Below are 144,179 nucleotides of genomic sequence, written 5' to 3' on the forward strand. Positions count from 1 at the left end.
GGCATCCATCCACCAAATTGATTTATGCAGGATGATGGGATGAGTTTGTTGTCTGGTGGTCTCCTGAAAATATACTACCCCTAAATGCTCAGTTATGAGATGGTCCCCTGTTTTGCTGGTCGTTAGCCCAGCAAGATCTTACTTTGGCAACAGCTAAGGCACCTCTCCTCCTCCTTATATTTACAGCCATCCCCCTTTAAATCACCGGTTCGGAATCAAAGCTAAAATTATAATTAAGCCTTGACAGAGGCACCGGGTCAGTCTGGCAGTATGAAGGACGGTTGCGCTTTTGTAAACAAATCAACACTAGATACTTTTCCGGCACTGGTTGCTTTGGTACCAGAGTGGACGTGGAAGGGCCTATTGCAGGTCTTGGAACTAGAATGGAAGCCTACCAAAGTCAATGCAGGGTATGAAATGGATACCAAGGGGTCAGAAATCCACTGTTGGTAGCCCAACTGGGGGATTGCAGTTCCTTGGGGACCGAAGGCACACCAGAAGGAGCTGGAAGTGTGACACAAATCTACTGCATGTCCTCCTTGAACGCTTCAATCTGCTGCAGCGGTGTCAGTGGCACAGGAACTCAGGTGCACCGCAATCAGTTGAGGAAATGGCTTTGTGACCAGAGATCGAAGGGGAGACCGACTCATAATGCCATTGCACCTTCTCGTTGAGCACAGAATGGTAGGATGGGGTTGAATCCGGCTTTGCTTTTTTGTTTGGTCTGTGATTTGGATCAGAGGATTGTGATAGTCTGGCCCCCCAAACTTGGAGCAGGAGCATGACTTACACCAAGGCTGCAGCCGCTTATCTTTGAGGATGCTTCTTGGTCCTGGATTGCCTTCTAGTACGTATGGGTGCATTTATTGCACAACTTCGAGCCATCGCCCAGGCACCACAAACATACCATGTCCAAGTCTGTTACCGACATTTGTTTTTTTACAGTCATGGTACGGTTTAAAACCTCTGGCCAGTTTTACAGTTTGGACAAGTATACAGATTATGGATACTTGATTACGAACTCTGGGATTGGAAGATTATTCTGAGATGGAAGAATACTGGGTCTTGAATACAGAGGAAATGGGAAACCAAAACTCTGGACTATACGGACGCGTTGCCTGACGATTATACTGATTGACAGCACAAGCAATGTGCAAGGAGTATTAGGGATATATCAGAAAGATATAAGGAGAGAGAGTTGTGCGTTGTCTTATTATTACGGATCAAGATACAAGTTATAACTTTGGCAACTACATTCCAGCCCTGAAGAAGTAAAAAAAATGCTTGATATAGCATGACGAAACAAGTGTTGGCTGCTAATGATAAGACTTATGTTGGATGAATACACTTTATTGAATGTTTTGTACACACGGATAAGAGTGCTGTACCGATAAAAGACAACTAGATTTGGAAAGAAGAGGAATAAACTTATGGACATTGAAATATATTTTTGAGATTGGTGTGCTCGGGGAGGGTCTTTTGTTTAATTTGTTATCTGCATATGCAGGTAGAGGTAGGGTTGTGAGGTAACCAACTCTTCTTCCCCTTAGAGCACTGGCATAGATTAATTATTGTTTTGATACTGTGACCCAGCTATTCAGTAGAGCACCCTTTCGTTTACCTGGTTACCTAACAGTCAGATTATACTTGTCACAGTAAGACATGTTTGAGTATTTATCAAAGTTATCAGATATTCACGTAGGTTCCATGGGTTCAGTAATTCCAAACAAAACATTGTTTGTGAACTGTGAGGCATCTATATTCTAATAATTGTAAACACTAAAGAAAATTCAGAGATGGTTTATGGTTTTATCTTGATGCAACGCCTGAATAGAGTATACATTTTCCTGATAACCTACAATATAATGCATAGATAGCCCCGCATATGTCTGAAAAACAGACTCACAAGCAGCAAAGACAACTTATGTGATTTTTACATTGATGATTCTTTTTGTAGAGACCGAAGGTGATTTTCAAGCTGCGCCAGTATGATTTTCTCCAAAGTGTGGCAATACCATCTCTGGGTTCCTGTAGAAAGTCGGGTCAAGTTTAAAGTCTTATGCTAGTGCTACAAGGGGAACGGGGGCTTTTTCTTTCAGAGACAGAGAACATATATTGTAATTTGAGAACTGGTTAAGAAATGTAAGGAACCTTAAGTTGTAGAATGTGATTAGCACCATTATCATTTCAGGGTGTTCCCACCGGAGTCTGAGGCAATAAGCTAAGCGAGTAGGTCACCATCTTGAGGATGGCTCTTCAGTTGTACAGGGGATTATATGGGTAAAAACCATTACCCAGTAACTATTGGGAGGCGAGCTTCCCGTTGAACACCATTCAAGGCTATACTTGTTTAGGTACGCAAGAGACCATTAGTTTGAGCACACTTATTACAATATTGTTAAAGGTCAGTGATTTTGAAATCATAGTTTTTAGAACTGTGAAGGTCTGGGGAGGACTCCATTTGTTCTCAGTAGATCATTTAGTGATTGGAGGGTGGCTGGACCATACAAAACCAAGGCTGATGTGCTTGATGTCGTGATGGGTGTGTGGAGGATCATCATGCATTATATATATTTTACTGTAAGAATGTAATTTTAGTCTGACTAGGCTTCTGTGCCAGGGACCAGCTGCTGTGATAGGTCACCCCCACTTGGGGCATACTTTGCAGTGTTTTTTTTCTGGATCAATAGCTGCTCTAAAAGATCTAATAGGAGTGTGCACGGAGTGTTCTGTTATCATGATGGCAGTCAGACTGGAGGGCAGAATGTGCCACTCACGGTCTTTGAGCAAATTGTGGCAGATGCTGATGCCAGGTGGAGGCTGCACCTTGGGGGAAAGTTTTCTTTTTTATGGAGAGTGAAATGCAATACTTAGGTCTCCAAAAGAAACATTCTTATAGTTTTCTCTGGTGCAAGAGAATGTCAAAATTCTGACCACAATATTAATGACATCAAAAAACGACTTGGTAGATTGGCAGGGTCCCTGGCTGGGAAAGGGATCTCTTCCAGAAATGCCTTGAAATCTTTCAAATGGTCATCTTCCAAAAGGTATCCCCATGGGACTTTCCAGGTTGGAGTCTTAGAAAGGACCCTCTAGAAAGAAGCACGTTGGTCTGGCCTCCTATGAATCCTTATGACGGTCTTCATCCACACACATGAACATGGCAGCACACATCCTTTATGAGGGAACTATGAATTGTACTCCAAGTCTTTTGATGAAAATGCAAATTCTTCAATTGGTACCAAAGGATCAACTGGCCTGGGGTGCAACACCAACCTGGAGATATGGTGGAGATGCTGCACCAGAGGTAGAGACAAAGTACCTCTACTATCTTTTTTTCTTAGAGGAGAATCACACCTGGCCCAACGTTAGAATTGTAAGCCTGGTTTGAGTATTAGTGCTTGCGGCAAGCTGGGCAGCAAAAAAAGTTGAGCTGCCTCTATAGGTTCAATTCTTAAACAATGCCTCCACATAGAGCTGTTGTGATCCAATGGTATGCCCTACAGGCACATGAGTTCCCACTTTCAACTGACATTTTTCCAGAACTCAATACACAGTACTTGACAGACCCCAAGGCCTCAGAACATAACGTTATGTTCTCAAATTAGAAAATAAGTGCAACTCCGCTTTGCTATAGAGAAATGATGCACATTATCTGCCAAGAAAATACTAACTTGGTGGAACAAAGGCACATAAGAAGTAGAAAATGCTGAGCTGTGACACAAAGGGTAGTAGCCCTAGGTCACACTGACACAGCAGAAAACAAGCCTCTATGTTTGTTGGACAGTTTCCCCAATTTTTTTTGTAAATAAATATTTTTTTTTGTAAATGGGAGACTCCGTGAGAGATCTATACAGACAGAGGCTTTATAAACAAGCGTGGGGGGGGGGGAGATAGGGGTGGTGGTTGTGAAGGAAGGGAGGCAGCAGAGAAAAGTAGCAAAGGGCAGCTGGCCGATTGCCTTGGCACTCATGTATGCCTGTGTATAGCTCACTATTCGCGGCTAAAGTTTCTTTGCAGGGCCTGCATGGCGGCCTTGCTTCAAAGCGATCTCTTATCAGCAGAGGGGTCCGTCAGCTGTGGCCAGTGAGCCCTGCAGCTTTCACCCCTGGCAAGAGCCTCACTCCAATTACCCGCCAGAAGATGGGTACATTCAGGCGTGTCCAGATTATGGGGCATAGCTTTTTGCAATGTAATAAGGTAGTGAATGCGGAGACGGGTACATGAGGCACAGAGGCATTTTCAATAGAAGAGCTCCAAAGTAAAACAAAACATGCAGTGTAAAGGTCTCTATTTTGAAAGACATTTCAAAAATATGTTGAATGCTCCTGCTGAATAATGAGATCTCGTGCACCGCTGATTGATGCCTAAACAAATAAAGGTAGAAAAGAATGCGTGTGTGTCTGTGTGAATGTGTGCGTGTGTTGGACCCGGCCTCGTGGCGTGGCCCATTTAGACCCGTAGCGACACCAGACTAACCTCTACACCCCACACGACCCTGACTCACGTAGCCTACCCGACCCAGAACCCGGGGTTACCCACGTCCTCCCCTCCATCCTCCCGACACCGGGCACCCTTCCCCTTCCATCGGCCTCGCGGCCTCCAGTGACCCAGCCCAGCACCCCAGATGGCCGCCCTCGACCCAAGCGCAACCCCGGCCTAGCCGCGCCATACCGGCTGGGGGGAAGAGAGAGCTCCTGGTGAGCAGGAGAGGGAGGAGTAGTTTCATTCACACCTGGCCTCCTCCCAAGAGACAGTTTTGATCGCCCCTCCGGCCACCCTGAGGGCTGGCTCCACACCTGCTGCGTGTCTGGGATACCTCCCGAACCCACTTTGAAAGGATCAAAGGGCCGCGTGGCAGGAACCCCCAACAAACGGGCCCCAGGCGCCAAGACCCCTGCCCGTGAGGACTCCGGACATCAGAGAGGAGTCGACCTATAACAAGGGGCGCCCTGGGACCCTCGGCAGTTGAATCCTGGAACAGAACAAGCCCTGCTGACGTGGTCGCGGCTAAAGAATATCCTCCCGAAATCCGACAGAACTCTTGGAACCTCGGTGAGCCCTACAGACAGCGTCGCGGCTCCCCCTGGCAGAGACGGACTTCTGCCTAAAACATCCGAGCCCTGCTGACATGGTCGCGGCTCACCTTGCACCCAAGAGAACTCTGAGCCCTGCTGAGTGACTCGCGGCTCCTGAATGATTGTCCGACCTCCGACACCCGGACTCGAGCCCTGCAGATTTGGGACCCACTCAAGAGACATTCCGGTCCGGCCAGGCCCCAAAGATCGTCTTGTATCCCCCGGCTCGAGGATTGAGAGCCATGCGCCGGATACGCTCCCGCATTGACCCAGAGCCTAAGACTGTCCCGCTACCCCTACCGAGACTTTGTGAGCCCTTGCTCTACTTGTACATACGCCTCTGCGGATCATAAAGATCCTGATATCTCTAGATAAAGTATACGTACTCCAGAATCTACGGTGTGGTGTCTCTGTGTTGCCTGGTACTAAATCAGCGTGTACGATCCTAGGTACGAGACCCAGCCCTGAGGGGGTCTCCGGCCAGTGCTCGGCTACTTCTCCCAGAAGGGTGAGGCGCAGGGGGGTCAGGTACCCATTCTGCCCGTCCCTGAGGCTAGCCTTTCTAACACTGGTGGCAAGCGACGGGATCCGAGCCCACAATCTAGAGATAGTACAACGAACAGCTGACGCACTACCGAACAAAGACGACAGAAGAAACCATCATGAGCACCGCTGTAACCGACGCGAGTGCTACGTTTTGTGTACAGCGATTAGAAGAATACACACACAAGGAGCTGAAACAATTTTGCAAACAACGAAAAATCGCTACCACTGGTCTGAACACCAAAGAAGACATGCAACAAGCCCTGAAAGCCTGGGTGGAGTCCGGAGCCTCCCTTACCCGACTGGACGACGTCGGTGAGGAGACAGAGCGGGCGGACGAGCTCAGGAACTTCCCGAGAACAAGCAATAACTCCCAAGCGCAAAGCAACGCAGCGAGTGGGGGCTGGTCCCCGGAAAACGTCACAGACAGGGAAAGGGACCGAAGTCATGAACTAGAAATGGCCAAACTGAAAATAGAAGGCGAGAAGGCTAGCCGAAAAAAAGCTAGCAGTGGAACAGTCTCAGAGTACAAGGAGAGCTAGAAGAAAAGAAGTTGCAACGGGAGCACGAGGAAAAAACAAAACTTCAGCTTGAGCACGAGCGCAGCTTGAAAGAAATAGAGTTCCGAGCAAGGAGCGAGGGAGCTCGACCCTCGGGGGGCCAGGAGCCCGCACCCCTGGGGGAACCGAAAGTCCACATCCCTAAGGATGTGGTCAAAGAGTACTATCGGAATGATGACATCCAGCAGTGGTTCAAAGCCTACGAGGTAGCCATGACCTCCCACCGCGTCCCACAGAAGGACTGGGGGGCCGGGTTGTGGGGGCAATTCCTGAGCGAAGGACGAGACACCCTCCTCGACCTACCGGCCTCTATGCAAACGTCCTACAGCCACATGAAGGAGGCCCTCCTCACAAAATACGGCCTCACCCCCGAAATGTATCGGCAGCAGTTCCAAGACTGCCGAAAGATCCCAGGCACCACCTGGGTGGAATACGTGAACTTTTACAGCCAGGCGCTGGAAGGGTGGATCAAGGGCAGCAAGGTAACCACCTTCGAAGAATTGACCTCATTGCCTGGGAACACTAGTCCACAAACTGTTTTGTAGAACTACGCCAGCACCTGCTCGACAGCAAGCTCGCAGACCCGAGGAAGCTGGCCGTCGAAGCAGATCGCTGGGTAAACACCCGGAACCCCGTTGGGGACTACCCCCGCAGCCATCTAGGACCTCCCCGTCAGAGAGGGGGGGGGGGGGGGGGAAATCAAGGGAAACAGAGGGAGTTTCCATCCGGGCCCCCGCGTAGCCCCCCCCGAGGAACCCACCCCCGGGGTTCCCAGCTCCTCTGCCAGGCAGTGCCGCCACCCCAGGCAGACAAGGACCCCGGGTGAATATCACATGTTTCCGCTGTCAACGACTAGGGCATTACGCCAGCAACCCTCAGTGCCCCATGGCCCAGAAACCCCCCACCACAGCTCCCCCAGCCCGACACATGGCCACCGTAACCCTAGGGGAAGAGTTTGAGGACCCCGAGGGATGGGAACCTGCAGCCATGGCCCTGGTCTCTCTAGGAGATCGAGATATGATTCCCGGGGCACCCCTACCCGCAAACACCAAGAAGTACCGCCAGCTAGTAAAGGTTAACGGCCACCCGGTGGAGGCCCTTCGCGACACCGGGTCGAGCATCACTGGTGTCCTCAGCCACTTAGTCCAGGCGGACCAGATCATCCCAAATGTCTTTTGCCCTGTGACAGCTTCCGACAACACAGAGTTTGTGTAAGGTGGCCTTGGTACCATTCGAATGGGGGGGGGGGGGGGAGAAGGGAGTAACCGGAACATTACGGGTAGCTGTCCGAACCGCACAACCTGTAGACTGCCTCCTGGGAAACGACCTGGAAAGTTCCCCCTGGAGACAGGTCGAGCGCAAGACCCACCTCGGGATGATGGGTCTGCCAGAATGGGTGTGCGCAACCACCCGATCCATGGCGGCCCGACTACCCCCCGCGGGGGAGGCGAGGACGAAACCCCCAGCACCACCTCCGTTGACCAAACCGGAGACAACCCGGTTGAACCTCACGCCCTATCTCCAGGAGAAGAGCCCCTCACCGACGACGGGCTCGTTCCGCCCGACCACGCGCAGATCACACAGTTAGGTGATCTGCCCGAGTTGGCCCAGTGGCGCCACGAAGGGGGGGGGGGCCCTCCCGAGAGGAGTTCTGCAGAGAACAAGCGACCTGTCCTTCCCTGGTCGGACCCCGGCAGCAGGCCGCCGCCCAAGCCGCGGGCGACCAAACAGGAACCCACTTATTGTATTGGGAGAATGACCTCTTGTATAGCGAACAGCGGGCTGCCGAGCTAGGATCAGCCCGGGTGCTGGTGGTCCCCCTACGCTTTCGAGACTTCCTTGTGGGCTTGGCCCATGATGTACCCCTGGCCGGCCACCTGGGCCAGGACAAGACCTACCACCGCCTAGTAACGCACTTTTACTGGCCAAAAATGCGAGCCCACGTAGAGGCCCACTGCAAGTCCTGCCCCACGTGCCAGGCCAGTGGTAAAAGTGGAGGGAAGCGCAAGGCTCCCCTCCAACCCTTCCCAGTCGTCAGTACCCCCTTCGAGCGGGTCGGAATTGACATCGTGGGGCCCCTGGATCCCAAGACCGCCCAGGGTCACCGCTTTATCCTCGTCCTAGTGGACCATGCCACACGATACCCGGAGGCCATCTCTCCTCCCCCCCCCCTTCCGCACTGTCACAGCCCCCGTGGTGGGCCCGGCCTTAATGGGGATCTTCTCCCGGGTAGGGTTCCCCCGAGAGGTCGTGAGCGACCGGGGCACCAATTTTATCTCAAAATATATGAAATCCCTGTGGCAACAATGTGGAGTGGCTTATAAATTCACTACCCCTTACCATCCCCAAGCCAATGGCCTAGTGGAGCGGTTTAACCGGACCCTGAAGGGCATGATCATGGGTCTTGAGGAGCTCCTGCGGCGTAAGTGGGACGTCCTCCCCTGCCTCCTGTTCGCCTACAGGGAAGTCCCCCAGAAGTCCTTGGGGTTCAGCCCGTTTGGCCGTGCGCCCTCCAAGACAAATGGACCGGGCCCTTCAAATTGGTCGAACGGAAAAGTCAGGTGACATACGTGGTGGACGTCCAGTCCCCTCGGAACCCCCTTCGGGTCCTCCACGTGAACCGCCTCAAGCCTCACTTCGTGCGGACGGAGTTGAGCTTGCTCCTGGCCACAGACGGGGCGGAAGAGGAAACGGAGCCTCTTCCTGACCTCCTGCGGGCCAAGGAAAAGGACGGCTCCGTGGAGGGGGTGATCCTTGCCCCCTCCCTCACACCCCAACAACACGAGGACTGCCGCCGGCTCTTGGGCCAGTTCTCCGACCTGTTCTCCCTCGTCCCCAAGGTCCCCGACTGGTGCATCCACGACGTGGACACCGGAGACAGCCCACCGGTACGGCACCGAGCCTACCGCGTCCCCAACCGAGTCCGGGCCTGCATCCAGGCGGAAGTATCGAAGATGTTGTCCTTAGGGGTGATCGAGCCCACAGACAGTCCTTGGGCCAGCCCTGTGGTACTAGTCCCGAAAGCAGCTGCCCCTGGTGTTGCCCCCGAACTACGGTTCTGCGTGGACTACCGGAGGCTCAATGCGGTCACCCAAGCCGACGCTCACCCTCTCCCCCGCGCAGATGAGCTCATTGACCGCCTTGGGTCTGCTCGATTTCTCAGCACCTTCGATTTGACCTGCGGGTATTGGCAAATTGCACTCCCGGAAGGCGCCAAGGAGCAGTCCGCCTTCTCCACCCCGGATGGGCACTATCGCTTCAGAGTGATGCCATTCGGAATGAAAAATGCCCCGGTCACTTTTCAGAGACTGGTGAATAGGGTCCTGGCCGGGCTGGAAGAGTTTAGCGCCGCCTATCTGGACGATATTGCGGTATTCAGTTCCGAGTGGGGTGAGTACCTCCAGCACCTCCGGAGGGTTTTGAGGGCCCTGCGCCAAGCCGGCCTCACCATGAAAGCCAGCAAATGCCAGATTGGGCAAGGGTCGGTGGTCTACCTGGGGCACCAGGTCGGCAGCGGGCAGGTCGCCCCCCTCCAACCTAGGATTGACGCCATTCTGGCCTGGGAACCACCCAAACAGAGGTCCGCGCCTTTCTGGGCCTCACTGGTTACTACCGGAGCTTCATCCAAGGTTCGTAGGACCCCTCACGGAGCTCACGTCCAAAAGACAACCTAAAAAGGTGCAGTGGACGCCTGCCTGCCAGAAGGCGTTAGACGCCCTGAAACTCGCCATGTGTACGACCCCTGTGCTCCAAGCCCCTGATTACTCCAAGGAGTTTGTGGTACAAACAGATGCTTCCGAGCATGGCATTGGGGCCGTCCTATCCCAGCTCAATGAGAAGGGCTTAGATCAGCCCGTGGCCTTCATTAGCAGAAGGTTACTGCCCCGGGAGCAACGATGGAGCACCATTGAACGCGAGGCGTTCGCCGTAGTCTGGGCTCTAAAGAAACTGCGACCCTACCTCTTCGGAACCCACTTCCGAGTCCAGACGGATCACCGACCTTTACGGTGGCTCATGCAGATGAGGGGAGAGAACCCCAAATTGCTACGATGGTCCATCTCCCTCCAGGGGATGGACTTCACAGTAGAGCATCGCCCTGGCAACGACCACGCCAACGCTGACGGCCTCTCCAGGTTCTTCCGCCTCAGCGAAGAGAACCCCCAAGAGGATGGGTAGTTCTCTCTGGCCTTCAGCTGGGGGGGGGACGCATGTTGGACCCGGCCTCGTGGCGTGGCCCATTCAGACCCGTAGCGACACCAGACTAACCTCTACACCCCACAGACCCTGACTCACGTAGCCTACCCGACCCAGAACCCGGGGTTACCCACGTCCTCCCCTCCATCCTCCCGACACCGGGCACCCTTCCATCGGCCTCGCGGCCTCCAGTGACCCAGCCCAGCACCCCAGATGGCCGCCCTCGACCCAAGGAGTAGTTTCATTCACACCTGGCCTCCTCCCAAGAGACAGTTTCGATCGCCCCTCCGGCCACCCTGAGGGCTGGCTCCACACCTGCTGCGTGTATGGGATTCCTCCCGAACCCACTTTGAAAGGATCAAAGGGCCGCGTGGCAGGAACCCCCAACAAACGGGCCCCAGGCGCCAAGACCCCTGCCCGTGAGGACTCCGGACATCAGAGAGGAGTCGACCTATAACAAGGGGCGCCCTGGGACCCTCGGCAGTTGAATCCTGGAACAGAACAAGCCCTGCTGACGTGGTCGCAGCTGAAGAATATCCTCCCGAAATCCGACAGAACTCTTGGAACCTCGGTGAGCCCTACAGACAACGTCGCGGCTCCCCCTGGCAGAGACGGACTTCTGCCTAAAACATCCGAGCCCTGCTGACATGGTCGCGGCTCACCTTGCACCCAAGAGAACTCTGAGCCCTGCTGAGTGACTCGCGGCTCCTGAATGATTGTCCAACACCCGGACTCGAGCCCTGCAGATTTGGGACCCACTCAAGAGACATTCCGGTCCGGCCAGGCCCCAAAGATCGTCTCGTATCCCCCGACTCGAGGATTGAGAGCCGTGCGCCGGATACGCTCCCGCATTGACCCAGAGCCCAAGACTGTCCCGCTACCCCTACCGAGACTTTGTGAGCCCTTGCTCTACTTGTACATACGCCTCTGCGGATCATAAAGATCCTGATATCTCTAGATAAAGTATACGTACTCCAGAATCTACGGTGTGGTGTCTCTGTGTTGCCTGGTACTAAATCAGCGTGTACGATCCTAGGTACGAGACCCAGCCCTGAGGGGGTCTCCGGCCAGTGCTCGGCTACTTCTCCCAGAAGGGTGAGGCGCAGGGGGGTCAGGTACCCATTCTGCCCGTCCCTGAGGCTAGCCTTTCTAACAGTGTGTGTGTGCAGTTGAGTGAAGTTTGCATAAATTGGAAAACTGCTACCTGCAAAAGCATTAACCATGAAGGATGGCTCAGTTTCCTCCATCTCTGCGATGAGGTGGGGAGAGAAAGGAGGGGGAAGGTCAATCCGAGGAGCGTCAAGGAAACTGATTAGAAGGGAGGGGGGAAATAGAAGAGCTCCAAAGTAAAACAAAACGCGCAGTGTAAAGGTCTCTATTTTGCAAGACATTCCCAAAATATGTTGAATGCTCCTGCTGAATAATGAGATCTCGGGCGCCGCTGATTGATGCCTGAACAAATAAAGATAGAAAAGAATGCGTGTGTGTGTCTGTGTGAATGTGTGCGTGTGTGTGCAGTTGAGTGAAGTTTGCATAAATTGGAAAACTGACACCTGCAAAAGCATTAACCATGCAGGATGGCTCTGTCTCCTCCGTCTCTGTGATGAGATGGGGAGAGAAGGGAGGGGGAAGGTTAATCCGAGGAGCGTCAAGGAAACTGATTAGAAGGGAGGGGAAAGTGCGAAAAGAGCGGGGAGAGAAGGGAGGGTGTAATACAAACAAAGGAGCCAAAGCTATAGAGAAGGGAGGGGGGAGTGGGAGCCGAGGAGCCATTAGATGGCAGCTGTGCACGTGCATGTGATTGTGCACTCAAGCTTTAGGCCAGCCAAAAGACTGTGGGTAGCACTTTGAAAATCCCACTTACAAAATGTCTCGCACAGAGCAGCGCAAGCGCTAGCTCAGGCGAGACCTAAAAAAGGAGGGATAAAATATCTCCAGGAACTTACTGTCTACGTTGAAGTAAGACACAATTTATAAAGACTACCATCCTTTTCAGTTGAGGCAAAAGTGCACAGATTCTTCTTTGTTTTCTCAGGTGTAAAAAAATAAAAAGGGAGAAGAATGTTTTTGTATAAAATCTTGAAATTTTCTAAAATATAAGGGCTTCCAACGTCCACCCTGGCAACTAGGATTTTTTTCTAAAGGTGACGAATATCAGTAACAACTGAATTCCACAGCCACAAAACATTTAACTGATTTAAATTCCTGGCCGTCACATGAATGACTTATGGGCATGGGATAATGACGACAGTAATGTGTGGATGGTGGTGCACTATGTAAGGTCTTTATTATTGATGCATGAGAAGCGAAGTATAACACTGGGATAAAGTTCTTTCTAACTCCTTAAAAAACTAAAATCTGAATGGTACATGAAAAGAGAATATATGATTTAATGTTAAAGCCAGACATCCACAGAGATCAACAAGTATATGTTCTTAACAGACAGGAGAGAAGCATGTCTTTTAAAAAGTAACACATTAGGCACCATTGTTAAGTCCTTAATAGATCTATTAAAAATCATATACATCATTTGTGCTTACTTCCTTTCAAATAAAAAAATATGTGGACACCCCACCAATGATTATTGCTGACCAAACAATCCCACAATAGACAGAAGAAATATTACAGTAGTCATTTACGCATACATTATTCTCAAATGTTCAGTGGGAGCTCACCTCCCTTATGATAGAAAAAAGTATATTATAAGGTAAGTTTTGAAGTGGAAAACAGAGTTTGACAAACAATTAGCTCCATGGCTTGGGAAATACAAATACAAATACCTAATTTGAAAAAGCAAGTACACAAAGCAGATCAAATAAAACGTTAAAAGATTTGACCTAAGCTGCTATAAAAGTTGCTTCCAGAATGGGCATTATTAGTGGTCTGTAATGTTTGTGGTTAAAGAGCGCAATAAAAGTTTCTTATTTTGATAGATTGTGAGAACTTTATACAAATCGATTCTAAAAATCCGAAATAGTGATCCAAGTCCTGTCAACCCTGCGTTCCTCGACACCGGGATTGTATTCTAGAGTATTTCATAGATCTATTATATGTACAAACATTAACATTTCATCTTAACCTAAAACCTTCCTGTAAAACAGCAGGTATGGAGTTGATGTAGAAGTTGTAGTTGGTGAAAGAGATGCCAAAAAGTCCCTTTCTTCTGTTACTTTCACTTCTGAGTCATCGAAGAGTAACCACTTTCCTTCATACTCCTTTAAACCTTCAATTGCATGCAAAACCCTGTTTTCCAAAACATTGGTACTCGTAAAATTTTGACCACCAAGTTCATTCTCTTTGCTAGACTCAGAACTTCCATTAGCTTTCATAGAATCACAATTTTTGTTTTCAGACAGTGAGCTCATTACTTTATGAGAATTTGAAGCTTTGCTGCCAATTGTTTCACATTCCATTTTACTTTTCTGTCCCCCAAGAAGTCCAACTGAATCTGTATTTTTCTTGCCCAACATTTTATTTGGTAAAGGTACGTTTGAGCCAGCTTTGAAGGAAACTTCACCATCATCGTAATCTCCTGGTTTTGCTTCCTCATTCGGTGGTTCGGACTTGATCATTTCATGCATTTGGTCAACAATGAAATTCCGTGTATCTATTTCTAAACTGTTAAGATCTGTGATTTTAACGTAAGCGGTGTAGTGACCACTGCTGATTGTGACGCCACTGTGCATTACCACTGCAAAGAGCCCATAAAAATCACTGGTTGGCTTTGTGCTCCACTCTTCAAGAGACAGTTTAAGAGGTGTCAATAAGGGAGTGTTGATTTTGGAAAGACCACCAAAGCTGTCAAACCTTAAAAGAAAAAGCACAATATTAAAAATCAAACCACAGCTGCCATGTTAAGAGCTACCTCAAAGAGGGCTACATAGACTACCACTGGCACAAAAAGGGAAAGATATCTAACCAACCAAACATTTTATATTGTATAGCAAAATAAGAGGCGTCTGTTTTTAAACTTGGTTATGTTTTTCTCTGCTAGGTAAGGTATGAAAAATGCCTGTAAGTACATATTTATTAAATGTATCAATATTCTTTGAGCATTGTAGTAAGAAATAAGTTACTTAACTGTAATTCTCCGGTATTGGAATCTTTCTTAGATTCACGTGCTTGAATCATTCCCCGTTGTCGATATGGGAGCCCCTGGTATTATTAAAAGCAATGTGACATAGAACATTAGACCCTAGGGCTTAAAATATTTGTAACATATCCCTGTCCTTTTGTAAAAAAAAAAAAAGGACTAAACTTATAACCAGTCAATCAATAAACACCACCCTGTAGAACCTTCCTGAGAGAAGCTCCAGTTCCTCAGCTTTTCCAAGCACAAGTGCATACAAATAGAAAAAAACTGAGATATCTAAGTGAGCCTTCTCCAGGGGAGGTGGGCAGGTCGCATGTGAATCTATGAAAGATTCCAATACTGGAGAACTACAGTTACAGGTAAGTAACTTACTTCTTACTCCAGTATTGGAATTTTCATAGATTCACATGCTTGAATCAGAGTAGTGAGCAGTGAATAACAGATTTTTGTGTCAAATAATAACTACAAATAATCGCCCAGAATAGTATTGCCTACACACACACACATATATACACACATTTATACACACACATATATATATATACACACATATATATATAAGGCGTCTGCCTTAGCGTTTGTTGGGACTGCTGCACTACGCGCATTTTATTTCAATAAAGTCCTTGACTCGAATTCCGGAGTGTGCTGTGCTTTTTCCTGAGTTGGAGGAGGCGTTGGACTCATGTTTTGTCAGCAGCAGGTCGCTGACTAACAGCACACCCTCTCGGTCTGGTGCACCGTGTTAAGACCAGCAACTCTCTTGGAATTATTGCACGAACTGCATAAACACGGAGCCCCCCTCCCTCCCCCCCCGAGCAGTTTGGACTGCCTACATGGTGTGATACACTGCATTTGGGGAGAGAGGAGGTGATATTTTCGCCTGATTAAGGAGTCGGGTGCAAGGCTTTTGCTCATCCTGCAGGACTCTTGATCTGGAGTGTGGCCCTGATCTAGGCCTGGGCGAAGCACTACGCTACGCTCGCGTAGTTTGCGAAGTTCGCGCTACTTCGCACTACGCGAACTGCACGTAGCACAGTGCGAACACGCGTAGCGTAGTGTTGCGTAGTGCTGCGGTCATTTTTTGCTTGCTCGCGGTCCTCAACATCAAGTTGGCGACCGCGAGCAAGCAAAATGACATCCCGGCGAGACTTTTTCCTTGTTCGCGATCGCGAGCATGGAAAATAAACCTCCCGGCGAGATTCCCAACGCGAGGAGGTCTGGTTTCTCATTGCGAGGGGTTGCGTATGCTCGCGACCGCTCGCGATGAGAAACTACCAGTTCGCGTTGAGAAAGCTGCCGCTCGAGTAAAAATCTACTCGAGCAGCAGAAAACTACAGCTCGCACTGTGCAAGATGCCATTTTCAATGATTGCACAGTGCCGGTTGCTTGTCCGCACTGTGCAATCATTGAAAACAACATCTTGCACAGTGCGAACATGTTACTACGCAGTTCGCGAAGTGCTACGCGTAGCTCGCGTAGTGCGAACTTCACTTTGCGTAGCTTCGCGAAGTGCTACTTCGCGAACTACGCCCACCCTTACCCTGATCCAGTATTTTGGGACATCACTTGATGGTGGAGTGTTTCTGTTACTGAACAAACACCCCTCAGGACTGCATGTACCAGCATGCTTCAGTCAGGCAGGCTGAAAGCGCGAGCCACCCATTGGAGGAGAAGGTAATGACATCACAAAGGGGAGCGGTTTTCAACTCGCCTGCACCTCGTTGAACACCACAGAGAGCGCGAAGACCCAGGAACAGGCACTGATGAGAGCCATTGGAGGCTTGAAACGCGTCTGCCTTAGCGTTTGTTGGGACTGCTGCACTACGCGCATTTTATTTCAATAAAGTCCTTGCCTCGAATTCCGGAGTGTGCTGTGCTTTTTCCTGAGTTGGAGGAGGCGTTGGACTCATATATATCTATCTATATCTATATCTATCTATATATATCTATATCTATATATCTATCTATATATATATCTATATCTATCTATATATTTATCTATATCTATCTATCTATATATCTATATATATCTATATATCTATATATATCTATATCAGTCAAAACAAGAGTTACCCCTTCGGAAGAGCCACACAAAGGTAGGATTTCTTTCGTTTATTTCAGGAGGTTGCAGTACAGCTGGCATGACACCTTGCAATAAAAAGATCTGGCCGCCGACGCGTTTCGTGCTCTGAAGCACTTATTCATAGGCATATTTGTCCAAACAATGCAAGGCAGTATGGGCATTCTTTTTAAAGTCCTGACACCTGCCCTTGTGGGCGTTGGCTCCTCGCAGAGCCTGCTGGTATCCGTAGTGTATATTTTATTAATTCTCCAGTGAGTTGCTCATTGCGTTGCCACATTTACAACTGAATACAATCCCCAGTGGGTATGTAAAGCGACTCACTCAAGCTGTGCTGCTCATTTGTGCCTTCCAAAACAGCCTCCTTTCCCAACACGGTAATCGTTCATCTCTTTGACACCGCAGGACCGCTTTCATGCAGCGGGGCTCATTCCACGGCTGGGCCAGCCGTTAAATATCAGTCAAAACAAGAGTTACCCCCTCGGAAGAGCCACACAAAGGTAGGATTTCTTTCGTTTATTTCAGGAGGTTGCAGTACAGCTGGCATGCCACCTGGCAATAAAAAGATCTGGCGGCCACTGGGGATTGTATTCAGTTGTAAATGTGGCAACGCAATGATTTTTATACCCGTTTATAGTCTCCTATACTCTGCCACTTTGCCGAATCTTAATGTGGGCTCACATTATGACTGATATATGAAATACAGTAGTTCTACATATAAAATGGTTATCGGTGGGAGAGGTAAAAATAGAAGAGAAAAAATAAAAATCCCACACACCATTGAAGATTTTAGAAATGATCAATTGATATGATATCTGGCATACCCTCTTTACAGTTAAAAAAAGGGACAGGTTTTCCCTAAATTTCAAAATAATCTTGCACTATTTTGCATATCATTTTTTGAAGTGGTTAATTTTAAGGTCTAATTTTAAGGACATCGTTCACGATGGACATTGGCTAAAAAAGGCCCACTTGGGCACTAATGTGGACTTGAGCATGAGGAATATTGATGAAACAGCAATTAGTAGATCATTTTGAGTCTTGTTGGAACAGTTTGACCTAGTACTTTCTAATTAAATGAACGTGCTGAATCTAGGAAATTCTATTCAGAAATCCTATATGTATAGACTCATAGGTCGCTGTAGCCAACTTTTATCGTGTATGTGTTTTAAAGGATAATATCTTTTAATTGATATAGGTATTTAAACGTATTTATACTTATGTATGTATTTATATATATTTATGATTTATAAACACATGAGGCAATGCACAGTACTCACGATGATCATTTGTAGTAACTCTTCTTTTCATAGTCAATGTCGCAACAAGATGATGCCATTTCCTGTATAGTACCTTAAATGCTGCTTCTTCCGTTAGCAACGCGCCATGTGATGAAGACCCGAGTGGGGGTCGAAACGCGTAATGGCGTTCTGGCTGGGCGAATGAATAAAGCACTTTGATTGGCACTATTCCCTTGGGTCCGCTCTTTGTCACTTTGTCTGAGTGAGGCAGCTGCTAGCGGCGATTTGCATATATATATATATCTATATCTATATCAAAATTCATTTAACGTATACAGATAGACCAGACATCATAGAAAATGTGATACAGTCAAGGATGGTGGGTAGGAACAAAAGGAAAAGAAGGCTCACCTTATTGAAAAAGATGTCTGAAAACTGCTTGTCCCACTGCTGCATCTTGTTTATTCTCAGCGTCTAAGCAGTAGTGCTTGGTGAATGTGTGCGGCATTCTCCAAGTTGCTGCTCTTCAAATGTCAGGAAGGGACACACCTGCAAACAGCGCTGTAGATGTGGATATTGCTCTTGTAGAGTGGGCACGGATTCTTGACGTCAGAGGATGGCCCGCCTGCTGATGCCAGAAAACCACGGCACTCGATAGCCATCTTGAAATACTCTGTTTAATGAAAGGGAAACCTATTCTAGGTGCAATGTACGCTATAAAAAGTTGATTTGACTTGCGAAATGATTTTGTCCTGTTCAGGTAAACTTTTAGGCACCGTTTGACATCTAGAGAATGCAGAGCACGATCCGCTGCAGTCCGTGGAGTTGGAAAGAATGATTTCCAAAAATTGGCTCATTAAGGTGAAAGTCCGAAGGAACCTTGGGGATGAACTTGGGGTTTGTTCATAGAATAACTTTGAATTGTGAGAAAGGTTCTTGGGTAGTAAAAGCTTGGAGGTCACGAACCCTTCTCGCTGAAGTAAGGGCTAAGAGGAGAGACACTTTCCAGGATAGGAACTTCACATCCGCTTTGTGAATAGGTTCGAAAGGATGCTTCATTAAAGGACTCAGCACAATATTCGGCTGCCTTGAAGGAGGTGGTGCCCTTACTGGAGGAAACATCCTAAAAAGGCCTTTGAGAAACTGTTTGACCAGCCTGCTAGACTATAGAGATGGAACATTCGCTGATCTGCGGAAACTGGAGATGGCAGCTAAATGAACTTTATTTGGTGCATGAGCTATTCCGGAGCGAGCCAGGTGTAGGAGATAAGGTAAAACTTCCTCTGGAGGTGAATGGAGACGACTGACTTCAGAAGATGCACACCACATACAGAAGCTTTTCCATTTGAACGAGTAAGTCCTGTTAGTGCTGTCTGCTCTTGCCCATGCCAGCTCCTGCCTGCACTCCTGTGGGATCTTTAAATGTTGAAATTCCTGGAACTCAGGAGCCAAGCTGCTAATTTCAGAGAACTGGGGTTCGGATGACATACTTGTCCCCGGTTCATCGTCAAAAGGGACAGATATGATTTGAGATGGTTCGGAGGCTTGACTGAGAGTAGGTGAAGATCTGTGTACCAATGTTGGCGAGGCCAGGCTGGTGCTATTAGTATGATTTTTCAGGGTTCAGTCTTTCACTTTTTTAGTACTCGTGGAAGGAGAGGAATGGAGGAAAGACGTAAGCAAATATGAAGGACTAAACTAATGAAAAGACATTCCACCATGAACCCTGATGGTGACACTAACTTAAGAAGTACCGGCATTTCATGTTGTCTGGGGATGCGAACAGATCTATATTCGGCTTGCTCCATTGGAAGAAAATGCTGTCTAGTGTGCATTGGTCTGGTTCTCACTCGTGGCAGGTTGTCTTTAGTCTGCGCAACGTATCTGCAATGATGTTCTGTTTTACTGGAACCTTCTCCGCTGATATATGCACCCTCTGTTGAATCGCCCAGCGCCAGATAAGCTGGGCTTCCTGAGAGAGCAGGAGAGATCTTGCTCCTCCTTGTTTGTTCAGGTAGTGCATTGTTGTGGTATTGTCTGTTCTGACAAGCAACAAAGCGTTTTGTATTCTTGGCAGGAACGCTTGGAGCGCCAGAAAAACTGCTCTCAACTCAAGAAGATTGATATAAAGATCTTGGTGAGAGGGTGGCCATCTTCCGTTGACTTGCAAGTCTTGAAGGAAAGCTTCCCAGCCCTCTAGAGATGCATCTGTTGTGATCATGAGAGGAGCAGCCTGAGAAGGGAACGGCAGACCCTGCGATAACTGGTGAGGTTGCATCCACCAGTCCAAAGCCACAATCATGGGAGGAGTGATTCGGATCAGATCGTTGAATGTGTCCTCTATCTGCACCCATTGTTTGTTTAAAGCTTCCTGAAGAAAACGTATGTGGGGGCGACAATGAGGTATGAGGGGAATACAGGAAGACATCATCCCTAGGAGGGATTTGTAAAGGTGTACGGAAAGAAACTTTAAGGACCTCTTTCACCAAGGATCTTAGCCTTTGTTGTTTCGCCAGTGTGGGATACGCCTTGTTTTTCTGGGGTCCAGGATAGCACCTAGAAAAACCAGTCAACAGGATGGTTGCAGAATATATTTTTCTACATTTAAAGTGAGGACCTAATGTCCTGAAAAGTTGTAGACAGGCTTTGGTAGATGTCCTTGCTGCTTTGTAAGTGGGGGCCTTGATAAGCCAGTCGTCAAGGTAAGGAAACATTTGATGATGAGGATGTTGCTCCAAATATCCTGCAACTGGTGCTAGACGCTTCGTGAAAATTCGGGGAGCAGATTTTAGTCCTAAAGGTAGGACGCAGAATTGTTAGTGCCTGCTGTCCACCGTGAATCTTAGAAATTTCATGTGCTTTCGGCATATGGATATATGAAAATATGCGTCCTGGAGGTCCAGAGACGCCATGTAATCGTTTCCATTGAGGTGGTACATCTTGAATAGAGATCATGCAGAACGATTGTTTTTTGAGGAATTGGTTTAGGTTCCTTAAATCCAAGATCGGTCTCCACTTCTTTAAATTCATTTGAATCAAGAAGAAACTGGAGTAGAAACCTTTTCCTCTTTGGTTGAATGGAACTCGTTCTATTGCTTCTCTTTGCAACATGTTGGTAACTTACATCTTTAAGGTAAAACTTCCTCATTTCCTTAAGAAATGCAAGTGCGTTTGGAAGCGAGGCAGAGGAGGTGTTGGTGGAGGGATCTTTATAAATTCCAAAGAGTGGGTGGCCGAATACAATTAGATGTAGAACCCACTGGTACGATGTTATTTCCTGCCATAGCTGAAAATAATGTGATATTTTGCTGCCCACCGAAGTTGGAATAGGCAGAGCGGAGGCTGAGAGCTGGGAGTGAGTAAACTGACTGAGGCATGTATTGTTGAGCGGAGGAAGAATGAGTTGGGTAGCTAAACTGTTGGTAGCCTCTGTACGACTGGTGACCTTTTCCTCGGGAGCCACGAAAAGGCATTTTTCTGTACTGTAAAGTACCTAAAAACTTAGCTGTATCCGTGTCTTTTTTTAATAGCTCGTAAAGCTTCATCAACGTACTGCCAACAATTCTTCTCCATATAGGGCAGATCTAGTATTTTTGTTTGTACCTCAGGCCTGAATGAAGTGGCTTTCAGTCAACCTTAACGCCTCAAGACGGCCGCTCCAGCTAGCTGCCGGATACCAATGGACTCCACATCCATAGCAGTTTTGCTTCCGAGGAGGACCACTCGCCCTCTAGAAGGATTTTCTTAGCTTCCTCCCTGTCTTCTAGTGGAAGTCCATCTAAGAAAGGTGCCAAAAACGACCACATTTACCAATTATAACGGGCCAATAAAGCCAGAGAATTTGCAGCTCGTACAGTTAACGTTTCCCCATGTTGTCAAGTCTCCTACCTTCTTTATCAGGGGACGCAGTCAGAGGAGCTGAACGATTCTTAGATCGTTGCTGCGCTGCTTGCGAGATCACCAAATCTGGTTTTGGATGACCTATTAGGCAAGCAGGAGCGTGATCCGGAGCTTTGTATTTTTTGTCAAGCCTTGGCAACACAGAAGGAACAGTAGCTGGATTTTGCATGAATCGCAGTCCCTCTTTCCAAGGAGTTCTGGGAGTATTGTCTGTCGCACCAGTGACTGTGGAGCACCTTCCGGGAGTGTCCAACCAGGTAGCGGACTGGCAGTCCCGCCATTTCTGGGTCTCGAGCCTATAGAAACTTTTTCCTCGATGTTTCAGGCCCTACAGGATCTGTGGGGACCGTTCTCGATCGACCTTTTAGAATCACGTCTGGAGCATCATCCCCGACCCGGTACTTCAGTTGGAGAGCGGACCCGGAGGAGACGGCCACAGGTGCGTTCCTTCAGGAGTGGGGGTTGGTACAGGGTTACGCCCTCACCCCCTTTGCCATGATCATGCGTCTCAAGACACAGGTCCAACGCCAGAAGGCGGAGTTGGTAGTGATCACCCCTATGTGGAGAGCCCAAGCTTGGTTTCCAGTTCGGATAGAGCTTTCTTGGGATTCTCCCACCTGTCCACGCCCGCTCCCTTATCTCCTGAGCGATCCTGCGGGCAATCCTCACCCCCTGATCATGAGCAACTCCCTCTCACTCATGGCAAATTACTGATATAGATGGGACAGTCCCGGGAATTTCGAGAGAAGCTGCGGATCTCCTCTCAAAGGCCTTTTTGGACTGCACTGTTAAACAATATAGGTCAGCCTGGTCTCGATGGATGGGTTGGTGCTTGCGACGGAGTCTGGATCCCATGGCGGGCACTGAAGAGTGGGCTTCACCTCGCCTCCCCCACCTGAGTGGTGGGGTTGGTAGAGGTAGGCACACCTTCTGGGCTGTGCTACTTTTTCCCGCCTGTCCTCCTGCCGAAAAGGGTGTGAGACAGTAAGGGGGCCTGCTCCTGATAGCAGGAGAGGCTGGGGGTCGCGTTACAAAGGCAGCAAGGCCTTTGAAGCTCGCGTGCCACAGATGGCTCTTCCTGACTTGGGGGAAGTGTGACCACCTCTGCCCAGCAAAGGCTTTATTTCTGGGCTCAGAGAGCAAAGGCTCCCACCCCAGCGGTCCCGAAACAGGTCTCGTGGTAGCAGGCTGGTGTTTACCAGTCAGGGAACCCACCAGAGGCTGGTTGTTTTTCAGGAGGCATCTCTAAGATGTGCACTATATAATAAATTCCACACTGGCATCAGCGTAGGTTTATTATGCTTAGAAGTTTGCTACCAAACTACCCAGAATTCAGTAATTCCATTAAGATGCTGTGGAGTTTGTAATGACAAAGTCCCAGGCCATTTACTCTTATATGGCTTTACTGCACTTACAATGTCTAAGAATGGACTTAGACTCTGTAGGGGTACAGTGCTTAAGCAACTGTGCCCTCACCAGTGGTATAGTGCACCCAGCTAGCGGGATGTCTTGCCCATACCATAGGCAGTGGGTTGTAGGTATGGTACACAGGTATATGTGCCATGTCGACTCTCTACTTTTCTCTGCACCAAAATACACAGACTGCAATGGCAGTATGTGTTAAGGTACAGGACCTCTAAGGCTAACGCAATATGTGCTGCAGCCCTTTTACAAGGGACTTGCATGTGGCCAGAGAGGTGCCAAATGGGGGTACAAATCTACAATTTGAGGAAAGAACACTGGCTCTGGGAACCTAATTGGCAGGGACCATCAAGTCAAAGTGCATCAGAAATCTGGCAAAAAGTGGGGAGAGGGTTACAGCAACAGAAACCCAGCTACTATGTGTACTTTTAGCATTTGAAAGACTATTTAGGAGACAGATTCCTGGTCGATTCCTGCCTTGAATGAAGAACCTTCCTAAAGAAAAAATGATACCAACATCTCTGTCCTTTATAGTCTGGCCAGAAAACAACTTGCAGATAAAGCGGACCTAAGCAATATGAATGAGGTAAATGCAATAAATTAAATTCTCATTGGGATCATTAGAAAACCCTGTCTTTTGGGCCCTGGAATGAGACTAGGTTCTGGAGGCTGCAAAATCAAGGTAGAAGCTGGAAGGTAAACCAGTCAGCAAATCCCTTGGTCTGGCCTACCAACTCTGAAATGGCCCCGTGGCAGAATCCAGGTATTCATCAGTCATCCACTGAAGAAGAGATTTACACAAAGTTTAAAAATTAACTCTGGACGGGAGTCTTTTATTCTATAGCCCACTCACACACAGCAGGTGGATGAAATCCTGAAGACTGCCTCCAGTATGAAGTGTAAGCTGTTGAGCCTCATCAGCAGAGGCAGGCAGGTTACACAGACTGATGCATCAAATGTTAGTTTAATAGTATGATCTTGGAGAACATAACTAAATAAAATGGCATTTTGATGTGATTTATCTTGTTTTTAATTGTAGCCAGCATTTCATTTGAAGAGTGAGGGCAACCAATAAATTGTGTTTTTTTTCATTCATGACAAGTTAAAATGAAGCAGCTGTCCACTAACTGAAGTAGTGCAAATAAAACCATATTGTAATAAAACACTACTGCATTTTTTGTGTAACATTTATGAACACAATCTTAGGCCTACTGTTAACTTTAAGCTATGTAAGTACTTACTCTATCCCACTGGCTGCAAAGCACTTGAGATGAATTGTTATAACTTCAGGCAGTTTGTCGAACAGTAGACTCCGCTCTGCTTCGGTATAATGAAGACAATTTTCACAGAAGTATTTATCCTCGCCCACGATGCGCTCCACAGAAGCAAACTGTGAAATGGCCCACTTCAAGCACTTTACATCCGTTTTTGGATCTGGAGAGACTTTAAAAGGAAATGATTAAATGTAGCCATGCGTCATTTATTTATCTAAATCAAAACATACAGGATGCAGCTCTAGATCACTAATTGGTGCACAAGAGTAAGCTTGACCTTCACCTTACCTACTTGTAACTCTTTTTGCTGGAATGCCTATTGCTGACATTTGTTCCAGAATCAGGACAGGGTAAAGAGAACTGCTCTTACATTTTCTACTCCTAGAGATTATGGTGCAAAGTTGGGTGTGGAGGTAGGCAGCCTGATTGTACGGCGAGCTAGAAAGAGTGGCACATCTTAGATATGGCACTTTTCTTTCTACCGCTCACGCAACACAGCACAGCAACCTTGGTTGCTGTGCTGTATTGATTGACATCTTTGTAAATCTGTCCCTTTGTGTTCTTCAGGTTTGACTGGGTCTAACCTTCCCTTTGGACTACTTCACCAGAATGTAGTAAGAGTATTGCCTTTCTGAGATCTCAGCACTATTACTTTGTTTGAAAAAACCGTAACTTCTTGAAGTAGTCTGACGAGCTGGAGAGGTTTCCTTGTATTTAGCATGGAACTTATAGGTAAGTACCCTTAATTTTAATGTGTGATTTAGTTCAATATAGGAGTCTTTGTTGATGCACGGCCAGGCTGAAAGGGATTTCCTGGTGTCCTGCCACCTGCCCGTGCCTCAAGAGTCACCGTTTGGTGTATGCTAGAGAGGCACCAGCTGTTGCTAAAGGACATTAAATATTCAGCATTTTTTTTTTATTGGTGCGTTTGTTTCATTGACTACCGGGATCAATGTAGGTTACTATGCTACCAATAGCAATGGGGGAAGGAACCACAGTAGAAAACACTTTTCCCCCTCCTCCAAATACTGCTGCACTTACTGCATCAAAAAAATTCCAAAACTACCCAACTTTTTGCACTTTTTTTTCACATTTGTGCATTAGGTTGTCTACACAGGATCAAATAAGGTGGGGCCAGAGAGGAGCAAATCCAGAACCTTCTGTTGGGTATGTAGTTTGATGTTCATGAGGAAAGCCACATTGAATCACATGTAAGTTCCATGATAGTAGACGTAGGCTGCAAAACCAGCTACTTCTGTTGCCACTCCTATCTGACTAGAAGCTAGGGATGATTAAGGACGTCCATAAGCGAATACCTTTTTGTTCCTGATCACATATATACTGCAAAGTGTTTCACAGACAGTCCGAGTGTTCGAACTCATCTGCCAAACCGTGCTGTAGAGCTCGCTACTCAGACATGGTAGACACGAAAACGACTGTCATTATGTACCTGCTTTCCTCAGGAATGGCAAAGTGAGGGTAAGGACTACTACTTTTGTATCTCTGATTACAGCAGAGTTTGGGGGCAGGCTGCATCTTAGGATGGAGTGTTTTGTCTGACCTATGTTCAAGGTTCTCTGGAGACCTTCGATCTGAAATGTCCAGACTGTAAACAAGACTAGACCATGGAATTTCTTTTGTGAATCATTCATCAGGGTGTCGGAAGTGGGTTGCAGCAAGGCAGAACTTTGCTTCCCTCTTCCTGGGCTGCAGTACTGGATCCTGAGAGATATGTGCCCTTCTATGTATGTGGCCAAGAGTGCATCTTCAGAACAGTTTCCCTACTAGACAATTGCTCTATCTGTCCTTCAGGCTTTAATATGGCAGGTCCTAACAAACTGTGGATTCTGCTCTCATGCAGAGAACATTGCCATCTTGCAAAGTCTTTTTCCAGACAGAAGAATGGACATTTCTAAAAAAAGAAGAGATGGGTTGATTATTAGAGCAGTTGAGAAACATACACCCAGAAAAGGTCGGAAAAATACCCTTGAATCCCCCGCAGCTTAAATTTATGTAGACTAAGTGTCATGTGGAGCAAGACCACTGTTACAAAATGTGTTTATTTTAAAATTCAAATAGTGGAAATGCCAAAGCCCTGAAGAATTAAAATTACTGCCTCCTCAGATCAAGAAACATGATCTGACACCCTCATGGACTTTTCACAATCAGGGACTTCTCAACTTAAAGCAATATGCCAACTTATCTGCTCAGCCACTGTTCGAACATGCCATGAAAGAGTTTGGTTTGCTGTATCAGAGTTACGCAAAATATATATTAGCCCATTTAAAGAAACATTTGTTTTTACAATATTTGCACCATTTTTACTGCTAAGCAAGTCTTTAATATGTGAACAATGCTGCAGTGAAAAGAAGTGGGTTACTTATCCTGTAAGCATCTATTTGTAGCGTGTAGTGCTGCAGATTCACATGCTATAAATACTCCTGCCATCTAGTGTTGGGTCCGGACTATGCAAGTTGTTTTTCCTTGAGGGGGAAATTTACTGATTTTCAAAAATAAAACAAAGCAATGGAAATACACTGCTTGCGAACACAACTCCAGGGTGTCATCAATCATGTTAATGCACTAAAGATATAATCAAGATCACTAGAGGCATCAAAAATATAGATAAAGACAGCCTTGGAGCATCAAATCAATAAGCAGAGTTATGGAAGAACAGAAATGTAGGAAACAGGGGGGAGGACTGTATTTCAGGGAGGGGCAGAAGCAGGGCTTCGGGGTGGGGAAGTCTGAATCTAATGTGTGAAGGCAATCATGCAATGGCCTCAAAATATCTTTAGGTCCAGAAGAGGAAGGGGGTTGAATGTGTGCATAGTCTTCGCTAAAAGTTTCACAGAATGATATGCTTTTGAGCCAAGCATGAGCAGAAGGAGCCACAGTGCCGCCCCAATGAAGCGCTCTCTCGTTTAGCCAAGCGACAGCATATGGAAACAAAATTGGCGCAAGGAGCATGATGTATCTGTGGTGTATCCCAAAGGTGCAAGAAGGGGGTCTGGGGATAGCTCTATGTCAGCCATTGTAGAGATGTATGCAAAAACAGTAGTCCAGTATGTGTGTATCACAGGGCAGGTTCAAGCTAGATATGCAAAGACAGCGCCAGAGGCATGGAATTCGACACATTTATTGGATCTGGGGGGGGGGGGGGGGGGGGGGGAGGTCAAATTTAGGGATGTCCGAGAGCCAAAGAAAGGTGCAGTGGACACATTTAAAATGCAATAGTTTGTGTCTATGATTGCAGGAAATATTCTTAATTTGAGAACTGCAATATGCCCATATTTCTCCTGTGTGTGTGTGTGTGTGTGTGTGTGGGGGGGGGGGGGGGAAGAGACGGGACTCCCAGCTACTCAGCCCACACCTCTCGAACCCTGGCGGTGGTATCCAGTTCGAGTGAGATGCAAATGCGATATAGATGTGAGACTAAGAGAGCACCATCCCCATTAGCTGCGACAAGCGTCGGGTGGGGGCGGCAGGGGGAGGTAGGGTGGGAATCGCCATGGGCAGCAGGAAAGTGGGGAGCAGAGAGCGTAATGTGCTATGCAGTCTGAATAATGAAACGGTCCAAAAAGGGTAAATCATGTGCAGTAGGACATGACCGTCTGGGGAATAAATCCTCCAGGGTGAAAAGGTTATGCTGGTGGAACACCCGTTGTACGAGCTTTTCTCACGCAACCACCACAATCCGGATGTTCCACAACAGGACAGAAATCACTGAGGTTGCGTGGCAGTCCCACTCATCCGGAGGAACCGCACAACAGTACTGGCCGCCAAAGGCAACGTCGCAGCCCCAAAGTCTGCAGGCACGCGGGCCAGCACCAACTCCCGACCTCTTTGGCCGGCCAGCAGGAATCCGAGGGGGCACGGTCCCAGCGAGTACTGGTGTCCTCTGCCTCAGGCCCATCTGCAGCCCGTTGTAGCGGGGCCTCGGAGGCAGTGTTGGGTCACGCCGCCCCTCAAGAGACAGAAGCTCGGTCCAGGTGGAGTGCCACCGCTCTGTAGCAGTCCACCTGGACCGACAGATATGAAGTGGTTCAAATAGTGGCCCCGTGACTCTTGTTAACACAATGTTATATGTAGGTACAGGTGTTGTACGAGGTAGAATGACTTCAATCCTTCCATGATGGTTTTGATGACAGGAATGCAGAAAAGGCATTGATGCTTCCTGTTTTGTAGATATGCTGCAATTGCTACTAATTGCAGACGTATGGAGATATATGCTAAATTCTCTTTTTGCAAATGTAACCAGTAACAAACTAGTTGTTGTTCTGTTGGAGAGGATGGATTAATGTTTTGTGAAGCACAATGGTGAACACAACGTTTCCATTTAGCAGCATAGCTTACCCTTGTGGTAGGTCTTCAGGTCTCTTAAAAAAAGTCATGCATTCTGGAGATAGATTCAAGTATCCAAACTCTATAGATTTTAGGAGCCAGATCGCAAGATTGAGCTGTTGTGTTGGAATGTCTCACCCTGCCCCCGCTGCAAGTGAGAAGGTTTGGATAGTTGGTTAGCTTCCAGTGAGGTTCTAGGGATAGCTCTCGTAGTGTTGTGTACCATGGTTGTCGAGCCCATGTGGGAGCTAGGAGTAAGAGGATTAATGAAGTCCGTCTGAGTTTCCTGACGACGTATGGAATGAGTGGGAGGGACAGAAAGGCATATGTAAATATCCCCGACCAGTTCAATCATAGTGTGTTCCACATGGATTGCGGGTGTGGGTGTCTGGATGGAAGTATTGCTGGACGTTGAGGCTTGGACTACCAAGCTCTCTGGGGCAGGGTGTTGGATGAGGAAATTTGGGTCCCCCTGGGGTGGGACAGTGGGCAATCTTCCTATTCACAGGAGCCCTTGTGTTGGGTTTGGACCAAGTCCCCAAAAAGACATCATTGAGGGCCTTGTTGAACCCCAATAGCGGTTCAGAAGGGTGAGACTCCCGGTTGCAGCACCTCCATCAAGACATTAGCACTGACTGCCATTGAAGGTCCAGGACCTCAGCCGCCCACTGCACCACCATTGCATAAGAGGCTCCCTCCTCTAGCCACGGTAGAGGGAGGATGCTTACCAGTATATAGAGAAGTATCCAGTCCATTGGCTTCACCCAGTTCCTCGCACCATTTCAGGTTAGGGTTTTCTTCAAATGGCTGGTGTTCCTCAGGGTCCAGCAACCCCTCCTAGTCCTCCTTGAGTCCCAACTCAAAGGGAATAGGGCTCAGGCTCTGATCGAAGAGGCAATGTTCCCAATGGTGCCGGATATGGCGTCGGGAAACGCCGCTCCGGCGCTGTATTGGAGTCAGGAATCAGAATGGGGCTGCAGCGATCGTGGGTATCTGGACTGGCATAGCAGAAGGTCTGGTTGGTACAACTGACACCAGTCCGGATCCAGGAACGGATCCATGGGGCCCAACTGGGGCCTGAGTCGCTGGTGTGGTACCAGACGTGGCACCAAAGGTGCACCGGAGGAGTTCGGGCTGCTCAAAAAGGAGGTGCATGGTCTCGCAGAACTCTTTCAGTTCGGTGGAGGAACACTACAGCTCCTGGAAAGTCGGGGAGGCATGGAGTCTGCTCATGCGCCAGGTCTACCGCAGAACCAGCCCTTGAATGCAGACGTTCCCTCGTCTTGTTAGGTCAGACTCCTCAGACTACCAAGGAACGCAAAGATGGCCCATGAACTATGGCTCGTTATTAGGTACAGTTAGTTTGAATTCTCAAACACTAGTTCAAGAGCTCTAAAAACATGAACTCTGTTGTGGGTGTATACCTACAGCTGGGATAGGCTTAGAAACAAGAACAAGTGAACTACCAATAGCACCAGTTCTCTGTGAAAAGAAGTTGGTCAGTATTCCTAAGTAGCAATTGTCCTACCAGAGATTGGGATCCTGGAGTACTTAACAGGAGAGAAAACTTGCCAACAAAGCAAAAAAAAGTAAATCACTAAACCCAGATGTCTATTAACAGAAAACATTTTATTTACATTCCTGAACTTTTATGTTTAAAACGTTTTTATTGAGACAAAACAAACCATGGGGGAGGGGGACAGGAGGCAGGATACGTGGAATACAGTCAAAGAAGAAGGGATGCATCTCCAGAGGGTTGGCAATAGGTGAAGCGTTGGCTCAGAGGGAAGAACACAGTAAATGAACGCTAGAATTACAAGCTGTGGAATCCCACGCGCGTATCCGACACCCAAAAGCAGAGCAATAAAACCCCCCCCAATCAACCCCTCAACAGAACACAGTCCCCCCCCTCCCATCCCCCATCCTCCCAGTACAAAAACAACAACACTCCCCCCTCCCCCCGTCCTATGGTCCCGCAGCAAAGTAGCCCTAACCAGGAAGCCCCGCACAGCCCCCCCCCCCCCCGCCGGGGGTCCCCATCTCACATGTAAGCTAGTCCGCCGGGGTCACCGGCGGCCGCAGCCTGAGAAGCCTAAGATACCTCGGGCAGGTGAGCTCCCGGAATTCAGTGGACAGCAGCGCTAGAAAGGGTTGCCATAGCTCCTCAAATTGGTCTATCTCCCCCGCAACCGTAAGCGACAGCTTCTCCATCCCCAGCACATGCCAGAGTCTGTGCAACCAACCGGTGATGGAGGGGGCGGTGGATGTGCGCCAGTGGATCAGAATGTTCTGAACCGCAGACCCCAGCGCTATCGCAATCTGCCTACCCCTGCGGGACTTCAGTGGGTACATTAGGTCATTGGGGAGGCCCAGCAGGACATACGCCGGGAGGCGCGGCAGCTCTATGCCAAAGTGCTCATCCACCTCGTCCAGAACTTCCTTCCAGTAGGCGGTCAGCACTGGGCAATCCCATAGGATGTGTGTAAGGGTACCTTCCTGCCCGCAGCTCCGCCAGCACCCCTTGTCAATGTGTCTATGCATTTCATACAGTCTCTCCGGGGTGTAGTACCAGTATGTGGACACTTTAGTGAAGGTTTCCGTAAGGCCCGTGTGGTATGCAGAGTGCCGCGCCCGATACGCAATTTTGTCCCATTCCTTGTGGCTGAGTGTCCTACCCAATTCCCTGTGCCAACGCTCCCTCCCCGGATTGTAGTAGTGAAACGGCGGGGGTTGTAGGTGTTTGTACAGATCAGTGATCAGTTTAGCGTCGGAGGTCCGAGTAGCCAACCACCGCTCATACGGTGTAATTGGACGGGCAGCGGCGGCACGCACCTGAGGCTGGAGGGCCCAATGCCGAACTTGCATGTAGCGCAATCTGTCCAGCTCCGTCAGGCCGAACTCCTGGCGGAGTTGCTGAAAAGGAACCACTCCTTCCGGGCCATAGATCTGGAAGAGTGCCCTGCAGCCCGCCTGCACCCAGTGGGAGAAAACCCCCGGCTCCATCCCAGGGGAGAAGTCCGGGTTGCCCGCAATGGGCGTGAGCGGCGAAGGGAAGGTGGTAAGGCCCCGGGCCTCACAGACCGCGTCCCACACACGCAGGGGGACCCGCGTAACAAAGGAAGCGTAAAGATTAGCGGGGCGGTGCGCGCGGCGCAGGAATGGAACCTCTTGTAAGGTGCGGCCCGCCACTGCCTGGTCTTGGAAGAGCCAATGTTTGTCGGACTCCCACCTGCTCCACTCCACCAGATAGCGGAGCTGTGCCGCCTGAAAGTACTTACGGAGGTCCGGAATGCCGAGACCCCCCGCTTCCGGAGCAAGCGTGGAGAGGACCCTCTTCATGCGTGGCCTGCGGCCCTGCCAGACAAAGCGGGAGATGTCAGCCTGCATTTGTCGTATCCAGCCCACCGGGGGTTGGAGTGGAAGGGCCCGGAAAAGATATAGTATCTGGGGCAGCACCGTCATTTTGACCGCCGCGATTCGCCCCAGCCAGGACAGCAGGCCCTTGTTCCAGCGGCCAAGCTCGTCCTTGATCTTCCTGCTGAGGGAGGCATAATTGGCCGTAACCATCTCCGACAGTGTAGGCGCCAGCAGAATCCCCAGATACGGCACCGTGGACGAGGACCACTGCATGGGGAAGAGCCGTTGAAGATCCCTCCTGGTTTCCGCAGCCAGGGACACGTCCAGTGCCATCGACTTGCTCATATTCATTTTGAAGCCGGCCACCCCCGCGAAGGCGTCCAACTCTCGGAGGCAAGTAGGCAGCGACCTCCTAGGGTCGTCCAAAGTCAGCAGGACATCGTCCGCATAGAGACTGACGGTGTGGACGTACTGGCCCATCCGGACCCCGACAGCATCCGGATTGTCACGAATCCTCTGAGCAAACGGCTCCATGTAGAGGGCAAACAGGAGCGGCGAGAGAGGGCAGCCCTGCCGCGTGCCGCGCTCGATGGCAAAGCTACCAGAGCTACACCCGTTTACCCGCACCGACGCTGAAGGATGCTTATAGCAATTAAATACCATGGTGCGGAACTTATCGCCGATTCCCAGTTTCTTAAGGACCCGCTCAAGATACGGCCAGTGAACTCTGTCGAAGGCCTTCTCTGCATCAACGGACAACAACATCCGCTCCCCCGAGATCCTTGAGGCCTTCTCCAGAACATGTGTCACCCTCTTGGTGTTGTCAACCGTCTGTCTACCGGGCACAAAACCAGCCTGGTCCGCCTCCACCAGGTCGGGGAGGTGTGGACCCAGCCTGGCTGCGAGAATCCCCGTGTACAACTTGAGGTCGACATTTAGGAGAGAGATGGGCCGGTATGAGCCGCAAAGGGCCCGGTCCTTCCCAGGCTTCGGGATTACCGCGACCGTCGCCCTCAGGAGATCCGGAGGGATGGCTCCCGGTGCGGAGAAAGAGTTAAACAGCCGCGTAAGGACAGGGGCCACGGCCGTGCAAAAAGTCTTGTAGAATAGCGACGTGAACCCGTCCGGGCCCGGGGCCTTGCCATGTTTCAGCCGCGCAATAGCTGAAATCACTTCCTCCACATGGATGTCCCGCTCCAGGTGGTCAGCCTGAGCCGGGTCCAGTACCGGGAGGGTCACCGACTCCAAATAGCTATCGGTCTCCCGTGGCGGGGAGGGCTCCTCAGCATACAGCGCCTCGTAGAAGCCGCGGAAAGACTCCGCTACTTCCGCGTCCCCGGAGACAACCCCCCCGTCCGCGCCCACCAATTCTTTCACGACGCTGCGCTGTTGCGCGACCCGGAGCCGGTGTGCTAGGAGCTTGCCACATCTGTCCCCCCCAGTGTAGTAGGCATGTTTCAAACGTAAGGCGGCGTACTCCGCCCTATCAAGATCCAGAGCCGAGAGGAGCTTCCTCGCTGCCTTCAACTGCCTCCAGACCCTCGGCGCTCCCGTACGGCGGTGGACCTGCTCAAGCTCCCGAACTTGAGCCGTCAACTCATCCCTCTTCAGTTGTCGCTCCTTATTCTCGGCTGCAGAGATAGAGATGAATTCCCCCCGTAGGACGGCCTTCAATGCCGCCCACTGTGTCGCCTGCGAGGTGTCAGTGTTGCTATTGTGAGTGAGATAGTCCTGTATGACCTCCCCGATGCGTTGCACCACCGATTTTTTGTGTAGAAGTGTGTCCCGGAGGCGCCACACCCCCCGAGAGGGGGAGGCCGCCGGCCACTGGAAAACGCCGATAACTGGAGAGTGGTCAGACAGGGTCAGGACCCCGATGTCCGCCGCCGTGGCAGCGGCACGCATCGGTCCACTCACCAGGAGGTAGTCCAGCCGTGAGTAAGTGCGGTGTGCGTGCGAGAAGAAAGAGTAGTCCCTATCCGTGGGGTGCAGGGAGCGCCAGAGATCATGCAAGTCCATGTCCGCAATTCGGGCCTTCCCAGCCTGGGACAGTTCCCCCGTCTGCGGGAAGCGCTGCGCCGATCTGTCCATCCCAGAGTCAAAGACAATGTTGAGGTCTCCGCCCAAGATAACGTGTCGGTCCGGGGAAGCAGTGACATCCACCAGCGCGGAGTCTAGGAAGCGCTCCTGGTGCTCGTTTGGGCTATAAACGGAGCCAACCGTAAATGCTATGCCTCCCAGGCTCATGCGATACGCAAGGAGCCTCCCCTTCTGTTCAGCACACTTATGCAACACCTCCCCCCGAAAGGAGCTCGCTAGGAGAATGGCTACCCCTGCCGTCTTGTTCGCTGCCGAGGAAAAGAACTGGGTGGGGAACTTAGCAGAGCGCATCCTGTGGCAGTCTCGGGGCAATAAGTGTGTCTCCTGCAAAAGGCAAATGTCCGCCTGCGTCCCCTCCAGCAACGACAGGATCGCCCTGCGCTTCACCGGGTTATTCAGACCCTGAACATTAAGGGTCACTACCTTTAGGCCCGGCATTCCTCGCAGGGATCGGGAGCGCCATGCAATGGGTAGGGAATCAGCGGGTGGGGCGCGCGGGGCCGCAGCGCGGGACAAGCCAAGACAAAGCGGGCAAAGACAACATCGGACGGGACCTTCCCAACCCCAAAACAACCCCCTCCCCCACCCAAAACACAACCTTGGCAACTAGCCATCCCCAAACTCAAACACCCCATAGTCTCAGTCAAGCCCCAAAACGGGCAAGTCCGTAGAAAATAGCAAAGTGGACGTCCAGCCACTCACCTCCGCCCGCTCCCCCCCAACCCCCCCGCCCCGTGCCAAGCATGTTAAGAAGCTAAAGACATCTCCCCCCGGAGTGTATGTTAGGCCGTCAAGGCCACGCTAGAGGAGCCGATCGAGTCCCCGGCCGCCGCCCTCAGGGCGTCTGCCATGTCCGCCCTAATGGTAGGGGAGTCCGGGCGCCCTGCACTGGTCGCTGAGCGCCGCCTCGATGACCTCCGCCGATTCCGTCCCTCCGAGGACCTCCACGACGGCGTAATTCCCTCTTCCTCCGCTGCCGTGAGCCCCAGGACACCACAAATGTCTTGCAAGGAGCGTAGCTGATGCAATACCCCGTTCCACCGAAAAATCAAGCGGAAGGGGTGACCCCAAGAGTACGGCGTCTCATGCTCGCGCAAAAAGTCAGTGGCAATCCTAAAGGACCTGCGTTTCTGTAGAGTGATGGCAGAGAGGTCCTGGTACAGCGCCACCGGCCGATCCCGAAAGGTCAGGGGCTGTTTCCTGCGGGCTTCAGCCATGATACGCTCCTTTAGTGGAAAGTCGGGCAGGAAGGCCAGAATGTCCGGTGGGGGTGCCGATGGCTGGCGCTGGCGGCCAACCCTATGCGCCCTGTCGATGCTGATGGGAAAGTCCGCGGCCTCCCCCAGGATTTCTCGGAACAGGGCCCGCAGATAGCCCCCCAGATCGGACCCCTCATCCGCAGTCGGCACGCCACGCACTCGGATGTTGTTCCTCCGAGATCTGTTCTCGAGGTCCTCAGAGTGGGCCTGGAGCTCCACACACTGTTCCCGGAGGCGAAGAACGTCCTGCTGGAGGTGGACTATCTCCTCCGCTCGCTGTTGGCCCTCCGTCTCCACCGCCTCCACACGCTCACCTAGGCCCTCCACCTCTCTGCGCACTTCTCGGACCTCGCTGGCCACCTCCCGCTTCAGTGTCTGGAAGTCCTCCCTGAGGGAGCTAAACAGTTCCTCCATGAAGGCCCTCGTGACGGGTGGCTCCCCTCCAGTCACATCCGCCGGAGCCCGGGAGGGCCCCGGCGAGGGCTGTGTCCTGTCCCGCAAGTGCTGGGCCCTGCCAAGCATGTCCGGCAGAGTACGGTCCCCTTTCTTCGGGCCTCCTTTCCCAGCCATCGTCAGCTCCGCAGTCGGGCCCCGATCCAGGCGCCCCAGAGATGCTCAGCCGCCGGCAAGCACTCGGGCCGGGGGATCCCCCACAAGTGAGGTCGCTGCGTCACAGGTGACAAAATGGCGGCCGAGCCCGGTCACCGTCAGCCGCAAGAGCTAGCGTGAGACAACCAAGGGGGCCGCAGCGAGGGGGTCCCAACAGCTCATCCCTCCGGTAGTCAAGACAGCAATATCGGGAGGTCGTGTGCAGCCAGCATCCAGGGCTCAGCGGAGGTCGCCACCACTGCTCCTTCGGGGACAAAATGGCGGCCGGGCGGAGCAAGCCACACAGACTAGGCCCGGCGACACCCCCGGGGCCTCCGAGGTGCCCCGCCGTGAAATAAGTTCCACCACCGGCCCCCGTTAGTCACGCACAGGGGGCCAGATGATCCGGCCCCAACAAGGAGTCCGCCGTACCTCGGCTAGGGGTCAGGGCCTCCGCAGTGCCAGGTGTCGCCGTCACCAGTCCGAGTGCCGGGGCACCCGTCCCAAGCCCTCCACACCGTCGGGCCCCTTCCCGCCAGGCTCCTTCAGTCACCGTCGAGCGGCGGGCCAGATCCCCTCCAGACCGCAGCTTTCAGCACCAGGCCCAACCGAGGCGCCCGGACAGCTCTCCAATACGCTCCGCCCCTCGGGCTCACCGCCGTCGTCCCCTGATCTCAGACGAACTTTTGGGGGGGTTCCCCCGGGGCGATCCGGACCAAAACAGCACCAATGTGTGCCCCTGATGTTCCGCCACGCTCCTCTCCCGCGCCGAGCCTCAGCGGGGGGAGAAAAGCATAACAAAAAGGCTTTAGCTTGGCCGGGCCGGAGGAGCTACGGGAGGAAGCGTCCGCTCACCCCGCCATCTTGGCCACGCCCTATTCCTGAACTTTTAAACACTAAATAAGCAGAAAAATTATCAAATGCCCAACAAACTCACAACTGGATGAAATAAATATAAAGGCTCCACTGCTGAGGAAAATTTCCTCTTTTTCCTCATTATTTTGATACAAGCATAGCTTAAGGGAAAGAAATGTGGTGTCACTTTAAGGCTGCGATTGGCGGCAACACTCCCTGCAAGCAGCACATTGAAAGTTACAGGTATTGGTAGCGTTACAGGTAAGTAAAAAATAAAAAAAAGTTATTTAATTGCAATCCATTTTTTGCATCATAGGAATCATGACTGAATTCATGAATACAGAATATTTCCAGTGTGCGGGGATCCCAGGTACACTTCAAATCTATACAAAGGCTGTATATTTAACAAATCAGAAATCTGGCATTTTAGAATGCAGTTACAACCTCCATATCCTATACAAGTCATTTTGTTTCCAAGATACTAATTTTACATAGAAGACAGCATTGCAGCACAAACTCTTCAAACTGCAGCGCAGAGGAGCCCTAAAAGTATAAGGTTAAAGAAGAAAGTACTCTGTAAAGAAGATGTACCAGGAGCAATAAAGTTCCAGCACAAGTGTTCTTTGCTTAAATCATATTATAAACAGTGTGCAGTTCCTCGTGAAGAAAATGTAGAGTCAAAGGTTCCAGGAAAAGTAATATGGTCCAACAGCAGCACGGGCCCTCACACATCCAAATGGGTATCTAACTTCATCATTGAGCTAGCTCCTCGCCGGGCCGGTGCTGCAATGCCAGATGGGCACCCACAAGGAGACTGTTTGCCAGAGATCTTAAAATAGGTTAAGTGGTACTCCGGGTCAGTCAATTTAATGAATGAGTTCATTAAGCTACATAAATGCATCTATTGTAACCTGGGATATAATGGTACTAGCTAGCCTGGTGAATAAATGTGTCGGGCGGGATTCGACATGTTTCTGGTCTAATTATGTCAACAAGATCAAATGGCGATTCATTAGGACCTAAAAGTTGGTAAAAAAAAAATATATAATTTTTTATTACCTTAATGCAAGTAAAATCCTCCCAATTAGGGTATTCAATGAAGCCCCATAACCAAAAGCAGAGGGAACGCCTATTAGCGTCAAAGACATCAGGTGGCGTCCGCCACGAGACCTACCCCGGCTCTGCTTCCTTGAGGTTACATTGAGCAGAGTTATTACCTTCACTTGAACCAGTCAACAGCGAGAGGTCTCTATGCTCTAATGAGAAGGGGAAGACTTCAGTACTAATAATGCAACTCATCCAGTGAGATTTTGAGAATGTGTTTGATAACCAACATGAACTCTTGTTGTGGTTCCACATCTGATGCTGGTTCAAACACAGGACTTTGTCGCAGGGGGGAATAGGGGGGCAGAATTTAAAAGAGGTGTTTTGCATACCGTCCCAGCAAACAAGTGATTGTCATATGACCTTCTCCAAGCTGATTTTGTAGCATTTACGACTTGGAAACTTTGATATTTTAGGATTGGATGCCTATATAAACCGTTACCACAGTGTTGAAATATCTTTTGGGGTCGCAGCAGTAACAGTAGCTGAAACATGTCTGAACCTTGTGGCGGAGAACAAAAAAACGATCTCAGGTGTGGACTGTAAGGTAAGAGGAATAAGGGTGCCTTCTGGTAACAAAGAAGCCATTGAGGCGCATAATCCAATCTCTATATCACCTGAAGGCTCTGACCCAAGAAAGGAATCATCTCCAGTTGCCCCACAGAAAACTACACCCAAAACAAAGACACCACCAAGATTTCAGCGACTAGACACTATGGGGAAAGTCCTGGCCCCGGAAGTACAGATAAGCAGACTATCTCCTCTCCGGGGATCAACTTTAAGAAAGGAGCCTCGTCTCCCTGCCTAAGTACTGTGCCAGGTCTTGCCACATACTCCGGCACTAACAGACTACAGAAACAATACTTAAAGTCAAGGCGCTCAACGTTTTTTGACCAGATGGGCTGTTGGCCACAAAGCTGGCTTTGAAGTTAAAAACGTCTAACTCCAGCCATACTTACAACTCCACAGTTAAGTGTATGTAGCCATGCAGTTATAATCCTCAATTTAAAAGAAAGCCGATAGAGATGTCGACCTTTTGACCAGAGTTGAATAAAAGGGTCTCTTCAGAACTAAGTCGTTTGCCTTAGGACCTGTGAGAGACAAAGGCCACAAACCCAGCTACCACACACCAGTTACTCGCTCTAATTAATTTGTATGGGCAAAAACCTCAAAAAAGGCAATCACTCACCGCTAAATATTTATAACATCTCATGAAATATCTCAATGGGTCATTCATGGAAACATCAATTGTTTAGGTAAAGACAGGGGCTCAGTGGGCCCACCCTGTTCTCAAATTCAGTAGGTATCTCTCGTAAGTAGTGTTATCCTATTGAGAAAAACGTAAAAGGGGGCTGGGTGTAGGAAGGCGGGAAGGAGGGGGGAGGGGAGGAAGGTAATTTTATTGGCAAAGCTCCAAACCTTTTAAGGAGCTACACCATTTAAATTATGTGTATAGGTAGCATGCACGTGCATTGCATTCCTAAATACTCTTGTAGCGAGTCCTATTTGCAGGCAAACCATGTGATGCATACCTGCGCTTAAATCGCCTAGAGATCAAAGTACAACTACATACTGTCATTTATAACGTGACCCCATGAGATGCGCAGATCAATATGGATCACACGGATGTATGTCGTTACAACGCACACTTTTACAACGCATGCACTTACAACGCATTTTTTACAACGCACAATCCATTACAATGCATGACATTACAACGCAGGACACTACAACGCATTTTTAAAAACTACCTTTACAACGCATTTCCATTACAACGCATACTACCTTTACAACGCATACCATTACAACGCATAATATTAAATTGCATTTAAGGTAAGTATTAGATAGTATAGGGGTAAAAATTACTATTCTAACTCCAGGGGGTGCAACAGTAGGGTAAGTGTTGGATAGTATAGGGTTAAAAATTACTATTCTAACTCCAGGGGGTGCAACAGTAGGGTAAATGTTGCATAGTATAGGGGTAAAAATTACTATTCTAACTCCAGGGGGTGCAACAGTAGGGAAAGTATTGGATAGTATAGGGGTAAAAATTACTATTCTAACTCCAGGGGGTGCAACAGTAGGGTAAGTGTTGGATAGTATAGGGGTAAAAATTACTATTCTAACTCCAGGGGGTGCAACAGTAGGGTAAGTGTTGGATAGTATAGGGGTAAAAATTACTATTCTAACTCCAGGGGGTGCAACAGTAGGGTACGTGTTGGATAGTATAGGGGTAAAAATTACTATTCTAACTCCAGGGGGTGCAACAGTAGGGTAAGTGTTGGATAGTATAGGGGTAAAAATTACTATATTATGCGTTGTAATGGTATGCGTTGTAATGGTAGTATGCGTTGTAATGGAATGCGTTGTAAAGGTAGTTTTTAAAAATGCGTTGTAGTGTCATGCGTTGTAATGTCATGCGTTGTAATGGATTGTGCGTTGTAAAAAATGCGTTGTAAGTGTAGTGCGTTGTAAAAGTTGCGTTGTAAAGGTTGTTCCCCGATCACACAGCCCATATCGTGCATTAATAAAAACGTCATCCGTGTAACAATCATCAGTGTCATTAATGGTGAAAACCATAAGACAGCTGTATTCAGTTGTGCTGCGTCCCCGGATAATGCACAGTGTACCCATGGACACTGAATACCTGTGGGGTAGGAACTGAGGGGACAGGGCCTTTCTGTTTCAAAGCGGAATTGCTCGTGATCTAGGAACAATTCAAATCTACGTTCCAAAAATCAAACACGAACTGCAAGGATAATTCATCTATCAAATACTTAAAATGTATATACAGCTACGTGAAAACTGTATCACATCCATGCACTTACTTGATGGGAAAGCGACACATCGTGGCCACGCTTTCCCAACAACGGAACCTGGTCTCTCAATCTCGTAAAGTGGAGACACTGCAGGCGCAGCTTATCTGGAGTCAAACGCGTGTCGCAGCTATACCGCAAACTCAACCCGCCATCTTGGGCGTGGGTCTGATGTACAAGTGACACCCCCGGCCATGCACATCGTCGTGACAGGACATTATTCCTGCGTATGTCCTAGGACACCTAAAAACTGTGTGTTGTGTACTAAAACCAGAACATGCAGACCGCTAACTATTCCACAGCAAATGTAAGGTTGCTTCATATATGATGTAAACAAAGCCATCTAAAGCATAAACACTCATCAATTTATACAGCATGGCGATTGGGGATTTAGAACCCGCTGTATCACATAGATGGTAGTTGTATGTCAAACAACTTATCACGTATTTTGATGACAACAAATAAAGTTACATGATTGACTGTTCATAGTTGGCATTGTACAGTGTATACATCATTGGACCTATGGGATAACTTCATTCATTGTTGTACCTGGGTCATAATTATGGAGCACCTCCTTTTCACTGTGTTAAGACATCCTCGCTAGAAGTCAACATAACATGCACAGAAATTACAGAAATGTAACTTAACAAAAGCAAGAAGTCTCATTTAATTAATGCCGTTCAATCCAATGTGGGTACTCTTCAGTAAATACATCCATTTGCATTCCTCTTTGTCTAGGATGTCTTTGATGTTTCCACCCCTACTGCCCAATGTGATCACTTCGGCAACTTGCCAGTAGATGTCATTCTCGGTGTGTATTATTTCCTCACAGTGACTCCATCCACTTTACATCTGACCCTACTTCGATGTTGGGGCGATTTGTTGTTTAAGTTGAGTGGTTTGACCCACATAAATTTTACTACAGGGGCATCTGATGACATATAACATTTCTAGTGTTGCAATTTGAGAAATGCATTCAGGATTTTATATGTTCTTCTAACACCTTTGTGTTAGTGGTAAATCCACATACAATACACACTACACACCTGTGGTGACCAACCACTGCCGGGAGGCCCCAACGTGTTCTAATGTCTCGATTGCTTGGACCATCTTTGTGTGCTCTACGTAATGCCTGATATTTGTTTACGCTTGAAGGCAAAAAGAGGATGTTTCATGATAGGGTCACGGACTTTGAAGAGCAGCAAGTAATGCAAGATAAAAACAATTTAAAAAGAATGTTTATTTATTGTTTGAACTTTCATAACCCATCCAAAATTGGCTTGCAAACCAGAGTTTGGGAAACACGGACTTACACTGTAGGGAGATGAAGTGTAGAGGGGGGGCATCTACCTTTACATGGTTGATAAGAGAGACAGCTGCCAACAAGGACCATTTGTTCTAATGACTATTTTGGCTGTTACCCAAGAAAGCATCATGCATTCATGCTTTGCATAAAGTGACTGCAATGACATTCACAAGTCTGATCTAGGAGTATGTATGCCTCTGGTGTCCAAAATATTACACCAGGTAAGAAAACTACACAGCTTAAGTGGCACGCCAAGCTGGACTTGCCACTACCAAAAAGAAGCTTTTATGTTTAACTGTGTTTTATTGGCATTTCAGAAAAATTGTACATTCAATAATCAAGAGAAGCATAAGTACAGCGTTGCACCCATGGCCATATGCAAGACCCAGTCCATCTGATGAAAGTCACTCTTCAATCATGGCCATGAAGGGCCCCTCCCATGCCATCAGATCAGCAGTTTCAAATGGAACAATTGGTTATATTGAATAGTGCAATGCCTTTTACAAAACAAAATGAACAGTCCCCTGATCACCCCTTCCCCAGAACTCCTCCCCCCCCTCCCCTACCCCGAGCTGGTGTGCCGCTGATGTCTTGGTGAGATATATCATAGGGAGCGTGGGTCAGTGAGCGTCCTCTACTCGTCCTGTCTGGACGTCCGAGCTGGTGAGTCGGAGAAGTCGGAGATATTTAGGGCATGTGATCTCGTTCATGTCCTGAGCTAGCAAAGAGAGCAGTGGCTGCCAAGAATCCGTGAAGCTGGCCAGAGTGTTAGATAGGGAGGCGTGTATGCGTTCCATGCCTATAGTATACCATAATCTGTGAAGCCATATCAGGCATATCAGACTTCTGAGATCATTTTCTATCAGTTTCTTTGGTGTATAGCCATTTCTCAAACCTAGTTAGCTTCCTCGCTACTTTGGGATGGACCTCAGCGTGAAGAAGCCAGTGTCGGAGCTGGAAGTAGCGAAAGCGCTCTGTATTGGGGAGCCCATACTCCGCTCGCAGCTCTAGAAAGGGGAGCATGCCCTCTAGGTCAAAAAAGTGGCCAAAGTGGGGAATAAGAGCTCAAAACCAGACTTACCAAATAGAGAAAAAAAGATTTCAAAACCTTGTACATTTGATAAAGGATAGAGCTCTTTATTTTGGGATCCTTCCTGTTTTTAAACTGCTGCTTATTTTGCTCTATAAATGTAAAGTGCATGTTGGGTGCTTATAGGCATATTGCTCATTTTGCTTTGTTGGGGAGTTGTAGTCTGGCTCCTTTTAAAAGTGTTCCGACAATTCAGTGTTTATGAACATTACGGAAGATACCTTCAAATATAAGTAACACAAATCATTGATATGTTCTTATCAGAAACACTGCAAGTCAACACTGCACATCAGCTTTATTTTAAGTACTCACTTTCAGAACTAGCTTCCACCTTAGAAACGTCGTCTTCTTGCACTGGAACACTGATATCTTGAAAATCTTCTCTGCGCTCAGTGAAACATTCACATTCCAAGCATCGTGTTCTCAGCACCAACTGACCTTGAAACAATTTTTCCACCAATTCAAGAGTATCAAGCTCTGTCAAAAAATAAGTTAATATACATCACAATATGCAGAAATGCTTTACTTAAATTCTAAAGATTGCATGTGTAGCAAGTTTATTCTTTGCTTGAATTGGTTGGTCCCTGGAATTTATTCTAAAAGCAGCAATGAGAATACTAAAGCTCATTTAAGACATTACATCCACAGCAACTATCTGGTGCACAGAAATATGGTACTTTTCTTTTCTTTTTAATAGACCATATCCATTTGATTATGGTTTGAGGTCAGAACTCGGTGACAATCTGAACTGTCTTTTGCTACTGATAGGAGCAAAGATGGCTTTAGAATTTCCAACATGACGCACACTTTATCTTCGCATTCTTAGTCCTCCATCCTCTACATAATATGGGACATCTTTATAGAGCTAAGCTGCCAGAAGATAGATTGGGAAACTCTCAGAAATCCCATGCCCTACTATTAGGACCACTCTAGATTGGGAACTGTGATTACCTCAAAGGAGATGGGGTTATAGTTCCAATAATACAGTGAAATAATGTATTATGTTCCAGGACATTCTGCACTATTTATCAGAATATTCCACACATGAACTGAAGGAAGGAGAGAGCATGCTCGCGTTTCACACAATCCTCACTATGCCAAAAGTGGAAGTTGGCATAAACCATCAAAACGTCCAGGTGGCTGCTCTGCAAATAAAATTAATGGCACAAGTTCCTGAAGTGATGCACTGCTTTGGACATAACCTTGTTCATGGACAGAGGAGTAAGGTATTGTAAATAATGTCTTACAAATTAACTTTAATACAAAAATTGTGTTATCTAATAACTGAAAATGAAGGCGTTTCTCTTACCCATTTTAACTGAACTTTATTTAGAGACCTCGAAACGATGGAAGGCAAAACTGGCCCGGTCAGTATTGAATACTGTAATCTGTAGATAAGACCAGATGACAGCAGCAAGCGATTTAACTCCCTAAGCGTGTAGTAAATTACTTTTCCAAGATACTAGATCAAAAGAAGCTTCACTGCAGGTCAGTAGTGCTGCATAAGTAGACTTTAACTATTACCTATGTTCTGCCACCGTTTTTTTGCAGAGTTTTATATAGCGCGAACTTGACCCGAATCCAATCAGGTATCAGAGCACTTTACATAGCACCAGTTACGTTACATGAGGGCACACATTCATTCTTTGTGAGGCACGGGGAGATTAAGTGATTTGCCCAGAATCACAGAATGTTCAGCGTGGTTACCGAGACTCGAACCCAGTTCCGAGGTTGAGCACCCTATCCGTTAGGCCAACTCCTCTGTCTGGTGACACACTAACTTGCATTTGCGGTAACTATATTTCTGTGCCTGCATTATAGGGACCACTGCACTGGCCGTCTCTTGCTTCCTATAAGACTGCTATCAAGGAACAACACATCATAGCACTATTTCAACAATTAACCACACTTCTACACTAAGCCATGCACTGTAAGGAATATGCTACTTACCAGTATGCATCTGTTCTTGGCATGTAGAGCTGCAGAGCCACACACTAAGGATAAGATCGCCATCTGGTGTTGGGCTCGGATGATTGCAGGTTGTTGTTGTCTTCGGAAGAAGTCTTTGGTCACGAGATTGGTGACTCCTCCCCTGGACAACAGTGCGCATGGGCATCCACTCCATCCTCAGATTGTTTTTCGCCATGATGGGAAATGATGGGGTGTATAAGAAGTAAAGAGAAAGGATGTCCATGTGTAGTGTCTAATTAAGACAATGCTGGAACGGATACAGGTCCCGGGGAGGCGGGTGGGCGTGTGTGGCTCTGCAGCTCTACATGCCAAGAACAGATGCATACTGGTAAGTAGCATATTCCGTTCGAGGCATATGAGCTGCAGATCACACACTAAGGATAGACTATATAGCAGTGTCTCCCCTAGCGGTGGTCACCTGTATCAGTTGCAGCAGTTTGGAATAGAGTTTTTAGGACAGCTTGGCCTACTGAAGCTTGTTGTTTGGATTGCACACCAACACAGTAATGCTTAGTGAAGGTGTGTGTAGTAGACCATGTGGCTGCTTTGCAAATGTCTTCTAAGGGGATGTTCCCTAAGAATGCCATATAAGCCCCTATTTTACGCGTGGAGTGCGCCCTAGGGGGAACGGTAAGAGTACGTTTAGCTTTTTGGTAACATATTTGGATGCATTTGACTATCCATCTGGCGATACCCGATTTGGAAATAGGGTTGCCTTTATGTGGTGGAGCGAAAGCAACAAACAGTTGCTTGGTTTTCCGAAAAGGTTTGGTTCTGTCGATGTAATACAGCAAGGCTCTCTTAACATCTACGGTATGAAGTGCCCTCTCAGCTACTGAGTCTGGATTAGGGAAAAAGACTGGCAGTTCGACTGACTGGTTTAGATGGAAAGGGGAAATGACTTTAGGGAGGAATTTTGGATTTGTCCTAAGAACCGCTTTGTTCCGATGTAGTTTTAGGAAGGGTTCTTCAAGAGTTAAGGCTTGTATTTCACTTACTCTTCGCAGGGATGTGATTGCGATGAGGAAAGCCACTTTCCATGTTAGGAACTGCGGTTCGCATTTGTGCATTGGTTCAAATGGGGGACCCATGAGCCTTGTTAGAACAATATTAAGGTTCCACACCGGGGAAGGTGGTAACCTTGGAGGAATAATTCTTTTAAGACCCTCCATAAATGCTTTAATGGCTGGTACCTTAAAGAGGGACAGGTGTTGTCTATTTTGCAAATAGGCTGCTAATGCCGCTAGATGTAGACGTATAGAGGAATATGCTAAATTGCATCTTTGCAAGTGTAGTAAATAGCAAATGATGTTTTGGATGGAAGCATCCAGTGGTCATTGTTAGCGCAGTAAATGGCAAATCGTTTCCATTTTGCAGCATAGCATGCCCTAGAAGTAGGTCTTCTGGCTTCTTTAATAATATTCATACAATCTGGAGGAAGGTTGAGGTACCCAAACTCTAAGACTTCAGGAGCCAGATTGCCAAGTTCAGTGTTTGAGGATCTGGGTGTCTGATTTCTCCATGGTTCTGGGTTAAAAGATCCGGGGAGAGATGCAGTTTTTGATGTGGAACTAGCGATAGTTCCAAAAGTGTGGTGAACCAGGGTTGACGTGCCCAAGTGGGAGCCACTAGGATGAGTGTTAGCGACTGTTGTTTCAGTTTGCGTACCACAAATGGAATGAGTGGGAGAGGCGGAAAAGCGTACGCAAATCTGCCTGACCAGTTCATCCATATTGCATTGCCCTGTGACCGTGGGTGTGGGAACCTGGCGGCGAAGGTTGGGCGTTTTGCGTTTTCTTGTGTGGCGAACAGGTCTATGTCTGGTTGTCCCCACTTTTGGAAGAATGGGAGTAAGACTTTGGGGTGTAGTTCCCATTCGTGTATCTGCTTTGTGTGGAGACTTAAGAGGTCGGCCACCTGGTTCTGAACCCCTGGGAGGTGTTCTGCTAGCAGGTAGATGTTTTGGGGAATTGCCCATCTCCAAATTTGTTGCGCCAGTTGGGACAGTTGTAGAGAATGTGTCCCTCCTTGTTTCTGTATGTAATACATTGTGGTCATGTTGTCCGTGCGGATGAGGACAGTCTTGTTTTGTAGATGCACTTGGAAGGATTTCAGTGCTAGGAACACCGCTAGAAGTTCTAGGTGATTGATGTGGAGCTATTTTTGTTGAGTGGTCCACTTTCCCTGAGTGGTGTGTTGAAGGAGGTGGGCTCCCCACCCCGTGAGAGATGCGTCGGTGGTCGGCACAACTTGTGGAAGAGGCTCTAAGAACGGCCGCCCTTTGGACAGGTTGATAGTGTTCCACCACTTCAGCGAGCGAAGTGAGCGGCTGTCCACCAACACCAGATCGGTAAGTTGTCCGTGGGCCTGGTTCCACTGTTGTGCTAGACATTCCTGTAAGGGACGCATTTGAAGGCGTGCGTAGGGTACTATGGAGATGCATGACGCCATCATGCCTAAGAGTTGCATGAACACTCTTGCAGGGAGAGAGGTTTGTGTTTGAAATTTCTTGATGAGACTTTGTAGGTTGGCTATCCTGGCTGTGCTGGGATAAGCTACGGCTTTGGATGTGTCTATGGTGGCTCCCAGGTATTATTGTACCTGGGAGGGTTGTAGTTGAGATTTGGGATAGTTGATGGTAAATCCCAAGTTGTGTAGGGTTTGAATAGTGCGGTGAGTGTGGAGAACGCATTTGTCTAGAGTATTGGCTTTTATGAGCCAATCGTCCAGATAGGGGAAGACATAGATTTCTTGTCTCCTGAGATATGCTGCCACAACTGCCAAGCATTTGGTGAATACCCTGGGTGCAGTTGTTACTCCGAATGGGAGAACTATAAACTGATAGTGCTGACTATCTACCACGAATCGTAGATACTTCCTGTGAGCGGGATGCATAGGGATGTGAAAATATGCGTCCTTGAGGTCTAATGTGGCAAGGAAGTCTCCTTGTTGAAGTAATGGAAGGACCTGTTGGAGAGTGATCATGTGGAAATGATCCGATTGTATGTACTGGTTTAGTAGTCTGAGGTCCAGTATGGGTCTTAATATTTTGTCCTTTTTGGGAATGAGGAAGTATAGGGAATATACTCCTGTGCCCTGATGTTGTAGTGGTGTGGATGGTGGCAGCGTCTACACAGGCTGTTGGATGCATTACAGGAGGCGGGAGTGAATCTGTGCGACACACGCTTGCTGAGTAATTTTAAATTTCAATCTTAATAGCACTAAATCAATTTTAAATTTGGTCACAGGGCAGCGCAATACTGTTAATCCCTCCACCACTTACTCGTATTGCCGATAGGTAGTCTGGGTCAGCTGACAGCCTGCACGCCTCGGTCCGAATCGGTGACTATCACCGTTGAGCGGACAGGCAGACCCTGGCACTTCCGGTTTAGGGGCGGTTAGCGCTCTAGCTTCGCCCGCTCAGGACTACAACGGGTGCTCGTCACTCCAAGCGCGCAGCGGGTGCGCGCAGGGGTGTGCCTAAGAACGCGCCTAAGACAAGCCAAAGAGAAGCCCGTCTGCGCCCGTCCGTGACTGGACGAGGCTAGGGGCTAGAGGTCATGGCCGCGAGTGTTGCCCAGCTGCCTGCTTGCGTGAAACCTCTGGTAAAATACTCCTCAGTAGAGCTGTTGCGTATCCGTAAGCCTGTACTTCAGGGATGCACGGGAGGGGAAGGATGTCTGTTGGAGGGTCCTTTTTCATGTCGGAATTGTCAATATCAAGCCTCCGCTGATCACTTGCAAATCGTACCACATGAAGAACCATTTATAACTACTCTTCCATATGACTCGCGTAAGAGTCGTAATCTTCTCTGCAATATTAGATCGCTGTCTAAACATCACAGTGAAGTGTGGGATATGATTGCTTCATCTCAGCCTGAACTCTGTTATTTGACAGAGACATGGCTAAAACCACACTCTGTTCCAGCTATCACATTAGGGATTCCAGAGGGCTATAAAATAGCCAGACTTGACCGGCCTACCAAGATAGGAGGAGGCATTGCCATTGTATATAAAAATAATCTATTAGTAACCATCTTAGAGGAAATGAGTACCCCGGACTTAGAAATTCTTGTATTTAAAATCAACTTCTCCAAGAATATCGGCTACAAAGGGGCACTGGCCTATCGTCCCCCCGGACCCCATACCAACTTCAACATCTTGTTGCTGGAGATATTGGCCAGACACATTGACCCTGACAACGAGTTCCTACTTTTAGGAGAGTTTAACATGCATTGTGACCTCAAGGATAATGCTGAGGCACAATCTTTACTAACTGACATGTCCGTGTTGGGTCTAACTTTAATAAATACTGGTCCCACCCACTTGGCAGGGCACACTTTAGATCTCATCTTCTCTAACAAACTCAATACCCTGCTATATGACTCCTCCACTCAGGTCAACTGGACAGATCACTTTGTCTTGGAATTTTTTACTTCATATTTGGGTAAAGCCCCCCCTCAGGCACAAGCCCTTCCCACTAGGCGTAGACCATGGCACAAGATTACTCCAGAAACATTTCAGGAACACTTTTCTGGATGCCCCATTTCTCTTGGAGAGAATGTTGATACAGCATTAGATCGTTATAATCAGGCGATACTCCAGGTGGTAAACAGGATTGCTCCTATGAAAACCTATAAACCTCGCCTAGCCCGTAAACAAGAGGTATGGTTTATGGAACACCTGAGATCTCTCAAACAGCAGGCGAGGAAAATAGAAAAGGTGTGGAGATTAACCCATGACAACATGGATAAGAATCATTTTTGGGCAGCTGTTTCTAAATATCATAAGGAAATTCGCAATGCCCGGAAATCCCACATACAGGCCCTTCTTCTAGCTGCAGGAAATACCCCCAGAATCTTATACCAAACTTTACATTCATTTGTGAAACCAGCAGCTTGTGAAACTCTGAAATTGGCTTCACAACAACTCTGCAATGAAGTAGCTCAGTTCTTCACAGACAAAATAAATAAGATTCATGACAATATTCTAAAATCCTATCCACCCATCATTGATTATATCTTATCACCTATGGAGCTGGATAAAGAGATGGGAGTTACACACCTGCAATCCTTTTCCCCTATCTCCTTGATTGAGACAGAATGTTATCTGGGGCAGATTAAAAGCGGAAGCCCCTCAGATATTATTCCAGCCAGAATTTTTCCGATTGCAGGAAAAAGTTTGAGTCCTCAGATTCAAAGCCTCATTAATCTCTCCCTGACCGAGGGGCAAGTTCCTAGGGAATGGAAAAAAGCAGTGGTAAGACCCATTAGGAAAAACTCCTCCATTCCCTGGACTGACTTATCCAATCTGAGGCCTATCTCGTTACTCCCTTTTTAGGGAAGGTCATAGAGAAACACGTCAAAAAGCAGGTTTCTCAGTACATAGAACTGCATGACAAGCTAGACAGTTCTCAGTTTGGTTTTAGACCCCGACACAGTACTGAATCCGCTCTGCTGTCGGTGACAGATGACCTTCACATGTACCAGGATCGAGGGTATTCGGCGATCCTGGTACTGTTAGATTTATCGGCGGCGTTCGATACTATATCTCACAATATCTTAATCAAACGTCTGACCGCAATTGGAATAAAAAGCACAGCGTTAACCTGGCTAAAGAGTTTTCTGTCTGACCGCCCCCTAACTGTCAGCATGGGCACATTTAGGTCGACAAACTCATATCACCAAGGGGGTGCCACAGGGCTCTTGTCTAAGCCCTACCTTGTTTAACATCTATGTGGCACCCCTGGCCAATATATTGAGAGACTTTGGGTTTGTCCCCGTCTCCTACGCTGATGATACGCAGCTCCCATTTCCTTTTAAACATCTGACCGACGAAGTGAGGGAGGCCTTCTCAGATGGCATGAAAGCTGTTGCAAATTGGATGAAATCTAACTATCTCCAATGCAACGTAAGCAAGACCGAAGTAATGCTCTTTGGGGAGGTCAGAAATCTGTGGACTTCAGAGTGGTGGCCATGTGAGCTGGGCAAAGTACCTGAACCCAAATTGGTCGTAAAAAACCTAGGGGTCCGTCTTGATCGTGAGCTCACTTATAAGCAACATGGCAATTGGGTTTTCGGCCAATGCTTTCATGCTATTGGGCTCTTACGTAAAGTGTTTCCACTATTGCCTGATTCCACTAGAAAAACATTGGTCCAGGCTTAAGTGTTGAGTCGCTTGGATTATTGCAATGGACTCCTGCTGTCAGCTAATCAGGGAGTCCTAGAAAAACTCCAAGTGATACAAAACACTGCGGCAAGACTTGTGATGAATGCCCCCCCAAAAACTCCTTCTAAACCACTCCTTGACAAATTACACTGGCTTCCAGTTGGTAAAAGGATTACGTTTAAGACATGTTGTCTTATCCATAGAACCATACATGGCTCTGGTCCTTCTTACTCAGAATTCTTGGTTTTTAGGAAAAAACTCAAAACGTTTCTATTCTAGTAATTCTTCTTCCTTCTTAGTTCTAATGCTGCACTGTGTTGAGTTATTTCCTCCCGTCTCTTGTAGCTGCCAATTTTTCTCCCTCTTTTCCTTTCTGTGCGCAGAGATACTCTTATGCAAGAGTCGATTCTAGCGCGATATAAATCTATAAATAAATAAATATTGCGTGTTTTTGAAGCAAAGACTATTTCTTGTTTGAGGAGCGTGAGGTGGTGAGACGTCATGGGACGGTGCCTGGGTGGTATGTTTGGGGGTGGGTTTATGAGTGCGAGGCAGTAGCCAGATTGGATAATTTGTCTTACCCACCTGTCTGTTGTGATGGTATTCCAGACAGGTAGGAACTATTGAAGTCTTCCCCCAACCGGAGTGGAATGGTCTGGGGGGAGTGGTGGCAAGTCACTGTTTGGTGGCTGTAGAGGTGCGGGTGTTGTTGTTGCCCCGTCCTCGGCCTTTAGTATTGTTTCCCCGATAACCTCCTCTAAAATATCCTGTTAGGGGATGTTTGACCTGATGCTTTGAAGGTGGAAGAGTTGTCTGTTCCCACATTTTTGGAAGCTCCTCTATAAAAGGAGCGACGAAAGGAGCCTCTGGGTTGAGTAGACTGCAATGCTCCCATAGATTTGGCAGTCTCATCTTTCTTCATTTTTTCTACGGCAGTGTCTACTGCAGGCCCGAATAGTTGCTCCTGATTAAAGGGTTGAGCAAGAATGGTGGTTTGGACTTCCGGCTCGAAGCTGGAAATGCGCAGCCATGCGTGGCGTCTAAGCAATAGGCTTGTGTTGACTGCCCTAGAGGCGGTGTCCGCTGCGTCTAATGCACATTTAATGGAGGCATTGGATATTAGTTTGCCCTCTTGGATGAAGTCAGTGGCCTGTGTTTTGTATGGTTCAGGCAGGTGTTGCAAGAGATCCTCTAGTTGATCATAATGGGCTCCATCATAACGAGCTAATAGGGCTTGTGTATTTGCAATACGCCAGTGGTTAGCAGCTTGTGCGGCAACCCTTTTGCCGGAAGCCTCCAGGAGTTTAGACTCTTTGTCTGGGGGCGGCGTGTCTCCGGTGGTTTGGGAGTTTGCCCGCTTTCTGGCATTTGATACGACTAGTGAGTCTAGGGGGAGTTGCGCCTTGATGTACGCAGGATCTTGTGGCGCCGGTCTATATTTTTTTTCTATTCTGGGGTTGAGAACCCTGGCCCTGACAGGGTCTTTAAAAACCTCATTGGCATGCTTGATCACTCCCTTAATCATGGGTAGAATGTGAACTGTTTTCTGCGACTGCTCAAAAGTGTCGAGGAGAAAATCCTCCTCAGGAGTGTCGGTGACCCCATGAAACGATGCTGCTCTGTTTATAAGCTGACCGAACCCTAAATGGTCATCAGGAGGGGAGGGTTTTGAGGGGTATGGAGTGGGGTCAGGTATATCAGGCATAGGGTAAGTCCAGTCATCTACTGGTGCTGTGTCCGGGAGTGTAAAGGGATCAGTAGGATCAGTGGGATAAGTAAAGAAATCTGGGTCTCCCCCTCCCCCTAAATCATCATCATCCTGTGGAGGTGGTGTGTGAGAAGGAGATGGTAGAGGTGAAGGTGGTGGGGGGGGATGGAATAGGAGGTAATGTAGGAGAGGAAGGACGTATGGTTGAAGTGGCAAAGTCCTTCTTTGGAGGTGCTGGAGGAGGAGTTGTGTCCAGCTTCCTTTTCTTGTAGGGCACCACTGTGACATGTCCGGTTTTCGGATTTATGTAAATCCGTTTTTGCTTTGGATCAGGCCGAAAGAGTGCCTCACTGTCCGAAGGCGTCTTTGGCGCCGACTTTTGTGTTTCTGATTTTGATTTTTGTTCTTTATGGACTTGTTTTGGCACCGAGGATGTTTTTGGTGCTGAAGAACTTTTCGGTTCCGGTGGATTTTTCGGTGCCGAAGGACCTTTCGGTGCCGACGAGCCTTTTGGTGTCGGTGGAGACCTCGACGCCGAAGAACGTTTCGGTGCCGGTGGAGATGTCGGTGCCGAGTGACGTTTCGGGGCCGATGGAGATTTCGGTCTCGGAGCCTGCTTTGGTGCCCAAGATATTATAGGCACAATGACATGAGGTTTGCTCGAACCCGAGCCACCTGCAGGCTTACTTTTCTTCGGAGCCGGGCCCGAGGGCGGGGCTTCTGAAGATGTTTTTGGATCGCGACTGGGTCCGGCTGGCAGTGTCTTGACCAATGTCTTTTTGAGTGGTGTTGGGGTAGGGGGGCTGGTACTCACAGGCTACCCCGGATCAGAATCGTCTGCCTCGGACACGATCTGGAGATCTTCGGAGTCGTCGTCAGGGACATCCTGTGCAAAGAGGTCTTCTGGTTCCGGAACCGGCCTGGCCATGGTATGGCATCGAGCTCTTCGGTCCCGGATAGTTTTCTTGGAATGGAATGCGGCACAGGGTGGACAGCTGGATTCGTTGTGGTCTGGTGAAAGGCACAAATTACAGACCTCGTGGTGATCGCTATGAGGAAACTTTGCTCCACATTGGGGGCATTTTTTAAAAGGTGTCCTTTCCATCAGCCGCGTCCGGAGTCGGTCCGATATGGATTTCGACGTCGAGTTTCAAATTTTGAGAGTTGTAGTGATTGCTTATAAGTTTTCTGCTGGAGCGGAAAAAAGTTTATCCGAGCCCAATGGCGGAAAAAAACAATCTGAGGATGGAGTGGATGTCCATGCGCACTGTTGTCCAGGGGAAGAGTCACCAATCTCGTGACCAAAGACTTCTTCCAAAGACAACAACAACCTGCAATCATCCGAGCCCAACACCAGATGGCGATCTTATCCTTAGTGTGTGATCTGCAGCTCATATGCCTCGAACATATTTTTATATGAAATTAGGGGGCACCTAATGGGACGGGTGTCTGTCCGGGATTTCATTTGAAGGGAAGGGTGGCCCTGGGAAACAAGCCCTTTAATCATCTTGTGGTGCCCGGGGAAGGTACCAGATATGTCTGAGCAGCGGGGCACCTGTGGGGGTGATGTCTGTCCCTGATCCGTGTCGGTTATAGTGAGGTAGAAGCCCTGTGTGCACTGTAGGATCCACACACAATGGTGGCTCCGTGTGCTGCTGTGGAGAGACCCACGAGTATGCCCCATGTGGTGTGGGCGGGTGTAGGAGGAGATGGGGCACTTGTACCGACGGATCGATGCCCTTGCTCTGAAGACCCGTATGTGAGCCGCTAACGCTGCGGAGACGTGCGGGGATTGCCCGCAAGCCGCGGGTTGTGCTTGTTCTCAAATAAACACCTTTTCGAAGTGTCTGCTGTTAGGAGAGTGTATATGTGTGCCTGGCATATGGGCCAACAGGGCACCAACATTTCAAGCGGCTCTAGTTGGTTTGTTCGTGTGGTCCATGAGGTAGGTGCACAGGTGTGATGGACGCAGTGGAGATTGTGTACGTGTGTGTACGTGTGCGTGCGGTGGAGTAACTGGACTGTCCGACAGGACTGCCCTGGAATATAGACCCACACCGGACCCTTTTCTGCTGTAGAAAGAAAGCTGCCAGGTGTGACCATTGTAGGGGCAGAATGCCCAGAGGCGCAACTAGAGCCAAATTTCGGGCGGCGGGGTACAAAATATCTTGGGGGGGGGGGTGGGGGCAGGCAATTCTTCCAACAATGGGCAGAGTGGAGATAAAGTGATAAAACAAAGCCTCGTTAACAAATAAATGGTCTAAGGACCTGTGAAGTACTCGGGTGCAGCTGTGATAAGCTCAACAAGCGCTCGCCAGGCAGCCGCGCTTTACTTTTAACATTAAAAGTAAAGCGCGGGTGCCGCGATTATACCAAAAGTAAAGTAATAGAAAAAACATCTATTTCTTTACTTTTGGTATAATCGCGGCACCCGTGCTTTACTTTTAATGTTAAAAGTAAAGCGCGGGTGCAGTGATTATAACGTCATCGCGATCACGATCGCTGTGAAAGCGAAAGTGATCGCTGTGAAAGCGAAAGTGATCGCGATGACGCTCTCCTGAGTGCTTCTGGCTGGCCTAGCGCATGGCGGCTGCACGCGTGCACGCTCACATGCACGCAAGCGCTAGCCCAGCAAGCAGCACTTAAAAAAGCGCACATACAAAATGTCTCTCCGAGCCAGCGCATACGCAGGGCTCAGTGAGACCTAAAAAATTGCAGAAGTCATAAGCAAACTTGCTCAAACAAGCAACAAAAATGCAATGAGATCTAGTTGTGGAAGAGACTTACTGTGTGACTAAATAGTTTAATGTATATGTCGGACTAAATAATATAATGTATATCTCTCATAAAAATGTGGAGCACATTTCAATTAATTAGGGCAGGAGTGTTGAAAGGTTATTTTCAAAAAGGAAAAATCAAGAAAGCATGAGAAGATCCCAAGCTCTTGATTTGTAGCAGACATTGATCTCCACAATACCAGCATGCAGCGAACATGAATCATCTATATGTACCTCACTCCTATAAGTCCCAAGTCCCAAGGTACCCATTACGGTCAATACAAGAGCACCATTTTCCAGAAATAAATCTATCCATAAACAAATTTTAGCCACCTGGCTACTAGAAACAAATATTTTCCTACTTTTATATAAAAAATGAAGCTGTAAAAATTTCAACACATTGGTGGCAGAGATGGATTGCATTTTCAATTCAAAAGTACTAGCATTTTTAGGATATCAGGAAATCATTAGAAAAAATGGATCCTTGAAACCCCATAACCCCCAGACTGAAGTGGGCTAAAAATTACCATTTATACTAAACAAACATGTCAAAAAATGCATTCCAAGAGAGACGGTTCTTAGAAAGGTATTAGATTTACGATTATGCAATCAAACTTCACACCACATTCTATTCCGATTTTCTGTAAATTTTGCTCACCTTTTCTGGTTGCAGGGGACATCTCAATACTCTTCCCTGCAATGGGCACTGCAGCAGGAGGCGCTGCCTGTACACTATTTTCCTTCCCAGACTCTTCTTCGAGGCCCGATTTGTTAATTTCCTTTAAAAGTGTTTTAGAGCCGGAACTTGTTGATAACTTGCCTAGACTGCAGAATTTCGATAAAATGCTGGGCTGTTTCCCCGAAGACTTCAACCAGCTTAACCTAGACTTCTTCTCAGTGGGACGAGTGCTTTCATTTTCAGTACAACTTTTAATGGATGCCTCGGATTTAATTTGCAGGATTCCACCAGCAGACTTTCGTTTTGATCTTCTCAACTTGCTTAGTTCCTCTGGTTTTTGCTCCATGAAACATTTAGATTTTTTCTTTGCATTCCCGGCCTCAGTGTCACTTTTCCGCTTTCCATTTTTTAATGTTTCTTCTGAAACAACATCTGCATGTCCATTTGCCACAGGGATTACATGCTGGCCTGTCTCATTGGAAATTTCACTTTCAACATTCGTATTGGATACCTTTGGCAAACCTGGAATGGGCTCCTCCACAGGTAAACGTTTAGATTCCTCCTTCTTCAGCGTTTGACAGGTTTCCTCAATGCAGCCTAAAATACACTGCAACACCTCCTGAGCATCATGCTGTTGATAGCCTTCATACATAGGATTGAGTTCCCTTAAACGAAAAGAAATGTCTTTTAATACAGCTCTTCTAAACGTAGCCACATAATGAATATTTGCATCGAAGTATCAAGACAAACGAATTGCAACTTTCCATTAACAAAGCTTTCATAAAAGTAATATCTTTTAGTAGCAGATTTCAAGTATAATATCCTCCAAGGTGATGAGCCTGGTGGCAATATTATTTTCAGAAATACCATTTACGTCCGATGATTTAACTTCAATCCTAGCTGTACCAAACAAGGAGGCTTTTGCTCAATTTGTTGTGGCCACCACAGCAAGGTTTAAGATTCACTGAACAATCTAACACAAGCCATTATAGAGATTACAAAACACTTACGTAGATAAGGACGTTCATCACTTGGATTAATGTTGTATACAAACATGGTGTACTGTTAAATGTATAGGAATTCATATTTGGTTATTGCTCTCATAGCCATCAATGCCACCACCAACAATATGGTCTGTTTTTGTCTATTATAGAAGATTCCCATAATTGCTTCACATTGTCCCAATTTTCAGATCCTACTCAATGTCATCTTATTTCGTACCACCATAAAAACTAAGGAACAATTACTGTCTTAATTCTGCATAAATTCCAGACATTTTCTGGGCTGCAACCTGGAGATGAGCCAACACCTTACTACATACGATTTCATTGACTCAACTCCAGATGACAGATGAGATACCCTAGCTGGTCAAACTTCCTGCATAACATGTTTGCCTAAGGATTTTATATAAGAGCCTGGTTACCTGCCTCTAGGGACTGGCTTAAACTCCCATATGTACTATTTATAATTATAACGCCAGACAATCTGGCATTTTAACTGAGTTGGAGCACGGATTCTACATTTATTTCCTACAAAAAAGTTTTGTGGCCACATCTACTTTAATAAATGTATATTGTTTGCTAAAGATTACGGTAAGCAAATTTGCTCCTTAGACAATCCCTCGATTGTGTAGAAGTTAATTTGCTGCAGTTTACTACAAGTGCAGGTTATTTCACTTTTCTTTTGCAGGTACACTGGTTCTCCAGCACTTCTACTGAAAGCTCTATTAAGATAGGCAGGGATAACACTAAGCAGCCCACTGGCTCCCTGCTTGTGGGAACTCCCCCCAAACTACTGCCGCAATCTTAAAACAGCGAGAATCACGTCCACTGGACAGAGTCACCAACAAGAACCACGAGTCAGAGCAAAATTTAAATCTTCCCCATAACCATCAACTAGTCATATAGCTTTAAATGAATAGTGCCACTTTCCTTTAGGTTATAGGCATTCACTATACCTATTTAAGATCTTCTCCAAGGGAGTTTAGTCTAGGGACAAGGAAAAAGGCAGACAGGTTAAAGAGTCTTTCGGAGTCATCTCTAGTTTGGGCTTATTAGAGCCCAAATAGAGCCTATGCCAAGATGCCTGTCCCCACTTTACATCAAACCTTTTTACCCTACCTATGAATTGTTTCAATAGCACTACATTTATTGCCTTTTCACTTAATTTCCCCAACAGTACCAGCTCTTGCAAGTTGTTCCCAAAGGCTTCTGGTGGAATCAATCTTTCAGGATACTATTGTGCCATCTACAGATATCCTGTGGGAGTCCCATATCCGCTTCAGAGTTAGCTCCTGTCAGTACCAGTTAGGCGGCCTTGGGGGAACAGAAGGGTTTACTAGGCCTCAAGTGTCATAACCAAGTCATTTTCATCTGGGTTTCCAGGACAGTCCTACTATACACCCTAAAAACAGAGCACCAAGTGTATCTCTTACCACCTGACTCTCGGTAGTGGGCTGAGAAGTCCAAGGCTTTCTCAGAGAAGTGGTGTGGGGGAAGAGTCACACCTCAATACTACACAATGTAGTATTTAATAAAGTGGTAGTCCAACCAGTGCTTTATCTTAGATAAGAAAATGTTCTATACACAATACTACACAACTTTGGGAAAATAGGCAATGCTCACAGTGATTAAGTGGTTCAGCTTCTATCTTTAATGAAAACCCATTGATCAATCCACAAGTGTCTGGTGCCCACTGTCATGCTTGCTTGTCACACTGCGGAAGGCAGTAGTGTAAGCGCTCAGGTGTGAAAACAGTTGCTGTAAGCCCCAGCGGAAATGTTATCTTGAGACTGGTGTCTTTAACACACAGAGGGCAGGTGCTGGAACACAAACTTGGAATTTCTGTTCCCTTCTTATACTCTTAATGGTTTGTGGATTCTAAAGTATGTCTTCGACTGGGCAGGAAGATGGGGTGGGGTGGGTCTGGGAATCTCCTACTTGGAAAACCAGACAAGTGCACAAGAAAGGAGGTAAGCCTTCACACTTTATGCTAATTAGCATATTGGGAGCAGCACCACTTGTGGAACAAGAGAGCAGTACATACCAAAAGCCTCCCCTGGACATAAAGACCACGGTCCTCCAACAACCTAGAGTCGGTCTCAACAAGAAAGCTTCAAAAATGCCTCTTCTGATAGGCTACCTCCAACATCCATTTTGTACACCATCTCTACAGTGGAGATCCCAACATGCCATACATGCTCCACAGTGATCCTGTTATGTACATACTGTGCCACAAACATGCAGTATCCATGTGCAAAGAATGCTGCAAAGGACCCTGTGCTTTGTCTGTAAATTGTTTGGCAGACAATTAACAGGCAAAGGACCCTGTGCTTTGTCTGTAAATTGTTTGGCAGACAATTAACAAAAGTGAGGACAATAGGCAACTTGCCCACTGCCTGAAACAAAAACAAAAAAAGGCCCGTTCTGCTGCTATAATTCAGCTCTGCCACCAATGTTAGTCTAATGCAATACCACAATCTGAGAGTCAGGCTCTCTGTAGAAGGTACGCATGTTGGGCTAATCCGGACCACATAGTAGCGTTCTGGGTTGCAAACCATAATTGTAATACAGTGCAGCATACATGCACGAGCACTGTGTGCATCAAGGACAAAAACAAATCAAAATTACCAGTAACTGACTTTGTGGATAATTCAGTCCAAGAGAGCCTGGACCTTCCCATTCCAGCTAGTCTAGAAACCCACTACTTTGATGTCTATGGTTAACTTTGGGTTGACCTGTTTCTACTTCTTGCTGACCCAGATAGATTCTTTACTGTAGTGTCAGTGGTTACAGAATTGCACCAGCCCTGTCCTGGGCTGGCTTCATACACCCATTAATGTGTCTAGAGATATATTGTTTGGGTTGCCCCATATGTGCTTCAGGGGGTAACCTCAGACCCACTACTATAGTGCCTATAGTAATTCTTGGCTTGCATCACCACTACAATGGCCACCTCCCTCCAGGTCATTCGTGACAGCGTTGCCAGTCCTCGACTCTCGTGGGATAGCACAACACATTCTAGGTGTTGCAGTCTTGTTTTGCTTCCTTGGAACTAGTTAGTCTAACATACTCTTTGCCATTATTATTCAGTGATTTACAGGCCACTACCCTCACCTTAAATTGATCCAAAGCATGACTTTGCAATGTGAATCATGTAGGAAATAATGGTGAATACTTGCTGCAGCTAGAACAGTAGCATCTGAATATTTATATACTGTATTTGAGTTAAGAAAGTTCAAGTGTTTATGAGGAAGATCGTTACTTTTCCATGCTACAATGGGAAATACAAATATCCCACGTACCCATTTAAGAACAAGAGATGGATGCTAATAATTACAAAAGGCAAAGCATATAGGAAAAATAGTGTTATCAAGTTGATAAGACTAACCTCAGTGTATTCAAAAGCCTTCTAGGCTGAGCTGCAAGTTCATCTTCAAATTTTTCTGGATTCACAAGATAACTGGTTTGTAGCTGCTCAATCGAAAGCATCAAGGAGTGCAAACCACAGATAAGTTCATAACTTGCTGGTAAGTCATCTTTCTTACTTTCCTGAAAGGTAGAGCAAAAGGAAATGGAAAAGAACAATTTAGTACAATTTAAATTTTGAGCCAACCATTGTTTAAATCCAGCGTGCAAGGGCCACAAATACATTGACTTGTCAGAATCACCGCAATGATTGTATGACATTACTTTTAACATCATTAATTGCCTATTTCATTAATTCGTCCCCCATTACTTACAGATCCCATTATTATGACCCATATCCCTAACATTTAACTACTACTCATTACTTCAACCCACAATCCAGGACCATAATCCTAAACATAACTCTGCACTAAATTACATTTGTAAGTGAAATTCATATTAAACTGACCTTGTATTAGCCTACAGTAAAAATGTGTGTATAAAACGACCTTCTACTAATCCTACTACTATTTATTATCCTAAATAAATTAGATTTATATAACAGCCCTAAATAACATACTAACTCTAGCCTGAAATAGTAACTTTAAACCTAAATCAAACAACTAAAATAAATACAATTACTTGTATATAAATGTGTCTCTCTATGTGCTGGAGTTGCCTTTAAAATTAACTTATACTAAAGGAACTGAGCCCTAACCCTAAATTAAAAATGTGAATTAAACAAAAGTATATATATATCAGCAAAGGATTCCTTTCATCAAAAAGGAAAATCGACGCCTTGTCTGTTGCGCAAAAGTCTTTTAATCAGTCAGCTCAAAACCGTTAGACACGTTTCGCCTGCAATGCAAGCTTGTTCACCAACTTATTGATGAAAGGAATCCTTTGCTGATATTTTCGGGCCGTGCTTTGGAGGCCCGTTCATCGACGCGCCCTCTGTTCAGGAGGTGGTGGGCATACCGAAGCAGCTTGGAGGAGATATATATATACACACACACACATATATACACACACACACGCACACACAATATATATATTTCTTTTACCTCAGCTTGCCGAATCACACCGAAACTTTCAAGATAGGAGCGGACCAGAGCGCCCCACGAGTTTTGAAAGTTTTGCGAAGATTCGTCGACCGGCGCCAAAGTTATTGGAAATAGAATGTTGCGGATTTCCTATGGAAAAAAGGTCCTATAACTACCTACTGGCAACCTTAATCTAACCCTAATGCTTCACTTTCCTTTAACAATCAAGTCTAGGTGCTATGGTTAAAGGGATGCATGTTTCCGTAAACAATGTCTGTAAATGATTCTCATCTGTGTTCACTGTGTGAATTTAGTTCTTGACTAGATCGATAAACCCTGGAATGCTTAGTCTCTAACTGCACCCAATGAACACCACCGATCTAAACTAAAGATGGCTTATGATAAAGTTTGAGACAAAAACTATGACAGGTTATAACTTAAGATGACAAAGCGTAAAACTAAAATGCTCAATTCGTGCAAAGCATGATTTTCAGCAGACCTTGCATTTACCTCCCATCAACACACCAGAGAGCAACCCTACCCAATAAACTTGAAGCAAATTGATCTGACAGAGGCAACATTCTTATTTATTGAAACTTTAACATCTTAATGGGCTACATAAAAATAAACATTAAAACACAACATCTGAAGACCTAAAATACGCACTCTATGCTGCTGCCGCTCTGGAGTCTATCCTTGGAAATCTTCCCACGAGTAGTAATGGAAGGTGCTAGACTATAAGAATAGATCCAGTTGTACACAGTGGTTACTGACACTCTTAGTTCTTCAGCCATTGTCCATAAAACCCATATACCACCTTTCTCCATAACAGCCTTAAACAATAGTACAAAAGGACACTACTCAGAACTAAGGAAAGCAAAAGCATGTGATGTCCAAGCACGATGACCCTAAAGCACCAACCCTATCGGGCCATCCAAATTCTCGAATTACGACTCCATCTATCAGAATAACGTCCCATCAGATACAAAGAAGAGACGATGGTCAGTGGGTCTTTCCATGGAGGTCTTCTCTGCCAATCTGCATTCTGAACCCTTTTGTAACCTGCCAGAGCACACTATGAATGGGAAAAAGGGGAATTAAAGCTATTTTCCACAAAATTCCATCTGATGGACTAGCAAACGTGCGAGGTGATAGGAAGCTTCATGTTGTGGATGAGCCTTGCCTGCTTCGAATGTAGGAAGACGTTTGTTTGAATCAGAGGAGGAATCACACCAGTCACTAAAGTCTCTGTAAACATCACTGACAAATGTGTGATGCTGTAGTGAGTAACCACCTCTTCAAAGCACCAAGCCTGATAGTTGTCGAAACCGTTCATCACATTTCAATGAGCCTGCAAGTGTAAGGCCATGTTTCTCAAATGAAGCACAATCCCTAAACATAAATGCGAATATGTCATCTGAGGAGATAGCTGTAGATCCCATTCATTCCTAGGGGCGCCACACCTGCTAAAATCACTCTGGGAAAGAAAAGGAGAGCCATCTATTATGTTAAGTGCTCACATCGTTCAAGTAATGGTGAAATGGAATTGCAAATGAGGTTGCTGTGCAATAAAATGTTTACCCTGCAGATCTACGTCACAAAGGAAGAATTCCTTCGAAAGAATGAGCTAGTGTCACAGCCCACGCCCCTTCGGTCTAAACTTTGCTATATGGTTACCTTCGGCTTCTAATATATGCTACATCGAACCCAAGACCAATAATTTTTTTATTTTATTAAGAGATGTTGGTTTTAATTTGTTTGCTGAAAGCACATTTTCAAACAGCACACGCATGAAGCTGGTCTACCCACTAGACATTTCATTTATCCTACCTCAATATGGAATGTTTCCAAAGGGAACACAATTAAACCATCTCAACGACAGTCACTGGGAGAGGACTACTGTGCTATATATATATATATATATATATTTTTTTTACATAATTCTTCCATTATTACAATGTGGTGCAATTCAGAAGTTGAAAGGTGTGATACGAGCGCATGCAATGCCAACAGTTCATATCTCGTTTACTAATTTTAAGAATTTACCTTTTCTACCATTTGATCTTGTTCACCCTTTAATACAGCTTTCTTCTTTGAAACGGTCTGGAATAACTGCTTTACACCAGTAGTAAAACCAGGACAATAGTAGAGTACCTTCAACGAAAAGTGTACAGGTTATGCAATAAAAAAGGTAAGCTGTAAACACAAAGAGGAAGAAGGCAAGCAAGAAAAACCAACTCAACCACAGACTTCATAGTGACAGCCAAAAAAACATACAAAGCATCGGAGGGCCTGATTTAGAGTTTCATAGATGGGTACTGCGTCACAAACGTGTCAGATATCCCACCCACCTATCCTAATGCACTTATAATTAGGCACATGGGAAACCTGTAATGTTTGTGACGGAGTACCCATTCACCAGACTAACTCAGGCTTAAGTTATTATGTAGGTACTACATCTCTCAGTCACCACTTAAAAGTTGTTGTTGTAACTTTGTGAGACAACCAGTCTTATATTGATTGAACAAGAAAGAGTGGCAAATCACTAAATGCAGCAATGGGGTTGACGGCGACGCACAGAGTCTGAACTCCATCAACCACCTAGAAAAAGGCAACAACTGGCCTTTCAGTTATTCTAACAGCTAATCAGAGAAAGTAGTGGATAGATATTTCCAGGTTGAAGCGCACGTGGTTGAAAAACGGATGTCTAAACCCCTTCATAAATTCTGCCCTTTAAGCTTCAGGAAACTAAGAGAATCTGTTTGTGTTACTAAAGGTCACACTTACCAGGCTAACAAGCAAATCGTGATACAGACAAGACATATTAAACAAGGACATATAATTTAGTACTTTAGAAATGGAGTGAAATTAATGCTGGAAAGGTTAGCATAGGGTGTTCAACACACGTGAAGCAAGCTGCTGATAGTGGGACCCTATACACTCCGCCAATGGTAGACGAAAGTTTCTTGACCATTTTAATTAGCATTGGTAAAGCAAAAAGAGCTAATGTGTTTTAGCCAGCGTGGCTGCTGTTTAGCATGGCTAAAAGTTAATGGCGTAGAGGAAAGCAGAGGGACGTAGTGTGGAGGGGCATAGAGTACATTGTCGTACAATTACTGTTGTGGAGTAGAGTTGCATAGAGTGTCGTGGAGTAGAGTGCGAGAGTGAGTTACAGTGCAGTGGCGCAGAGTGGCGTATAGTGTCATGGAGAGAGTAGAGTGGCGTTGAGAAGAGCGGCGGCAAGTGACGTAGAATAGAGCGGCACAGAGTAGAGTGACAGAATGGTATAAAGGGTCATAGAATGGCATAGAATGCCATGGAAAGGCATAGAGGGTCATGGAGAGAGTGGAGTGGTATAGTGTCGTGGAGTGGTATAGTGTCGTGGAGTGGTATAGCGTCGTACAGTAGAGTGACAGTGTCAGAGCAGAGTGGCATAAAGTGTCAGAGAGCAGAGTGGCATAAAGTGTCAGAGAGCAGAGTGGCATAGAGTGTCGGAGAGCAGAGTGGCATAGAGTGTCGGAGAGCAGAGTGGCATAGAGTGTCGGAGAGCAGAGTGGCATAGAGTGTCGGAGAGCAGAGTGGCATAGAGTGTCGGAGAGCAGAGTGGCATAGAGTGTCGGAGAGCAGAGTGGCATAGAGTGTCGGAGAGCAGAGTGGCATAGTGTCGCAGAGTGGCATAGATTAGACAGACATAGGATGCCGTAGATTAGCGTGACAGAATGCCGTAGATTAGAGTGACATGGAATGCGTAGAGTGCTGTGGAGTGGCACCAAGTGGAGATGCATTCAGTGTCGTGAGGTGTCATGGAGGGCGTGGAGTGTTGTCAAGTGGAGTGGCATAGAGTGGAGTGGCATACTGGAGTACAGTTAAGCAGTGTGTTGGAGTAAAGTGGAGTAAAATGGCATACAGTAGAGTAAAGTGCCGCAAAGTAGAGTAAACAAGGCATAGAGAGTAGACTACGGTTGAGCGAAGTCGAGCACAGTGCAGTGGTGTAGAGCGGAGAAGGGGAGAGTACAGCGGCATTTCGTAAAGTGAGTGGCATGTCAGAGTGGAGTTGTGTGTCCTAGAGTGGAGTGGAGGGGCATACAGTGATGGGGATAGTGAAGTGGAGTGGTCTAGATTAGAGTGGCATAGTGTGGACTCGGAGTATGCCTGATGTGGAAGCGCACTGCCATTACAGACAATATATTTCAAATTGAAATTAGAATTTGCAGACATACAGTTTTACAGATAATAGTATATAGCTCACAAATGATAGTGTTTAAATGTCATCACCAGGTGTATTGATTTGTGTCCCATCACACTTCAGAATTACACAAAAATGTGCTACATTTGAGCTTTCCCAATTCGGATATATTCTGAAATAGCTGCACAGTTAATTTACAGACATTTAAAAAAAATGTATGCTAGAAAAAGTCTTTCCTTTCACAGCAAGATTGTCACACAAATTCTCTCACCTTAAAGTCTGAAAAAGAAAAGCAAACACCCAGCTCCCTTGGACGACAGAGCCCGATTTGGCCTCTGTATTTGAATGCACAACATATGTGACGAGATAAGAATATGATTTAAAGGCCCGTATACAGAAAGTGAGCACTCGTCAAAGAATACAGTAAATAGGCTATGGTCCACGGGAGTGACGAACTCAAACTGGAAAGCAATAAACAAATAAAACCAGCAAATGAAAAGCAAGCAAATGTAAGTTTCAAAATACAAAGCAAATGGTAAGCAATGGGCGGAATACATTCCCAGGGAATCTTTCAAAATGTCCCAAAGATGATGTTAGCAAACCAGACAGCTGCATACTTTGGTAGGCTTCGACTTAATAATCACCTTTGACTTCCTAGGTGTCTAAGTCTTACCCTGATAGTCAGTTTATAGGTCTTAAGTTACTGAAAATAGTGTTTTTCCCTAAATAGTAATTAAACCGCTAGGCTTGCTCGGTTTTCTTAGTTTTTGCATTATGTAATACAGCAGCAAAACACAGGGCTGAAGCGTGAGCACCAAAACCAAAATTTTGTCAATGGGGGTAAAAAATTAAGAGGGGATGGTATCTAGGAGTTACATGTGTCAGTCAGCAATGACACCATGCGTACACAGCCATGTGGAGGCAGGTGAGCCAACTTTGCAGTTTCCAGACGAATTCACATAACACAGTCATCTATTCAGTGTCAAAAAGAGCACAATCTAGCTAAGCTGAGCTCGACGTTTCATAGAAATGATATGTAATGCAAAAAAAGCCACACGTATATTTCTAACCCCGAGGAACACCCTCAAGTAAATACCATATGAAGGACGCTTCGCTATTAGTAAACTAGACCCCTTGAATCTTTGTTTTTCTACTTGTCCTCGCTCTCTTTTGTGAAGCTCTAGCCGTCAATTCAAGCACCAATTTCTGGAAGGCATGAACCTCCCCTTTTGGTTGTCTTAGCTCCTTCCTTCCCTCTTTACCACACAACCTACGCCTCAACCTCCCGTTAGAAAGGCCCTAAGAAAGCCAGCTCAAGTCAGTACTGTTTCTTTAATGGCTTTAAAGAAACATTTGCAGAAGGATTATATAATTGAAACAACTGTCAGTCCTGTGGTTAGTTGTTGGGGGATAATATATGCCAGTGACTGTGATATAGCTAAGGATTTGGTCTATAATGATCCTATACTGTCGGACAATATAATTCATATACCTTACGTCAGACAATTGTAGCATGCGTTCTGCCTCAAGTACGGCCTTGCAGTTCTATACAACTTTATTTGTTAAACGCCTTTTGCTGCAATTCTGAAGCATAAGTGATGCAAATAGTAGGTGATTCTATTAACAAATGTTATGGTACTGAATGAAACTATATATTTTTTTGAACAGGGTGTTGCACCACAATCTATGCATTTCTGAAAAACCTATGAAAATCAGGGTTCCGTTACAGGTCCACTTTCAACTACTAATGTAATTACTTTTGAGGGATACATTAGCATTTAGAATATTAGTATGTAAATTCAAACTAAAAGCTTGAAACATAGTGCTTTACTCCGTAGTAAGAAACATGTTGCAGCAATGGGAAGGAGTGAAATAAGAAAGGGTGAGTTAAGGAGATACAAGCACAGCAGTAAATGAGGGATGATCTGGGGTGAACTTTGACAAGCTAAGAATAGGTGCTAGTGACTACACAGTTAGGAAGAGAATTATACAGGATGAAAAAAGATATGTGAGACACAGGAAAACAAGTTGGAAGCATGTGGGAGAGAAGGGGAAGCAAACTGATGGAGAGACAAGTGGTTTCGGTTTTACAGGAGACTGATGCAGTTTATCGATAGAGGATACCCTGCAAGAGCGAACCACTGACACTTGAGGCAGAAGGGGAGTGACTGGTTCAATGACTGAGGGGAGTAAGATATTGGCCACCTGGCTACATGGCCTCATCGTCCTCACTACCTGCCCGCCCTCCCTCACACTGCTTCATTCACACAAATACAAAGGCTGCCATTTTAAAATGTACAGCTTCTTATGGGTACAGAAGCAGCTGGATTCTCCTGGCTGACTCTTGGAATTCAGTCAGGCTTCATTAACACCACATCTGGCAGTGCCACCTGGGCCATCAGAATTCAACGATGGTGCTTCCCCGCCTTGCAGTAAAGAAAAACTACCAGCTTTTTCTCCTTGCTGGATTGGGCGAGAGGAGCAGCAACCCATGAGCAGCTTAAAAGCTGGATATTCACTAATGGATATTCACTATTGGAATCCACATTGTGTACGGGGATGCACCCAATACAAAATTCTGGGACTCTGGATTTTGTGCTGCTGGGCAGTAGCATGAATCCTGAGCATTAAAGAATTTCAGAGTGACATGCCGTTCTCCCAGCTTCACATATGGTCATATCCCAATGCCTATTCATTGAATAGTAATATGTGATTATACATACTTTTAATACATGTATTTCTTTTTAAATTGGACTATGGTGTGATTCAAATTAGGAGTGCCTGTATTCTGCTTAGGCTGGCTTTGACGTTCTGGAACACTGTTCATCACCTGGTTATGTCGCTTGTGGGCTCCTGATTCTTTATGGACACTAATTTTTAAGCACTCATGGTGGATTGTTTCATTTTCAACCTGGTGATAATGGTGGGACATAGGACTCGCTCAAGAGCCAAATTCCAATTCTCAACTCCCTATGTGCTTTTTGATGAAGTGGTCTTTTCTTTCAAGAGCAGTTTCATCTGTCCGGGTCATCGAAGGTCTGACTGTTTTGCATTCCATTTAATGGCCATTTCATCCACATTTCTAGGGTGAGCTGTGTAATTGCATTGGTGGAACCCTGTGTGCACCCAGGGAGAAGCTATTTTGTGTGGGAAAAGTATCTGGTGGCACCCACGTAGTAAGAAATCACACGAAAAAGTTATCAAACAGCAAAACAGGTTTTAATCCAAGTTCACATCATCGGAGTCCACCGCATAATGTCCCCAACCACCTGGTAAACCGCCCTGCACAGAATGCACATAATCAAACCAAAACACTCGGTGTGATCTCCACGAGCGTGAAGGAAAGGAGCTCGCGGAAATCACGCTAACACGAGTTATACATATGCAACACATCTTCCCCCGTTATTTATTTATATTTTTTTAACAAGAATACTAAACCATGACATAATCCTTGAATCTTTCAGGATAGTGATGCTCACGTTTCCTTCTAGAATCACTGTTCCAATTGGAGCAATGGGGATGCTGTTCATAGGGAACAACAATGTGATCAACAACTGAATATCTACTCTTGCCAACATTCCTAGCTGAGTGGGAAGCACCCTTGAACAAGGAAATCCTGTTCAGATTCCAAACGCTTCCTCCCTCTATTCTTACAGCATTATTGAACACTTCTATAACTCTCTTTGGACCTGACCAACACTGTAAACCTTTTGGAACATTTTCTTTCTTCTTCAAACGAACAAAGTCACCAACAACAATTTTAATTTTACTACTAGAACCGCTTTTCTTATCCATAAACAATTTCATTTTTTCTTTGTGCACATTGACTCTTTGTTTAATGACATCATAGTCGATAGCAGTTAACTTATTGTCACTCAAACTTCTTTTCAACCACCACGGCACTAAACTGGTACTTGGTTTCCGTCCCCTCAAAAGTTCAAATGGACTAGCTTAGGTGACTGAATTTGGAGAGGTTCTATATGCTAGTAACATGGATTGTAAGGCATTACTCCAATTAAGACCACCTTTTATTGAAAGTTGGATTGCTTCCTTCACAACACGGTTAAATCGTTCCACTTGACCATTGGCCTCTGGATGGAAAACCGCTATTCTCTTATGTGTTCTACTGCATTTCACAAAGAATGACTCCATCTCCTTGCTAATGAATTGAGGCCCATTATCCGTGACTATTTCTTGCGGAATCCCTTCTCTACAAAAAATATTATCTAGGAACTCAATTACACTTTGTGAGGTGACTTCTCTGACCATCTTGACCTCAGGCCACTTCGAAAAATAGTCAATAAGAACGATTCCAAAACACTTATCTTTTGGTAGAACTTGAAAAGGACCAATATCATCAAGACCTAATTTTCTCCATGGACCAACAGGACAATCAACAGGATGGGATTCCACACGCAAAGGAACAGCTGATTTATCGCTACTAGAACAATTACTACATTTGCGTACAAAATGCTCAATGGAAGAGTCTATTCCAGGCCACCAAAATGCTTCCCTACTTAGTCTTCTAGTCAAAGAAATCCCGAGATGTCCCTCATGACCAATCTCCATGATGGTATTCCTAAGCCCAAAAGGTGGAATTATTTTATCCTCTCTCATAACTAACCCGTTTTCAATGGCTAGTTCATCTTGAATCTTCGAGAAACTCATCATGTCACCGGATAGTTTCCTTAATTCTGGCCAACCTTGCACAAAGTAATTTTTTAAAAAATGTAATTCGCTAACTTTTTCCATTTCAGACATCCAAACATCCTCACTCAAACTTGGTTCCCCACCATGTATTAAATTTACATCACGTGTAGTGAATGCCACCTCACAATCATCATCTTGATAATTTTTATCACTGTCGATGGGTAACCTTGACATACAATCTGCATGCATATTTGCCTTTACTTGAACATACTCAATACTAAAGCGAAAAGATTGTAACCTCGATGATAATCTGGCCAACCGTGCTGACTTGGACCGACCTCCACCAGGAAACATTAGAAACACAAGGGGTTTGTGATCGGTTTTGATAATAAACTCAGTCCCCCACAAAAAACTTCTAAAATGTTCTGCTCCCCATACACAGGCAAGAAGCTCTCTTTCGATAACAGAATAATTTTTCTCTGCATCTCTTAATGCTCTAGAAGCATAAGCTACAATCCATTCATTGCAATTGTCTTTTTGTAGTAAAACACCACTGAGGCCCAAATTGCTTGCATCTACCATAACTATCCACTTTTTCCCAGGAACAAAAGGTTTTAAACACGGTGCATTAACAATGAACTTCTTCAAATTTTCAAATGCTTCAGTCATGTCATCTGACCATATGAACTTAGCATTTTTCTTGAGTAAACACCTGAACGGGTCAACCTTAACAGAGTAGTTTGGGATAAACTTTGCGTAAAATTCGGTAAGCCCAAGGAAAGCAACTAACTGTTCTCTTGATGAAGGTAAGGGAGCATTAATGATACTTTCAATGTGTTTTTGTTTTGGTTTGATGCCCTTCCCGCTAATTGTGTGTCCTAAGTATTCCACTTCCCTTGCCTTTGTCTTGCATTTATCCAAACGAAGAGTAAGACCTCTCACTGCTAATGCTGCTATTAAATTGTAAAGATTTCGGTCATGCTCTTCATCATTCTTCCCATAAACCAAAATATCGTCCTGGAACGCTATTGCACCAGATAATCCCTCCAAAGTTTCTTTCATCAGTCTCTGGAAAACTGATGCAGCACTAGCTAGGCCAAACGGCATGCGGCGATATCTAAAAAGCCCTTCTGGAGTAATAAATGCTGTAAAGTTCCTAGAGTCCTCGGAAAGAACCACTTGATGATATGCACTTGCTAAATCAATGCACGAGAAAACTTGTGCGTCAGCCAGACTAGAAACCATTTCATGCAAGTTGGGAAGGGGATGAGCGTCGACCCAAATTGCGCGATTTAAACTGCGTAAGTCAACACACAGCCGAAGTTCGCCTGAAGATTTTTCCGAAATAACTATGGGAGAAACCCAGGGAGAAGACTCTATGGGTTCTATGATGCCTTCATTGCAAAGATTTTTTAGCATGACACTCAACTTTTCCCTATAGGAAAGTGGAACATTCCTTACTTTGTGGCGAATGGGAGTGGTATTTTTGTGAAGTTTAATAACATGTTCAAACCCTACGTATTTTCCAAGCTTCCCACTGAAAACACCTGGAAATTCTCGGATCAATTTATCAACTGAAATTGGTTCACACTGCGAAACAGAATCAATAGCGAAAACAGGAGGGTTGGCTCTGGGATCAAGTTTAATACCCAATACGTGTTGATGTGGCCACCCAAGAAGGAATTTCCCAGACTTCGCCACATATATCTTGCTGAAAGTATGGTGGCCAGAAAACGTTAGGTCTACATTAAAATAGCCTATCAAGTCAATTTTATGCCCTGTATAGCCCCCAGGAGATACATTGGGATGAACTAGGGGTCTATTTGGCCAATTCTCATAGAAAACGCTTGAAGAAATGATGGAATACCAAGCACAAGAGTCCACTAAGAATCTCAAACTTATTCCATCAACATTGATGAACAGTGAAGGAAACTTTGATATTCCATCATCACTACACATGTTAATTACTGTATTGATTTCATTTTCATCATTACTATGAGTATGATCATCATCTGAACACTGTATATAATTTACTTTCCTCATATTGGTTTTGCAACACTTACTCAAATGACCCTTATTAGATTTTGAACAAACTGTATGAATAGCTGGACACCCCTTAAAGTTTGCTAAGTGGTTATTGCTTCCACATAGGAAGCATTGTAAAGTTGGATTACGTCTTTCAACACTTGTATTTGGGTTCTTGTGTTTGCTCTCAGTTTTATTTGGGTAGTCAGACCTCTGATTGCAAGACTTCTTCTGTTTATCGTGGTCTTTGGAATCTTTGTTGATGCTAAACACATCTCCTTTTTCATTTCCTCTTATCTCTTTTACAAATTCCTCGAAGTGTTCGATGGATTTGGCTAGATCTATGGCAGCATTTAATGATCAATCAGAGGCGGACCACAATTTTTCCTGAACTTTTTTACGCATTAGGATTTGGTCTCTCAGGACTTGTTCGTAAGAAATACATTCAAAATCACATGAAGCTGCCAGTGACCTGAGAGCTGAAACAGTCTTCAATTGATTCATCTGGACGTTGTTTTCATGAGTAAAAGATGAATCGGTATACATTAATTCTCCCAGGGTTAACTATAGCAGGTAGTGTCTTAAACTCCTTTAATCCAAATCCTCCAAAACTGTAATTGCATTGGTGGAACACTGTGTGCACCCAGGGAGCAGCTATTTTGTGTGCTCCAAAAAACACGAAGGTAGGTCTTATTCATTTTGACATACATATGTTGTTTCACCGCAGTGGTCACCCTAACTGTTTGGAACACACACACACACACACACACACACACACACACACACACACACACACACACGCACACACGCACACACACACGCACACACACACGCACACACACACGCACACACACACGCACACACACACGCACACGCACACACACACAGGGAGAGAGACACAGAGACACACACACTTCACCGTTGGGAGTGTTCATTTACTGAGTACAAACAATCCTGCAACAAGTAAATAAACATTAATTTCAGACCTCTGTGACTAAAATGTATTCCTGATACTCATCGGTGAAGTGAACGCCCATTAGCGTGTCTTCAAAATTATAGTGCAAAACCAGCCCAGACACGAAGTGGGGGTTATCTTAATTGAATTTCTATTGCTATTTACCGACTGTTTACTAGTTTAACGAAACTTCTTCCCTTTATGTTGCTATTCCAAATGTAATGCATTCTGCTCTTTTTCTAAAGAATCCGTGGCACCAGGATGCCTCGCTTATTGGTCTGGGGGGAGGCGGGTTGGAGAGAGGGAGGAAGAGAGAGGGGGGGAGCGGGAACTCGCGCAAAGGGAAGGAGAGCAGGACTTTATACTTTCTTAATGATTATAGTCAACACATAGAGATCAGTAAAAAAAAAAAAAAAGGGGATTTTTTTTTTTTTTTTTTAGCCGGGAGATGGAAAAACTGTAATGGCTAGACTCAACATAGTATCAATGAATGTTTGCGGCCTGAACAATATAAAGAAAAGACAAAGTTTCAGAGGGTCTTAAAGCTATTGGGGCTGCAGTGGTATGCCTTCAAGAGACACACATCGAAGGGGCTCAGCAATATTTACTTAAAACTTTAGGATATTGAATTATCGCCGCCACAACACAGGGGACTCGTACCAAAGGGGTCACTATTTTAGCTAAGGGTGGGGGGATACAATTCCCGCGTGCTATAGCAGACACACTTGGACGATTTGTAATAGTTGAATGTCATTTTAACAATGGGGAAGGGAAACTAACTATATGTACAGTATATGGTAACACCAGTGACGATCCAGAGGTATTGATCCAGATTTCTAATGAATTAACGCATTGGCCTCTACCTATGATTATTTGTGGAGATCTAAACATCCATTTACCTAATAGTTGGCTTACGGATCAAAAGTTTATCTATCAGGGTAGGAAACGTAAAGTTTTTAATGCTTTAAAAGAAATGTGCATGCTTCACGGTTTAATTGATGGATGGTCTACAAAATATCCTGCAGATCCTGGCTATACTTTTTTTTCATACCCTCACTCTAAACAGGTAAGGCTCGATTATATGCTTATGTCCAACTCAATGAGATCAAATTATCAAATCGACAGACTACCTAGAGTACTGTCAGATCACAATCCTCTAAGGCTCAGTATAACTATTTTTTCAATGAGACCTAAAATTAATACATGGACATTTGAAAGAGCGCTACTCTATAATGATGCTTATTACCAACATGAGTGCTTGGATCCCGGACTTTCTAGAAGATAATATTGGATCTACTACAATGGACATAGTATGGGATACATTGAAAGCTTGTATTAGGGGCGAAACTCTGAAATTTTCTTTTAAACACAATAAAATGGAAAAACAAAATATGGCATTGTTAGAACAATATCTACGAAGAGCCGAAGAGAATCTAACTAAAGCAATACAGGAAGACAGGGCGATTGATAATGAGATGGGCAAAGTGACAGTAGCTAAAAATCATATTTCCGAAATACTAGTTGGAAAAGCTGTCGTTCGGGCCCGCGCCAACAGGCAAAAAATATACGAGTTCAGTGAAACAGTGGGGCACCAACTAGCTGTTAGAACACGAGAAGAAATTTCATCTTCACTAATTAAAGAAATCAGAGATCCAGATCTGGGTCGAAGATCCGAACCTGTTGAAATAAGAACGGCTTTTCAGAAGTTTTATAGTAAACTATACCAGGAAGATGATAATGAAGATGAAAATGATAATATTGATAATAGAGATCCTAAAACATATTTAGATCTGTCGATCCCAGAATGTTTGAGATTAGATGATCAGGAACTTTTAGATAGTCCAATCTCCTGGGAGGAAATAATAGCAATTAAGGGTTTGTCCAATGGAAAAGCATCGGGTATGGATGGAATCCCTACTGAATTCTATGTAAAATTTGCCCCACAATTAGAGATTATTTTAACATTACTTTTTCAACATATCTTTCAGGGAGGTAATCCACCGAAATCTTGGTCATATGCTAAAATGATCGTGTTCCCGAAGAAAAACAAAGACGTTAAAGAAATGGGCTCCTATCGTCCGATTACTTTGATTAATGGGGATTCAAAAATTTACTCTAAAATTTTAGCGGCTCAATTGGCACCAATTATTCATAAAGTTGTGTCGGAAGAACAACACTGTTTCATTCCCGGGAGATCCACAACTGATCATATACAAAGAGTTATCTCCCTTTTTGATTATACAAATGTGTCAGGAGACCCTATGTCGCTTATACTGTTAGATGCTGAAAAAGCTTTGACAGGGTCTCCTGGAAATTCTTATGGGTTGCCATGGCAAATTGTGGGATCGGAGAAAAATATATACAGGCAATAAAACAACTCTACATAAATCCCACTGCCCGAGTCTTAATTAATGGGATCTTGTCAGATAGCTTCACCATCCATAGGGGTACAAGACAGGGATGCCCTTGTTCACCCCTTTTGTTTGCCATTTACATCGATGTATTTATACAAAGATTAAAACTTAAAACCTCAATCCCTCCCATTAAAATACGAGATCTAGAAACTAAATGCTTATGCTATGCAGCAGACATTGCTATTGTTACAGGTGACCCCATTGAAGCAATAAAACACATAGAGCAAGAAGCACTGGATTTTGGTCGAATTTCCGGGTACAAATTGAATTCTAGCAAAACTCAGATAGTCGTAAATAATAAAATCATTATGAATGATATGAGGATTGTTGATAAAGCAATATATATAGGGGTAAGTATTAGTGAAAAAATTGAAAACATCGTGGATAATAATATTCAGCCCCTGTTAACTCAGACTAAAAAAGAACTATCTCGGCTGCACAATCTGCATCTAACTATTGGTGGAAGATCCAATGCGGTGAAAATGTTATTCTTTCCTAAATTTTTATATTTTTTTTAGAACTATTTGCCTTGAATTTTCCCCATTAATTTTCAAAAATATCGATTCTATGTTTTCACATTTTATCTGGGGATACAACAAATCACGTAGAGCACTTAGATGGATTACTTTACCTAGGGAACGTGGGGGATGGTCACTACCAAATTGTAAATTATATTATTGGGCCACAGTACTACAGTATAGCAATAGTCTCTTAATGGAGATTTCAATGGGTCACAATATACCCACCCCTCAAGAACTTATTCTGGGTGAGGACAGTATTGGTTGCCTATGGCGACATATGAACGATGATTATTTAAAAAAAGTAAAATTTAAAACTATTTCTAGTATTTTCAAAGTATGGAGTAGTATAAAAAAACTAGTCGGCTTAGGCCGATATTCATATTATACCCCTGTACTTCAGAATGCGGATCACCCAGAAATATTTCATGATATTTATATACAGAGATGGGCTGGACTAGGCGTTAAACGACTTGGATGTTTTTTTTCTGGTAGTGGAATAAAATCATTTGATGAATTAAAAATAGAGTTTCATCTGACAAATCGGGATTTCTTTAAATTTCTTCAGGTGAGGGATTTCTTAACTAAGAAAACAGGTGGCCGCATTAAATTTCACCCTTGTGATATTATAGATAAAGTGAGATCAGCTAAAACCCAGAGAATCGGGGAGATATATGCAGGACTAAATGCTTTACTACCCGATGATATGAATAAACATGTGATGACATGGCAGACCAGGTTGGGTGTTACACCCCAAATCCCTTGTGACGCATATGATATGTCATTAACTTATTTAATGTCTATGAAACTTCAGGCTCAATTTTTTAAAACATTTTTTTCACTTTACTACACTCCTGAAAAAATAGCTAAATGGGGGACGGGGAATGGAACGATGTGTCCTCGGTGTGCTCATCCAGCAGCAGATATAACACATATGTTTGCTTCATGCCCCGCCTTAACCAAAGTCCTTTCTGAAATATCCGACTTTTTAACAAGGATTTCACATTGTAAGGTTAGTATCACGAAGACAGAAGTATTGTTGGGTGTATCTGATAACATTCGATCTAGTGAATTACAGGGGTTGATTTTTGTTGGTATGGCCATTTTCAGGATGAGCATCGCTTCGGCATGGATAGATCCGATACCCCCTTCATTTTTTGAATGGAGAACTCGGTTATTGGCTACCTGCAGTCTGGAGGTTGCCATTTATAAGGATAAAGGGAGGAATAAGAGGAAGAGGGGTATGAAGATCTGGGCACCATTGATTGCTTGGACACAAGAAATGTAATTGTGACAATTGGATATTGACATGTATACGATAAACCTTTTGTTTGCTTTTTTACGTTGTTTTTGTACAAATAAGCTCTCTATGGTAAAAAATAAATGTCCGATACCTGCTCTCCGGGAGAGGGAGGGGTGTGTGGTGGGGGGGCAATGTGATGTATCAGAAAACTAATAAAAACATTTAAAAAAAAAAAAAAGAATCCGTGGCACCATATTCAAAGTGGTAGCATTAATAGAGACTTTGTGTAGCTTGCACCATCATAGATTTAAGATATCAAATATGTGATTTGACATGCAATGAGAGATGTAATATAGGAGAAAATAAGCTGTGCATCGTGAGGGTACAAGCTACACTTCGGTTAGTTACGTACAACTGATGAATCTCCGTGTTTTTTTTGTTTTCAAACTATTACAGTACCTACATATAACTCCACTTTAACCTCCGTTTTTTTCTAGTAAACGTATAAGTATTTTTTAATGCATGTTAAAAATCATAGTACCAGCCCTACGTATTTTTTTGGGTTTTTATAACGTAAAGTAAGATCTTATGACCAAACCTAATCATACTTCAGCTGTGCATGTTGAGGGGTTGGCTGCAGGGCCTGGCCACATCTGCTTCCGGATGTTATTAATGCAGTCTTTGAACATGACATGAGTGATGTAAAATATGAGGGTATAAGCAGTGCATGGCAAGGGTGTGAGTTACAGCTACTTTAGGGCACCTGTTATAGTTACTTAAGCCAACTGTGACCAGTGACTTTCAGTGGTGTTTTTTATGAGTTTAAAATGGAAGTTTTTAACTTTTATTCACCCAACTATAACGTTTTTCAGTGAATTTCTATGCAGATTTTTTAAAACAGAAAGTAGATATCCACTGATGTGTGGGTCAGGGATTGGGCACTGGGGGCCAGGCCATGAGCCCCCGAATCCACACCACAAAATTATTATAATAATTCACTGAAAAACTCACAGGTTAAAGTGGCGTTAGTTAGGAATTGCAATCTTACTTTACAATAAAACAAGCCCCCCCCTTTTTTTTAAACCCACTGAAATTCACCAGTTCTAGGTATCTCAAGTAACGAAACTATTATTTACTAGCAGGCGAATTTTGCAGCTTGAAGAGTTTTCTGGATTCACATGCTTTGCACCCGTTTCTCCATCTAATGGTTGGGTCCGGATTAGTTTGTTTGACTTCTGTTTTTCTTTTCTTTTGGGCATTATAGACTACCATTTGGTGGTAATTCCAACCCGTGTGTGACATCAGACACCCCCCCTGGAAGTTCCCAGTGCGTGGTCAGTATCTTCAGATTCTTTTTTACCCTTGGGGACTCGGTAGTTGGAAACATCCCCCTTCATGAAATGGCTCGCAGCTCACCTGTTTTTTCCCCACATTCTGGGGAGGAGGGTGGGTCGCATGTGAATCCAGAAAACCAATCAAGCTGCAAAACTACTACTACTGATAGGCATTCATTTTGTTTTGCATCATGAATCCTTTTCTGGATTAAACTGCTGTGTACCGATTACATAGCAGTATTTGACTCCGTGGAGAAAATGGGTTGAACTGTCCTTGAACTAGTAAACAGGTGTTGTAGCACTCTGTCCCACTTGTGCTTACTTGTTTTTCTGGATGTCCACAGAAGTGTTTCGTGAAGGTGTGGTTGAGTAAACATGATGCAACCATGCAGATGCCACTGATGGGCATACTGGATAGGAATGCCAGTGTTACACACTTCTTTCTCGCTGAGGGCACCCTGTGCCTACTAGGCAAAGCTGTTTCCACCCTTGTGTACCAAGTTTAGATTACCTCTACTATGTTGTGTTATGGTCCCTTCTGTTATTGGTGTACCTTTGCTTGCTCATGGCAAAAAAAAGACTGTTTCCCCTTTCTTTTTTTTGTTTTTTAAAATTCTTTTTAATCTTGTTTTCCCTTTTATTGTCTTTGTCTCTTGCAGGTAGAACATGTCCGCTATCCAGGGTGTGTAGAGCCCATTTGGTTCTTGGAAGAAGGCTGGTAGTTCGATGGTATGGTTGAGGAAGAATTGTAATTGTACCTTTGGTAGAAGCTGTGTATTTGTTCTTAAACCTACCCGGTCCTTGTGGATTTGGACGGTATGGTTCTAAGGTGGTAAGTGCATGTAACACGCTCAACCTGTGAAGCGATGTGATCGAAACCTACAAGGCATGTTTGAGGGTTAGAAACTTCAGTTCTGCCTTATGAATAGGTTCAAACAGTTCTGCCATCAGCTGTATGAGTATCATGTTCAAGCTCCACATTGGTCGTGCCGATCTCAGTCGTGCCACCTTCCTTGATCCTTCCAGAATTGTTTTCACCACCAGCAGTGTGAAGAAGCTGTTCCACGTTATCCCTCTGCTATATGCAACTATGGTGGCAAAGTGGACCGTCAATGATGCGTAGGTCAGGCTATTGTTCAGTAGGTTGGTGAGGTATGTTAGTACTGTGCTCAGTCCTCATTTCTAGCTTCTTGTGGTTCCTGAATCAACCGATGTATCTGATCCACTTGGCTGTGTAGCATGTCTGTGTACTCTGCCTTCTTGCCTCCCCAAGTATTTCCAGTGTCCTGGAGGGCAGCTGAAGGTGTCCGAATTCTAGGTATTTAGCCATGCTGACAGATTGCGTGTGCATGGCTCCAGATGGTATATCCTCACGTCCTAGTTAGAGGATCCTGCGATGTCCTTATGGGTATGATCTGTCCTATGGATGTCTCTAGTAGGCCAGAGTACACAATTGACTGGCCCACTATGGGGCAATGAATGCGAGTGACACCCTTGAATATTTGAATTTGTCCAATATTCTTGGGATAAAATGAATCAGACGTATGCAATCTCCCTCACCAGTTTATCGACAGTGCATTCCATAAGGAATGGTGGTGTGGAAATCTGGACACCAACTCTTGACATATTGCGTTTTCTGGGCTTGCAAACAGGTCTATGCTTGGACTGCCCCATTTTCTGAACACTTTGTCCAGCACCTCTTCTATCTCCCACTTGGGAAAGGGGTTTGCTTGTCTGCTTAGTCTTTCTGCTTCTGAGTTCTGATCTCCTGCGAGATGTACTGCTAGCAGGGCCGAGTTCCATCCGAGTGCCCACTTCCATATCTCTTACGCTAGTTTTGGTAGTATGAACTTCGGTCCTTCTGGTTTGTCGAAGTAGAACATTGTCGTTGTGTTGTCCCTCTGACTCAGCACTGTCTGTCCTTTTGTGTGTGCGTAGCTGGCTTTCAATGCTACAAAGACCATCTCAAGTTCCAGTAGGTTAATGAATTTCACTGCATCCGCTGGGCTCCAAAGGCTCCTGGTCTTTAGGTTGTTCATGCGCACTCCACAAGCCTTCTGGGATGTGCCCGTTGTAATGGGTCACCATGGGAGCTGTGCAGCATGGTTAAAGAGAAGAAATGACAAAGCCTACGGCATAGCTGGCAGCAACATTTTATAGGCAAGCACACCACACATGCGTGTTCCAATTAAATGACATAGCCCACTTTTTTTTTTATCTCCCAGAGTTAGATCAGTAAATAAAAAGAAAAACGGGTTGGGGTAGGCAACAGGGGGGGGGGGGGGGACTGAGGAGGGGAGCAATGGCGAGAGACAGCTAAACGAAGCCAGGGGGAGGGTGGGAGAAGCACACTAGGGAGACAGTTGGAAAGGAATATGCTACTTACCAGTATGCATCTGTTCTTGGCATGTAGAGCTGCAGAGTTGTACACTTAGCATAGATCGCCATCTGGTGTTGGGCCCGGATGTTTGCAGTTTGTTTTTGTTCTTTGGACAGTCTTTGGAAGTCACGAGTTTGGTGACTCCTCCTTCGGTCCGTACTGCGCATGGGCTTCGGCTCCATCCTCAGATTGTTTTTCGCCAACAGGGAAATGATGGAGCGTAGTAATAACAGTGAGAAACCCATGTGTGTTATATCTAAATAAGATGTACTGGAACGGATACAGGTAGCCGGGGAGGCGGGTGGGCGTGTACAACTCTGCAGCTCTACATGCCAAGAACAGATGCATACTGGTAAGTAGCATATTCCGTTCGAGGCATATGAGCTGCAGATTGTACACTTAGCATAGATTATATAGCAGTACCCAACCTTAGCGGCGACGTTGCAGTGGTTTGAAAAAGTGTCTTTAGTACAGCCTGGCCCACCCTAGCTTGCTGCTTGGAATGCACATCTACACAGTAATGTTTTGTGAAGGTGTGCGGTGTTGACCATGTGGCTGCTTTGCAGATGTCATCTAAAGGTATGTTCCCTAGAAAAGCCATCGAAGCCCCTAACTTTCTAGTAGAGTGGGCTTTAGGCGGAACAGATAATGTTCTTTTTGCCTTTTGATAGCAAATTTGTATGCACTTTACAATCCACCTAGCTATCCCTGATTTAGAGATGGGGTTGCCTTTATGTGGTGGAGAGAAGGAAACGAACAATTGTTTAGTCTTCCTGAAGGGTTGCGTTCTTTGTATGTAGTACAGCAAAGCCCTTTTAACATCGAGTGTGTGTAAGGCCCTCTCTGCAACAGATTGAGGTTGCGAGAAGAAGACAGGTAATTCCACCGATTGATTGAGATGGAAGGGGGAAATGACCTTGGGGAGAAACTTCGGATTTGTGCGAAGTATGACCTTGCTGTGATGTATTTGTAGGAAGGGTTCCTGTATAGTGAACACTTGTATTTCACCAACCCTTCTAAAGGAAGTGATAGCTACGAGAAAAGCTGTTTTCCAGGTGAGAAACTGTAGCTCGCATTTATGCATTGGTTCGAAGGGCGGACCCATTAGCCGTGTAAGAACTAAATTTAGATTCCATACAGGAGAAGGTGGTGCCCTGGGAGGAATTACTCGTTTAAGGCCTTCCACAAAGGCTTTAATAGCGGGCACTCTGAACAGTGATAAATGCTGTCTGTTTTGTAGATAAGCAGCGATCGCTGCTAGGTGTAGGCGTATGGATGAATATGCCAGGTTACACCTGTGAAGATGGAGCAGATAGCATATGATGTGCTGTATGGATGCATCTAAAGGGTTGATTGTATTGTTACGGCAGTAAATTACAAATCTTTTCCACTTTGCGGCATAGCATGCTCTAGTGGTAGGACGTCTGGCTTCCATGATGATGTTCATGCAATCAGGGGGAAGGTTAAGGTATCCAAATTCTAAGATTTCAGGAGCCAGATCGCAAGGTTGAGCTGAGCTGGGTCCGGGTGCCTGATTTCTCCATGGTTCTGGGTTAGTAGGCATGGGGATAGGTGCAGTTTTTGATGTGGTACCACTGATAGTTGTAGTGTGGTGTACCACGGCTGCCTGGCCCACGTCGGAGCTACTAGAATGAGTGTGAGGGAGTGTTGTTGTAGCTTCCTTACCACTAATGGAATTAGTGGGAGAGGTGGAAAGGCGTATGCAAATCTGCCTGACCAGTTCATCCATATCGCATTGCCCTTGGACAATGGGTGTGGGTATCTGGCGGCGAAGCTTGGGCATTTTTTGTTTTCGTGGGTGGCGAAGAGGTCTATCTGAGGATGCCCCCACTGTTGGAAGAATGGGTGAAGAACTTGTGGATGCAGTTCCCATTCGTGTAGTTGTTGCGTTTGTCTGCTGAGCAGATCTGCCATGGTGTTTTGTACGCTTGGAACGTGCTGTGCCAGGAGAAAGATGTTTTGGGGAATTGCCCATCTCCATATGCTCTGGGCTAAGCGGGAGAGCTGGGGAGAGTGTGTCCCCCCCTGTTTTTGGATATAATACATTGCAGTCATGTTGTCTGTGCGAATGAGGACTGCTTTGCCCGAAATCTGTTTTTGGAAGGATTTTAGGGCTAGAAAGATCGCCAAGAGCTCCAGATGGTTGATGTGGAGCGATTTTTGCTGTGGCGTCCATAGACCTTGCATTGTGAGGTGTAGGAGGTGCGCTCCCCAGCCGGAGAGCGATGCGTCCGCTGTTAGAATCACCTGAGGAACCGGGTCCAGGAACGGCCGCCCTTTGGAAAGGTTTGTGGTGTTCCACCACTGCAGAGAGTGATGTGTGCGGCCGTCCACCAACACCAGATCTGTCAGCTGACCCTGGGCCTGGTTCCACTGTTGTGCTAGGCACTCTTGAAGTGGACGCATGTGGAGTCTTGCATGGGGCACTATGAAAATGCAAGACGCCATCATTCCTATGAGCTTCATAAACACTCTTGCTGGAAGAGGGTGTTGAGGAAGGAATGTTTTGCGTAAGGCTTGAATGCTTGTGATTCTGGCTGAGTTTGGATAGGCAATACCCTTGGAGGTGTCTATAGTGGCCCCGAGATATTGCTTTGTGTGAGATGGTATGAGGTGGGACTTTTGGTAGTTCACCGTGAAGCCTAGCTGGTGGAGCAGTTGGATGGTGCTGTTTGTATGTTGCACACATTGGTGGTAGGACGCGGCTTTTATCAGCCAGTCATCTAAGTAAGGGAAGACGTGAATATGTTGACGTCTGAGGTGTGCTGCCACTACCGCTAGGCATTTGGTAAACACCCGTGGTGCGGTGGTAACCCCGAAGGGGAGAACCGTGAATTGGTAATGCTGCCCGTCCACCACGAACCTGAGGTACTTCCTGTGAGAGGGGTGTATTGGAATGTGAAAGTATGCGTCTTTCAGATCCAAGGTAGTGAGAAAGTCTCCCTGGCAGAGGAGCGGGAGGACTTGTTGTAGGGTGACCATGTGGAAATGGTCTGAATGTATGTAGGCATTTAGAGGCCGGAGGTCCAGAATGGGCCTGAGGGTCCCGTCTTTCTTTGGTATTAAGAAATATAGGGAGTAGACCCCTAGATTTTGCTGATTGACGGGGACCTGCTCTATAGCGTGTTTTTGGAGGAGGGAGAGTACCTCCTGTTTGAGCAGTGTGGAATGTTCTTGAGACATTGGACGGTGCCTTGGTGGGATATTGGGTGGGGTAGATGTTAGCTCGAGACAGTACCCTGACCGAATGATTTGGGTCACCCATTTGTCCGATGTTATGGACTCCCATGCGTGGATAAAGTTTTGTAGTCTGCCCCCGACCGGAGTGGGATGGTCTGGGGGGAGCGAAGGGAAGTCATTGTGCGGGTGGGGTAGCAGAACGGGTGGTGTTAGTTTTGCCCCTGCCCTTATTGTTGTTGCCTCTGTAACCACCCCTTTGGTTGCCCTTTGAAAAGGTATTTTGAGGAGGGGACTTGTAAGAGGTAGAGGCGCTATCGGTGGAGAAGCCTCTGCCTGTGCCACGAAAGGATGAGCGTCGAAAGGAACGTTTAGAGGCTTGTGTTTGGAGTGCCCCCATAGACTTTGCTGTGTCTGTGTCCTTTTTCATCTTTTCCAACGCTTCGTCTACCTTTGGCCCAAAGAGAGTTTGTTGGTCAAAAGGGTGATTGAGTATGGACGCCTGGACTTCAGGCTTGAACCCTGAGATCCTGAGCCAGGCATGGCGACGAAGCAGGACACTGGTATTTATGGCTCTAGATGCAGTGTCGGCTGCATCGAGGGCACACTTAATGGAGGTGTTTGTAATTAGTTTACCCTCCTGTATCAGGTCATGAGCCTTGCGCTTGTGTTTTTCGGGAAGGTGCTGCATAAGAGTCTCAAGTTCGTCGTAGTGTGCTCTGTCATAGCGCGCAAGTAGCGCTTGTGTATTTGCAATGCGCCACATGTTTGCAGCTTGGGAGGCGGTGCGTTTGCCAGACGCGTCTAGAAGTTTGGATTCCTTGTCTGGCGGTGGGGCTTCTCCTGAGGACTGGGAGTTAGCCCGCTTTCTAGCTGTGGAGACAACTAGGGAATCTAAGGGAGCAGGGCCCTTAATGTATGCAGGGTCTGTGGGTGCCGCCTTGTACTTTTTCTCTATTCTAGGGTTCAGTACCCTGGCCCTGACAGGGTCTTTGAACACCTCTGCAGCATGCTTGGTGACACCCTTAAGCATGGGCAAAATAGACGTGGATTTGTCCTGAATGTCAAATGTGTCCAGTAGGAAGTCGTCTTCCACTGGTTCGCTGTGCATGTCCACCCCATGGTAGTGTGCTGCTCTCTGCACTAAGTGATGAAACCCTAAGGAATCCTCCGGAGGAGACGGCCTGGATGGGTATAGGTCGTCCTGAGGCTTATCAGGTATGTCAGGGTTGTGGTAGTCTTCCCATGGGTCTGGGGTCCCCGGTGGAGTGGGGTCCATTGGGGCGTCCGCTGGGTCATAATGTGGGTCCCCGAAGTCCGGATCTGGGGACGGGGAGTGATAAGGTAAGGGTGGCGGAGACCTGGGAGGGGGTGGAGGAGGTGGAGGAGGTAGTGGGGAGGGCACTCTGAGGGGAGAAGTGGCAGAGTCCTTCCGTTTGGGTGGTGGAGGAGGAGCCGGAGTGTCAAGGCGTCTTTTCTTGATAATTAAAGTCAATAGCCCAGTCTTTGGATCTTTAGATAGAGTCTTTTGCAAAGGGTCTGGTGTGAACAGAGCCAGTGGCGCCGAATCGTCCGCTGGTGCCGATGGTTTCGGAGCCGAGGGCTTCGATGGTTTCTGTGCGCCATGCTTTTTTGGAGCCTCCGTTTTTTTCGGCGTCAAAGGAGTTTTCGGCGCCGGAGCGTCGGTGCCGACAGATGTGTTTATGTTTGGTCGGCACTGAGAGTCCAGGCTTCGGCACCGGTGGCTTCGGAGTCGAGCTGGGTATCCCTTTCTTCGGTGCCGAATGGTGTTTTTCGGCACCAGGCGTCGGCTGGCTCGAGCCCGAGCTGCCGTGAGACTTCTGAGGCTTCGACACCGGGCCCGAAGGTGGGGTGATAGAAGCTGTGTGCTTGGTTTTGCCCAGGCCTGCAGGCGAGGGTGTAACCGGAGTCTCTTTGGTTTTGGGCGCGGGGGTGGGAGGGGGTATAGTACTCACGACCCGCTGCACCGGTGTGATGTCCTCCACGTCGGAGTCGTCGGCCTCGGAAGCGCTGACGACGTCGTCCTCCTGCTGGGTGTGTAGTTGCCTCGAAGCTTCGGCGTAGTCTCCGAAGATGTCCGGTGGAGCCGCGGTCGAGGAGTGCGCCATGGTGTGTCGGGCTATTCGATCCCGGATGGTCTTTTTTGATCGAAAAGACTTACAGGCGGGGCAGTCTCTGGCCTCGTGTTCTGGAGAGAGGCAAAGGTTACACACCTGATGGAGGTCGGTGTGGGGAAATTTAGACCCACATTTTGGGCACTTTTTGAACGGAGTCCTTTCCATCGGCCGGGACCGGAGTCGAGGAAGGCCCGAAGGCCGGTGCCGATGTACGGGATGGAGAAAAGTGCCGCTTCGAGAGATGAAGATGATAATGAAGAAACTCGAAGAAACGAGGATTTTCCGTCGAGGCTGGAACCGTAGAAGCTCCAAGCCGGAGCACGAAGTATCACATCCGAGCCCGATGGCGGAAAAAAACAATCTGAGGATGGAGCCGAAGCCCATGCGCAGTACGGACCGAAGGAGGAGTCACCAAACTCGTGACTTCCAAAGACTGTCCAAAGAACAAAAACAAACTGCAAACATCCGGGCCCAACACCAGATGGCGATCTATGCTAAGTGTACAATCTGCAGCTCATATGCCTCGAACATATACACACCTTTGTGGAGTCCTTAAGAAAAACATTCTTCCCTGAAAGTGAACAGTAGAACACAAATTGGCAGTGCTCTAGGGGAAGGGGCAGACACAAGATGGACTAGGAAACGCCATAGAACAACAAGCAGGCAAATGACAGCGACAGTAACTCCAACCAACCGTAAACAATGGGCAGGCTGGAAGCCCATCTATGTTCTCAGCCTACAATATGTCTTTCACAAGCAGACTGCTGCACTGTCATTAAGTGCTCTACTATAGTGCTTAAAGAAAGCCAAGCGATGGTAAGCAATGAGCAGAGCCAAAGCCCTCTATAAATATTTATAGTGTATACAAAAGGTCTTTGGATAACAACCAGCTAAAACTGCCGGTTGGCAGGATCTGAAGACAAAAGATTTCTAAAGAAAAAGTAAAGAAATGTGAGGCTACACCGTAATAGCAAGGAGACACATCAATTGCTCGCTGCGCTGTATGTTACATCCTGTTCTTAATAAAGATTAGGAAAATCACAAGCCTACTGAAGGCAAAACATCTCCAAAATGAAATATATCATACTTATGCAGGTGTTTGTGTATAATCAAATTAATAAGGGTAGTTTACATAGCACGCAACACAAACTGAAATATGTGGGCCCTTTCTAATAGGTAGTAATCATGACCTTTCTCTGTCCTCAGTCAGCAACAGAAAGTTATCCGTGAAAGACTTAAATGTATTTCATGCTTCGCTTGTTACATGTAGAGGTTTTCAGAAGTCCACAACTCACTGAACTATTTCCCAGCATAGAAACTTCTGACCTTCAAATTATACAGGGATCTGTGCAACAAACGCTGGAACATTTGAACAACTGACTTACAAGTTACACGCTGCGCTCTGCAATAGGCAAAAAACAAAACCTCTAAAACGTTGTGTACAGATTTAAAAGTGAGATTTATTGTACTTAAGTGTGTGTGATCAGCAAGTACATGAAATACTTGAACTGTTTTGCTAGTATTACAGCCTGAAAGCTGGCATGCATAAATAGTGTGACAGGCACCTGGCTCCTTAAGCTTTCATACCAAAGACAGACTAAACCATCAAAAAATTTTCTTGAGATAACTCGGACAGTGGTTAATGCTTCAAATATATTAAAGTGAAGTCAACATGAAGGTCAGTGGCTTGATTCTTGTTGAAGCTAACTGAGCATTTCATTATTCTTCTACAACTGCCAGTCTAGTTTCAATCATACCCCCCCCCAAAAAAATGCCATCCATATACTAAAAAGAGCTTGCCCATAGGATCACTCTCTAAAGTGTCAGACCCCATCTTCAATTGGTGAGGCAAAAGGTTGCGAGGTATCTTCTTTAAATAAAATATTCACCTATAAACTGTGTTAAGAAATCTATTATACAATCAAACTTTGCTTTAAGCAAAGGGGAAAAGCTAGCACCTGTCCACTTTCTTTCAGTGCTCGCTACTTAATATTGACATTTTTAGCGTACATGCCAGAGATGACAGGTTATGTAACCTGTGACTCTACAGTTCATATTTTTTATGGTTCAATCATCGTAAACGAGACTTTAAAGAAAACTCAAAGCAAGTGTGTGCATGTAAGGAGATAAGGATATTTCTCTTGGCATTCTTTGGGATGCCCTCGCTCTATAGATGCATGCTGGAAGCGTGGTCACGGACTCACTCTGCCTGGGCACACCGCGCTGGAGCGCCTCTAGCCTCTCTTCCCCATGACACGCTGGAAGCGTGGTCACGGACTCACCCTGCCTGAGCACACCGCGCCGGAGCGCCTCTAGCCTCTCTCCCCGTGACACGCTGGGAGCGTGATCACGGACTCGCCCCTGTCTGATTGCACCGTGCCAGAGCACCTCACAGTCCCTTTCCCCCGTGACACGCTGGAAGCGTGGTTACGGACTTGCCTTGCTTTCACCGCGCCGGAGCACCTTTCACCCAGTCTCCCTCCGTAACACGCTGGAAGCGTGATTACGGACTTACTTATACCCACACGCACAGGGAAGCGTGGTCACGACTGTTCCTTCTTTTGACCCTCACCGCGCAGGAGCGCTTACCCACACAGTTGTGACACCCACAGGGAAGCGTGGTCACGACTGTTCCTTCTTTTGACCCTCACCGCGCTGGAGCGCTTACCCACACAGTTGTGACAAGCACAGGGAAGCGCGGTCACGACTGTTCCTTCTTTTGACCCTCACCGCGCAGGAGCGCTTACCCACACAGTTGTGACAAGCACAGGGAAGCGTGGTCACGACTGTTCCTTCTTTTGACCCTCACCACGCAGGAGCGCGTTGTGAACCCACAACCACCTGCCAGGTGACTATACCCTCCTACTACCAGCCCTATTGCATGTAAGGTGGTTACGTCTGTACATATGAACCACGAAAGGAAAGCAGGTGCACTGATCTTTATTGTTCCTCTGTTTAGCTGGCGATTCCTCGGAGAACATTCCTGGCCTAGCGTGATTCCATCTCTGATCCACAACAACGTCTTTTCCCTGATCCATTTCGGCATCTTTCCCTGGTCTCCTCCATGCCTGGGTCTGCTTCTTCTATTTGATCAGGTAGGAAGGGGAACGGTGGAGGTTGCTCATGGCGTCCCTGCGAGATAGCTCCACAAGTATAAAAGGTAAGACTTGTGGGGTCCCTGACACAGACAAAGCACAAGAGTGCAGAGCATCAGGCAGCATTAATCTTGTTGCGGCTTCGGTACTTCCCTCCAATCAAAGAATGAGATGGGTACAGCGGCTCTCTTCTGGGTGAGGGGGAGGCGTGGGCAGGCAATGTGTCCTGACCCACGCAACTGCAGTCCGTGCTTTGTTATTTTCCTCGTGTGAAGACATTTTGCGGATATCTCAAATACAGACTAAGATCGCAAAGGTTTTCTGTTTTTCAGTTCAGTTAAAATAATGCAAACGTGCGAGTTACAAAATGCCAAGACTGTGTCCTTAGCGGTGAATCTTTTACAGCTACACAAAAAAACATTGGTTTTATTCAGACTTACCAATCCAAATAAATGAAGTGCCTGCGAACGCTCTAACTAACCAGAACATGGTCTCTGCTCATAGCATAGCCCAGAGTTTGAAACGGGGTTAGGGAGGTGAGGGGGGCATAAAAGTTCTCTTTAAAAACATAGGGCAAACATGTTTAAAATAAAAAATGAAGAAGTTGGAAGATATACCCTAGGGAGAGAACAAGGGTCTGTTTGAGGAAAGTGGCATATGGGGAGGAAAGAAGCAATTGCGTTAGAGAGAGTAACACAAGGGTGGAGAAACACATGAAGTCACTTCGAATCAGACTGATGTTTAAAAAAGATGTAAAAAATAGCACCCTAAAAGCAAGCTGTGGCAGCAAAGAAGCCATCCAATCAGAGAGATGGTAAAGAGGCTATGCTCCATGGAAGGCACAAACAAGACTGGCAAGCTAGATCACAAAAATCCATTAAATAAGAATCAGGCAAATGAGTGACAGTAAAGCCATCCAACGGTAAGCAATGGGCAGGTTACTAGCCCTCTCTGTTCTTAGTAAGCTCACAATACGTTTCACAACCAGATAGCGTGGCTAGATCTAAAAAAAAGAGTGAAGGTATTCAGCCTGGCACCTTGACTAAAAGCGTACAAACTGAGTTAAGGGTCAAGCCATATATTTCCACTGTGCAGATGAGTTTTAACTAACACTTGCAGTGGAATCAATCAACAATGAAACTCACATTTTCATACGTGTCCTTTTAATCACTAGAGCCAACTTGAATGCATACTGTATTCTATAAAAATCGAATAAATTGATCACTATTCTTTAACTACAATACTATTACTCATGCTGGCACGACAACTCTCTCTTTCAGATGATCAGCGAAAGAAATTAGATTATTTGGTATGGGCGACTAGCCATCTCAGGAAACAATCACAACCCCTGTCAGGGTGAACCCTCAAAGTCCCTAATTTAACCTCAACTCAACCCTCTGGTAGCTATGGACCAGAGCAAACAAGCATAATTAGTTCAATGTTTAAAGTATTTCTGCAGTAGCAAAACAATATTTATGCAGTACCAAAACAATAAAGTCAAACTGCAAAACAATATAAATCCTTAACTGATTTAGAAAAACAGATGACAAAAATCCAACAAGGGGGTCACCGATATGAATCTTAAACGATTCACGCAGAAATAGTGCCAAAAAACACAAAGTGCCAATTATAGTCAATGGTGTAAGTAGGCAGGGCCCTAGGTAAATTTGAGGTAAGCCACAACAGCGTAGGTTGGGTACACCAACCAGGTTTGTCCTGCTCAAAGATTTCATCTTCTTAGTCCTTTAAGTCTTTCCATTGCTGTGTGCTGCGCTGTGGCATTTAGGCGCCGTGCTTTATTTTAAAAATACCCCGTTTTTGTCTTCTTAGTTAAATTTTATACACTTCCCCTGTTTTTAAAAATCACTGTCACTTACTTGCACCATAATTGTGCCCTTCACAACGGCTTCAGCGGGTCCTTCCTAGCGTGTTTCGCGCTTTCTGGGAATATCGGCGCCATCTTGGGGGTAGGTAGGGGACGCTGACAGAACGCCAGTCCAGGTAGCGCTCTAGCAGTCAGGCTGACTCACTAGAGCCCTATATAGGCTTAACATGCAGGCGCGCAGCGTGTGTGCCGCAGTAACGCCGGAGTCACGCCAGAGTCCAGCCCGTCTCCGCTAAGGACGGGCTGGATGGCTGGGAGACTGGACATACCGATGGGGAGTACATAGGGATCAGTTATTCTTGGCAGGACTTGCTCACTCTTAAGCCTTCTAAGCTGCCTTGCCAGTATAGGAATGCCCCGGAGGCGCTTCAGACCTCCCCCGGCTGCCACTGTTTTCAGTCCTCTTCTATGGTGTCGGCTCCTGTTGCTGTCGCTACACCTGTAGGTCCGAGTTTTAAATCAGGAACTAGCCTGAGGAGTGATAAGGGGTTTCTCGTAAATGCGAGGTCATTAATTAAGAACAATCTCGCATTTAAGGATTTCGTACTGGCCAGAAAACCCGCCTGGGTCTTCATTACGGAAACTTGTGCCAAGGACTCCTCGGGACCTGATTTGGTTGAGGCGGTACCAGAAGGCTACATGCTGGTGAGGGAGGACAGAGTGGGACGTATGGGGGGAGGGCTGGGTATCCTTCATAGAGACTGCCTTTCCTGCCATATTATCCCACTATCTGAACCTCAAGACACCTTTCAGGCCCTTCAGTTCTCCATTAACGGATCATATGTAGTTCCGTTTACTGGCTTTCTCATTTATAGACCTCCGGGGACCAGAACAGATTTTGGTTATCACATGCTTAATATTTTAGAGCCACATTTTGGCTGTGAGCACTTTACTGTTCTAGGGGACCTGAATTTCCATTTGGAAAATTTTGAGTCAATTGAAACTCTATCCCTATTGGATATTTTCTCTGGCTGTGGGATGAAACAGCTAGTCAAGGGTCCCACCCATCAGGCGGGCCATACGCTGGATGGGGTCTTTTCTAATGACACTCGGCTGACCATTGAGACTCCCATCCCTCTCTCTTGGTCGGACCATTATGCGATCCCTATAGAATTAATGATCGCTACTGTTAGTAGCAAGGGGAACAAGCCAAGTAAAATGGAATTGAGACGTAATCTCAAAAACATAACCAATGACGTGCTCGCCCCCAGATTGCCCAGTTTGGCGATCTCCCCAGAGGAGGACCTAAGCTCTGCAGTAAGGAGGATGGATAGTGCCATCAAAACAGCTATTGACGAACTGGCTCCAGCCTCATTGCGCTACTCCGCGAGGAAAAGTCCATCGGCCCCGTGGTTCTCGGTATCGTTAAGACTTCTTAGGCAGGGAGTACGGAGACAGGAACGTCTCTGGAGGACTAGTTGGGATTTGCGTTAGAGGGATAGTCATAAAATCCTCCTAAGGAACTATAAGACGGAGGTGATAAGAACTAAGCAAGAGTATTTTACTTCTCTTACCTCCTCACTCTCTTCGCCGAAAGAGCTGTTCAAGATCGTAGACACGCTTACATCATTGAAGGTGCCTGATCCCGTTGTCAGCTCACAGCAGCTCTGCAATGATGTTGCACAATTTTCTCAATCTAAAATTGTGGACATATATTCGGCACTAGAGCTTCAGAGGTCGGCACTATCTACCTCTATATGCTTACCTGTCTCATCGCTAACATCACCCGAGGAGGTGCTTTCAGGGTGTTTGTCCAGCTTTCCACCCCTCTCCCTTCAGGAACTCGAAGTCCTCCTGATCAAGACTAGGTCGGGGTCTCCTCTAGACCCTTGCCCCTTGAAACTCCTTAAACAATGTAAGGAGATTCTTCTGCCTCCGTTATTAGATATCATGAAGAGGGCAATGAGAGATGGGACTTTCCCCTCACAATGGAAAAGAGCGGTGGTTAAACCTTTGTTAAAAAAGCCCACATTAGACCCGGGGGTTCTCAAAAACTTCCGCCCCATTTCGCTGCTCCCAGCCCCTGCAAAGATGCTGGAAACCCATCTCAACCAGCATCTTGCAGCCTTTCTGGAAACTTCTGGATCACTCGCAGCATGGATTTCGGAGAGAGCATAGCACGGAGTCGGCCCTTACCATTGTGCTTGACAACATCCGCACCAGAGTAGATAAGGGCCAGACCACTCTCCTTATCCTGCTAGATCTCACGGCTGCGTTTGACACCCTGTCTCCCTCAGTGTTAACATCTAGGCTGAGGGAGATAGGGGTGGAGGGGCCCGCACTTAAGTTTGCTGGCCTCTTTTCTCGGCCAGAGGGAACAGAGAGTTAAGCTGGGGGAGTTCCTATCTCCATCCCTTCCTGTGCATTGTGGGGTCCCTCAGGGGTCGGCATTAAGTCCGACCCTTTTCAACATCTATGTGACCCCACTTGCCAGGCTTATTAGATCTTATGGGATGGAGGTAGTCTCCTATGCCGACGACACGCAGATATTGATGTCTCTCGCCCAACCCGTCATCTCCGCTGCCTCCAATTTTAGACACTGTATGGAGGCAGTTGCTCAATGGATGATTTGCAATTCATTGAAGCTTAATGGCGAAAAGACAGAAATTCTGGTGTTCGGAGGAAAGGAGGACATTTGGTCGGCGGAATGGTGGCCCACATCGTTGGGCGTGTGTCCGACACCCACTACCTTGGCCAGGAACTTAGAAATCATGATTGACCCTACCCTGGGGATGGGTCAGCATGTAAAGAGGACTATCTCCACATGTTGGGGCTTACTAAACATCTTGCGGAAGATCAAACATTATCTGTCCCTTCAAGCCAGAAAGCAAATTGTAATTGCATTAATAGGCTCAAGACTGGACTACTGTAATGCCTTATATTTAGGCATTAACAAGGGTCTGTTAATGCGACTTCAAATGGTGCAGAATGCCGCCGCCAAGTTTGTACTGGATCTACCTAAGCGGGCTTCTGCTTCGGCTGCTAGAAAGACACTGCACTGGCTTCCAATTGAGGCCAGGATCTCTTTTAAGTCCCTATGTTTGATCTATGGGGCTTTGGCTACTAACAGATCTGGAGGCCTAAGGGACCTGTTGGCCCCTTATACACCTTCCAGAACTCTGCGCTCCGCCAATAAATCCTTGTTATCAGTCCCCCGTGTTCGTAGAGCCAAGTGAGGTGGCAGAGCTTTTTCAACTTTGACTCCAAAACTGTGGAATATTCTGCCGGCTGAGATCAAATCCCTTCCCTCAAAGCAAGCCTTTAGGAGGGCTCTCAAGACGTGGCTATTTGCCAAAGCCTACCCTTAGTTCTGGATTTGACTTTTATGATTTTTTTTGGTTAGGCGCCTTGATGCCTTCGGGCTTAGTTGCGCGTTTATAAATTTCATTTCATTCATTCATTCATTCAAAGTCCCAATCCACCATAGCGGCACCCTTCTAAAGCCACCCAGGCCTTAAGGGGAGGGACTTAGAGGCTCACAGGGCGTGAGGCAGATGTCAACAGCAGAGGCCAGTTGCATTGCTCTGGTGAGCAGCTGAATAAAAGGCCTCCTATAGCTTGTTTTATCTCTGTAGCTTGAACAGGAGGTCAGCATTATGACCCCAGGGAGTTCACTTCTTTGCCCTGGGTACAAGAGGGAGAAGGTCCAGTCCTTCAGGGCACCTCTCATGTTACAGACAGCAGATCTAGTCCTCTTCTGTTCTTCTTCCGGTCCAGGGGTGTTCTGAAGTGGGGCCTATAGGTTCCACATCTATGCCTTGGACTAACTAGTGGGTGAAATGACTCCTGGGCAAACCCTAACCAGTGGATTAACACAGTGGGCATTTTCAAGAAGGCAAAAGTCTTCAGCCACACTAAACTTAGGCTCTGAAAGCTGGAGGGCTTGTGGGGAGTGTGCTATGGTAATCCTAGCGTCCTCCCACATTTAACAGTCAAATCCAGTTTGAGGGAGCCACTGTACCAACAATAAACCCAGAAAAGGGAGTTTGCTAGGACAAAAACACGATTCTTCAGCAACCAAACAGTGGATACACAAGAATTGTTTTTGCATCCTGTTCTCTTCCTTTCAAGTATTATATGCATATCAGCAGACCTATCGAGCAGGATTTGACACTGTGCTATCAAAGACTGTCCCAAAGCCCCACCTTGCATACTCTATGAGGTTAAAAGGAGTCATCTCTGCCCATTCAAGTTAGCCTATTTTTGCTCCTGGGAAGCATTTCACACCTGTTCATGTGCTAAACTATGGCTGGGAGAAGCTGGAGAGTAAATGCAAATTAACATCTAGGAATGTCAGGCAGGGGAAAGGTTAACTTTTCAAAAGTTACTTTTCCTAAATATTTAAGTCAAATGTATTTCTGAGATACAGTATCAGTATTGTAATCTACTCTGGTATTCTACATTGAACAGCTCGGCATGTGACAGTGAAAAATAGCTTTCAGGTGCTAGTCACTTTAAGAACATGCCAACATTAAATTTCTACAAGTCCTATTTTTAAATACTGTGCACCACGCTGCCTTGTGGACTACACGTTCCACACAGGGGTGACTTCATATTTAAAGGGGTGACTTCATATTTAAAAGGGAAGCTTTGGCCTGTCAAAAGGGTTTATCTCAACAGGACGAACTGAAGTTTTTACACTGCTACAGTCAGGATATAATGGTTGGCCTAAAGCCATGTTTGCACTGCCACTGAAGAGGATGGTACAATAGGTGCTGCAAGAAGATAATGCCAATTAACTTCAAGGTCCCAGGTACATTTTGCACCATATATTTGGGACTTATCTGCAATTGTTAGTATGCCAATTAGACCATGTTAAAAAGGGGGAGCACATGCACTTTGCTACTTGTTAATAAGTGGTAACGTGCACAAAGTTCTAAATCAAGCACAGGGCAAAAGAAATTCTGCGTGACTACGTAGAAAAGGCAGATTTTCTACAATCGGTGAAAGTGTAATTATCTAAATTCATTACTCCAACAAACCACCATTTTCTCAGGCAAAGCAGGATTGAAAACCTGGCCTGAAAATTGTTTGTGAGTGAGAACATCAAAACTGGACAGCTAAAACGTTTTAAGAGGCTTTCACAACCCCATGTAGCAGGAAAACTGCACAGGTCCTCGAGAACTTGCATTTGTAACATTCATTAACATCATGTGCATCACAAACTAGCTCAACTCAAACTAGATAGTCACAGCCTCAACTTCCTTTCATACCCTTGATCAAGGAAAGGCAAAGCATGATCAAGATGAGGGAAGACACTGAGCATCAATTAAGAAAATTAGAGAACTAGAGGAGTAATGTGGGGTTGTTGAGGTGCGGAGGAGGAGTTTGGTCTGTGATGTAACTGATCTTCCCAAACAGTTTCGGGTTGACCAATAAAAATATAAACAGAAATGTTGTTGGTAGAAATTTGATGCACACCATTCAAAGTGTCTGTAGCAGATGGTTTGGAATGGACAGCCAATCCTTTAGAAACATCTGAAAACTTAACATTTCTATTTCACCCCACTTCTCTAGAGCCTCTCCAATGTTACTCAGACTTACCCTTTTTGATTCCATCCATTAATTTTGTCCGGGTATTTTGCTTGTGTCTTGAATATTGGTTTAAAACGTTTTAACCAAACTGCTATGACTATAAAAATGGCGTTGGCAAGCAAGTAACCAGTGTCCAATGTTCCTGCAGAGGGCATTTCCTGTTCACTGTCTATGCAACTCAAGTTTGTATCTTTGCAGAGAGTGGTGCACCAAGCGATATCTCTAGTTATCTGGGCAGTTCCGAAAGGTAGGAGTGGTTTTATGCATGTAGCATTTGTCTCAGATCTAATCGCTAAACACATAGTGGATAAGACTTTCAGTGGCATTTCTTATTCTTTAACAAGTCACCTAAACAGCAGGTCACAAGAGAAATCTCGGAATTGGGGACTTCAAGCGGTCTGTGGGCCCTGCCTGGCATCGAAGCACTGAACTCCAAACTACGTTTGGAAATTACATGTTAAACAAAATCAGTCGCCACAAAATAAAGTCTGTCAAAATAACAAGACTTACTTGTAGTATGCTATTTAAATAGCAGGTGTTGCCAAGATTGCTTAACCCAGCGAATGGCAGCAGAGACTCTTTTTTCTCACAACAATCAGGTGATGAAGATTGCACAGCAGGAACAACCTGATCACTAGTAAGGAGTGGAAAACAAGGTTATGAGGACGAGTTACAGAAAACTTTACAAAGTACAGGTAAATGTACAATAAACTGATAAACATGTACACAAAGTGAATTCACAATAAAAGACGTGCTTCTATTACAGATCAACGAGATGTGAACTCCACTAAATTTCAGGGGGGAGAAAAAGACATGGGTTTATATTGAAGTGATGTAAAACAGAATGAGGGGTTAGGTTCTGTTTTGAGGGTTATTTACAGGTGTTGCACAGCCCAATTTGCTCTAAATGTGCTTGCAGTTTCTTTAAACTGTATGGAGCAAAGAAATATAAACTTCAAATGAGCGGTGAAAATAAAACAAGGAAGGCAACTACCTTTAAATGCAACTACAGCCTGAGATGTTAATCATTTTAGATCTGTAGTATACTTCTGTTTAGCATGTCTTGGTAAACAACATTGACAATCTGTTCAGACAAGCTTTTCACAATTTGCGGATCTGTAAATCAAAATTGTGCCTAAGCTAAATTACATTTAAAGGAAGATGTACTTTGCATGGTCTTCATTAAGTTATTTTATGCAAACCGGTTTATTCTGTGTATCACTAACAATACCAGAGACTGAAAGCACGATCAGTAAGGATATGCACCATACTGCACTATTCAGAGTGGTGCCCACTCAAAACTCTTTGGCACTAATTATGCATCAGCGTTAAACTGCCAACTTTTCTGAGCTTCCCAACACACATGGTTAAGAAACTTAAACTTGGTACATTTCAATAAAAGGTATTACAAGTTGTTGTTGTTTGGCACATTCTTTGCAGACATCAACCGGCATCACTGGGTTAAACACTAAAGTAAAACTAGCAGAAGCGTTAGATCACTGATATCAATCAGGATACAATTGCAGTTTCAGTCACTGTCAGATCAGCTCTAATAGGACCAGACCAAACCAAACATGGTAGAGTGTGGTCGAGAGTAATTACCAGCAGCTCAGATTAATTCAATCATTCCATCACTCACTTTTTTTGAGTACTGCTTAGTTGCATCACTGACACCACTACCGCTACATAACTTCACAGTCAGCTCACTATATGCACATCACTCAATATCTTGGAAACGTCCATGCCGACAACCAAACCGTAAAGGGCAATGAAAACATTTATTATTACCAAAATGCCCTTCGCCAAAGCAGTCATTAGGTTTCAACTAGAATGGCAAAAGTCAATAGGTCTGGCTTTCATTTGAAGCGTTTACTAAAACAAAAAATGTCAGCTTCAGTTTATATTAAAAAAAATATATATACGTGTTGAAGCAGTCTACTTCTGAGATGTAAAACTTCCCCTCACGCGTTTCAGTGCAAGCATTCCATAAGTGGTGGAATGGTATTAAAAACTGCCACCTGCATGATGGGAGAGAGATGTACTCCTCTGAGAGGTGCCAAAGACCACGCTATGTATAATTTAAATAAAGTATCATGAATAGATGTAGCAGACAGTTTTAGTATCAAGTAACACTTAAAAATGCATTCTTCTAGATGAGGAAAGTTACTTAAAAATGTGTACACCTTATTTAAAAGTGTTGTATCACGTCTTGATTTTTGACCCATGCTCACACTTATCTGAATTATGAAGCAATGTAAACTTCTGTCTATTTGAAAAAGTAAAAAACAAAAACATGTTAATTCGTGCTCTTCAACATACTCCGTAGATGATAAAGAGACTAGCTTCCCGCACCTTCTGCAGAAAACGAAAGCAGGATGACATTTATCTCTGTTTACCCATCAGGTGATCTAGCTCTGATTACTTTTATGGTAGCTGATGAAGCTTGCAAGAAAAACATACTAGATAGCTCACATGCTTAAAAAAAATGATTGAAATCTAACACTAAGAGCAAATGTCATTTTTTGATGCTCACTCACTCTAGTAGCCCTGGCATTAATGTTTGCTATAGTTTGTGCTTCTTAATGAGATGAAAAGAAGTGTTACAACATTTAGATGGCTGGTTCACTTCACTGCAAGTTTAAAATGTTTGGGAATGGTTAAGAATGCTATGAAGATGCTCTCCCAGTTATGTTTTTTAATATTTTCGCCAGTCGCTTGTTGAAGTGTTGGGGCTACTTTAGTTCGAAAAGCATTTTGTTGGTTCACAGCAGCAGTCTGTGACCAACAGCTGCTACTAGAAAATGAGCACTAGTCATCCAATAACAGAAGAACTTTACAAGTTCTTGACCAATCATTGGCAAAAGGGTATATCCAGGGATGGTACCACCCGTTAAGAAGCGCTGTGATTACGCGAAGGGCATGCAAACTGAATAGGATCAGCAAAGCAAGTTTGCTTTTCAAGTTAGCAATTCTGATCCTGTGCGCAGAAACTGAAATCGCCTAGTGGATAACCCAGGAACATAGCACTACACGAAGACACAGAGTTTAGACGAGAAGGGAGGTGGGAGGAAATTTCTGGGATGCTCGAAGATTGTAAACTAAGCAACCATGCACCACGAGCGCCGGTGACAATGGCATTTAAGCAATCAACTTGAAGCCAGAAAAAACAGCGTCTAACATTTTTTTTTTGCAGAGATTTATATAGCGCGAACTTGACCCGAATCCAATCGGGTATCAGAGCGCTTTACATAGCACCAGTTACGTTAAATGAGGACACGCATTCATTTTTTGTTTTTGTTAGGCACGGTGAGATTATGGGGCATATTATCAAACCCGGTGATAAAATTATCGCCGCTTTAGCGGCGGAAAACTGCCGCTAAAACGGCGATAATGGGCTTGATAATATGCTCTATGGAATTCCAATTGAAGCACATGTTAGATGTGAAGGACATCTAACCTGAGCTTCACAGCACACAACAACGCTCCCCTTCTGTCACCATTATGCATCAGGGCTGTTAGACAAAGCCTTTTCTGGCTGGCAAGGACTCATCAAAGCCAGTCAGAATCCACTGCTCCAGATAGAATGAATACCATATATGTGTCCGGTAACCTGTGATCATCCTTAGGTAGCTTGGCACCGAGCAGTCAGGTTTATCCTAAGAGCAGTCAGGTTTATCCTAAGAGCTGAGACCAAGTGTAAAGTACTGGCACAACACCACCCTCGCAACACACTAAATTTGCCACGAAAAGACTACACCATGTGTATAACACGTGTCGTATTACACACACAAACTATGAAATCAAATCAAAACGAGATACACATTACATATACACTTCACAGTTAGATGCACTTGTCAACTTTCCCATTCGCAAAAAGGTCAGTCATAGGTCTTAGACTACTTCTCGTGACCCAGCCCGTCTTCAACTACACCAGCCAACGATACACATTGCCCCGGCTGGCACCCCGTTGACTAGACAGTCGGAACCACCTAACACGGAAAGAAACAGTTTTGTCTATCTGGATTAGAACTCCAGGTGCCCAATGGGACCTGTACGAGTGTGGGACCACTACCCACACCCTGTAGACAAAAAGGTGGTGATCCAGGAAGCTGGCGTACTTTCAAGTCTGGAGCAATGTTCCTCCTCTGGTGTAGGTGTGAACTGCCGCAACTCCCGAAAGTCAGCTGCAGGTGCCCACAAGGCACACTAACCAGTCAGGCTGGGTCACAATATTCTCCACAACAAAGTACATCGGGGCGAGGGCCAGAGAGGGAGCCAGCCGCGATGTCAGGCGCTGTCGTCCCATCGCTCTGGAGGTCAAAGAAAGTCACGGCTCCGGCTCAGGTTCTCCCAACATCCTCGGACACGACAAGCTCATGAACACAAGCAAGCACAGGTTCCCTTGGTTGCAAGCACGAGTCACTCAGGCTCTGCAAGCCTCCCCCACACTCCTCACGTCTTGGCACCTCAGGTGGCTGCTGATCTTTACGAACACACTCCTCTACACAGCATGATGATGGTGTATGTCATGATGGCACTTGTCCCCACCAAAGAACACTTCCACACGTTTCCGTAGAACCCAGTGGGATCCTAACGATCTTGTTGACTGGAGGCAAGCTAACCGGGCCTTGGGAGAGTACTACATGACGCGGGCCACAGCAGTTGACACTTAGCTGCAGGCCAGCAACGTGCAGGCAATATCCACCAAGTGATAGTCCCTTTCCTTGAGCACGACAAGTACCAGGCCACCACAAATCTGCAGATAATCCAGGTGCAGGTCCATCCCTTGTGTCGATGTCCCAGCATCGAACCAGCATAGTATGGTTCTAAATCCAAAAGCATCTCTGGCTGCTAAGGCCAAAGTCTCAGTAGTTATACCCATGATGGCCTTTGAAGATGCAATCAGTTCAAGAGTTTACCTTTGAAATGGATAGGCCCTCTCTAAATATTGTCCTGTCTTCCATTCTACCCTGGGAGGTTGGATCACTATCTTTAGTGTTGCCACAACCCTGCCCCTCGGATTGCAGGCGTCAATTCCCTCCCCACGTAACCATCTGAGAAAGCCCCCTCAGAGTCAGAGGTACGCAGGACACTTGCTCGGGGTGGGCCCATAGGTTCAGCCAGCCTAATCGAAAGCACAGGTCTTTTATATGTGCGAACGAGGATAGTTTTCTCACCCCTGGGAGCCCCAAGATCGCCTTGAGTTCCAACTGGTAAGCTGCTAATTCGGGAGTCGCCCATAACCGGTGCCAAAAAGTCAAAGCTCGCAGCCCAATCTCCTCGTCTATGGGTCTGAGCCCAAGATCCATACGTAGGGGGATAGGAGGAGTGCTTGGCAGTAGGCCCAAGAGCTGTCTCAAACTTGTTCTCAGATTTGACCAATCTACCTACGGGGAGGTGTCTCCAAAGTACTGCCCCATACATAATAGCACTGCTGATTTGGACTTTATAAATCTGTCAATGAACCCGGTTGTTTAGATGTTGAATTCCTATTTAGTTTTGCTAGACCCCCATTTGTGCTAGCCTCAAGCCTGCCTTTTCTTGATGCGGGCCCCACCCAAAGGTTTCCGTCAGCGTAACACCCAGGTAGTCAAAGACTGCCACCCTCTCCAACTGGGTGCCATTTAGGGTGAGGTTAGGGCGAGATGTTGTACTAGGATTAAATACCATGTACTTGTTTTTTAATGTATTAATCTCTAGAACCCTGCTTTTGCAGAATAAAGAGAAGGTGTCAAGGGTCCTTTGGATACCCATGGGCGATTTGGAGAGTAACAAGGTGTCGTCCGCAAACATCATTGCTGGCACCTTGTCACAAGCGAGCTTTGGGGCATCGATGTTGGCGACTTTATTTAGTTGGTCCACCAAGGCATTAATAAAAAGACAGATCAGTGTGGGGGCCAGGACACACCCCTGTTCACTGGAAAGCGAGGGGTCAATTCCCCGTATTTCCTGTATCTAACCTGGGGAAACTTTCCAGTATGCAGTCGCTTAATCAAGGAGAGCAAATAGGGCGGAATGCCCAGTTGCTCCAGAACTACCCAAAGTTTGTCACGAGGTACCAAATCAAAGGCTGATTTAAGATCAACAAAGATCAAATAGAGGCTCCCACCCTCTATTGTCACAGTCTTCCTATATAATAATTGGAGCCAGAAGATTTGGTCAATAGTAGAAATGTTTTTACGGAAGCCTGCCTGATACGCACTCAGAATCTCGTGCTTGTACATCCAGGACTGAAGGCGCTCTAGAATGATCCTGGCAAACAGCTTCTGAGTTACGTCAATCAGGCTTATTGGTCTATAGTTTGTGGGCAGGAAAGGAGAGCCCTTTTTAGGTCTCGCCTTGCTATCGCGTAAGCGATCGCAAAGCGAGACTATTGTTAGCGGGTTTGAAAAGTGCTCCCAAAAAGCGGACTGCATGGCTAGCACGTGCACAATCACGCGCATCGTGCCGCCATGCAATCCGCTTTTTGGGAGCACTTCAAAGGGTCCCCTCCCCCGCCTGGAATGCGCTCCCCCGCCCCCAAGTGCGCGCCACGCTCCGCCGGGCTGGTCTTGTTTTAAATGCAGCATACGCGCAACAAGAGGCTCTTAACAAAAGGTTGTTTTTCCACCCACTACCCCCTCCCTCGCTCTCACTACCCCCTCCCTTCTTTCCCTTCCTCCTCGTCAGTCACTGGGCTGAATTTGTGCGTCCCACACACTCCATCGCAGCTTCGACTCCTCCCACACCCTTTCATCTCACTTCTCCTCCCACCAGTCCATGTCCGCTGTTAGAGAAAGGAGAAGGACAGTAGGCGCGGAGCACCACACTTGATTTCGTTAGGGTATTCCCAGGAAGCGCGTTATGCGTGTCTACATTAGTTGCAGTGCACTTTTTTTTCTTTAGATTACCTCGCCTCAAGTTTGGAACGTTGTTTGCTGGCTTTCAGATGCAGACCCCTCCCACGGCTTGTTGCGGCTGCGCCTCGATCACTTTTTTTAAATGCAGCATACGCGCAACAAGAGGCTCTTAACAAAAGGTTGTTTTTCCACCCGTTTTGATGAAGGGTGTACCATTTTATACAGTGGCACATTGGTCTGTGTAAGGGCTCTGGAACCGTGCAGTACTCTTATTAACAGAACTTTGTGCGAAACTGGCCCAGGGAAACCTATGCCTGCAGCTGTCCGGTTTGGATTCCTGTGTCTTTTTGCCATCTCTTCCCTCTGCTTGTAATTCAACTTGGTACCTTCTGGGTTTCCTCTAGAACGCCTTATGCTAATTGAGTGACAGCAGTACTACATACACAGTGTTTGGTGGCTGATTGAATTTCACCCCGGCAGGAAGTGCGGGGAAGTATGCGTGGGGAGCTCTGAGAAGAGGGCATGACTCCACACTAGGCAAGCCTCTCAGCCGCTTTTGGTGTGTATGTACATGTTATTAATTTATTTTTGTATTGCTACATCGCTAACTGGACTGTTAAAAGCATGCTCATTTTGTATCGCTGTGCAGGCTCCCTTTAATACTATGGCAGAATTACTTGTTGTTATTTTTTGTAATTCCCGTTCTAGCCCGCAGTGCATATCTCCTAAAACCCAACTTACAAAAAATAACGACAAGCAATTCCGCCATAGTAATAATTCAAAACGGGTGTTACTTCGCCTTCCCCCTACCCGCTTTGTTTTGTCTTTCCTCCACCTAACCCTGCTTGCCCATGGTGTGTGGGTAGCATTTTGGAAACGGTAGGTTTAACTCTTGAATGGTTAGGTTGTTTCTGCATCCTCTATAAGTACGTACATTTTGTGAGGTTTGGGTGAAAATTAGTTACCCTCGCTTGCCCCTCTCTTGTGTCACACCTCTATAGCTGTTGACTTGACTGCCTCTTCCCGTCAGGAGTGACACAGGGAGAAAAACAAACATCGCACCTTCCAACATACAATATCGCCAACTATAAATGTGTATTTTGTGTAATATAACTGGTGCTCATGTAAAGCGCTTCAATACCTTCCAGACGAGTTCACGCTATAAAAGTGCAAAAAACAAAAACCCAACCTTCTTCCTGTTGCTTCTGTTCCCGCCGTTGTGTTCTAATGTAAATGGTGTAATACCTTCTTCCACTTTTGCAGGTAGTAGGATTTTGGGTCCTCATTGTGGAGAAACCGTTTCAGAGGTAGTTGCAAATGTGTACTCAAAATAGGACTGTACGTCATGCAGCTTTAGAAAGCGTCTCTGGTAATTGTTAGATACAAACCAGGCAAAAAAGTGTGGCCCTTTTATCTGTCATTGGCGCTGTTATAAAAGTTCCACAGCTGACAATCCTTAATTGTGGTGTATGTGAAGGGTGGTGTGAGTGGTAGGTGGGACAGCTGCATTTGTGGAATAAATGAACACGGGGGAGTGTCTTTAAAAATCTAAATTCCTTTATATCTGTAATCCTAATCTTAGCAGCAACAGGAGATCTCAGTGCTCGTTTCATTTGCAGCGAACACACAGCTGGCTACTGTGAGCAATGTAATTGGAACAGTGTTTCTACTTGCCCACCACTCATTTGCATAATTGGCCAGTTAGCCACTACATAATCGCATTACAAAATAAAACAAGCATTTTCAATGCAATAGGTCTCCCACTACTGGAAGTTTGAGCTATTGGTGTTGCCTTATTATTAGCAATGCCAATAACTCAAACATTCATTAATGAGAGACCTTTTCAAGCACTGGCAAAGTCAATAGGTTTCGCATTTGGGACCTATTAGACTTGCCAATGGTTTTTAGCCACGCTGTGCAGCATCTATGAAACTGTGCAGCATGGCTAAACGAGAACTACAAAAAAAGCCTATGACGTGGCCACTAGCAGCATTTCGTAGGCATGCACACCGTGATGCAGGCAATTTTATTATTTTTATTTATAGATCTGATTAGCAACTAAAAATAAACAAGCATTGGCATAGCCAATAGGTCTTGCCTTTGGGACCTTATAAGTGTTTAGCAAGGCAACAGTTTATGTTGTTGCACCACGGATATTGTGCTGCATAACTAAATACTTATAAGGTCCCAAAAGCGAGACCTATTGGCTATGCCAATGCTTGTTGTATACTGGAAATATTTCGGCCCCTAACCAGATATCTGGGATTTTCATGCCATTTAATATGGCATTGAATATTACACATAAAAATGGGCCCCAGATGTTGGGCTCTTCCTGAAATAGCATTTCCATTTTTGCCCATGCCCCCCAAAAATAGCAGATATCGCTGCAGCGGTGGTACTCAAGGCAGAGGTGCATGCGCACCATGCAGGGAACCTCTCTGTCCCAACGTTCTTTCAGTAAAACTAAAGCTAACGTCTGAAATGTGGCACATTGTTGCACACTAGGGACACATATGCATTACCTTAGATGCTGCCAAATCGCGCTTTCAGTATAATATACCTTGAGTTAGAATTGCCCTTTCGACGACAATGCATGTCTGCGTCTGCACCATCTCTGGGTATAAATCAGCAATTTACTTTATCAAGTACCACACTGTAAACATGAACCCAGAGTGGTTAATAACCGACTGCTACTTCGTTGCCTCATCTAAAAGGATTGCTTCCCATTAAAAGTATGCAAGATGATAGGCTTCCATGTGTTGGTGATGCAGCTTTCTGCTCTAAAATGATAGCATTTTGCGAACTCCCGCCAGTTATTCGCTGTTAATGCTAGTAATCACAGTAGCAATCACGGGCATTTTATATTACACTATTTAGATCACGCACAGTTCCATCAATACACCCTAATCATGGGTAGCAGATTTCCACAGTACTGAACCAAGCACAATAAATAAATATATATATATATATACACACATACATATACACACACATAAAAAATATATATAGTTAATAGCTTATAAAGGTGCTTTTTGAATGTTTTTGTTGCACCTTCTTTCATATCTTTTAAAGAAAATCACTATTTATAAATTTAACAGATAATTCTAGCCCACGTGTATAACACATTTTACAAACACACGATCACTCTGGAAACATGTGGACTAACTTAAAAATAAAACACTTCAATGGCATGGGTCACATCTTAAAGTGTGATGACAGTCCACAGTACTAAAAAGATTTCTAACGACAGACTACATAAAAAAAAATCAAAACTATATAACTATCCTAAATCCCCAACTCACCTCACAAATTCAAGTATTTAAGGGGGTGTAAATTATTCCACTAGATTATCAGGTTTTCTAAAATATACCTTACAGCCTCGAACATCCTACTCTCACTAACATTACGAGAGTACCACGTCTGGTGCTGTTGGCCCTACTTTATGTTCTCTCTTAGTACATTTACCAAGCACTTGAGAGTGGATTCCTAGTTACATGTCAAGACGTTCGGAAGGCTAAAACACACCTACTGCCTGAACCTAATGGCAATATCGCCTTTCCTCCCAAGCTATTTGGTGATTGATTATGACGAGGTATCGATTTATTCTGTAATGTAATTCCACCTATGTGCATTCAATGTCTATCCCATTACAGCCACACACCAAGCGCATAGAAATGGCATAAAATTTCAGCTAAGATTTTATTATAACATCGGAGGCTACCATTATCCATACATTAACCCTTTAATGTCATCTCTGCAGCACAACATGTAAAGATCCAAAAAGCAACTAAGTGCGCTCTCGGTCCATTATATCGAGTCATATTTCATCCACCTAAGATTTCTGTACGACCGTGTGATGTATCTGCCGACATATTACTCGTTAAATAGTCCGGTCATGCTGCTCTCTGCTTTTAATTTCGTCAGTTTCTTCTCTAGTGTTAAGTAGTGCTAAATAGCAATTACAAAATGTGATTTTATTTACGCTTCTGATGCAAAGGCCTCTTCAAACTCCCCAAGTCCGCGTTTTCAACCAGTTTTAAACACCATAGCGGTACCATGTGTTCTACAATGGTTCAATCTGTGCAGTTATCCTCAGAATCCTCACGCCTCGCTGCACAGCACAACTGAAGGCAGGCTCATCTCTGATGGCATACTTACGAGCCACCAGACCTGGGATACAATACTGACATAAAGACTCTACGAGTGGCAACTTATCTCTCAAACGCCAATTAGACGGGATGGACTCGTTGTTTGAGGAAGGAGATACCACTAAACTCAAAATGTTATCGACTGTGGGATAAGTTGGGGGGGGGGGGTTGATACGAAGGCTGGATCACTTGAAGCCTGATGGATATCTATCAACTTCAAATGGCGAATATACACCCACCTGTCGGTCGGCGGCTCCATCGGCTCTCCCGGTCGCCCTTCGGCGAAATCTAGAGCTCTTTTGGTGTCTTTCTTTTGGAAGAACTTTAGGGAGAGGCGGCTCTTCTTGGCGGGACTTCCGCTCTTGGGAAGGGGAGGCGCACTGCTGGCAACGCTGGGGGGAACCACTCCAGGCATGATGTTTAAAAGGATCACAAACCAGATATGAACGATCGGGTCGGCTCAGAGGCCGCAGGTGGCGGAGCGCAGGCGGGCAGCGCGAGCTACCATTTCACGAGCTAACTAGAGTCTCCCGGGGTTGTCAGAATTCGCACAACTGCCTCTTTTCTTCGAAGAAGTGTTTAACAAACAGACAGATTACGAATCCAGAGAGGTTTAACAGAGTTCCATAAACAAGGGTACTGCAGTTCACTAAATTCGAAGCAAGTCCCAAAACTGCCGCTCTACTCAGTACCCGCCAATTTCGGTTTCTCGAGAGGGATGTGTAGACATAAAAGAAGGACCAACAGACAGTAACGTTCCAGTCCATTTCCGTATACTTCAGAGCGCACCCAAGAGCTTTAGCGGAATAGAAATGTTTGAATTCTGAAATTGGATGAATTGAACCGCCACAAAGAACATTTTTATTTAATGCCCACACAAAGTTGAAAATAGTCAATATTTTATTATAGTACTAGTTGACTATTACTCGTTGCTAAAACTAACACATTTTAATAGGAAGTGCTGTGTTTTTTTAAGGAAATAAAACAGAACTTTCTGTCATTCAAATTGAATCACGGCAAAGCGTGTTTCACTTTTGACATCCAGTGTACGTTGGATAATATGGAAATTCCAACATGGCGATTAGGTGCCAGCCAAACAATTTGAGACCGAGCAACGTTGTCCTTCTTCCGTGGGCGATGAGCGAAATACCGAGCCTCTGACTCATGGAAGATTGGTTTAATCAACAGACTGAACGGGACTAAAGAGAATCCGCATCCGCAATGTGTGTGTGTGTGTGTGTGTTTTTTTTAATGAACTTAATATGGTAGGTATATAAACGAGAAATGTTTGCTAATAGTTACTACCTACCAACAGTAAAATTGGATATGGGAACTTCAAAGGGCTTTGTCCTTTGATGCTTTTTTCTTTATTCGTATAAACTAATACTATAATAGAAAACCTGTAAAATCAAAACGGCTACCATCATTACAAACACTGCCCGTGTAGCTAGTGGGGGAGGGGGGCTGGGGAAGTAGGGGAATTATGGGCGGAGCATCAGGAGGCGGGAATAACAGAGGATTGGGTCAGTGGGCGGAGTCAGAGGGGTGACTAAAAAGAGCAATTAATTCATACCATTTTTTTTTAGGTCTGGCCTGAGCCAGCGCTTTAGCGCTGCTCTTGCGAGAGCTTTTGTAAATGGGGGATCTGGAAGTGCAAACGAGTGCTTTCAGGCCTCCAAATACAGTGCATGTGCGCCGGGTGCGCGCACCATTTGGCAGCCTGCGTGCTCACTTTCGTGTCCGCTTTGATGTCCTCAGTGAGCCTCGCTGGCACTGAGGACATCAAAGCGGACGCGAAAGTGCACACCATTTGCTTTCACTTTCGCGTACTTCTCGCTCCCCGTCTTTATTTCTCATCTTTAACCCCTCGCGTTTTCCACTCTCAGACGTTTCTTCTACTTAGCCTCATGTTCGCCTCTGTGACTCTTCTGTCACTCCCACCTGTTTCTCTCTCGTTCCCTTTTCATGATTTTACCTTTTGTCCCCAACAGCTGGGCCGGGGGCTTATTACCACCTCCGTGATTGCGCGGACGAAAAACAATCTTGTCGCCTAAGCAGAGCCACCCCGGACTGTGTTTTTACGATTTGCTTAACTGCAGTGTTGTTCAAACGGCTCCCACCGCCTTATTCATGTGCGTTCTTATACAGAGCACCAAAAAATGCAAGCATACACCAAGGGCACCTTCCGGAGGCCTGTCTGAGTTCCCTATGGATGATTCAGCGGGAGAAGGGCCTACAGGCTTCATTGCCTAGAAAAACCATCCCCGCTCACTGTGGTCCTAGAAAATACAGCCAAGCATGCCCCCCACTTCATAAGCAACACGCATGCACAGATCCGTGCGCTTCCTATGGAACTGCTGGCGTCCACGAGCCGCCTTATAACAATGCTGTGATATTTGCAGACCGTTCTGCAGTGTGAAATGGTGTCCGTCTGCAAGCCCTAGGCGCGAAATGTCACGGCATCGGCGAGGTTTCTGCTTGACTAAATTCTTCTACATGTATTTAATTCTGACTCTAGCCTCTTCATGGAGGAGATGTTTGCAGTGCCTGCAAGCATACACCAAGGGCACCTTCCGGAGGCCTGTCTGGGTTCCCGATGGATGATTCAGCGGGAGAAGGGCCTACAGGCTTCATTGCCTAGACAAGCATTTGCAATGTATTAGGTCTCGCATTTACGCGAGTTTGAGCTATTGACATTGCAATTAACAATGCCTATTGGCATTGTCATTTACAATGCCAATAGCTTTAACTCGTGTAACTGCGAGACCTATTGCATTGCAAATGCTTGTTGTATGTTTGGCATTTCACTGACCAGTTACAGCTTATAACGTTATTTAATACAACCAATGGATACACATTTATTTGAGGTTTAATATATGAGTTAATGACATTAAAATACGTTCACAATGTGGGAAACGTTTTCAATCACAGAGTGTCCCAAATACCCTTGTAAGTGGAACCAGACGACATTTGTCTCCGAGCCATGCAGTTTCTTTCATCAGCAATTCTCCCTTTTTCTAACCCTTTCTGATCATAAAATTTGGGTTTCAATTCTATGACAGGAGGCCCGACTTGTTGGGGAGCACTGTTGATTACATTATTCTGTGCCCCTCAGTCAATGCAAAATTGTAGTCCTACATTTTTTATGTGCTTCACGCAACATGTCATGAAGCCAGCATTAGTTGCATCCTGGTTTCCTGTTATTGTATTTAGAAATAGCACTCAAAAATGAATATATACACTTAAAACAACCCAGACCTGTTGGTTTTGCAGATGCTTTTAGCCATACTAGATGAATGAGAAACAATTATTATATTAGTAGTTTGTGAAATTACTACTCAAGTTAGTTAGCAATGAGAATGTAGATTTTCCTAATAATTTATGACGGAAAGTCTTAATTTTATTAAAGACACGGAGGCGAGTATTATGCTTTCTTTTCTTGCTTTATTCCAATAGCAGCAAGATAAAACTACTGTACCCAGAAGGCTTGGAGAAACAACTACCAACCAATGGGAAACAAAGAAGCAAATACTGACCAATCACATCATGGATAATAGTATAAGGTGTATCGTGACTGCAAACAGCCCTCTTTTCTTATGCGAGCAATCATGGAATATGGAAAAATAAAGGAGAAACAGAGAACAAAATGCAAAAAGTCAAAGTCCACGTAAAAAGTTCTTTTCCGAAGACCACCAGAGGAGAGTCGGAGAGAAGATCCAGTCCAAGGACAGAAGGTGCCGTATCAGAAGGAATGATCTTGATAGAATCCCTGAGGACCTCAGGATGATGCCGGTGGCAGCGCTGGAGTTCCTGTGGGGAGGGAGAACACCAGTTAGAAGTGTTGTGGCGGGATAATACTCGCCTCCGTGTCTTTAATAAAATTAAGACTTTCCGTCATAAATTATTAGGAAAATCTACATTTTATGGCAAGACCGGAGGCTCCTATTATGCTTGTTTAAAGCATATCAACCACCATAGAAGAAGCAGTAAGAACAGGTTTGCAATAAAATGTACGGAACACTGAATCATTAGACCAATCTGCTGACTTCAGGATATCCTCCAGACGGGAGCCAGCCCAAAAGGCTTTAGAAGCCATGGCTCCTCTAGTGGAATGAGCTCCGAAAACGGAGACGTCAATACCGGCCAGGGACATGACCCAACGAACCCAACGGGCCAAGGTAGCAGCAGAAACAGGATGAAAGGGTTTACGAAAAGAAATAAGGAGTTGGGAGCTGGAGGAAGTCCTGAGAGCAGAGGTCTTACTTTCATAAACTTTTAAACATTGACCTACACACAATTTGGGATTGGAGGGAAAATAGGGATAGAACACAGACTGTAAATTGGTCTTGGTACGTTTATGAATATGAAACATTACACCAGTAGGAGTAAACTGTCTAGAAGAAACATCTAAGGCTTTCACATCAGATACGCGTTTAATGGAAATTAAACATAATAACATAGTAAGTTTAGCTGAAATCATTTTTAATGAAAGAGCCGAGTTATCAGGCCAGGTAGAAAACAACTGTAAAACCAAATTGACATCCCATAAACTAGAATACTTAGCCAAAGGTGGTTTTGAAAAACGAATTCCTCTTAATAGTCTGCATACCAAGGGATGCGCCCCCGCAGGTTTTCCATCAATGTGGGTATGATTGAGTGAAATGGCAGATCTATATAGGTTGATGGTACGATAGGATTTACCCGAGCTAGCCTCAGAGGCTAAGAAGTTAAGCATAAAATTTAAAGAGGCTGAAACGGGATCGACAGATTTCTGCAGACACCAGCTTGACCAAAGAGACCAGGCGGACTTGTAAGCCTTGGAGGTGCCAGGGGCCCATGCTCGACTAATAAAGACTGAAGCTTCCTGTGAAATGACGAAATCAGAAGGGGAAGGCTGGAAATTTTCCAGGCGGACAATGTCAGAGACTGGTTGACCATTAAAGGATGGGGATTGCCCTGAGGATCCGAGAGAAGATCGGGGAAAGGAGAGAGAAGGACGGGAAAGTCTACCGCCAGTTCCAGGAGAGACGGGAACCAAATCTGGGACTGCCAAAAGGGAGCTACTATTACCAGAGATGTCATCTGGCGACGCACCTGCGATAAGACCCTGTTGATCAACAGAAAAGGAGGAAAGGCATAATTGAGGTGAAGGGACCAATCTTGGAGGAAGGCATCGGTCGCCAGAGCCAAAGGATCCGGACGCCAACTGAAAAAATGAGGCAACTGGGAATTGAGACGGGAAGCAAAGAGGTCTATTGAGAAAGGACCCCACAACTGAGAGAGGGAGAGAAACACGGAGGGAAGAAGCTTCCAGTCGCTGGAGTCCCGGAGGAAGCGAGAATGCCAATCGGCCACAGCGTTGAGATCTCCTGGGAGGTATTCCGCGGAAAGGCAAAATTCCCAAAGGCTTTTTGCTAGATCTGCCAGAGCCTTTGATTTTGTGCCACCGAGATGGTTTATATAACGAACCGCAGAAACATTGTCCATGCGTAGAAGGATGGTACAACTTACTCTGTCTTTTGCTAGACTCTGGATTGCAAAGGAACCTGCAAGCATCTCTAAACAGTTGATATGCAATTTGGACTCCTCTTTTGACCATGTACCGCCAGTCGATATTGGTCCACAACGGGCGCCCCAACCCGTCAGACTTGCATCGGATTCTAATACAAGATCTGGGGCGGAAGCGAAGATGGTTCGGCCGTTCCAGGCCTCCAAATGGTTTAGCCACCATTGCAGTTCTAGGTGAGATTCGAGATCTAATTCTATTTGATCGGAATAAGCGAGACCTTGCCGAAGATGCCTGATCTTTAGGCGCTGAAGAGCGCGATAATGGAGGGGACCTGGGAAGATAGCCTGAATGGAGGCCGATAAAAGGCCGACTATTCTCGCCAGAGTTCTGAGAGAAATGAGTGGACGGCGCAGAGCCTGGGAAATCTCCGTTTGAATCGTGGAGATCTTGGATTGAGGAAGAAACAGGGAAGCCAGGGGGGAGTCTACACGGAAGCCCAGAAACTCCATGCTCTGAGTCGGGATGAGAGAAGACTTTTCTAGATTGAGGAGAAAACCTAATTCGAGAAGAAGAGAACGTGTAGTGTTGAGATCGTTCAATAATGCCGATTTGTCTAGATTCATGAGGAGAATGTCGTCGAGATAAATGATGAGTCTGATCCCCAGAGATCGTAGATAAGCTACGACAGGTCTCATTACCTTTGTGAAGCACCAGGGTGCTGAAGAAAGTCCGAAGGGCAGAGATTGAAAACGATAAGTGACGTTTTGCCATTGAAATTGGAGGAACTTTGTGTGCGATTCGTGAATAGGAATAGATAGATAAGCATCTTGGAGATCTATGCGGACCATCCAATCGTTTAGACGCAAAGTGTCTCGTAAGTGAAGGATCGTCTCCATTTTGAAGTGACGATAAACCACGAACTGATTGAAGAATCTGAGATTGATCACCGGTCTCATCTTCTTGTTCTTCTTTTGAACGAGAAAAAGCGTGCTGAGGAAGCCTGAGGGATCGAAGGGGGAAACTAGAATAGCTCTTTTGGAGAGAAGTGCCTGTATTTCCGAGGTGACTAGCAGGGACATTTCGGTTGAGAACACTAGAGGAGAAGGAAGAACATGTTGAAAAGGAGGAGCGTAAAGCTCGATACGATAACCTTGGACGGTGTCGAGAACCCATGGATCTGCAGTGAGAGACTGCCATCTGTGCAGGAAAAGGGCTAGACGACCCCCCACAGGAATAACTGCACTCACCTTGTTGGGAATTGTTGTTGTTGTAGCGGAAGCCACGTTGGCCCCTGCCTCTGTAACCTCGACCTCTTTGGGGGTAAAATTGGGGCTTGAAATCCTGCTGGTTGGAGTTGAAGGCACCACGGGAGCCTTGGGACTGGAAACCACGGCCGGTAGAGCGGCTCCTGCCTCTTCCGGCCCTGCCAAAAACCCGAGAAGGAAATACCTTCTTGATGGATTGCTGCGCCTTGTCCAAGGAGGCAAAGGTGGTGACGAACCGATTTAAGTCTTTTACTAACGAGTCTCCAAAGAGAAGACCATCAGCCTTGACACCAGGATCAAGGGGGGCAAGGTTGGCAAGCTTGGGATCTAACTTTATTAAGAGACCTTTGCGGCGCTCATGAGTCAAGGCCGCATTAGTATTGCCCAGGAGACAAAAGGCGCGTTGGACCCACAGCGAAATCTCCTCTGGATTAAGGTCCGAGCCATCCAGGCGAGCTGTTTCAGCTAAATCAAATATGCGGGCCAGTGGGCCCACCAAATCAAGCAGTTTGTCTTGGCAGGAAGACCAAGCTTTGTCCACGCCTTTGCGCGGATCCTTGCCAAACTTCGAGAAGAAAGTGAGGAGGGGTTGATCAATGGCAGGGGTAGAAGTTATATGAGAAGGGAGAGAGGGCTTGGGACACTCGGACTTTAATTTAGCCCGGACAGTTTTGTCCAAAGGGAGACGAAGTCTGGAGGTTATATACTCTCCGACATGGTCAATAGGGAACCATTCGGTAGAATTAGGATGCCTGATAGAAGCAGGGTCAAAAAGAGGGGTACCCTCAGGATCCAGCACCGGCTCCGATGCAAAAGCGTCCAGTTTTAATTTCTTAGGAGGGGAAGAAGGATTTACAATATCAAAAATATCATCAAGGTCAGTGGCGTCACCCATATCATCATCTGTGTCGTAAATTGTTGAAATGACCAATTTCTGTGGTACCTCCGGGTTGTTGGACTTAGCCTTACGTTTACCAGCTACACTTTTTAACCCCTCCTGAATAGGAGGCCTGGGAGGAACCACGTCCTCTGTCATATGTGAGGAAGACTCACAAACCACTTTTGACGCCAAAGAAGAAACCTTGGAGTGTACCACTGTAAGTTTTCTGCTATCCCCCGCAGATTGGGCCATTGCTTTGGTCATGACACTTAAGAGAGAGTTCTCCATAGTCTTAGAAAACCGCTTCATAGAAGCTTCGACAGCAGTCTCCACTGAGGAATTAATAAAAGAGCTCAATTCCTCTTTGAACTCGTCCCCTTCATTGTCCTGAGGCTCATTGGAAACCTGCATTGTGAGCAAAAACTGGGAACCTGCTCAAAACCTGACAAGAAAGGGTTAATGTGAGGAAAAAAGGAGTGGGCGTATGAAAAAGAAGAAACCCCTCCCCTTAGGGGCGTGTGAAATATGCCTGAGGGAATGAAGAACAAAGCGTGGAGAGGAGCCGGTAATAGCGCGTCGAGCTGAGGAGCCGGTCTGGAGTGCTGCGCCACAGTTGAGGCGGGGACCGGTGAGAGAGGCGCGCGAGGGGCAGGCAACGCGTGCAGGGCGCGGGGGGAGCGAAAACTGAAAGATTTATACGCGCGTGAGAGCGCGAAGAAACGGGAGCAACGAAGTTGTGCTACACAGGCCAGTAATACAGTTTAAACCGAACAATACCGAAAGTACTTCAAATTAATGTGTATAACAGAAAAAAGGTACTTATCTTGACTGCGAGCAGCAAGAAAAGAGGGCTGTTTGCAGTCACGATACACCTTATACTATTATCCATGATGTGATTGGTCAGTATTTGCTTCTTTGTTTCCCATTGGCTGGTAGTTGTTTCTCCAAGCCTTCTGGGTACAGTAGTTTTATCTTGCTGCTATTGGAATAAAGCAAGAAAAGAAAGCATAATAGGAGCCTCCGGTCTTGCCATAAAATTGTAAATGTATGAATTCTGAAATTATGAGACTCAAACAGTGGTAGAGTCAGAAATAGGTAGTGGACTTCGGATTATCTCAATCAGTAATTTTCTCGCCTTCAGACTAATATCCTCTGCAATCATTATTAGACAACTTCATCTTTTGTCTATCCACAAGCACTGTAAGTGTCTAGAAATACCACCCAACAGAGACTGCATGAGGAAGTTCAAATATGAATGGCAACATATCCTAGTTTGCAAATGTTTACACATGATTATAGCTCTGCCCTATTTTCCACATAATACATAATCCGTTGCATAATCTGATGGTTTTAACTGAAAAATTGTTTGTAGGTCAAACGGATCAAAACACGTGATTTGTGTTTGCTGTGAAGTAGAAGGTCCTTTTCAAATGTTGACTGGTCAACGTTGTCACTGCTGCACTTGTATGTTAAACTGGTATTAATGAGGCAAAAGCTTTGCAGAGACTGTTAGTATGTGTAAAAAAGTCAAAATAATAAGGTATCAGAAAATGTACCACACATTACGCTGCAGCCTCTCTTTGCTGCATAATTTAGTCAACACTACAATATAATTTTGTACTCCATTGCTGCATAATTGGAGTGGCCCAAAGCAGGCAGTACATGTTAAAAGTGCTTGTGCAAGAAGCAGAGAGACCGTGAAGTTTGCGAACTTAGAGGCATATACATGGGAATGGTGGCGCAGGGCAGCACAGCAAGTTATTTTGCTGTGCTACCCTGCGTCACAGGGTAAGGGCAGGAATGCACCGTATTTATCCAATACGGTCCATTTATGTCTTTTCCCCCTGCACTGGAGCTCTTTTGTCAGCCTAGGGCCAATGCAGGCACCCTGTCGCATGCATGATTGTTTTTGTGCCGGAAGGAGCAACTTCCTGCCCCAAAACAATCCTGAGAGGCTTTTTCCTCTTTCTGGGAGGAATAAAGATAATTCTCCTTGTTGTGCCTTCCTTGGCAAGGCGTAAGATTTTGATGCATTCCCAGGTTTACAAGTCCTTGTAAATCTAGGAATGCATCAAAAACCATGAGACTTGCATGGGAACACACCACAACGCGTCCCTTGTGCAGAGGAAGGCAAATCGACTATTTGCGCTGTGTCGCAATACTCCATATTCAAAGCCATGCAAAGTAGCTATGAGTCGCTTTATAAATATGACATGGAGATTCGCGTCGTGCATGTACCACATGCCGTGGTGCAAACATGATGCAAGGTCCTCGTAAATATGCCCCTTAGTTTGGTGTGCGTGTAAATCCTGCATCAAAAAAAGGAAGAGGGGGGGACCAGGAGCTGGTTAAAGGTCCAGTGCCTATGCTCCGAAATGTCAATGAAATAATCACTAGAAGGCACTGTTCCGGGGTGGGTATGGTCATAAATCAACCAAGTCCAACCCAAAAAATAAGAGGGTGAACAAAGAAGAGATAGGGTCTAGGGTCAGGTACTAAAGATGGGGGGAGACAACAAAGTGTCTCTTGTTGCCCTCACACACCCCGAAGGATGTCATGCTTCATCATCGGGCGTGTGCTCCTCGTCGGGCCGGCGGTGCAATGCCCTACGGGTCCCCCGAAGGGTCTCTTTGGCGGAGATCTTTTAGAGAGCTGCCGATGGGTGCATGCGGGTATGTGGAGGGAGAGTACCAGGATAAGTGGTGGGGGTAGTGTGTGCAAAGATAAAAATACCTAAGGGTTACCTAAGGGAGTATTTTAATAAAGAGGTACCCTTGGTACAATAAAAAACGTGAGTTATTAGTTACCTTTCAAGACGTAATGTGTCTATGGTAGCTGGAAAAAATGGTCGACATGTTTCGCGCCTTAAGTGGTCAAAGCGATCCCTGGCGTTTCATCAGGACCAGTAAGAGTGGGTGATGTAAAAGGGGTGCACAGACTAAGTGTAGTGGGAGGGGTAATAATCACCCTCTCACTGGGCACCAGGGGGGAATTTAGTGTCTCCTATCCAGGTAGTGTGTGATCAAGGAGTCTGTTATGCCCCCTTTGCAATAGACCTAAGAAGGGAGTTGGGATTACTCCTTGAGTTTAAGCGGCGTAGGAGGCCCACACCATCTAGGGGGGTTACTCAGGTGACGGCACTCGAAACCTGCCCGGTCCAGACGCCAGCTCGAAGGTGATTTTTGGGTTGGACTTGGTTGATTTATGACCATACCCACCCCGGAACAGTGCGTGTAAATCCTGCATTGTCCACCACTGGTGAGTTTCACTACTACTGCTGGAACAAAGCCAATGGAGGCACCGATGGGTGTGGCGGACTGCCCTCAAGGGTCCTGTGACCTCAGTGACAAAGTCACTGTTTATCTAGGTGTGCTGCTTCATAGGCCTGCCTGCGAGACTGGAGCTGAACTTCATTCTGGATTGTGGTGGACAGGGCTTCAAGGTTAACCCACACTGGCCACAGGAAGGGTCCATCCGCTGGTGCTAAGAGACTAGGGCTTCTATGGCCTAGCGAGGCCTTCTATGGTCTAGTAGGGACATGTACTCCCTCATGAGAGTGGTCTGGTCATGAAGCCTGATCCCGGTTCCCCAGTTTCAAATTCATTAGCTCTGGCCATAGTGCCACATCTCTCCACCCCGAACACCTTTCTGTCCCACTGCGATAAACTTCAACTGCCTTCAGCTACAGCCCAATTGTGCCCAGTTATAAACACCTGGATGTGACTCAATTTTTGAGAGTGAGAAGTGAGTCATTGTACTGGACAGTCTTGCTGGTTTTGTTACTGAGGGCTGGTTTCGCAGCCCCCAGTAACAAAACCATTCTCTCACCCCTCCAGCCTCCTGCCTCCCACCCGATGCCCATTACGCCAGTCCCGCCTTGGTGCCTGGGCCTGTGTTTTCACAGTCCCACCCTTGATGGGGTACACAAGTGGCTCTGGTGCCCGGGTGTCACAGAACTAGACACCTAGGGCTGCTTTTTATTTCATATCCTTAAAAAAGGTAAACAGTATTTTTAAAAAGACCACATCCCTGAACACAGTCAGAGCAGCATTGCATATTTTATAAAATAAAATAAGGAAAACAGCTGATAAGACATTAAATGTTTTCTACATTTATTTTTTGGTTTTGCCTAGGCAGCGCTTGCGCTGTCTCTTCGAGACATGCTGTATTGGAGTATAGATTTGAAGCTGCATCCACTCTCCGCCCCTTTTTGTATTGGCTTTTGTGACTGTCCTTTGTAAATGTTGGCTTTGGTTTGTTAATAGGCTTATTATTCCCTCTTTAGTACCTCCCTGTCTCCTGTTGTTATCTCCCATCAGTACTGCCCCTCTTACATGTGTCCCAGCACTGTAAATGTAATTAAGAGTTTGGATGCACTATTTACTTAATTCCCGTCTTGCTGAAGCAGGCACGTCAGAGCGCATAGAAATGGCACCCATCTTGTTTGTATTTGCAGAAGCAAGCCATGCGCGCTTTCGCTTCAATAATGCCTGCTCCTTACTTTAAATACACTTGTGGGACGCCAGCTTCGAAGCTAGTGGTTGTTTTGCGCTCCCCTAGCCTGCTTTGGCAATGGTGGCCGCGTGTTTATTTTTGTATCGCGCTTTCATTTAAGTTAGTTTTAAAGCTAAGGATAGTTATTTGCATAGCTGCCAGTAGTAAAATAAAATTGTTTTGAGGCATTGCACGTCCATGCATACGAATAATGATAACGCACTTACTGTTATATACTATATAGATCCATACTTACATTTAAGGACTGGGCTAGTGGTGGGAGGTTGAAGGTCGAGTTAGGCTTCGCTTGAGTGAGGTGAGTTAATTATTTATTTGAATTACGTAAGGAAGAGTGTGCCCCTGATGTGATTTGGAAGACATTTATTTCCATGGAAGAGTTCCAAGTAGTTGAAAGAGTTAGAACTTTGAGGGACCACATTGGAGGGCAAGACAGGGCTTCTCGTGGTGAGAGGATGATGGTTAGCTGATTTCATGGAACAAATGGGGGTATTCAAAGCCACTACCCTTTGGGTGAGGTAGAAGGGAATGACTCTGAATGGCTTCGTAGGATAGGCTTGAAAGACTCTTGTAATTCACCCTATGTGTGGCTGATGGCTCACTTCTTTGTGTGGGTTTCATGGGCGGGGGGGGGGATCAGACATTGTGTGCTGTATGCCATGCCAGAGTGGTCACCACAGTAAAGAATTACTTTATTATTTCATACAGTAGTTCTGTGAATTGTCAGGACTTGTTTAAAAACAACTTTTGTTAAACTTTAAATTGTTAGTTTGTGGTCAGGTGACTGACTGTGGTGAAATTCTACTTGAACAATGTAGATTTTCCTAGTTGTTATGACGGAAAGTCTTAATTTTATTAAAGACATGGAGGCGAGTATTATGCTTATCTTATCTTGCATTTATTATACAGCAGCCAAAATAAGTGTAAAAACTACAGTTCCCAGGGGCCCAGGTAAACAAACCGGCCAATGGGGACACAGAAAAAAAAACGAGACCTAGTAACCAATCATAAGATAACAACCAATAAAACGTCACATCTGACTGCGAAGCTTCCTCTTTTCGCTGACGAGCAGATCAGATAAAGTCAGAAAACAGTGGAACAATCGCCAAAACAATTGAGAGCGCCAAAGTCCAGGAACAAACTTCTTGAACCAAATCCATCCAGGGGAAACGAACAGCAGGATTCGCCGTAGATGACTCCAAACAGGAAGGAGAGATGCTCCGACGGGGAGAAGACCACATCCGATGTTGAACCAGACCATCACGAAGATGCAGGTGGCAAGGCCGGATTCGCTGAAGGGAGGGAGAACACAGGTTTGTAGTGTAGAGGCGGGATAATACTCGCCTCCGTGTCTTTAATAAATTAAGACTTTCCGTCATAACTGATGCAGCGCGGAATGCAAAATCTCTAACTTCGTCACAGATCATAGATCACACACACAATCACTACATTCGCTGGTGGGGCCCATATCACCAACATACATCCTTCTAATAACCTGTTTCAAGGAGGTGATTGTTCCACTCGCTGTAATGGAAGAGAGTATTCAACGTATCCCTATTCATAAAGATCTAAACTTCACCTTTAGTACTCCTCCCATGAATAGGCCATGGATCTACTATCTGCAGGTTGGAGTGATAACAAAATCTATAACATCATTTACATAAATACATTTTCTCAAATAATAACGACCCAACACAGTTCTTGTAATAAATCTTACATTTTTATCTAAATAATTGAAATTTGAGTCTCTGGTTTAATCAAGCAAAATAGATCATCATAGTTACCTATTCTGACTAAAAGTCGCCCTCTAAGTCAAAATCTTGGTCATCGGTTCATACTGTCAGAGTCTTAGGAAACAGCTGTCCTGCAGTGTCACCGTCCTCTCCGTCGGCATAACGTCAGGAAATCGAAAATCTTCTGAAGGGTCTTGCTTTTCATCCTCTCTATTCTACCATTTTTATAGTAAAATTACATTCCAAAGTGTAACAAATTATATTTTGAACTATTCTTATTGGTCCATTTAAAATTGTTCAACTTCTTTCCCATACATATTATGGGTCTTTAGATATTGTTCCAATTTTCTCCACGGAATAGTATCTTTTCATTGTTTCTTTCAGAGCAGCTGGCTGAAAGCCCGGTGTGTCCTTGGGTGGCACAGTTGAGTTAGGGTCGTTCAAAGGCCACTGCAGCTGATGGCGACGCATGCGCACTTCACCCAGAGATGCTCACAAATGAAGTCAATTTGGTCTGATAGGGATGTCGGCCATTTTGTGGCCACCAAATGGTCAACTTAAGCAAAAGAAACACAAAAACGTAATTAATACATGGAAATGACTAATAAAATGTTATCCTCTTACTAATACCCATATGTGTGTGTATTTATCTAGCAGAAGCAACACTTAATGCAGGTTATATTCACATTAATAAAGCACACATTCACGAATACATCACAAAAGCAACATATAATCATGCAATTTCTGATTGTCTATTATTAATATGCATACGAAAATTAGTTTACGTATTAATTATGCCATGCACATGCAATTCCCACGTGTATTTCTTATATTAGTAATGTTGGTCAATTCACACAGCAAACAATTAGTAAAATTACTATTAATTAATTATTCATTTTAATCTAAACATTTAAAATGGAGAGGATGTACAATTTTTTTTTAAAGAAAACCCCACTCCAGCAATCCCCCCTTTGGTGATTTTATCACCACCACAACACTAAATTTATTCACCCTTTTACGGAAAATTGAAATGTATTCTTGCTCTTAGTTATAATTCAGTTTCTTCTTCATCTCTTTTTGCCTTTTTATACAAACTTTCTTTCCACTCTTCTAAAGTTATCTCTGTTAAGTCTCCTTCTGGATCCTTCTTTCTTTTTAGTTTTTCTCTTTTTATTTTATTCTTTGTTTTCTTGTTTTTACAACACATACATCCTAATCTTAATATCAATAGCACAAAAATCACACATGTTAATGGAAATAATATCTTACCAATAACTGTACTACCTATTTTCCCTAAAAATGTTTTAATAGCAGCAATTTTCTTCCCAATCTTTTCCCAAACACCTTCAACCTCCAGTGGTACAATTTCGTCATGCAATTCAGTAATATATATATATATATATATTTTTTTTTTTGAAACCGTTTATTACAGAATCCAAAAAATATACAAAGATGGGCCTACAACCTTCAGGCCGGCCGCTAGCAAGCAGAAGGTGCATGTGATACAGACAATAGCACGCATGCTGCGGCAGAGGGAAAGTCACAGGAGTTGGAAAGCGTTGGCAGCCACACCATCCGGACCCCACATAACGGTTTCTTTTTAATATAAATAACAGCAAAAAACAAATCCACAAGGCAACCCACAATCGGAAACAGCAGCATGTGCTCCCCGAGGAGGAGGACCCCACTAGTCCATAGGAGTATCGAGGGGGGGAAAAGGTCAGGACGGGGACTAAGTAAACTCATTACCAGAACCGGAAAGACAAACTGGCTAAGGAGACAGGGCCGGTGACGGATCGGGCAATAACGGCGGGGTACAAATTCCCCCACGGTAGGCGTTCCAGGGGCCCCACACTTTCACCCATTTCCCAGGCTTACCTCTCGCAAGATACACCACCTTTTCCCGGAACATGCACCAATCCATGTTATCCTTCCACGCCGAGACAGTCGGCGACCTCTGGGAACCCCACAGTTGAGCAATGTCACGTTTGGCCACCATATATCCCAGAGTCACCCACCACGTCTGCGGCACCGAGTAGTCGGTTGGCTCCCACACATTCAGAAGATATCTCCTCGCCTCGGGCAGCAGCGGCACACGCGTAACTACCCGCAAAACCTCATGCACTCCACTCCAGAATCGCGCCACATCCGGGCATTCCCACAAAATATGGAGAAAGGTCCCCAAAGAGCCACACCCACGCTTACACAACCCGTCCACAGCATAGCCCATACGCATCAGCCTCGGCCCCGTAACATAGACCCTATGGAGTATCTTGAGCTGGACGAAGCGAAGGCGGGCCGGTATGGCCACCTCTTTCGGGGAGGCCACCGCAGACACCCAGTCCTCGTCATCCAGCTCCAGTCCATCGGCAACCCATGCCTCACGGAGGCTAGTCAGCAGTCCCGAACGGTCATTGATAAGTTTTTTATAAATTAATGAAATAGTGCCGTCCGGTACATGCCCATCCAGCACTCTATCTTCTAGCGGGGAGTACTCCGGGATGGAGGCGACGTCCGGAAAAACGGAGCACAACGCATGACGAATCTGCAGATATCGAAAATACTCCCTGTCCTGCAGCTGGAATTCTGTCTGCAGCACATCGAACGTCTTGAATCCCCCCCTCGTCCAGAGGTCGCCCACCCTGCTGATGCCTATCATGTCCCATTTCTCAAAGCCCTTCGAGGTCCACAGAGAGCCCAGCCGCTCAGATGCGTATAATGGCGTCGCCCGGGTCAAGCGATCCTTCCACCCCATCGCCACGTTAGCCGTGTGCCACACCCGTACCATGACCCCCGTGGGGCCCGTCAGCCGCGCGTCATGCGAGCTAGAATAAAGCGCCCGATTATAGTCACCGCCCGGCAGCACGAGTTTATCCATCTCAAAGGCAGGGTTCAGGGCGGTCCCCGTAAAGGCCGTGATTGATCGCAGCCAGCTGGGAGGCCCAGTAATATCGCTTGATATCTGGGAGGGCAATCCCCCCGTCGTACAACGAGAGCGTCAGCTTCGCCAGGGCGATACGCGGCCGACCCTCCCAAAACAGTCGGCGCTGCAAACTCTCCACCTCGCGAAAGTAGCGCGCCGGGACAACGTCCATTGTATTCTGCAAAGCATACAGGAAACGTGGCAGCGACATCATCTTAAACAATGCCGCCCAGCCGAGCGGCGAGAGCGGCAAGCGCTTCCAACGCGCGACGTCCTCCTTCAGGCGCTGGAGGGGGGGAAGCAAGTTCTGGCTATATCGGGCCTCCGCGTCCAGGGTAATGAAGACACCCAGGTGCCTAAATCCCCGCGGGGCGATCTGAATAGGACAACCCTGCGGAAGGATAGGATCCTCCCCAGAAAGGACATATACACACGATTTAGCCCAGTTGATGACCAGGCCGGAGTTGAGGCCAAATGAGTGCAATACATCAACCAGTACTATCAGTGATTTACTTGGGGAAGCCAGGTACAGAAGAATATCATCAGCGTAAAGAGATACGCGGTCCTCATACTCGGGGGACCATCGGAGACCACGAATAGAAGGTTCCCACCGCAGCCACTCCGCCAGGGGCTCCAGGGCAAGCGCGAAGAGGAGCGGTGATAATGGGCAGCCCTGCCGCGTGCCCCTGCCCAGCTCAAACGGAGCCGACACTCTACCGTTCACAACCACCTGCGCTAGCGGTCCCGAGTACAACAATTTCACCCAACCGATGAATCCCGGGCCAAACCCAAACTTCGCCAGTGTCGCCCAAATATATGGCCACTCAAGTGTGTCAAACGCCATAGTGGCGTCCAGGGATGCCAAAATGGCCGGTTCCCGTATAAACGGGACACGTGCGAGCACCCCATGCAAGCGCCGCAGGTTAAGCACAGTGTTGCGATGAGGGATAAAGCCGGACTGATCCTGGTGAATCAAGTCGCACACCACGCCAACCAGCCGAGTAGCCAACACCTTGGCGAGGATTTTGGGCTCCGCATTCAACAGCGAGATAGGCCGATAGGATGTGACCCGGTCCCGCGGCCTCCCCTCCTTATGAATAACCACAATAGTAGCCAGACGCTGGTCTAGCGGGAGGGAACCCGCCGAGTGGGCCGCGAGGAACATAGCACGGAGATGCGGCGCCAGCGTATCCGGTCGCAGCTTGTACAACTCGATGGGAAGACCATTAGGACCCATGGCCTTGCCGGAAGCGACCGAACGTATGGCGAGGGCAATTTCCTCAGATGTTGGGGCGGCGTCCAACGACACTCTGTCCTCCTCCGAAAGGGAAGGCAGCGCGATATCTCTGAGCAGGGCATGGGAATCCTCTTCCGAGCGGGAGGACACCGGGGAATACACCCCACGGAAATATTCTGCAAAGCAGTCAACAATTTCTTCCGGCTCAGTAACACACACACCATCCTGTTTCTCAATCGTTGGGACAACTCGACACGCTCTCTCCTTTTTGTCCAGCCACGCAATCAATTTACCAGCCTTATCACCCACATCATACAGTCTCCCCTGTTGCTCTCTACTGAGGCCCCTGGCCGCCTCCGTGACGAGGGCCTTATAGGCCGCTTGCTTGAGTCGGAGAACATGTAATTTGTCATCCGTCACCCCACATTCTAGATCATCCTCCAACTCGGTTATCTCAGTTTCAATACGGGTCACCTCCTCCCGCTCGCGCCTCCGGGAATGGGAAATAAGGGACAGGGCCTCCCCCCGGAGTACCGTCTTGAACGCCTCCCACAGAGAGACCGCCGATGAAACAGACCCCACATTATCGTCAAAGAATCGCTTAAGGGATTTAACCAACTCTGCGCGAATGGTGGGGTCACGCAGGTACCAAGGATTAATCGGGACCACCCTACCCTCTCCCCTCGGGAGAATATCAAAGTGCAACAAGAGTGGGGAGTGGTCTGAAATACCCCGCGCCAAATGGCGCACCTCCCCTATCCTCCCCGCATGCGCCGCCGGCACCAGGACATAATCTAGCCTTGAGAGACTACCATGGGCCCCAGAATGAAAGGTGTACTGTAGCTGCGTGGGATGTTTTAAACGCCAACAATCCACCAGCCCCAAGGTATCCAAGAGCCCAGACAACCACGCTTGGGCACGGGGGAGATCCCTAGGGGGGTGACGATCCTCCATTCCGGAAACCACAGCGTTAAAATCCCCCCCAACCACTAGAATCCCCTCCGGAAGGCCAAGGAGGAGGCGTCCCAAATCCGCAAAGGTGGTCGTCTGCAACCCTGGTGGGACATAGACAGACACAAAAACGACCACTCTGCCCTCCATTCTACCCACCAGAACCGTGTAACGTCCCCTGTCATCATGGAGCACCTCATCAATTTCCAACGGGAGCGAGTTCTTGACCATGATGCCCACACCCCTTGAACCAGACGTGAAGTCCGAATGGGCCACAAGGCGGTAGCCCCGTCGATTCATAGCACAAAAGGAGTTACCAATGAGGTGTGTCTCCTGCAGAAAAACTATATCGGGTGAAATTCGTTTCAGGAACTGCAGGACCACACCTCGTTTTATCCTGTCCCCCAGTCCATTAACATTCCAGGACAAAAGACTCAGTCCCCTACCCCCCATCATAAACGAAAGCAATCACTCGTCCCCCAGAGAGCACTTTAGAAATAGCACACCGATACTTTTGCCTTGTGGTGTAAACGAACAACACCCCACCCCAACCCAACCGCCCCAACAAAACACCCCCCTCCCTGCACCCCTGCATGAGCCCAGACAGCCCCCCCAACTTGCAGTGTGCCTGTCGCCCCTATATAATGAAACTAGCTAGACCCCCTAGAGGAGGAAAGAGTACCCCTTCTAGACCCCGCACCACCTCCAGAGGAGGGAAAAACGAATACAGAAGAACGAAAAACCCTAAGCTTGGCCGAGAGTGGCATCATATCCGTCCAGAGTGAGGCCCAGTATCAACACCTCAGTCCCGGTCCAGTGGGCCTTCTCCTCCCGCCGCCCCCCCGCCATCCCGATCACGACCCCCAGACAGAGTGTCCAGCCAGTCCCCGGCCACTTCAAGACGATCAAAAAAGTGTGCGCGACCATCCACCTCTTATCCGCAGCCTGGCCGGGAAGAGCATGGCGTATTTTAAGTTCATGTCCCGAAGCCGCCGCTTGACGCCCAGGAAACTCAGTCTCTGCTTCTGGACCGCTTGGGTAAAGTCAGGATAAAAGTTCACCTCCATGTTCTCCAGCTTAAGCGGCCCTTGCAGTCTGGAGGCTTGCAGAATCGCGTCTCTGTCCCGAAAGTTAAAAATACGGGCAATGAGAGGCCACGGAGGGGCTCCGACCTTCGGCTTTCCCCCGGGAACTCTATGAGCCCTCTCCACGGCAAAGAATTTACTCAGTCCCCGAGGCTGGAGATGGGTAGTGATCAGGTCCTCCACAAAGAGATCCGCCGCCGCCTCCTCCCGTCCCTCGGGTACTCCGATGATGCGGATGTTATTCCTCCGGGCCCGACTCTCGGAGTCCTCCAGGCGCCGATCCATGAGCGCACTCGCCTGACGAAGTCGGTGCACCTCCGTTTGGAGGGCCGCCACCTCAGTCGTGAGGCCCGACGCGGTGTGGGCCAAAGAATCGACCCGGTCGTTGGTCTTGGAGAGATCAGCCCTCACCAGGTTGACATCAACTAGGACCGCGTCGATTTTATGGGCTAAGGTGTCAAACCGCTGGCCCACCGAGGCCTTCATCTCAGCAATGGCGCCCATGACGTCTTGCAGAGTCAGCTCTGTGGGCAAATCCGGGGCATCCGGGGGGCACTCAGAGGACTTGTGCGGTCCACCGGGAGATCCCTTCGGGAGGGTGTAGCGGTCCATGATGTTGGCCTGATGTGCGGCGCCACGCCGGGTCGACTTGGCCTTCAACCGATCGCCATCTTGTTTCGTGGCCATCGTCGCGGGTCTCACACCCTCACCAGCCACGCAGTAAAAGGCCAGCAATCAAGGCCACGGACTCCGGGGGGTCACCCCAGGACGGCGGAGCGGGCCACAGCAGGCAGGCAGGCTGGGTCACCCAGCGAGGCCACCCCAACACAAAGAGCGCCGCGATCCCACCTGCAAAGACGGCAAGGGGGCGCGAAAGTGAAAGTGAAAGTGCGGGGTATGCGACTCGCCAGGCCCAGCCCGCCGTTGTTGTTCACTTTGCCACCGGGTCGCCCCCAAACGCGTGTCCGGGGTCAGGAGCGAAGCAGGCCGCAAACTTCAATCGGTGCTCACTCCGGCACCCGAGGTCCGATTCGAAAACGGGAAACGGGTACCACCTCGGCTCAGGCTCACCGACACAGTCCCCTCAACCGATGCAGGATGAAGACAGGATAAACGTAGGAGGTCGCGGAGGTCCTCGGGAGCCTCGCACCTACGCGGCCATCTTGGTTGCGCGCTAGGCTCCTCCTTCAGTAATATTTTTAATATAAACTTTCAGATCTTTGCTTTCGTCTGGAATGTAAGTGCAACAATGTTGAACTTTCAGCCTTCCACAAACTCCACCCTCTTTTGCCAATAAGATATCAAGGGCAAGTCGATTTTGCATTACCATAGCACGCATGGCAACCATTTCAGTATTAACCAATAAAAATCCTCCAGCGGTGCTTGTTGACAAGCGATCCACTACTGTTGATAATCTTCTAATATTGTTCGCATTCAGAGATATTCCCACTGCTGGTATCAATGCTCCAAAAATGTCACCTACAATTTCTGCCCAAGATTCTCTTTTACTACGTGTTAATTGATTACCTAACCTATGTACACCATCTTTACCTCTATCCATGTGAAAGATTTTTGGAAAGACCAGGCCTACGTAACATGTGCCATACCAATGGTCTGGCAAATGATAATATGCCCTGTTCCCACAGATAAAATAAAGTCCAGGGAAAACTGGATCTCTTCCACCTTTAAATCCCCATCCACCTATGATTCGGTATGTATCATGGCACTCACTTTTCCCTACAAAATGATTGTCGTACGCCGTTTGATTTCTTCTTATACACAGTTTCCCTTTCTGAGGCCAATCTAGAGCCAAAGTTGGATTAGACTCTCCCTTCATATGTTTTTCCATTTCTACATCCCAGACTGTTCTCTCCCCTTTTCCTTCAGATCCCTTTCTTTTCATTTTCAATCTCCTTTCCTCGACCATGTCTAGGAATGTCTTTTCTTCATTCTTCAAACTGCATGTCCAATTATTTTTAAATATATACTCTAATGTTAGTTCCTTAGTTACTAAGAAAAATTCGCCTAATACCTTAGCAGATCTTACTTTGTTTAGTTTGTTATTAGCAGGTACTTGTGCAAAAATGTTATCTACATCTGAAAAATAATATTCTAATTTACCTGTCTCATAAAATAAGCTTGCTATCATGCTACATGCAATTCCATACGTTGCTAGAAGGTGATGATAAGTCACTCCCTCTGACACAGATGCAGGTAACTGCATACATACGTAGCAGTCCCTTACGTCCATGGTCTTTACATATTCATACAATAACTGTGAAAACACATTATTTGAAAAATCATTAATAGACCTATCTTTATGTAAATAATTATTATCTATTCTAGTCGGAACTACTTTTGGAATCTTCTTTATGTTAGTAATGTTTTCAGTGTGTCCTTCTATTGTATCTATAGTGACCTTAAAAGAAATCAACAGAGCAAGTATGCTCCATAGAAGCATTAATAATCCTGTACAACAACAACACATTTTACACCATCTCTTCATGAATGTACATTTACTTTTGCTATTATCTATGTTAGCCATCTTTGTTAATTTGGACTGTGTCTTTTGACGTAGCCTCTTTTATTTCGCAACTAGTTTCTAATCTTAGGCCTCTAAGGCCCTACTTAGTTCTACCAGTATCTATCGTTTGATTCAATTGTTATTTCTTCATCAGTAGTTTTCTATATTTTCTCAGTTTGGCATTTCATAATTTTTCACTTCTTTCTGTTCATCCAAATACAGAATTCCTGATCTTCCGTTTCCTCTTCTCCGATGTCGGATAAGATAACTCTCAGGATTCCTGCTTCTTCCTCTTCTTCAACCACTTTCAGTACAGCCTCCTCTGGATTTCCTTGACTATCTGCCTCTTCTTCCGTTTCAGGCAGTGCCACGTACGTCCATTTCGGTGACTTATACTTCTGGTTAGGTTTCCTTGATCTTTTTCCTTCTTCCTTATCTTGAGTAGTTTCTTCTTCTTTTGATTTTTCTTGGCTTGTCACTTCATTCTCCTGATCTGCCCTTGGTGGTTTCACTCGTGTCAGCCGATATCTCAATCTTTTTATTTTGTTTGGCCACACTTCGTCCTTTTTGACTCTTTTCTGTTTACTTTCTTTGTCATTCTTTTCCTCTCTCCAAGCTCTTTTTCTTAGAACTCGTCCTTCTGGTATCTCATTTTCACTCTCTTCAGATTCTGTCTCAACTTGCTTTTTCTGTTCGACAACTTCTTTTTCCACCACTGTTTTCCCTACTTTTGTCCCTCCTTGGGTCTCCGACACGCAATCTTCCTGCTGGCTACTTGTCCCTTCACCTAGCTGGATGTTGCAGTTCCCTACACCTCCTCGGGGGTCTTCCGCAATCTGTCCCTCTCTCTCTGTACCTGTCCCTGTTTCACTTTGATCTATTATTTCGGGTGGAATTTCTCTTGGTCTGTCATCTGAAACTTCCTTCTCTCGAATTTCTTTTACTGCTTCTTCGTTGTCTTTTCCTTTTTTCTTACTGTGTTCTTTTCTGGGACCTTGTCTCCCTTGTTCGTCTTCAGAATCTGAACTGATATCAGAAATCTGCAATCGTCTTCTCAGAGAGATACTTCTGGGGACTAATATTTGATCAGGCTCTTTTTCCCCCCTTTTAGGATTTTCTTGTGTTCTTGGTTCTTCGTTATCTGATTCAGTACTTGACTCTGATTCGTCATAGTACTCTTTTCCTTTGCCGTCAACTGGATTTGGTATCCTCAAAGTATGGCTGGCATGGATCCAATTTTTCACCCCAGCACACTTCACAGCTGTTGTTGTGGTCAGAATGACTTGGTTTTCCCCACCTTGGAACCAAACAATCGCTTCTTCTGTGGACTTTTATCATTACCCAGTCTCCTGGGCTCAGATCATGGGCTGGCTTCCTTTCAAGGGTGGTGGCATCCGCTCCAACCTGATGAAACACAGAATGAACTGCGTCAGCCAGGCCTTTACAATATTCCAACACCATGTCATCAGGTATTGTCATCAGCTTGTTGACTGGAATGTACACATGCCTCATCGCTCGTCCCATGACTATTTCATGAGGACTTAACCCTGTGGTTCTGTCTGGGGTTGCTCTAATGGCCATTTCATACCAGTGGCTAAACACATTTTCCCAATTCTGTTTTTGATTGTACCATTCATCTGTTCAACCACACCAGAAGCCTCTGGTCGGTAGGCACAATTTAGTTTCTGTTGTACATTCAATGCTTCACAAATCAATTTACAATCTCGTTATGGAAATGTCCTCCTCTGTCTGATTCTAGAGTCACTGGGAACCCAAACCTGGGGATGAATTCTCTCAAAAGTAGCTTTGCCACTGTCATCCCATCATTTCTTCTTGTTGGAAATGCTTCCACCCACCTGGAGAGTAGGCAAACTACAACCAGAACATACCTCAATCTGTTACATGGAGGCATTTCAATGAAGTCAACCAGCATTCTGGTAAAAGGCCCACATTCTCGGCCTATGGTTCCTAGACTCCCCGCTGTCTTTCTTCCAGGATTGTATTGCTGACACATCAGGCATCTCTGTCATAGGCTTTCTGCTACAAGTCTGAATTTTGGATTGTACCAGGTCTGCTTAAAAGACCTTATCATGGCGTCTCTCCCTATGTGTCCCTGGCCATGATACATCCGTGCCATGGTAGACATCATGCTATCAGGCATTACTGGTCTTCCATCTCGATAGACCCACACACGGTCCTTCTCTCTTGGTGCACACCCTGCTTTTATCCATTGTTTCATTTCCTCATCTCCTGACTCTTCCTGCAATTGTCTCACTTCTTCCCAAGTTCCTACTGTGTTAGTAAACATTACTGAGCAAGAAGACATTTCTCTCTCCTTGGCCCGATTGACCGAATTCTGGTTCCGTGCACAATACTGTGCCATATCATTCGCATACCTGTTTCCAGTAGTGATGTACCCTGACTATGGGCAGCACATTTTACCACAGCCAATTGTTTAGGCAGCTGTATCGCCTCAATCAACTTTCCAACCACTTCAGCATTCTGTATAGGGGTTCCACTTGAGGTCAGGAAACCTCTTTGCAGCCAAAGCTGGCCGAAATCATGGACGACCCCGAAGCCATACTGGCTGTCAGTTATCACAGTCACTCTCACACTTTTCCCAATTTTACATGCTTTGGTCAAAGCAACAAGTTCAGCTACTTGGGCTGACCTCACTCCTTTCAAATAAGATGCTTCCATCACTGCTGCAACCGTGCATACTGCATATGCTGCGCTTAGCACTCCTTCATCTGTTCTCAAACATGACCCATCAACAAACAACACAAAATCATTCTCTGGCAAAGGTACATCTTTTATATCTGGTCGTGGCTTTGTGCAGTACTCAAGCACATCCAAACAATCATGATCTGCTTCATCTCTCACTTCCACATTCTCAGCATCAGGTAACAAAGTTGCAGGATTCACATTCACACATCTCGCAAGGCTCACATTTGTTGCACCTAATATGACCTTCTCATACTTAGTCAGCCGACTATGTGTCATATATTGAGTACGACTCCTTGTCAAAAGAATCGCCACATCATGAGGTACAAACACTTTCAACGGATACCCCATCACAATACCTTCACTCTGCTCCAAACTTCGACATGTTGCAGCCACTGCTTTCAGACACCCAGGTAAAGCTGCAGCCACTGGGTCAAGCATTGAGGAAAAATATGCAATTGGTCTCCTCAACCTTCCATGCTTCTGGATCAACACAGAGAGTGCACATCCATTTCTCTCACTGCAATATAACTCAAACTCTTTCTCATAGTCAAGCATGCCCAGTGCTGGTGCTTCACACAAACCCTCTTTCAATCGTTTGAATGCTGCCAATTCTTCCTTGTTCAATTCAAGGGGATCTTTTACATCACTCCTTGTTAGTCGCACCAAGGGTTTTGCAATCAGGGAAAAATTGCTAATCCACTGACGGCAGTACCCCACCATTCCCAGAAACATTCTCACCTCTCTTTGGGTCATGGGGGCTCTCATTCCTTTTATAATTCTGATTCTGTCTATTGTTATTTTCCTCAGTCCTTTCTCAGTTTTATGTCCCAAATACTGTACTTCTTTCTTACAATACTGTAATTTTGTTGGTGACACTTTCAATCCTCCGTCTGCCAAATGATTCAGTAGTGCTATTGTGTCTACCTCGCAAGCTTCACGTGTTTTCGACGCCACCAAAAGGTCGTCGATATATTGCACTAGGACTGAACTTTTAGGCATTTGCAGACTTTCCAAAGATTTCTTCAATAATTGATTGAATATTGAGGGGATCTCTCTATACCCCTGTGGGATTCGGCACCATGCCAAAATCCGCTCTCCAAAACGAAATGCGAAAATTGGCTGACTGTCATGGTGCAATGGGATAGAAAAGAAAGCATGACATAGATCAATCACTGTATACCATTCCGCATCATGGGGAATCTGGTACAGAATTACTGATGGGTTTGGCACAATAGGACAGTGATGTAAGTAATGACGTCAGGGACACGATGGTCGTTTACAGGTAAGCAGGTGTGGATTTATTCGGATATCAGCAAACAGCAACCTCTCTCCAGCTGGCCAGACACATAACTGCCAAGCATGGAATACAGCTTAATAGATAAACACTCTGAGAACACCCTAAAGCTTCTAGAGTGATAGGAGGGGAAAGGACACAAAGGAAGGGCTACCATAACAGACAGATAAGTATTTACAACACATCTTCTCCCTTACAGATGAATTTGGATAAAGATTTAAACAAAGGCTAGAACAGAATAAATAAAACATAAATAAACTACAGTATCAAATATAATGTTCCAGCCATTAATACAGATAAGTATTTACAACAGACAGCATGATATCACAATTTTGTTTACCTTTCTCAAATCCTGCACTATCCTGAATTTCCCATTAGGCTTTTTTAGTCCCATTATCGGTGAATTACATGGACTACTCATAATTTCTCTTGCTTGATCATTTTCTCAATTATTGGAGTAACCCCTTCAATTATCTCCGGTGTCAATCTGTACTGTGGGACATTTGGATAGCTTATTCCTTCCTTCACAGTTATTTTGACTAGATCTAAGTTTCTCATTAACCCTACATCTTCTCCAGTAAAATCCCACACTTCTGCCTTCACTGATTGTTTTAGTTCTTTAGGTAATTCATCAGGGTTGAATATTGCATAAGTCTCAGTTACCTCATTCTCTCTGTTAGGTATAGTCATTTTATACAGCACATCCTCATCTGGTGTTTCAAATGCTATTCCATCTGGAGTACAGAATATAGTGCAATTCATCTTGCACAACAGGTCCCTACCTAATAAATTCACTGGACTGGTGTCACACACAACAAAGCGGTGCAAATTTCCCTATACTAACTTTCACTGGTTCTGTCAGAAACGTTTTTATCTGTCTGTTGGACACACCAACCACTTGGATTGTTTCATCCGAAAGAGGAAGATTCTTAACATCAGCTGATCTAACAGTTGATCGAGTAGCACCAGTATCCACTAGGAAAGTAATATTTTCATCATTAACCTTCCCATCTCCAAATGGTCCTGTCTGGTCTACTTCTAGAGTTGCGCCAAGTACGCACTCTTCTTCCTCCTTTCGGCACCGTCAATAGCTTTCCTCTGAGTCACTCTCATCGCATTGCAACCAATACTGTGAAACAGCGCGAGCACGTGGCGGTTTATTTACCTGTTCTTCATTGTAGAATCCCGATTCATTACTATATTTCTGAGTGTTTCTGCTCTGCGGGAAAGTTGGCTTTAGCACCTGATTCTGTGAAGTAACCACCTGCTGCTGTTGCTGCAGTTGACCACTCACCTCATTCTGCACCTGCGGATTCAATGATGCATTATTAATACTTGGAGGGTATTTACACTCGGATTTCCAATGCCCTAACCTACCGCAATTATGGCATGGGAACTTCTTTTTAGATTCTTCTATATTACCTTTCCCTTTTCCTGGGCCAAATCTCGGTTTAGTTCCTGGGTTATTTGCTTGTTCGACCAATTGAGCTTCCTGCCTTTCAGCTACCTTTACTTGTGCCCACATTGCCTTTTCTTTTAATTTTCGCTGTTTAGCCTCAATTTCGTCACTGAAATATTTAGCATGTCTCAATACTTCATCTATTTTCTTATTCTGCCAGTCAACTGTATGCTGTTTTATCATATCACCAATTTCGGGGCGTAAACCATATACAAATCTGTATACGAAATGACTCAAATCCTTATCACTCAGGTTCTCATCTCCACTGAACTGCTTAAAAGCTTGAATTAGTCTCTCATAGTATGCACGTACTGATTCCTTTCCTTCCTGATGTGTTCGATCAATTTTTACCCAATCTGTCTCTTTAGGGGGCACTTTGTTTTTCAAAAATACCATAACCTGTTCATACTTCTTCATTACCTCAGGGTCTGGAGCTCCTGTCTTAGGATCCCTAGGGTACTCCTGAGTCGGCCAATTGATCATCAGTTTGCACTCTGTCCACAAATCTGCCGGTACTATTATATCGAACAGACTATTCAAATCTATCCACAGCACTTTTGACAATTTTACAAATCTGTCTACCTGCCTGTACCACTCGACGGGCTTTTCGCGTAGTCGAGGAAAATCATTCGTAAATGACAAAATGTCCTGTCTTGTCCATGGGACGTGTACATATCCTCCTCCTGGGATCTCCCTCATGGGGTATTCAGTCACCACCCTTTCTTTCTCTCTAACAGGGAATGCTGAAACTGTCCTGTCTGAGGCATCATTACGTTTTCTATACCATTTACTTCTCCATTTATCCACATCTCCCCATTTTCTCAATAAAATGATTATGTCCTTAATCTGACCTATCTGTCCTGTGGTGTTCAGATTTTCAATGTATTGTTCAGTAAAATCAACTCGATAGGGTTTCTGTAAGGCTTTTACTTTATCAATATCTATACCCATTTCATTCGCAACTTCTCCTATTCTTTCATGCAGATTCTTCGCTCTCCATGTCACACTTTTGCATAGGAATAACAGCTCCTCATCCTGATAAAATTTAAATTTTTCTACAGGAATAGTCCCTACAATCATTTCTTCCAATACCATCCATAATTTAGCCACATCTATTGACTGGGAGTCTTTATCTTGTCTCTGCAACCCTTTTAACCATTCACTCAGTTCCTCCACAGATGGTCCTACCGGGTTCTCTACGCTACCCTGCTCTGGATTTCTTTGGGGTTCCAACAAAGTTTCTACTGTCGTTCTACTCCTTTCAGCATAATTCTGATTTATGAAGGGATTATTTGAAACATGTGGTTCAAACATATTTACTGTCGGTCCCCATGGGTTTTCAATTTGACTCCGTTCTGGACTCTCAACCACATTATTGTTCCGGTATGGTACCGTTAAACAATGTTCGCTATCCTTTTGCTTCTCAAAAATGGGCATTACTGGACCTATAGTCACTGGAACTGTTACAGCTTCTAGATTCTTAGTTAATTCTCTTATTTTCTCTGTTAATTCTAAAGTTGTTTTGGCCAAATCCGCTGAATTTTCGCTATCTATTCTATTCTCTGATCTCTTTTCTACTTCTCTGATGGAGTTTCTTTTTTCTAAATCTGGTGACATAGTCTCAGTCTTGATAATTTGTAATGTTTCTCTCATTGGGGCATTTGGTGTCAACATTTCTGGTTCTGGTCGGTACGGTGGTGGATTTTTATAAAACACGTCATCCAACACATCATCATCTGAATCATTTGCTCCGTAACCTCTTGATTCCACATTATTCTATTTTTCCACACATTTTCTTCCTTCATTCTCTCCTACCGCTCTTACAGGAAACATACCCTCAGTCATACTTGCATTCCTCCATCTTTTCATTCGATCATCATGCGTTTCATGTCCATATGATCTGCCAAACAAATATCTGTAACTTCTACCATTTCTTTGCTTTTCTCGCTCATGCACTTCGTCTTCCCACTCTGTCAATGCCTCAAACAGCGTCGGTCTAGGTCTTGGTTCTAAGTACATCATCTTCTGGCGCAAGTTCCTTAAAACAGCCAAATTAAAGGAACCATGTTCTGGAAATGCCAGAACTCCATCGTCCTTGGTATATTTTACCCAATTATCTACCCAAATACAAGTATGATATCCATATTTCGCAATCATTAAAGCTGCGGGGGTTTTCGGTGGAGGAATTAACTGTCCTTCCCTAGTTTTGACCTGTTTATCTTTCTTGAACCACTTTTTAACTTTACCAAACCAGGATTTATTTTCCCTATCTGGTGGCTGGTAATACATTTTCTTAGTTTCTGTGTATCGCTAGTCTCTTACAACTGTACCGCTATTCTGTCCACTCACAGCGCGACTTCATGCTAACGCACCAATCAAGAGCGTCTACGTCACTGTCACAGTCCTCTAATCCCAGTGCGACTTACACTAACGCATCAATGGGAAGCGTTTACGTCACCCTGTACTTCTCCAATCCTAGCGCTGCTTTACACTAACGCACCAATCCGGAGCGTTTTACACTTCTGACCCACTGTCCAATCCCAGCGCGGTCGTTTTGACATCAGCAGCCGCTGCGGCAGCTCTGCTCCTGTCTACCCCTCCTTTACAAGACCGCTCCGTGAACTCTTATTGCAACTTTTACAATTCTATTAGTAACAACACTAAAACATCTCCATTGTCTGCTCCGCTAACCAAAGAATAGCAATAGACCTTTCTCACGAGAATTCCATCTTTTCCGAGAGCAGCGCTTACCTCTGCCCTACTACGAAATCGTTACTTCCGTTGATAAAGTAGCACATCCCTCTACTTCATCCTTCTATCAAGCATTAGCTAATTGTTTCTCTGGCATTTAAGAAATAAACCTAGAGTTTCGCAATCAACCCAAATGCCTTTACATTCACACTCGTTCACACATGAAAATGTAGTACATACGCACAGAATCCTGTCTTTCCCGAGAACAGCGAACAGTCTGTCCTACTACAGAATTATGACACACGTTAACAAAGCAGCGCTTCCCTCTACTTTGTCCTTCTAACAAGCTCAGAGAACACCTGCTATCTTTTCAGTGATAAGCGTTATCGGTATGCCAATTGGTTTCCTGGTACTTAAAGACCAAAATTTCACAGGTAACCATCGCTATCATACACACTTCTCTTACACCGAGAATATTTCTAATGGCAACACACGACGATGCCGCCGAATCACACCCAGACAATGCGCCGTGCAACTTCACTTGTCAGACGTTTCCCCTGTGTACCTACAGGGCAACAACAATTCCGTCTTTCCCGAGAGCAGCGCTTACCTCTGCTCTGCTACGGAACTGTTACAAACTTCTGACTTCCTACATCCCAGGGCTAACAACATATAACTCAACGCAACTCAACATATAGTGTTAGTACATAAATCAATACCAATCAATAATCAATAAGCTATTTACAAGCAATGATCATTAAACCAAACAGTAGTAAACCATATCTCTGCTACCAAGAAAAACTGATGCAGCGCGGAATGCAAAATCCCTCCCTTCGTCACAGATCATAGATCACACACACAATCACTACATTCGCTGGTGGGGCCCATAACACCAACATACATCCTTCTAATAACCTGTTTCAAGGAGGTGATTGTTCCACTCGCTGTAATGGAAGAGAGTATTCAACGTATCCCTATTCATAAAGATCTAAACTTCACCTTTAGTACTCCTCCCATGAATAGGCCATGGATCTACTAGCTGCAGGTTGGAGTGATAACAAAATCTATAACATCATTTACATAAATACATTTTCTCAAATAATAACGACCCAACACAGTTCTTGTAATAAATCTTAAATTTTTATCTAAATAATTGAAATTTGAGTCTCTGGTTTAATCAAGCAAAATAGATCATCATAGTTACCTATTCTGACTAAAAGTCTCCCTCTAAGTCTGTCAAGAATTCCTGTCATACAAGGGAAACACGCCCTTATGTAAACAGGAGAGCTGTTACATAACTCAAGGGAAACACGCCCTTATGTAAACAGGAGAGCTGTTACATAACTCAAGGGAAACACGCCCTTATGTAAACAGGAGAGCTGTTACATAACTCAAGGGAAACACGCCCTTATGTAAACAGGAGAGCTGTTACATAACTCAAGGAAAACACGCCCTATAAAGGGAGGAACCGGGAGGTACAAGGCTGTCGGATATTGTGTTTACACCGACGTACCTGCTTCGTGAAGAGCAGTGTTCCGGAGTGGTGCTCCAGTAAGGCAAGAACGGAGGTAGGTCGAGTCGTTACTCCCTGGGCCGTGTCTTGCCCCATCGTCACCTGTGAAGGACCCGGAAGCTCTACCGGTCAACCATTGAGCTTCGCTTTTTGACTCGGCTGAGTCCAAGCGCAGTGACGCTTTTGCTGGTTGGAGTCGTAACTCCCAGCCCGACCAGAGACACAGGGACTGCCAGCTGTAACGCACACCAGGAGGTGTTTGCCGCGTTACAGACTCGGAAGTCCACAGGATCGATCGAGCGGCTGCTCTCGGTTCAGTCTTCTTGCTTGTGATTGGGGTATCGGTGACGCATCACCAGGAGGTGACTCTGCGTCCCGGTGCAGTCTGAGGAAGAGGTTGAGCGGCTGCTCCCTTCAGGTAGAGACCCTGGCTGGGTGTTTCCCTGACTCCTCGATTCTCCCCAACACTCTTCGTGCCCCTCACAGCCTACCGATTGGCATTGTCGGCCATTTCATTTCTGCCCTCTGTTGGCATACGCCGGGATCGGCGTATATGCAGAGGACGGTTAGGACCATCCGTGCTGTGGGCTGGTAACGTACTTAGCCTGGAGGATTCCAGTGACTATAACTTTTGTTTGTTCTTTGTATTTTATTTGCCTTCATTAAAAGAACTAACCCTTCACAAGTGGTTGCGTCCTCATTGTCGTGTCTGTTAAACGATCCTGAGACGTTCAGGGCGTTACAAAATATCCGACCTTAATAACACTAACTGTCTCCCGGTCGATAACAGACATGGCAACACTTGATGATGTGCTGGCTGCTTTAGCGGCCATGCAAGTTGAAGTGGCTGCCTCTAGGCAAGAAACAGCCGATGTAAAAGCCAGACTGGATGCTATCCAATTGGACCCGCTCACGCCCAGCACCTCCCTCACGAACCAGACCCCTGCGGTAGTAGTGGAAATGCCGGTAGCCATCCCCTTGGCAACACCAGAGAGGTACAGTGGGGATCCTAACACAGTGCAGGTATTCCTCACACAAGTGGCGCTACATTTATCGTGCAAACCAAAGGCGTTCCCCACGAGTCAGGCTCGTGTGGCTTTCCTTATATCCTATTTGGCTGGAAACGCGGCACAATGGGCCGTACCTCTGGTGAGCAGGGACGACCCCCTCTTATGTGATTGGGGTGCTTTTCGCGAGGAATTCCTGAAGGTATTCGACAGAAGGGCTGACTCGTACACGGCGGACCGTGAAATGCTTGAGTTGAGACAGGGATCCAACGACCTGGTGCAGTATCTCAACGCGTTCCGAAGGCTGGTTGCGGAAACCAAGTGGCCTGTTGCTAAACAGACGGCGCTCTTCCATCAAGGGCTGTGCGATGAGCTCAAGGACGCCGTGGCTCATATTGACCCTCAACCCAAGACATGTGAGGGCCTTATCAACCTGGTATTACGGCTGGAACATAGGCTCAGTGAAAGAAAGGGGGATCATGGGAGAAAAGGAAAATCCCTTCCATCCTATGTGACGGTGGGAAGTCCTGAAACTTCCACCGCATCCAAGGGAGAACCCATGGACATCAGCGCAATACGAGCGAGCCTCACAGCCACGGAGAAAGAGTCACGCCGTAAACAAGGATTGTGCCTATATTGTGGCAAAAAAGGCCACTACGTACGTGAATGCCCTGCCAAACCGAAGACGTCACGTTATCGGGCCAACCGGTCGGTAACAGCCGTGGTGGACATACCGGCGGAAAACTAGAGGACTCCAAGACCAGAGAAGGGGCATCTCGGAGTCACTCATCCATCCCTTCACTTTCCAACTCGGTCACTAAGGGACAACGACACCTGTTTATCACGGTGCACGTGGGAGTGCATGACCAGTGGATACCCGTTGTGGCCATGGTGGATTCAGGGGCCACTGGCATGTTTATGGACCACAACGAGGCATGCAGGCTAGGGCTAGTGCTTCTTCCCAAAGCAGTACCCGAAGACGTCTATGCGGTAGACGGAAGGCGATTGGTGACGGGGCCCATCGGACAGCACACGGGGGTCCTTCCGATGAGATATGGGAGGAACCATTTGGAACAAATCGATTTTAACATCATCCGAGCGCCCCAATATGGCGTCATATTGGGATTGCCGTGGCTACAGAAACACAACCCCTTTGTGGATTGGCCAACACATCGCATCGAAATGACGTCACCGTATTGCATCCTGCATTGTGGAATAAGAACGGAATCCCTTGACGCAGATGAGAGCGGGAGTCAGACGGTGGCTACAGCGGCAGAAAAAGATGTGGCTCTCCCCCAGGCTTATCACAGTTTTGAGGATGTATTTGATGAGGTGAAGGCGGAAGTGCTACCACCACATAGACAGTTTGACTGCCAGATCGACCTGGTGCCAGGGGCCAGCGTTCCCAGCGGCAGGCTGTATGCCCTGACGGAGCCTGAAAACGTGCATCTCCGGGGGTACCTGGATAAACTCCTCAAGCTAGGATTCATCCGCCCGTCCAAGTCTCCGGCCGCCTCGCCACTCTTCTTCATCCCGAAGGCTAATGGGGAGCTGAGAGCCTGTGTGGACTTTAGGGCATTGAATGCGATAACCATAAAAAATCGGTACCCCTTGCCTCTCATCAGTGTACTTCTGGAACAGGTCAAGAAAGCTCGTATCTACACCAAGTTGGATTTGAAAGGGGCATACCATCTGGTGCGCATGAGGGACGGAGACGAGTGGAAGACCGCCTTTAAGACCAGGTTCGGCCTTTTTGAGTACCTCGTCATGCCGTTCGGTCTGTGCAACGCCCCGGCAGCCTTTCAGTACTTTTTGAATGAGGTATTCAGAGAGGAGTTGGATATCTACGTGGTCGTATATATCGACGACATCCTCATCTATTCGTCCAGTGTGGAGGAGCACGTACACCACGTCAAAGCTGTGCTCCAAAAGCTGAGGGAAAACATGCTGTTTTGTAAACTCAGCAAGTGTGACTTCCACGTCACATCCGTGGAATTCCTCGGAGTGATGCTGAGTCCAGAGGGACAGGAGATGGCAGAACGAAAGATCAAGGCGGTGAAAGAATGGCCGGTGCCCCAAAGCGTGAAGGACGTCCAAAGTTTCATTGGCTTCGCCAACTTTTACAGGCGGTTTATAGATGGATTTTCAGGAGTGGTGGCCCCAATCACACAGCTACTGAGGAAGTCCAAGGAGTTTGTCTGGTCCCCTGAAGCGAACAAAGCCTTTGAGGCCCTGAAAAGCGCCTTTGGTAAGGCGCCGGTGTTGGCTCACCCCGATCCGGATCTCCCCTACGTGGTGGAAGCGGACGCGTCGGATGTGGCGCTGGGGGCTATCTTGTCCCAACGCAACCACGACACAGGGGTGCTTCATC

The 144,179-nt window shown here is 46.0% G+C and overlaps 2 protein-coding genes across 2 annotated transcripts; both read right to left on the reverse strand.

Moving 5' to 3' along the window:
* Positions 1-12,637: 12,637 nt before the first annotated feature.
* Positions 12,638-109,226, reverse strand: USP1 (ubiquitin specific peptidase 1). Its single transcript, XM_085602435.1, has 8 exons — positions 108,738-109,226; positions 98,022-98,145; positions 64,002-64,109; positions 60,896-61,056; positions 56,486-57,171; positions 43,517-43,681; positions 24,353-24,554; positions 12,638-14,182 (listed from the first exon to the last, which is right to left on the reverse strand). The coding sequence occupies exons 1-8, from the start codon at positions 108,911-108,913 to the stop codon at positions 13,450-13,452; spliced, it is 2,355 nt and encodes a 784-aa protein (XP_085458561.1). The 5' UTR covers positions 108,914-109,226; the 3' UTR covers positions 12,638-13,449.
* Positions 109,227-112,161: 2,935 nt separating this feature from the next.
* On the reverse strand, positions 112,162-116,563 carry LOC146834862 (uncharacterized). The gene is made up of 2 exons (XM_085599949.1): positions 115,291-116,563; positions 112,162-112,905 (listed from the first exon to the last, which is right to left on the reverse strand). The coding sequence occupies exons 1-2, from the start codon at positions 116,561-116,563 to the stop codon at positions 112,454-112,456; spliced, it is 1,725 nt and encodes a 574-aa protein (XP_085456075.1). The 3' UTR covers positions 112,162-112,453.
* Positions 116,564-144,179: the final 27,616 nt, after the last annotated feature.

This window comes from Triturus cristatus, chromosome 4_2 (assembly GCF_964204655.1).
Source record: "Triturus cristatus chromosome 4_2, aTriCri1.1, whole genome shotgun sequence".
In the NCBI taxonomy this organism is placed as follows: Eukaryota; Metazoa; Chordata; class Amphibia; order Caudata; family Salamandridae; genus Triturus; species Triturus cristatus.

What these genes read in the sequence shown, in the direction of transcription:
- LOC146834862 (XM_085599949.1), bottom strand. Translation starts at nt 116,563, where the DNA reads ATGCAGGTTTCCAATGAGCCTCAGGACAATGAAGGGGACGAGTTCAAA. An exon ending in TTACAGAGGCAGGGGCCAAC is followed by an intron (nt 112,906 to 115,290) that starts GTGGCTTCCGCT and finishes TGAAAGCCTTAG; the next exon opens with ATGTTTCTTCTAGACAGTTT.
- USP1 (XM_085602435.1), bottom strand. Translation starts at nt 108,913, where the DNA reads ATGCCTGGAGTGGTTCCCCCCAGCGTTGCCAGCAGTGCGCCTCCCCTT. An exon ending in AAGATCAAATGGTAGAAAAG is followed by an intron (nt 61,057 to 64,001) that starts GTAAATTCTTAA and finishes TCTACCTTTCAG; the next exon opens with GAAAGTAAGAAAGATGACTT. An exon ending in GTCCCCTGCAACCAGAAAAG is followed by an intron (nt 43,682 to 56,485) that starts GTGAGCAAAATT and finishes ATTTTTTGACAG; the next exon opens with AGCTTGATACTCTTGAATTG.